The following is a 143347-nucleotide window of genomic DNA, read 5'->3' as shown; positions in this document are numbered from 1 at the left end:
TGTACTCGTAACAATATTGATTATTGTACTCCCCTTTGCTTTACCTTCCATTTTTAGCCACAAGCCACAACTATTACCGACCGTTGTCTGCTTTCAAAGCGGCCCCTGAGGTTTTCATTGTTTCCTACCTGTGCAGATGTCTCTGCACTAAAGGTCTTGCAGCATAAAAAAAACCCAGGCTATTTCCTCTAAATAAAGAGCATTTAAATATTTCATTGGTATAATAATGGCCTTTGTGGTAGTAAGCACACATAACCTCCTTCTGTTAAGTGCTGTAAGAAGCTTTTACGACATTAACCCTTAATATGCCGAGCGCTAGTAAGACCTAGCTGACCACTGAAATCACATTGAATACAAATGTAAGTTACCGTTGTTTTATATGTATGTTGTGCTATATGATCCATATTTTCCTTAACCTGCTCCTCACTCTTTTCAGCATGATCATTATGTGTACTATTTTGACCAACTGTATATTCATGACCTTTAGTGATCCTCCTGAGTGGTCCAAACAAGTAGAGTAAGTATTCCTTTTTAATGTTTTCACTCAAAAGATTCGACGCATGCTAACTGCTTGTTGTAAAGGTCATTTCAATCATTCTTAAACAAAATGTATTTATTGAATAACTTATAACTGGATGTCCTTATCCAGTTTGCCAGACATGTTACATATATGCTTGCTCTTTTGTAAGACACAAGCCAAATATCATTAGGTCAGTTTTTATGTAAAAAATAAATAAATAAAAATATTTGAAGACAATGTTGATGGTTACCAATAAGAAGTCCAAAGTATGTCACATTTTGAGTTTGTCATTTTGGCTCTTGTTTTGTATGTCTTAGAAAATGATCATGCATTATTATGGCTGTAGAGCCACTGGAGAACCTGTGGTCTTGTTAAAAAAGATGCTGTGGGTTCAACATATTCATTTAGATAAAAACAATACATGCAAAAGTTTACTTGACTTTGTCATTCCTCCACTCAACTTGATTCATTCCTTGGTGATTCAAAAGCTAACGAAGGTGCAGACCTGAAGATGCGAGTGAGCTCTAATGCGGCACGGTGAACTGATTCTGTCAACCTTCTTTTCTTCCAGGTATACATTCACGGGGATTTATACATTTGAGTCGCTTGTAAAAATCTGCGCACGAGGATTCTGTATAGACGGGTTTACTTTCCTCAGAGATCCATGGAACTGGCTGGATTTCATGGTCATTTCGATGGCGTAAGTATTTTCCCTGTTACTCAATCTGTCAGTAAATGATGCAATGTAATTATGTGCACACAAGTACTGCCATTTTATTGCGGGGTAAAGGGCGGGTAAAGAAAAAGAGGTTTCTATTGTACGGATTGTTCATCTTTTCCTTATTTGTCTTTCTCTCCGTCTGATAACTCATCTTCTGTGTTTCCTCCTTCGACCTGAGACTTCTCTGGTCTTTCTCTTGGGGAGTTGAAGGTTTTCATGCGACACTCTTTGGCCTTCCTGACAACATCTACACCTCAGTCTCATTCATCAGATTTATCTTCCTTCTGTCATCCGACTTTCCTTTTGATTCATGTTTTCTCTTTCAATCTGCTGGAGTCTGCACCAGTAGACCTAAGTCCGCTATCCCATCATCAACTACACTTCCCTAAATAGTGTTTTCTACAGATTTACCTGTCTGTATGTGAGAAAATAGTACAAGTTCATCTCCATTGTTTGTTTAGCTCACATTCCACAGCCGGTCTGTTTGTGACTTTACCTTTTCACCTCATCTTTTCATGTAAATAACGAGCTGTTGTAACTGTGGTTTGATCCTGCAGGTATATAACAGAGTTTGTAAACCTAGGCAATGTCTCAGCTCTGCGCACGTTCAGGGTGTTGAGGGCATTGAAAACTATTTCTGTAATTCCAGGTAAGACAGGATGGGGCAGGGGACGGTGGGGCGGGGTCGGTGTTAGGTGTATGTGTCTTTCTTTCCTTTTACCTTCCACCCTTCTCCTCAGTGGACAGGCTCTGTGAGTGGCGTCGTATTCCTCCTGGTTCGGTGGTGTTGTGCTCTTGGCGTGTGTGGTTATTGTCATCGTGTTTGTTCTGTGTGTGATCCTTCCCCTATTTCAGATATATAACAGAGTTTGTGGACCTGGGCAATGTATCTGCGCTGAGAACATTCAGAGTTCTCCGAGCATTGAAAACTATCTCTGTCATTCCAGGTGAGACTCAGTTTAAACACTAAGGCTGATCCTCTCACCCTTTCTTTTCTACTCACTATTATTATGATGACGATTATGATTTAAGCAACAACTAAAAAAATTGGAGACAACCATTTTTTGATTTTTTTTCCCTCCAAAATTATCAAAAATGGTACTAATACATTTTTGATAGGCTTTGCAGTCTCCTCCAGGGCCCTCCAAAGTGTCTGCACTCTCTTCTGCCCCAGTAGCAATCTTATTAAGAGACTCACTTCCAAGGCAGCTGTGTTGCTCTTTAGAAATAGCTTTAACCCCCTCATTCCCCACCAGCTTTCAGAATAAACAAAGCCCTGTTCACTAGCAGAGAATATTGATAGAATATTCCCAGTGTAAGGAACAAATAAACATCATTATACATGGTATTGGTGTGTAATGATGCTATTTGTCCTTTGACCAAAATGAAAAGTGGTAGTGAAATTAAGACATCATAACTAAGTTGCACAGTCATAACTAGCGATTGAATTGGAAATAGAGGATTCCATGTTTTTGGGGTCAAAAACAAACCAAGTGTATGTCAATGTTCCATTCAGAATATCTTTGCTCTGAGCTACAGTAGATCCCAGAGAAAACACATGTTAATAATAAATGAAGACTGCCAAGCCTAGTTTGTGAACATATCTCTTATGCTGCATGATGCTTTTCAGTCACTTGCTTTTACAATATTAGCCTACCGAGAGCTTGGCTGACTAATGGCATTGAGAGTTTGATTTGCTCTCTATTGTTTTTTTTTTTAGTTTGATTATTGATTTTTTTCTCTTTTTTCTTTTTTTTACAACTGACTTGAATGATATGGTAAAACACAGTAAAAGAAACGGTGTGCTCACATTGTAGAGGTTTGGGACACAGATGGGATGGTGGAATGACCTCTTGACCTTTTGGAGTGACAATGACCCCACATCTATCTATCTATTGATAGAGGATGTAGAGCAGATGTCGTGCTCACTCAAAAGAGATGCTGTGGATGGCTTCTTTAAATTACACATTCGTTTGGGGACAAAGAGTTTATTAAGTGCAAATGGAAATTCTTGGTTTAGCTCAAAGACTGAAAACAAGGAAAAACAGCTTGCCTAACTTTTTCCAAAGGTTAAAAAAAATACACCTACCACAACCTCTTAAGTTCAGTTAACATGAAGTATGCTTTGACTTAATAGAAAAAGAGAAAATACCAACCATGTGATCAACTATAGTTTGGTGACTGCCTTTTTAAGTCCTATGTTTGACTACAGTCAGGACCGTACTGTTATTAGACTTGACCAAATGGTGGAACTGAAATGAGCTAGGGTTAGCAAAAGCTAAGCTAACAAAGTTGTACAGTTATACAGACCATTCCCCAGGCTAGTTAACTTGCTAACTTTTCTAGATAGTTGACAATCTAAGCTAAAAGCAAGGTATGGTGTGTGCAGTCACATCTAATGAGTAATAACATTTAAATAAAATCTGTAATTCAACTACCCAAAAAGCTGCAGCACGTCTTTCTGTTGGTACCACTAATTCAATAGGCAGCCATATAATTTGTCAGATACTTTTATAAATAAAAAATACCTTCACTACTTGTCACTCACTCACCTGACATACTTCTAACAGCTGAGTTATATAGTTGTTGTTTTTTTTTTAAATGATTGTGTAATACATACATTTATATGCCCGGCCCGCATGGGCTCAGCCTCAAGTAGCAATTCAAAGAAGTGCATTTTTCAGTCCTGTATGATTGTTGTTTTTTTCCACTTTTGTTGTTGAACAAAAAGATAGTTAGTGAGCTTAATGTGTTATATTTCATACCTTACGACCAAGCCAACTGTTTCCCCTTGTTTCCTGTCTTTGTTCTTAGCTAAGCTAACTGGCTTCTGGGTGAAGCTTTGTTTTGAAAACAAATTTGTTTCTTAAAATGTTTAACTATTTAGAATTGACATTTCATTAATACCCATGACAAGCATTGTGTCAGGCTTGTAAAAACGTTTTTGTTGATAATACCTCTGTGTTTCCTAATTGACTCTACCTAGCTAATAGAGCATTTTTAGAGCATTAGAGCATAAGACTGTCCAAATGTGACTTCTAAATTTAGAATATGTTTCATAAGAAGATACACCATGTACAACTGGTGAAGCCTGCCATAGAGACCAAATAGAAAGGTGTGTGTGTGTGTTTGTGTGTGTGTGGGGGGTGGGGGGTGGTGGGGGTTGGTTATGGGTCATCCAGCTTCGATTATAGAGTTCCTCGTGGACCTATGTGAACGCTCCCAGAGGATGCCTGTCTGAAAGGTAAACCCATTGTGTCTTTAGCGAAGGTGTGGATGAGACAGACTGTAGGGTCACCGTATGGGGAGTCATTGCTTTCCTTATACAAGACAGTTCAAGAAAGTGCCCACGCTGGCACTGGCATTGAATTGCTCCTGTTCAGCCTTGGCGTTTAAATGACCTGCATGTGGTTTCCAGTCCCCTTGCCTGTGCCTTTGTCCTTCTTATGGCCCCTATTTGTGCTGCTGTGCTCTATTCCTTATAGATTACCTCTCACTTTTCTGCAGCCTTCCCCCTCTTTCTTACTTTGCAACTGCAAAATAAATAAATAAAGGTATCACAGTCAAAAGCAAATTGGACTTTTCATTTGATATTTGATTAGATATATTTTATATTTTACAACATTTTCTATCCAGGTGGATCTGAGAAGAGTGGGAAGGCTCCTAAATATTTCCTGTTGTTTTGTATTTAGAGATTTCTTGTACAGTTTCTCAAAATGTATAACATATATTTCAGTTTTTATAAAAATGGCTGTAGTTTAAGTTTTATTCATAGATAGTTATAACAACAAACACATTAACATTTAAGAATCTTATTACATTAATAGACATCTATGTAGTGGAAACATGATACACTTTAGATTGATAAATTCAGTATGTAGGCATTACGATTAAATGAAACTACATCCAGATTCTTAAGGTCAGTCCAAACTGGATGTCTCTTAGTTATGAATTCCTTAAAAGGAATTGCATATTTGCAGCAGTAGAAAATGATTTCTAGCAAAGATAGACATTACAGCATTGTAACTTGGACATCAGCATCTCCTGTATCACCCATGTGGTTTGTGTGCGTGGCTGACCCCCAGGCCTGAAGACCATTGTGGGCGCCCTGATCCAGTCTGTGAAGAAGCTTTCGGATGTGATGATCCTGACAGTCTTCTGCCTGAGCGTCTTTGCCCTCATTGGTCTTCAGCTCTTCATGGGCAACCTGCGCCACAAGTGTGTGTTCTGGCCAGTCAACATCACCGAGAGCCACCTGGCCAACGGCAGCAAGGGCTTTGACTGGGACGAGTACATCATGAACAACAGTGAGTAGAGGCACAGCTTCACCTGCTGTGAACTGGCAGAAGCCTATGGCTATGAGTCAGTCCATATGCTGGAAGCATCTAACAATATGCCATATTGGCACTGGGTAGATAAAGGGAATCGCTTTGAAATTAACTGCGCTGAAAATGAACAACTGAAGTCAGAACCGGTCTGAGCGGGTTTAAAGACCACTGCAGAATAAGCAGATTTAGCAGTGAAAGAACGTAAACAAAATGGACTCATTACTGCTGATTGTTTCTTCTTCTTTAGCCAATTTCTACTTCCTCCCTGGCCAACTGGATGCTCTTCTCTGTGGGAACAGCTCAGACTCTGGGTGAGGTTCCTTAACTACCTTCTCTGTTGACCTGCTGTAACTCTGCTGTCTGTCTGAAGACAGATGTATTAAAAGGAAATGGTGCTGAGTCATGTTTGGCTGGGTGCCCTGTGTCTCTCTGTAACTCTCTCTGTCTCTCTCTCTCTCTCTCGTACCACCCCTCAGCCGCTGCCCGGAGGGCTACACATGCATGAAAGCTGGGAGGAATCCAAACTACGGCTACACCAGCTTTGACAGCTTCGGCTGGGCCTTCCTTGCTCTCTTCCGACTCATGACACAGGACTTCTGGGAAAACCTTTACATGCTGGTAAAGCTAACGCATCAACAAATTTAGTTTGTATACATCACTTAAATACATCTGCCTTTAAAAAGTAAAACTGCATAGAGGTCCTGAAACTATTTACTGTATCACTTCAAGATTAGTTCTTCAATGGAAACAAAACCAAGCCTTATTTAGTAAACTTCATATAACAAAAATAAAATATGTATAAAAAACTGTAACTCAAACAAACAAACAGATGAGCAATAAACTGATACATTACAAAAAAAATCTGTCGCATTAAATAAGGAATCAATCAAGACGTCACTCTTGTTTGATGGGTTAAAATAGATAGATTTATGATGACTCATGTTGTTCTTCTTTTGTTGAGTTACAGCTAACAGTAATCATGCTGGTTGGGGCGCTAAATCCATGAAGAGTGTCCATGTTTTCTCAAATCATCAGAGGAGCCATGTATTGAAAATCGTAGTTTTTATTTTATTTGCACCCCATCCCTTTAGCCAAGGAGTCCAGCTTTTGTGATCAGGAGACTTCGAGTGGAGAAGGATCAGTCCCTTTGCTAACAGAGTTACAAATGTGTTATTTTTGAGTTTGCTTCAACAAAGGCTCTCTTCTGACAACAATTATTGTACAATGCATTCACACTATACTGTTGCCAGGCCAAGTTGTCATGTCTGTCAGCCTGTTCCACACAAAGCCTGTAGAGAAAATACTGCCACCCTATAAAGAGGCCAGGTGAAAGGAAGGAAGTATGAAAAATTAAAGAGCTCAGGATAACAGCGTGGTCAATCAGGGAGATGAGACGTGATAGCAGCGTTCCAGCTCATACTTCTATTTTTGTTCCTATCTTTGAAATTCAGCTCTCAACTTCAGGCTTCATGATGTGTGCTGTAACTATTTTAAGTCAATGTTTAGGAAGTTAAATGAAATTGATATGATTGTCACTAAAGGTATTTTATTTCCTGCTCACTTGAGATTTGCTTGTGTGAGACTTAAAGACATTGAGTTGGATTTCTATTTAGTTGGTGCTTGGTGCTCTTGTTGGAAATGTAGTGTTATATACACTTTCCAGCACTGCATGTAAACTACATACATTATTGATGTGTGTGGGGTTTTTTCTTTCTTTCACAAGAAGCTTTCTGTTTTTGCTCAGCTCCCTAAAGACAATAGCTATAACTGGATCAAGCAACTGAGTGACAATATTTTAATACCAACGTTCGGTCCCTATTAGAAGCCTACACTAAGAACCTCTTTTATACCTCAAACAATAGAAATTCACATTTAATAATGACCAAAGCCGAAAATAGACCTTAGTTAGTTAAAATAGCATTTAAGTGTACATTTTGTCTACATGTACTCATTTCTGTTGGTCCTCTGCAACTCAGGCTCCTCACTTTCCATCTCCACCGAACATCCCATTTCATAGAATTAGATGTGAGCTGACAGCTGTAGTGTGCCTATGAAAAACACAACCTGCAATAGAGAGTCGTAATGTGATCAGGGTACAAGCCTGCAGGATACGAGATAAACGTGATGTTGTAATGTTACTATAACAATATAAACAAAAATGAAAGAGAGCATATTACCCCTAAATCAACAGTTAAAATCTTTTTTAACACTATACCTTGGTTTGCAATATGTACCGGAACATCCTGAATCCAAAATATATTCCAAAAGCTGTGTTTTTTTTTTTTTAATCACTAAACCGGCACTGATTAATCTGAGGGTCGTTGAGAGCTAGAATGAGCTTCACCTGACTGCATGAAAATGTTACCCGGTCCTCCATCCAACAGATAAAATGTATGCATGCTGAGTGCGAAAGAATAGCTCTTTAACAAAAATATTTTCTCACATTCATTGCATTCAGTTCAGACTTTTGTTATATGTTAATGTTGTAAACTCCTCTTGTGATAATGATGAAACTGTGATTGCACAGCCCTAATTGAGTATTGGATTTCTTTTGCAGATGGATGGGTGTCAATAAATCATTGGTTGATATAAGTAAAACTAATTTGAGCATATTAGCAGTAAAAATGTAACTGTGCTCTACTCCTTTCGTGTCTATTAATCTACTCTCCAGAGGAAGCCACAGACATGATTGCGATGAGTTGATTTTTGCACTCAGAAATGCTAGATCAGGGAAGTCTGCCTGTTATCTTTTCCCCAGCAACAGCTGACTCTGTTCATTTCTGATAAGTCATTGTTAGGGATGAACACTAGGGTCAATGCAGGCCATGACCTGGAGGTTTGGGTTACATATAAGATGTCATAAGTGCCTCTACTGTTCCCTCCATCCTTCCTTCCATCCATCCACTGCCTCCCAACAGACGCTGAGGGCCGCAGGGAAGACCTACATGATCTTCTTTGTGCTGGTGATCTTTGTGGGTTCCTTCTACTTGGTGAATCTGATTCTGGCTGTGGTGGCCATGGCTTACGAAGAGCAGAATCAGGCTACCATGGAAGAGGCCCTGCGGAAGGAGGAAGAATTCAAGGCCATGTTGGACCAGCTTAAGAGACAGCAGGAGGACGCTCAGGTCAGCCCTTCTGATGGTGGACAACAAAAAATGTCACCTGAATCATTTTGTATCATAGTTCTGACTGTCTATGTTTCTTTGCAGGCTGCAGCCATGGCAACCTCTGCGGGCACAGTGTCAGAAGATGCAGTGGAGGACGACGGAGGAGGGCGACTGTCGTGTAGTTCATCCGAGATGTCAAAGCTAAGCTCCAAGAGTGCCAAAGAGCGGCGCAATCGTAAGAAGAAATGGCGGCAGAAAGAGCAGGAGAAGGAGAAAGGCGACAGTGAGAAGTTTGTCAAATCCGAGTCAGATGATGGCAGCAAGAGGAGCCGCTTCCGTTTTCCTGATAATCGCCTGGGTCGAAAGTCTTCCATTATGAACCAGGTGCGGAAAATAAGAATAACACCCTCATAGTTAACCCTTTCCTCAGTGTTAATGTAACTTTAAATCCAAAGTTATGTGAGGCCATTTAATGTAATTCTCCTGAAATCCCTGCTTATATTGCTTTTTTCCTGCAAAATTGAAATGCTTTTAGCACCACCTGTTTAACTCTGGCTGGTGGTAAACATCTCACAGACCAAACCTCAGCAGATAAAAGTGAAACAATAGGATGGGGGGGATTTCAATCATAACATGACCATGTTACCAGAGCTATAGAATGAAATAAGAGATGCTCTGTGTCTCTCTGTAGTCAGTAAATAGCGTTGCTACACTATTTTAAGACTGTCAGGTGACGTGTATTTTCGAACACATGTGCTGCTACTGTACTCTGTGATGTTGCATGTGCTCAAATACTGAGACGCATATAGTGGTCTTAGATGTAGAAAGTCCAGATGCTGAATTATTTACAGCAATTACATGAATGTTTCAGAGGAAGCAATCCTTCAGCTTTGTTTAGTCCTTACTCCGTCACCGCTGCAGTGAGGACTTATTTAATTGAATTTAATTATGTTACATTTTATTTAATTTTATCACCATGAGATACGTCACTCTGCAGGAAGTATCACTTACTCAAATGTATTGATCATTGACATTGAGGAAAGACTTCTTTACTGTGTCAAATAGCACTCATGACGGCAAAGAGGGAGAGAAAGAGGTCCCCTTTCATTGACTACCCCCAAAAACAACAAAAACAAAAAAACTGTACCTCACCCATTGCAATTCTCTGATTCAATGCATGGGTTTATTTTTTAATGCCTGATGCTCTGTAGCCCCTTTGCTCTCTGTCCATGGTGTTGAAATATGCACAAAAAAACAATGTAAGGAAATATCACTACACTCTCTGAGTTCTACATCAGTGTGAGAGTGAGCTGCATATCTGTACGCCACAGCATAGAAGCTTTAAAGAAACTGTGTCCATGCCTTCACAATGGCAGAAACAAGGCTCCTGTAATTTCCCCATAAGATTTGTCACACGGTCATTATATAACACTTTCAAATCATTAGCAGTGTTTTTGCTGAAGGCCATGTACTGTAAATTATTTGAATGGGGTAGAGATTCATTTTACAAATCGGGATTCCAGTTCATACCTCAGATCAATACCAGACGCAGTCAGGAGTAATGTTGTAGTGACTCATGGTCGTGTATCTCTGTCCTGTGTGTGCGACCTTGACAGTGTAGGATATCACTGACCTAATTATGTATTTCCCTCTTGTTTATGAAGTCACATGATCGCTCCAGCAGAGTTCCACCCTCAGGGAATAATGTCCTGGTTGCATTAATGTTGCCACACCCAACAAATGTTGCCTCACTTCTGTGTCATGACTTCCAGAAGTGATGACAAAACAGCATAAAAATGATGGAGCAATCAGTAGTAATTCAAAAACTCCCACATAAATCACACCTATTTCTTCTACCTCCTACCCTCCAGTCCCTCCTCAGTATTCCCGGCTCGCCTTTCCTGTCCCGCCACAACAGCAAGAGCAGCATCTTCAGTTTCAAGGGCCGTAACAAGGATGTGGGATCAGAGAACGAATTTGCCGACGACGAACACAGCACAGTGGAGGAGTGCGAGGAGCGACGGGGCTCCCTGTTCAGCCCTTATCGAAGGAACAGCTACAGCGGCTTTCATGGGAAGAGGAACAGCACGGTGGATTGCAACGGCGTGGTGTCACTCATCGGTCCTGGGCCGGGTGGACGCCTTCTGCCTGAGGTGAAAATAGATAAGGCAGCTACTGACGACAGTGTAAGGAAGTCTATGAGTAGACCTATCTAGGCATGGCCCCCCTTCTCGTCCGTTTCCTTTTCTTTCCTGCTCTCTATCCTCTACTGTGTCATCTTTGCAAGTCCGTATGTATCTCTTGGCTAAGCGCTCGCGCCTACCCTCCCCCAACCCCTGCAGTGTATGCTGCCCTCCAACACTAGGCAAAGGATGGAGACAAAAATAATTGAATAGAGAATATAACTTTAGCCAACCCTGTATTTGACAGATTAGAAAATCGGGCGTCTATCAGTGACTTCCAGGAAATGTTGTTTTTTTGATTTGAACAATGAATGTCAATGCTATGAATGTTCATATCAAACTATTTATTCATATATGCACCACGCTCAAACCGTCATCCAGAAACAAAACAGATATAATTCTATAATACCATCAAGATTTTGGCACATATACCAAAGCTTGATTCATAGTTAATACACAACTTGACGTGTGGGATGTCATAGAGTTTATTTTTTAACACCATCTAAAAGTTAAACACCATGTCTTGTTATCAAATAGCATATAATGATGAGTTAACATGCTCCAGTGTGTTGATGTGTTCCTCCTCCAGGCATCCAGGTCCTCTGCTAGTCTGTGTGGGTAGATCTACAGTAGGAGGCGGAGGAAACAGAGGGGACCAGCACTATAGTGCCACAGACATTTAACTGCTTTCCTATTACAGTACACTGTTAATATCACAAAGCTGACACACAAGCAACACACACCATCCTATCAGGCACTTAATAGTGAAATTCAAGGATAAAGGAGGGCTGCTGTCCTTGTCTGTCTTTACATTTCCCTGTTTTCTAAACTCTCCCTGGTCAACATTAGTGAATTAGTTGTGTCTCATTCTAGTTAGCATGGTAGATAATAACCCTTAAATTAGAACAAGCATGACATAGATGACTAGAACAATGGCTATGTCTGTAATTTCCTCTCCTTCTCTTTGACTTGGAGCATGCTCATGCATGACAACTTGACTGATCTGAACTACCTGCCTCCATATGATCTTTAACAATGCTCTTGACTTGATGGTTGCAATATAAGTTGTATGGTTTCAAAGTAGGAAGATACCGTAGCCTTAATTTGAAAGTAACGTTTAAATGGCCAGATTTGGGAGACATTTTGTAAAACAACCTAATGATTATATTGCAATGGCAGCAAAGCCTCCATTACTGCATGACAGGACTGAAAATGCATTCATGCAAAAGCAGTTCTCCTTGCACAGAATCCCACAATCCATTTATTGTTTAATCTGGATGAGCTAATTACGTTCAAACACAATTAGGTCAAGTAGCCCTAGACCACCGCTCCCACTTTGGCTGAGACCTGCATGCATTTACAGCAAACACACATCTTCCTTGAAACCAGCATTGAGATAGAAAAGAATTAAACATGACCTACCCCTTCCAAAAAAATCTGATCCTCAACTACTTTTTTCCTGCCAATGCTGTTGTGCACTTCCCTCTGCCGGCCATCGGTGGTGATGTGGGATGGTGTTCATGTCCTCTCCATGGGTGCTTGATTCTTCCTCTCCCCCTGACAGCCAACTACTGAGGTTGAGGTGAAGAAGAAGCTGTCGGGCTCCCTGATGGTGTCTGTGGACCAGCTCAATACCTCCTTTGGGCGGAAAGAGCGGGCCAACAGTGTCATGAGCGTCATTACCAACACACTAGTGGAGGGTACTGCCACTTTAACCCAGCTATTTAACCTGCTCTCATTATTCTTTAACTAGGGCTGCTCTCATTGGTTGATAAGTTTGACATGAATTTCCTGCTTATCTGCTTTGCATTATCCAACAGTACCAGATACATACAATGCATACAATTTTTCTATAATTTTTTACCATTGCATGCGGTAATCTCATGCACGCCATTATATTTGGTTTTGATGTTTGATACGCGATATGTCTTCAGAACTGGAGGAGTCTCAGCGCAAGTGTCCACCATGCTGGTATAAGTTTTCTAACACATTCCTGATCTGGGAGTGCTCCCCCAACTGGATTAAGATCAAGGAGATAGTGAACCTGATTGTCATGGACCCCTTCGTGGACTTAGCCATCACCATCTGTATTGTCCTCAACACCCTCTTCATGGCGATGGAGCACTACCCTATGACCCCGGACTTTGAACACATGCTGTCTGTGGGCAATCTGGTGAGTGGCTTTTTTTTGTCGTTTTAATTCACCTGTTAATAATCTCTTCTTTTTCTTCTGTAGCTTCTAAAGAGGTGTTATTTTTGGATCTTGAATTGGCAGCTCCTTCATAGCCAACCCCAGAGTTGAAAGGGAAAAAAAAGCACTCACGCCCCCCTGCTGATTCCTTATTTCCACGCATTTCTCTTTTCTTAGCATGAACACACACACATATGTTCCCTGTCTTGTCCTTTCTCTCTCCTTTTCTCTTCTCCCTGAGTGGATCTGCAGTTTGTTTCAGTGGGAGCAGCCAGCCTCTCTGCTGGTTGGCTGACTGGTGGGAGGCCTGCCTTAATATTTCATGGAGCCTGATCGATGACCGGCTCCAAAATGGAGCCCGAATCACAGATTGGTTAACTCAACCTGGTCATTTTTTATTTTAAGCATCGTCAATAAAACAGAGTAACATTCAAAAAAGCATATCTTTTTGTAGCCTTCCTCAACCAGATATGTATTCAAAGAAACAGTGACATATCTTGTCAGCTCAGAAATGTCTTATTTTCACCTCTGCTTAGCATTAAGTCAGAGAATCGGCCACTGGACGGTACAGGTGGAAATTTCTAGGTCACCCTGATGCGGGATGAGTCATTGTCTTAAACACATACACACACATCGATTAACACACACACACACACACACACACACACACACACACACACACACACACACACACACACACACACACACACACACACACACACACACACAATAACACTAACTAAATGTGCGTCCTTTTTTGAGAGATTTTGAGAAATTGATAAACCACCTGGTAGTGCATTAATGTGTTATTACTTTTAGAGATATCTGATATTATGTTCGATCCATCTTAATCATTTATCTACATACATAGTCCAGTTATTTAATAGTACAGAACAAATGTCACAAATGTCACCATTTAAGGCTCGTCACATTTTCACGAGAGCCCAAACAATTTATTCATGAATCTACTCTCTTTTCTACCTGCCAGGTGTTCACGGGGATCTTTGCAGGAGAGATGCTTTTTAAGCTGGTTGCCATGGATCCGTACTACTACTTTCAAGAGGCCTGGAACTGTTTCGATGGTTTCATTGTTACTCTGAGTTTAGTGGAGCTGGCTCTGGCTGACGTAGAAGGCCTCTCTGTCCTGCGGTCATTCCGATTGGTAAATAGTCATTTTAGCTCCTCCCTTATGAAAGCCAAGAGATAACATGTGGGATTAGCATCTTATAATTAAGAATATGTACATTTTGAAGCTCAAATTTGACCTTACTTATAATATATGCTTCCAGAAAGCATACCTGTATTCTATTACTGTTTTTATCTTTATTTGTAGCTGTGTGAGTAAATCATACCCTTGCTGCTCTTCCCACCCCATCCCATTTTAGCTGAGAGTGTTTAAGCTGGCGAAGTCATGGCCTACCCTCAACATGCTGATCAAGATCATCGGTAACTCTGTTGGAGCCTTGGGGAATCTGACTCTGGTGTTGGCCATCATCGTCTTCATCTTTGCTGTGGTGGGCATGCAGCTGTTCGGCAAGAGCTACAAAGACTGTGTGTGTAAAATTGCTATCGACTGTGAGCTTCCCCGCTGGCACATGAACGACTTCTTCCACTCCTTCCTGATCGTCTTCCGGGTGCTGTGCGGTGAATGGATTGAGACAATGTGGGACTGCATGGAGGTGGCAGGTCAGGGCATGTGCCTCATCGTCTTCATGATGGTCATGGTCATCGGTAACCTTGTGGTGAGTGTACTATATAAATGACCATGTTTGCTCTCCAAGCCATCTTTCAGGAATACAAATATTGTCAGATGAAAAGAGAAGCATTCAACAATGATTTTGTTTATTTTATTTGAAAGGTGTTGAACCTGTTCCTTGCCTTGTTGCTGAGCTCATTCAGTGCTGACAACTTGGCTGCTACAGATGACGATGGTGAACCTAACAACCTGCAGATTTCCGTCATGCGCATCAAGATAGGCATAGCATGGATAAAAGCAAAGATGCGGATACTGGTTGCCAATCTGCTGAGAAAACCACTGGTGGAGGATGAACAGAAGCCTTTAGACGACATGTATGACAAGAAGCTGAACTGCATTGCTAACCACACCGGGGTAGACATCAACCGTGACCTGGACTATGCCAAGAATGGTAATGGTACCACCAGTGGTATTGGCAGCAGCGTGGGCAAGTACATGATTGACGAGGAGCACATGTCATTCATCCACAACCCCAACCTGACTGTCTGCGTGCCCATAGCAGTGGGAGAGTCTGACTTTGAGAATCTCAACACTGAGGACTTCAGCAGCGAGTCAGAAAATGAGAACAGCAAAGAGGTCAGTAACTGTGTTTTATCCACTTTTACAAAGTTCATATCCAACAACAAAATTACTTTAGAGAAATAGGAATCAGATGCATACAGAGCGATTTAACACAGTTTATTTCCCAGTTCTTCCCACTTTAATGTGTTTCTTGCCCTTTCAATTCAGAAAGTCGATATGTTGTAACAACAACAATGTACAACATGGGTGCTACAAAAAAGATGTGTGGAATGACACTTTGAAGAGAGAATGTTGCTACATTTCAAAAGTATCACGCCAGGATTAATGTTACCTGACTTTTGAATCAGAGTTAAATGCTTATTAATACTGAAATATTACTTTAGTTTATGTACCTGACTCGTTATTAAGGCTTCAAAACCAAACGAATGTTAATATAGAACTATTCCAGGTCACTACATGTGGACAACAAATAATAGTAATGCCATATTACATATTATATCGAGTAAGTGAAATAATATTTTCATTTTTACAATAAAAAAAAAATATTTGCCCGCCATGTTGATGACAAATATGACGTCATGTTAGCAAGTCGTGCACAAAATTATTTTGTAGTGTCCAAGTTATTATTCTGACTTGAGCAGCGATCACGTGCATTATCCAACTTGGAAACTAATTTTTCCAGCATGTGTCCAGCTCTCCAGAATGCTATTGTTGTTTTGTTTTTTTAAATCATCAGTATCGCTTCATCGGGCAATTTCCTCTCTCAGCGCAGCAAAGATCATGTGTGTGGCTTCTCTGCACCGTCAAGACATTATCATAGCATTATTATAACTTGTAACTCATGATTACAACATCTAGAGTGGCCTGCTCATGCAGTGAATGTGGATGAAATGGATATCTGCTGCTGTGTGCCTCTTGACAAAATCCATTTAGGAGACTTTCAGAACAGATGATCTGAAATTTGAGATTCCATTTCAGTGTTCATGTGGATGATATGTGAGGTTCAGGCTTGTTATCTTGTCCATTTCAAATTGAAAAAAAAAAACAATGCGATCAAATAGCACAGAAGGTTCTTTCTTTTAAAAATAATGTGAAATACACAGTTCCTGGCGAGGCTTCATGACCGCAGCTGTGCGACTAGAACAGAAGTTTCTCGATCACTGATAGTCCCCCTCCGGTCTGCATCTGTGCTCATGTGAATTCAAGCTTCCATGTTAGTGTGCTTGTGTGCTCACACATCTGCGTCTCTACAGCTGGACGACACCAGTTCGTCCGAGGGCAGCACCATTGACATCAAGCCAGATGTAGAGGAGGTGGTGGTGGTGGAGACGGTGGAAGAGTACTTGGAACCAGAGGCCTGTTGGACAGATGGTGAGACCACTGCACCCATTACATCCACCCCACAGCACAGAGACTCCCTTGAGCTGAGTGAAAGTGATAGGGCTGTAGGCTGAAGGACAGTTTCATTAAGAAGGATCTCTCACACATGGAGGCTCTATCTGTTTATCTGCCTTTCTATCAGTCTGTCTGTCAAGTTATCTATACATGTAATGCATAAACTAATGCACTGATAAATACCCATCCCTTCTGTCTACTGTAATCCGCCATTAAGATCTTTTCTAATTAGATCTTCTCCTGTATTTCCTCAGCATGTGTGGCTAAATACAAGTGCTGCGATGTCGATATCACTTTTGGCTGGTGGAAGCTCTGGTGGTTCCTGAGGAAAACTTGCTACCTGATTGTGGAGCACAACTGGTTTGAGACCCTCATCATCTTCATGATCCTCCTCAGTAGTGGTGCCCTGGTAAGAAGGATTTGAGGAACAATAGTACAGTTACATAAAAATGAATCCATGAATCATATTAGGATCTAAGTGAAATACACATTTTCATACCTGAGAACAAAGACTAAAAAAAAGATCACATAATAAGAATAAAAGCATTTAAGTCAGCAGTGGGTGCAATGGTGAGACAGCTTGATCAGTGGGGCAGTCAGTTTGGTTTCTCAGCCGTAGAGCTGCTGGGTTGGGGGAGGAGCCAGGGACCTGTGATTAATGGACTGAACCATCTATCAAGCTGGGGATCTATTTTGGGGGATGGAGTGGAGCCTTGTTCTCAGGCATGTAAAATGCTTCTAAAATAAAAGCAAAAGACCACTACAGATCTACATTAGCTGTGGAGTCATTTCAGATATTAACAATGTATTAAAATCTTGTAAATCACTGTTAGGGACCAACAATGTGCAGGCTGTAGATCTGTATACAATGTCATCAGTGGAATCATACACCATAAGCAGTACTATATCCCTCACATCATCGCCTTGGCTGACATATGTTTCATGTCTCTCCGCAGGCGTTTGAGGACGTGTACATCGAGCAGAGGAAAACCATTAAGATCATTTTGGAGTATGCTGACAGGGTTTTCACCTACATCTTCATTCTGGAGATGTTGCTGAAATGGGTTGCCTACGGCTTTGTCAAGTATTTTACCAATGCCTGGTGTTGGCTGGACTTCTTCATTGTGGATGTAAGTCCAGCTCTTGTTTCATTTACTGTGTGATATTAAAGCAACTAGAGCAAACGAGCAGTTACTTGGTCCTAAACCACACCCATCCCACAGCAACACACTGCTAGAAAATGTATGCAGGCTGTTAGGCCATAGAGCTAATGCTAAATCCTGCTGCTTTTTCTGATTAGATTGTTGACAGCCATATTTGGTGCAGTCTTTATAGATACAAGAGATATTTTTGTTGCCCCTCTTGTTGTCTGCTGGGTGTGGTTAGGTGTCAAAGGCCAGGTTTCCAATTACATTTCTGCTTCATGGCATTAATTAGGTGAGATGGCATGTGGTTTGCAAAAACAAAAGAAGCCTATTTATTTTGCATACTAATTAGGGCTGTCAGCGTTAACTCGTTAATCGCAATACGTTTAAAGTCAGAAATTAATGCATCGTTTTTTTAATCGCATTGATTGTGTGCTGTTTTGTCCCTTTAGGTGCACCGTATTAAGCGACCGCACAGACAGCAGTGTCTCTCTGTAGTCAGAGTGATGGAAAAGAACAACATCTCTGTACATCTGAATGGCTCATTTCACTTAAAAAAACAACAAGGGAGCTCAGATGACAAGTTGGAGAAAAAAACATTCACTTCTTTACGATCAATATTTCACCTCGTCACTATCCGCTTGAGCTGTTTTCAGAGAAGTTTTCGATCCATAACAAGTTCTGTTTCCTTAGTTAATGTTGTAGTCTGCCCATCTACCAGAAGTTCTTTGTTTTCTTTCAAAATAAAGCAGGTTTGTATCCAAACAGGAAGTAAATTACCCTTAGCTTAAGACAGTTCAAAATACAAAATAAAAGCATATAACATATTTTTTGTAATGCAAAATAATTGAATTTCAAACATGTTATTCAAAATGTGATTAATTACGATTAACTCTTGACTGACAACGTTCAATTGTGATTAAAAATAAGTTTTTCGTTCGACAGCCCCAATGCTCATGCTATAAGGATAGTGTTTTACAAGACTGCAGCAGTCTGTCCATTTCAACCCATGCCAGTGTCACCTATTACAGCTCCATCAAGCAGCAATTTATTTCTTTATTTTTTTAACTTTGTTTATCACTCAGAGTTGCTTGAATATGAAGAAAAATATCTGCTTGTGAATTCAGGCACTTTTTCTAGTGTGCCACAAGCAATTTCCCTGCAGTGTGACTTCTAGGGGCAGGGGTCTGCTGATTTTAAATGTTATAAGAAAAAAAAGCTAGAGAAAAAACCCTATTAAATTTACACAGCTAATAAAATCAGAAGAAGTCAATGATAAAACCATATTCAGTGAGTTTTGTAGATGATGTGTCACTGTAGGGTTGTCTCTGCCTGTGTCTCTGACCTATACCATGTTTGATATGTGCCTTTGTCCTCTCTCTGCACTTTTCTGCTCCTTGTGGCAGTCAATATTGAAAGACAGAAACAGAGGAAATTATTAGATTTATCCTTTAGTAGTATCAAACATAACCTCAGATTTTCAGGCAACTGAAATGTCTCTGAGGGACCTAAAGGAGGTAATTCAACATTGGGTGGCAAAATGGAATAAAAAATGTACACAATGGCTGGATAGGATAGAACAATAATTTCCCTGACTTCTGACTTTCTCCTTGAACTAACAACCCCTCCGCAGTGTCCAACACCTCAGCCAATACCTGTGAATGGACTCCAATCCATGGCCAGAAGTTCCCATGCTGATTCACTTTAAACTACTCAGATCCTTTGCCGCAAACACAAATTTACTATTACATTTACAAGACAACACTAACATAGTTTTACAAATCTGGATTGCTATCCATATACATTTTTATAATTAAGATGTTACAGTCAAACTGAAACAAAATCTCCTGAAGATTCAACACACAGCTATTTTTAAACTTCACATGTAAGATTCACACTTACGTAACACACAGAGCTTTTTCACTTTCAATATATGCCCGGCTGCCATGGTAGACTCTTTCCCTTTAGGTGTGTTGTTGTCAAGCCCGCCCAACACTTGGGACAGTGCAGGAAATCACGTTGCCCAAGTTGTTAAAATGTTACAAAAAGAGTAACATCCTTCCTCCCCTCTTCCCCTATCCTCCTTTCATTCCCCCTTGAAAGTGTAACCTCAGGAATGTGGTGAAATTGTGCTGAGATGTAATGATGGTGGGTGACAGGCGGCTGACGGTAAGTTTGGTCTTCACTAGCGCTCCCCCTACCCCCCCAAAAATGTATGCTTCATGAGTCTGGGTTGTGTTTTGTGCCTCTGCCGTCCTGTGTTGTGGGGTGAAACAACGGACTCAGAAAAGGGGGGGCACCATCATTAGACCGGCATGTATTTTGTTCTTCCTCATTTCCCTTGTGTTACTGTCTTTTTCTGTTACCCATTTGATTTTTATCTTCCTGATTTTCATTACAAGATTATTTTGCTTAGCTCAAATATGACGATGAAATTGTAAACTCAGGGAGCAAATGTTCGGTCAAATCAGTTAAGACAGTATCTTGACCAGAGAGTAAAGAAATCTATCTGAAACATTTTCTTAGAACCTTACAACTTGTGTCAGCAGTTTAAAATGACATGACCGCAACAATAGGGAACATTTGTTCTAATGGTGCAGCTGAGCTGTGTTAGTGAGACTTTCAGGTGTCATACTTCATTCATCTTTGTTTTTCACTCAGATTATTGTCATTGTTTTGTTGTTTTTCCCTTTGCTTTTATTTTGCATTATTTTTGTTTTGTTTGTGCTGTCGTCATCATGGGATCACAGCCCCAGATGTCATTGGCCTTGCCTTGCAGAGCTCTGTGAGAAGGACGTTGAAGCACTGAGGTCACTACCACACAGCTGGCCCAGCGGGGTGGGGGGGCCAGAAGCCAGGCACCCCAAAAAGGGGGCTCTCCAAGGGGTCAGGCTGAAGGTGACAAATACCCCAAACACTGTAGTGTAGATCAAGGCAAAATCTTTATTTTACTGGCTTCCCATCAGTACAGCTCAGAGGCCAGGATAGTTGTTTAAATAGGGGCTTTGTCCAAAAGAGCAAGTCATAAAAGGCTTCATTAAAGGCCTATCAAGCTTATCCCTGACCTGATATTTGAACATGGTTGGATATTTACATGTATAAGAATGAAGGCTGAATCCATTTTGCGACCTTTTTGCTTATCTTTCGGAAGTTTTGATACATTTTACAACTAAATGATTGAAAAGGTTGGTCTCTCTTCATCTACGATGCTAATGGCCTCAGTCAAAATGAAGATTTTGCCTGGTATAAACCTCCCTCCGTGACTTTGGTAAGCTTTGGATGTTGTGAACTTCTTGCGGTGAGTTTGACCGGTTGGTGTCGATGGCTGGTTGGAGGTGCTTTCACATGTGTTCACCGTTGATATTATTACTTCTTTGTAAGGAACTGGTTCTCCTCCTCCTTTAGTCCTTGCCAGCATCGAGACCAGGAAGAATGGAAATAGAACAAAAAAAAATCCTTCCTGACGATTTAGTTCCTGTGATCGTGCACATATTTTTGAACAAACTTATCTTTAAATTTTGACTGAATATGACCCTGATTTTATTCCAGCTGCCCCCTAATGCACACTGCATTGGGATAATCTGCATTCAGCCAAAGAATCCTTTTTTAAAGCGCTTCAAAGTGCAGCAGCTTGTCTAAGCACAAATGAAGTGACTTTATCAGGGCCAAGTTATTCCTATACTTTACATCACCTCTCAAAGGACTTTAGTGCAGCTTACTGACCACACTAACCGTCTTCCATTTCCTCCTTTGCTAATGTACATGTGTTCAGCTGGCTAAGGGAATTCACATACAGAATACAAAACTGTAAGTCAGGCCACTCTGCTGAAGTTTTCATACATGTTTGGTACATGTATAATGTTGCTGTAGTATTCTTTCAACAGTTTTGTGAGATAATGAGCTATAAAGCATTCTTTGGCTGCAGCAGTAGTATGGTGGCTGCTGTCAGACGTGAGAGGGGCTGCACCAGTTTCTTTGAGGTTGTGTGCGGTTGAAGTTGACCGTTAACTGTGTGTAACTTGACTGTACTGTGTATTTTGTCCTTTCAGTGCCATCCAGTGCTAATAACTTTATCCGGTCTGCCTTTAACCTCCATCCCTGTTTCTTGTGCGTGGTTCATGTGACTGTGGCTCTCCTCTTTGAGTCGTAATGCTGTTTTATTTTGATGTCTGAGAAAGAAAATTTCAAAATGACACACATGTACATGTTTACTTGTATTCTTTCTCTTAGGTTCCATTAGTTTGTCTGTCTTAAATTATATGGGATTTTATGCCTCAGCCCAAGAACGACATGGAGAGACAATGTTAGAGGGGCAAGGGTAAGGCTCTCAAGTCTGTTGGGTTTTTTATCAGCCTCCACAGGGTAACCTTTTCCCTTCCTCCCTTCCCAACTCCTCTTCCTCTGCTCTGCTCAGTCCCTATGCTTGTGTCTCTACTAAATCATGTAGCATTCTTTTCTGCCTAATTTACCCTCTAAATGAGTCTTATGTCAATATCTCCTCTCTTTCTCTCTCAACCACAAATTTCTTTGCAGGTACAAAGGACTTTTCACATCTCGTCAACCTCCCCAAAATAACAGACAAACAATCCCTCTGGCCTACTGTAACTTAAAATACTACGCACATAAATCCTATACTAAATACTGACCTTCTCTCTCAGTGTATATGCATGTATAAATGCAATATTATACATGCATATACATGCAAAGATTTATGTGTGTATGTCAAGAAACTCTCCGCCTATGCCAGGGCCGTTTCTCTTCCTAGTGAATATTCTCACTTCTAACAGTTTGGAACCTCTTTTGCTTCTCTGTTTTTGTGTAGGTGTCTATAGTCAGCCTTGTAGCTAATGCGCTGGGCTACTCCGATCTAGGGCCCATTAAATCACTCAGGACACTAAGGGCCTTGAGACCCCTCAGAGCCTTGTCACGTTTTGAAGGGATGAGGGTAAGATCCAAAGCTAAGCAGCTGATCCTTCCGCATGCCCATTCAACAGTTTAAAGCATGCTAGAACTGATCCAAAAACAAACTTTAAGAGGACAAAAAACTCCAAAGTATTTGGGGATTGTTTTTAAAACCAGGAAATATTAAGCCAAGAAGTCACCTTTTCATGCGCAATCCTCTACCATGCCTTTGTTAGAGCTGAAGAAGTCATGATGCAGCTGGGAGACTGAGTCAATTAACAGTAAAGTTATAGCCAGCGAACAACATGCATTTCAATTGAAAAACAAAAAAAAACAACAAAAAAACAATTTGATATTTTGCTTTATAAGAAATACTCAAAGAGCAACAGAAATATGTTTTTTTTCACAAAGCTGCCTCATCACATAAGTAACAAACTATAAATTCTGATTACATCATCATACCTTCTTTCTTCTTGATTGGCCAAAGTGAATGTGAAATTGGTCAAAGCTAACCAAGACTTACATGCCATCTCATAGAGCATTCAAATCAACAACTAGTCCTTCATTTGGCCTGATTCTCAACCACTGCTTCTAATTAAGAGCCCCCCTTCCCCTCCCCCTCCACACACTCCTGTTCTCCCATTACCTCCAACCCCTTTCCTCCCCTCCCTCACTCACACCAAACCATAGTGCATTGAGAACAACCAGCAGGAACCGGGGAGCTGCAGGACAACCTCTGCCAAACCAGTCACACCAAACCTCTGCCTGCAAGCGGCTGCCAAACAACTACTCAGAGGAATCTGAGTAAGCTGGTTTACAGAGCAGAAAGTCTGCAGCAGTACCTCTGGTTGCTTTGGTTGCTGCCTCTTTCTTAGATATGCATAGATCTGATTGGTTGTCTCTCTTTGACTGGTTCAAGCGATTGGTTGCACCTGGTTGTTGTCACTTGTAGACCCCCCATTTCTTTGTCCTTCTATTTCTCTTGATCTATTTTCTCCTTTACCACTCTCTCCTCTTTTGACTTGTCTTCTAGTTTGAGTCTCTCCTCTTCACCATAGCCCCTGTCTCACCTTCTCCTAATCCCCACATGTGCAGCACTGTGCAGCACCCACCCCAACCTCCTCTTCTTCCACACCCCCTTATCCCTCCACTACTCACTCCACCTTGGCCATGGTTTGGCTGGGCCAGACCACTGGAGGGTGACCACACTCTCCCCTGCTTGTCCAGGATCTATCTGCATCAGGGACTGTGAAAGAAACCACACACTTTAAGTGTTGTGGCTTTGGGAGGAAAAAAAACAAACATTTGTTAAGCTTCTGCCAGTGTCAGCACTTTGGGTCGTACAATCTGACCGAATGATCTGCTTACAGTCCTCTCTGGTGGCAGGCTATTTCTCTAAATTAAACATTATCCAGATTATTAATACCTGCAGTCATTTTAGTGCCTCCCTTTGGCAATCCAGGCAGAAGCTAAGCAAATATGTTAGGCTGCCATTTCACACAGGGCTTTACTGCTGTCATGTCATGGCAACGCATACTACAGTGTATACAGCAAGCTATGGCTTCCTGTTGCCTTCCATTCCCACAGGAAGTGAAATTGGGAGGCAACAATGGGCCCCGTTAAACTCAGATTTGGAGTTCTGGGTCTAGTTGGGTATTAGACTATAAGCATTGGGACACTACTCTCAACCCAAGACAGACAATGTATCATCCCTTTTAAGTTTGTCCCAAAAATGACAGACCGGCAGGAGAAGCATGTCTGTGTAATTATGTATTGGGTGGACTGATAGTGAATTAAATGCGGTCTCATTCATACTAGATATCCAGAGTCTTTAAAGTGATGCAGTTGCTCATGAGCAGACATCAATACTTTGAGGCTCTGGATAGGATTTATGGATGTTGTCATTTATGTGATTAATATTTAAGGTCTAATTGTAAACTAAGGGATGGGAAATAGGCCTGTTGTTAAGATAATGTCATTTTTGGGGTTTGAGATTCAGGCACTTAGACTTTATTAGTTGTAATATGCCAATTCCCATATGAATAAGCTCATTCACTGGGTGTATGTGGTAAGTGAAATGATGTATGGCCCAGTAATGCAAACAGAAACAAACAGGGGACTTTGGTCCTGCTGTATCGAGATATTATAATGTCTATGTTCATTGATTGGGTTATCATCTATGTTTGAACTGAAAACAGAACAATTTGAGGTCAAAGCAATAAATAAATAAATAGGGAAGTACATAAATGGAGAGATGACAGCGTAGGAAAGAGATTCTGGAGAGTAAGAATGATAAGAACTTTCATAGCTGTTATAGCTGCTGGTTGAGTGTTGACAGCCTAATGCATCTCCGAGGCAAGTAGCATAGCTTAATTGAACGCATTGCACTGCTTAACATGCAATGATTACAAGCTGCTCCGACTCAGTATTTAGCTCTCTCTTTCTCTTACTGCTGCTTTGTGATCTTGTTCCTACTTGCATTGTACAGGAATGACAACATCTCTACACATCTGTACCTCGGTTTCAGTAAATCCTGAAGTAAAGTTTAGGTTAAACCAAAGATGATCAAATCATAATGATTAAACATATTAGGGGTTACATATGACTCTTAACTCTAATCACTGTGAGCAGAGGAGGTTGTTAAAGATTATGAGCATTGGTCTCCCATCTCTGCCATATTGTGTTGTAAAGAGTTGTCAGTGTCGGTACACTGACAGTGTAATTTTGCTAATTGCTCATTTGACGCACAAGATAGCAAAGCTTCCACCATTACCTCTATAGCTGCTACCTCTCTATCCACACATCCCTCTTTATTTATTTATGGATTCAAGCGATTCTTGAGATTGCACAATATCATGTAACACGCATGTACTTTTAACTGCCGATGCACATTTTGCATTTTTGAAAGCCATTTTCCCTCTTACTGAGAATGCTTTCCACACAGCATGGCCTAATTTTTTTTAATACTGAATTTTAGAAACAGTGCAAGTGTATCTCAGATTGAGCAAAGAGTCATTCTCTCAGTGAGTGCAATGCTAACACGATCGAGGAGAATAACAACTCTCAGTGTTTACATTTTGAAGGTCTATAAGCTTTGAAAAATTAGCATTTAAAGCATTTTTTATTTGACACAATATTTAAATTATTTGCCCTCTGTACATCACATGATGAATTTAGGATTTTGCATTCAACTCAAGTCAGCCTGTAAATGCTGTGCACACGCTGAGAGAATCCTGCTCTGCTGCTCCTCCCTGTTTGTTTGTAATGAGGAGGGAATATGGCTCCATAAAACCAGTCTGCCAAAAAAGTGCATGCTCAGCTGTCTGCCTGAGAGCTGCTGGTCGGCCTGCATAACACTTGTAGTGAGCAGATCACTATGTGCTGAGCTTATACTGGCCATGATTAAACCACAAGAAATCAGATTGGATTGCTAGATAGGCCTAGATGTTTGGGTGGTTGTGGGAATAATTAAACTTTAAAATATATATATTTTACTGCTATATAGTTAATATTTGACTTTGATATGGAAAAGGATAAGTTTAGAATATTGGCTGTCTAAGGTTGGGGTGGTAAGAATGGGCACTTCATAGTGGTATGGCAAACACTTTTTTCAGATATGTTTTTTACCTATCTTTTTAGCTTGCAAACATCTAGAATCATATCAACATCTACTTTACCCAAGTAGTATCAACTCTAGTTTTCATGTCTTTCTCAAACTCCCCCGCAACTAGCTTAGATAGAATATGAACAAGGGCATTTTTAAAACCACTGGGAGTCTGCATCTGTGTGCACATGCCTGAGTCTGTAGTTTCTGTTTGTGTGTATCTTTGCATCTGTCACATAGACAGCATATACAAATGGACAGTGTGCCTCCAGCCCCTCCCATTTAACAGAATGATGCCAAGGTTACCCTTGAAAGGTTATTGCAAATTTGCAGAGGTGGGCACAGTAAGACAAAGATGAACTGCCTTAACCATTAATCCGTCAACAAAGACAGTTACTCTGTTAACTAATAACTGAAATATAATGTTAACTGGTATTATTAATAACAACAAAAACATCAGCTTTTTGCAATGTCAATAGATTTAAAGGTTTCAGGAGGCCTTTTTCTGCTAATAAGGTGACCACAGTGCCGCAGGGGCCATATTCATCAACACAGCTGTTAATCATGTCATTTTATAACCCTTTATAGCGTCAAATAATGAATCAAAAAAGATGACTTGGGCTCACAATGGCATGATAATTACTATCATGACGAAACTTTGATTTTCATAGTTCACTTATCTGTTAAAGTAGAGGAGGCAGGGTTTATGACCTATTCTGCTGCCAGTTAACAGAGGGAGCTCTAAACCTTTGGCTTTACTTGAGACGAGGTATTCTGGTGTCTATCTTTTATACAGTCTATGGTCTATGCAACCTTTAAAACATTGGATCAAATTAAATGTTAAGAGTTCAGTTGCTTAAGTAACTCACAGTGATTGTAAGCAGAACTGAGTAGGGTTATTTCCTATAGGATTTATAGCAGCTGTCAGCAAATCTTTACTGATGTGTGCCACTTAGATACTGTTTACCACAGAGGTTTAGTGAATGTGTGTGTGAATGTGTGTGTGCAGGCACTTAAGCGGCTCTAGCTGCACGCTTCCAAAGATCAAAGAGCATTTCAGAGTCATATCAGTGCTGCTCTAATTAGACCGATACAGCTCTCCTTCCTATTCATACACTTCAGTATCTATATCACAGTGGTGAGCAGTGCTAATTTTCACCTACATTCAATCATAATAGGATTAAATTGCTCCTCTTAACACCACCTCTAACAATAGGCTAAATAGCTTAAATACGTGTAAAGCCATACCAGTATGCAGTGTCGTATTAGAGGGATGAAGTTGGATAAATGAGCTGTTTCTATCTCCTGGTTCTTACTCTGTCATGTCCTCTCTTTCCCGGTCTGGTCTAGGTGGTAGTCAACGCCTTGGTGGGTGCCATCCCTTCCATTATGAATGTGTTGCTGGTTTGCCTCATCTTTTGGCTGATTTTCAGTATCATGGGGGTCAACTTGTTTGCGGGAAAGTACTACTACTGTTTCAATGAGACTTCAGAGGAATACTTTCCCGTCGAAGAAGTCAACAACAAGACCCAGTGCGTGGCCCTCATGCAACAAAACTATACGGAGGTCAGGTGGAAGAATGTCAAGATCAACTTTGACAATGTGGGCGCTGGTTACCTGGCCCTGTTGCAAGTGGTGAGAGTGTCGCTCCTACTCTACTTTTTCTGACTCCATGTGATTCATGCTAACTTGGTTTGTTTTCTCATTTTTCAATGGACTTTTCAATTTATTTTTATTTCTGTGCTTCACCTGAGGGTCTGTTGTCGCTCTAAAACTCCTCTTGCTTTCAGTGTACTCTGACTCTTTCTATTGTTCATGTTCCTTGTGTGTATTTGTTATTCCTCCCTTTACTTTCTCCATCTACTTGTTTCTTTCCATGCACAAGCTCTACCACAGGATATGCATCACTTTCGGTTTGATTTTCAATGATTTCAGTTTGGAGTATACGCTGTATATGATTCGTTTTGGACTACTGCAAATGTATTAAGTCATCTTTCTCTTTTTGAAAGGCCACATTCAAAGGCTGGATGGACATTATGTATGCTGCTGTGGATTCAAGAAATGTACGTGCATCACTTGTTCAATATATTTTGTCATGCTCATTTATCTTAATCTTTGTCAGCCTGTGAACAAGCAGGTCTGGAAGGAAATGTTTGACATTTAGGAGAAGAAGAGCTTGTATATTAGCCAGCTAACAGCTAACTCAGTATTATGACTGCACAATAGATTTTAGACAAGGGTTTACTTCTCGTACAAAATTTTAATTTAGTACTGTACAAATAGACAAGTCTTGAGCAGGAAACTACACAGGGAATTAATAGAAATACTTTTTCCTTTTTTTTTTTTTTTTTTAGCTTTGAACAGATCCTGGTTATCTATTACCTCCTCTTTTTTCCCTGCATTTGCATGAAGCTAATTTAATCTGCAGCTGACGGAAGCCTAATATTCGTAGAGAAAAGATATTCATCTTTTATCTTAAATCTGTACAAGAATGAAACCATGTGTTTATACAGAAATGGTTCTCTTTTATTTTGTTAATGAAACCCAACATGAACTTTAACATTGTGCCTCCCTTCAAGGTGGAAGACCAGCCTGACTATGAAGTCAACATCTACATGTACATCTATTTTGTTGTATTCATCATATTCGGCTCCTTCTTCACCCTGAACCTCTTCATTGGTGTGATCATTGATAACTTCAACCAGCAAAAGAAAAAGATAAGTCCTCCAATCTACTATTTTGCTTAAGGGTTTTGATTTTCAAATGTCAGAATATGATTGTAACCAAATCTCTGTTCATCTCTTTACTTTGGAGGTCAGGATATCTTCATGACAGAAGAACAGAAAAAGTATTACAATGCCATGAAAAAACTGGGCTCTAAAAAGCCACAAAAACCGATTCCTCGACCACAGGTAGGTTTTATTTCACAATGTATTTCACATCATGCGACATATATGGTGCCTTTGATTGAACCGTCAGTAAATCTTGTGTCTTCTCCCGTCATAGAACAAGGTCCAGGGCATGGTGTTTGACTTTGTGACGCAGCAAGTCTTTGACATCTCCATCATGATACTCATCTGCCTCAACATGGTCACCATGATGGTGGAAACAGACGATCAGTCGGATGAAACGGAGAACGTCCTCTACTGGGTCAACTTCATCTTCATTGTAGTCTTCACCACCGAGTTCCTGCTGAAGCTCTTTGCCCTCCGCCACTATTACTTCACCAATGGCTGGAACATCTTTGACGTGGTCGTGGTCATCCTTTCTATTGTTGGTGAGTGAGGGAGGGTGAGGAAATGGAGCAAAAATGGAGTAACTCGAGAAGATATCCCCTCTAGAAGTCTCTTTTGTCTGATTGTGTTCTCTTTTTTTCTTATTTCTTTCCCCTCTAACTTTCTCTCAGGCATGTTTCTGGCTGACCTGATAGAAAAGTACTTTGTGTCACCGACCTTGTTCAGGGTGATCCGGCTGGCTCGTATTGGTCGTATCCTCCGCCTGATCAAAGGTGCTAAAGGCATACGGACTTTACTATTTGCTCTGATGATGTCACTGCCTGCCTTGTTCAACATCGGTTTACTGCTCTTCCTGGTCATGTTTATCTTCTCCATCTTTGGTATGTCTAACTTTGGCTACGTAAAACATGGAGCGGGAATTGACGACCTCTACAACTTTGAGACCTTTGGCAACAGCATGATAATTCTGTTCATGATCACCACGTCAGCTGGATGGGATGGCTTGCTACTGCCAATCCTCAACTACCCACCTGACTGCAACCCTAATTTTGAGAACCCTGGTACAACTGTGAAGGGCGACTGTGGCAACCCATCAGTAGGAATCTTCTTTTTTGTCATGTACATCATCATTTCTTTCCTGATTGTCGTCAACATGTACATTGCCATCATCCTGGAGAACTTCAGTGTGGCCACAGAGGAAAGTGCTGATCCATTGAGTGAGGATGACTTCGAGACCTTCTATGAGATCTGGGAGAAGTTCGACCCCACAGCCTCTCAGTTCATCACTTTTGCCAAACTGTCGGACTTTGCTGACACACTGGAGCATCCACTTCGTGTGCCAAAGCCCAACACTATAGAACTAATTGCCATGGACCTGCCCATGGTGAGTGGTGATCGCATTCACTGCCTCGACATCCTGTTTGCCTTCACAAAGCGAGTGCTGGGTGACAGTGGTGAGTTGGACATGCTGAGGCAACAGATGGAGGAGCGTTTTGTGGCAGCCAACCCCTCCAAGGTGTCTTATGAACCCATCACCACCACTCTCCGCCGCAAACAGGAGGATGTCTCTGCCAGAACTATCCAGAATGCCTACCGTGCACACCTCATCAGGCGAGGCATCATCTTCAAGCGCCACTTTGCTAACAATAGGCTTGAGAACGGAGGGACCAACCAAGAGAAGAAGGGGAGCACACCATCCACTGCCTCTCTCCCCTCTTATGACAGCGTGACCAAACCCGACAAGGAGAAGCAGGACGACAACAAGGAAGAGTGGGCCAGGAAAGAGAAGGACAAAAACCAAAAAGATGAGTGGGAATCTAAGTGTTAGGATTCAGTGACTCAAAATCCAATGAAACAGTGAGATGAGACTCTGAGCCCAAACCCAACAAATGTAGAAAGTGATCATTTGCAAGAATCATGAAACAAACAAAACAAAAACATACAAAAAAAATGTTTACAGACTCAAACACTACTGAGGCAATGTGGTTTTTTTTATGTCGTCAAAGAGAGCTGAACCAAACACAATCAGTTTACCACGGAAGTTTGCTGCATAGTGACCAAGTTATTAGAAATGAAAAACAAATAACAAAAAAAAAAAAAAACACACACAAAAAAAAACAATGACTCACAATGTGATGGCAAATGACACACATTTCTTTTGGGACCAACTTCCAAGGCACAGGAATCTCTGCTGATGATTGGAGAATTGCAAAATCCCTGCCACCACCTTGCGTGGACCCCTGCAGCAAAGCTCCAATGCTGCCGGACCGGATCGTACAGATCCCACTAGAACTGTATAAGCAGTCTAAAGGAGCGCCTGTAACTCTGCGTTTACCATCTTCAACAAGAAGAAAACAATAATCTACCAAGCAAGTTTACCTAGGAAAGGAACACTAACAAGGGAGGGGGGGAAACAAGAACAGTAGACAAATATTTTTTGTTTGTTTGTGCTGAGTGTACTTGCATCTTTACATTATTTGAGCAGCAAAAAAAAAACATTTAGCCCATGTCACTAGTCTTTTCATCTCCTCTTTGTTATACTGACATTGAAAAAAGACGTTTTCTACATGGACTTTCACACTGACCGGGTAGGGGTCATTAGTCATTGTTTTGACTTGGGCTGAAGGAGACTCGCTCAGACCGAGTTCAAGATAAATAACAATTATTGTGCTCGTTCAGTGCATAGAAATGACTTGCATGAAGGCATGTTTTGATCAGGAATCATGCATGAGTAATCATAGTCCACAAGACACTTATTCTCAGACCACTGCAGTGGCTTGATTATAGTTTGAGGTTGTCCACTGGGGAAAGTACGGGAACTATAAGTGAAGATTTTAGATAGTTATACATTGAATATTGGGTGAATCGTATTAGTATGATCCTGCCCTTCACTAATTATGCTTTTTAACTGACAGACTTTTTTCAGTCAACCCTTCATTGAGATTTCAGTTGAAGGATGTAAGCACTCAGAGGCAAAGTCTCAGCTGGGTCAGCCAACAACACAAACAAAAAAATCGTTTTTTGCTGCTCTGAATGTTAGAAGTGTAAAGAGAGTGTGGAGTGTTTGAGTGTTACTAAGCAGATTATCCTCATGTTGAGGTTGCACAGATTTGGAGGACAAAAAACAGTTGTCCTGATCAAAATCTGGGGCTTTCATAACTTTGTTTACTTACATCCATCATATTGTCATTTTTCTAAATTGCCTGTGGTCCCTGTTATGGCAATGAGGGCAGGTGATAGTTCATGCCAAGGAATTCATATCCGGCACCCGAAAAGTCTGGTGTGCTTGTGCATTACACGGTAACACCTCTACTGCTGTAGTACCTGGAGAAGGGTCAGAGATGTGGTTATAGTTTAGATTCTTTTTTCTTTTTTTTTTTTTACACAATTTGTGTTATTTTTGGGCTAGTGGAAGAACTGAAACTCCATAGAAGTAGAAACATTGGACAGCTTTTTTATCAATTTATTCATTTCAAATTCCTCTTTTGTACTCTGTCAGACGAACATCAGAATTACCCAGTGAATGATGTCTTAGGTAGTGCTTTTTTGGACAATTTGAGTTGCCAGCTTTAGAAAAAAGCCTTGAAGTCCTTCTCTGATGTCCTTGTGGTGCAATCATTCTCAGAAAAGGCTTTGATCAGTGAGAGTTGACACTGACCGTCTGACAGCAAAATTAGCAGAGAATTATCACAAGGACATGCCTTGTCGTGCCTCGCATGTATGGAATGGACATGAAGGGCTCGCAGTTTTGGGAACTTGATAAATGAAATGGATTTTGTCTGATGTTTCAGGGAGGTGGATGGCTGATGAATAACACAATATAAACGTGGACCAATAAATAAGTAGAGCCCCTCCCTTCAGGGTTTTAGACTGACTGCCATGAGAACAAGAGAGAAATTGAAGAGCAGAAGAGGAGAGAAGTGCTTTGGTCTGAGTCAGAGTGCTGAAAGTCCCATGTTTGTCAGTGTATCATTGTGCTTTTGTGGGAAACCTCTTGAACACTGTGTGGTGTTGGACCCAGCCTTGCACCATCTTTTCACATACTTGCAGGCTTTCAAGTACTACCACCTGCTTCAAAAAATAATTAACCAGAGATTGAGGTAGAAACGTGAACACTTGACCAGATTAAACATCAGCAGGCCTCACATTGACGCAGCTATGTTGTATAATAAGCTTTGTGGGTGTTTTTCATAATAAAAAACTGAGGCTTTGTCAAGTGGTAGACAAGACACAACTGCCTCTTTGTGTGCTCCTGCCATTTTTTTTCTACAGAGGAGTGATGGTCCTATTTGTAAGCGGATGACTGGACAAACAATCTGGCATCCATCTTCACACCACTAATGCCATTTGGTGTGTTTAACACTGCCTGTACCAGAACCCCCTGTCTGTAACAATAACTGAGGTCTGTTTACAATATGAGGTCTCCGAATCAGTTTGGCTGCTGCACACTGAAACCAAATACATTCCCAATGAAAACCACAGCAGGAGTGAGTAATGTCATTCAATTTACCCATGTTCATCTTGGATGTAATGTTTTAGAATGATACATTTACACTTGGAAAAAAAAAACAAGCAAAAAAAAGACAAAAAAGAAAACACAAAAACAGATATATGTACAGTGCAGGCTATGATGTAAATGGCACAATCGCTGAAAAAGAACAAACTTTTTGAGAGAAACTATAAATAGTGTATTATATTTTATTTTATCGGCATGCTTTGTTGTGTTTTTTTGTAAATACGGAATTTTAAAAATGTTACTACTAATAATCAAAAAAATGAATAATAATAATATAGAATGGCTTCCAGCTATGCCCTTTGTCACATTTGTTACCTTTTGGATTTTTTGAGACACTTTTCACTTTGTTGACGGAAAATGAATGAAATATAGATATTATATAATACAAAAGATATATACATGTAAACATATATGTCTATATGTATATACATAAAACAGAAGAACACTGTCACATTTGATTTATGTGCAACACGTTCAGTAGATGTCTGAATACTGGTTGTTTCCAACATCCTTCTATGTTGGGGAATAGCTCATGTGCTATGTTACTGGAGCTGCTTGCCATGGATTGTAGCCTGATTATGAAAGGATAATGTTACCAGCACATTTCTCACTAACTGTCATATCTGTCACCTTCACTGAGTATCCAGGACACACCCACAGTCACGGACACAAATACACACACACACATAGGTGACTCTCCTCACTACCCACCTACTGTACCAGTGATCTCTTCCCCGAGGACGTCAGCTGGTGTGACTGACTTCCTCACCCATCCTGAGATGGCACCCACCCCAGGGCCTTTTCTTTCCCATACCCACACATCAGTGCCATTACAGTTCAACTTGCATACAATCATGTACTGGCTTTTTGTCCTCACAATTTCTTACGTTGAATGGTTGGTTTCTAGTGTTCCACTCAATGGCATGTGCCTTTTTTCTGCTTTTTCTGCGAATTTGGATGTTGATGCCACACTGAAAACAACAAAAGAGCAAAAAAAAAAAACAACAACAACAAAAAAAAAAAAAAAGAAACAAAAAATATGTTTCCAAACTGTGGAGGGTGGGGGTTTCGGGGGGTGAGCACAATATTAATCAGGGATGATGAGTCAGAAATACTGCCAGAGGATCATCCAGACAACCCACTTCATCGTAATATTCAACAGTGTGTGATGTTAACAGAAAAACAGCTAACTCAAAAATGTCCTGTTCTTAGTGCTATGTGTGTCACCCACTTGGCTTGTGAAAAGCAGCTTGCCTTCTATATTTCTGTTTGATTTCTTCAATACTTTCTGTTTCCATCTGAAATTTATTTTTGTATCAATATTTGATTATGGGAATCATTCTTTTTTTTTTTTTTAGCATGGTTTATTATGGGCGTTTTTTCTTTTTCGCTGACAAATTTTAAAGTGCTTTTCAAACTGTTGTTATCATTTGACACCGTGATAAAAGAGGATATACAGTACATAATGATGGTGTGTTGCACAACCACTTGGACTTTGGTAAGAATATATGAAAGATTGTCTTCATTTGAGCACGAACCTTTTTATTACCAATAAAGCAGCCTTCCAGTTACAACATGTGTATTGTGTTTTTTTTCTTGTGATGAAATGTTTACTTTTGCTAACTTTAGAGATGTTTCTCCTGTTTTGAAAGAGACTTAGAGACTGCAGAGCCTCCCCTTCCTCCAGGCTTATTCCACATTCTTTGTGTCTACTTTAAGTAAGTGGTCACCATTTTGCGTGGATCATTTTACTTTTGTCTTGCTGTGTGTGGATTCACAAAACATCCTGTGAAATGGAGCTGAGTGGTGTTGTGGTAACAGGGTTGTGAAAGGCAGCCTTTCAAATCTAATGGACTTATTGAATTTGTTAAGAGCCCTGTGTTAACATCCTCCTCGCAGGCACAAGATGGACTATAGTCCCATTATTATGCAGTCCATCTGCATTTGGATGCTCCTGTTTGTGGTCCACCATAAAGTAAATAGCCCATAGGTATGATATTACATTCACCACCCCTATAACCTCATGAGAACAGAGCTAAAACAGCAATGTGGGGAGAATATTGATTTGTGTATGATTCTCTCATTGCTTTACAGATGGGCAAGGAGGGTAGGAAACCCTATTTAGTTTTCAGGAGCTTGAATATGTAAATGATGCATGGGGTTGTCCTCAGACAGTACTGTCACAGAATAAATGAAAAATGTGGTATCCCTGGCTCCTTTCCTTCCCTGAAGTCGCATGGACTTGCAGCAACTCCTTCCTACCTTGCTCTTTCTCCTTCTCCCATATTATTTTTATTTTGTAATTTCTAAGTTCCACTGCCTCAATGTGTCAGTGAAATATCATCTACACATTTAAGCAGTGCAAACCAGCATCTTATTGACTATCGACCTCCTCCCTCCCTCCCTCCAACTCGTTTCACTGGCATGCTCCAGGATGGTTGTGTGAGAGTGCAGTGCAATGGAGGGTGGGGGTAGGGGGTGTGGAATAAGGAAAAGAGATGGGGAAGGGAGGTGGTGGAGCACTGCAGTGCAGATAAATTAATGCAGCAGTCGAGGCTGAGTCAGCAGCACACTCCCAGTTTGGCCTGGTGCCTCCATTCGCGGCTGATGGAGGCACACAGAACGGCTCCCACGCTTTAAAAAGAAAGAAAGAAGAAGAAAATCGAAATTCCTCCCTGAAATCAGGCTCGATCAGGCTCGTTAACGACTTTTCACAAGGGTAAAGCCGAACGGGCCACTGGTGCTGTTCCGTGCTCGACAGAGGAGCTGTCCGTGGTGCTGGAGGTGGTACCGGGAGGAACGAACATCCTCCGCCAGCCTCTGAGGCTTCTCAGGCGGGGTCAGTTGGAAAGAGCCCAGCGCTGGGTTTGCATGTAGCAGAATGTCTTTAGTGTGCTGAGGAGCTCGACCCAATTCGAAACAGCCACACCTACACTCCTCCTCTTCCTCCTCCTCTGTGCTCGCTTTCTCTCATCCTACTCCCCTTCCTCTGAAATATGTTACCACATACCATGTGGTTTCTCTGTGTGTGTCGACCTGAACGTGTCTAAATATAATCATTTAAGGCGTTACAGTATTTTCTTTGACATGTCTTTTGACAATCAGGGCGGGATATGACTTAATAAGGCACTTAGTGACAGAATATAAGAAAAGTCATTTCATCATAGCTTTAATTTCAAAGGACTCTCATCATGGCTTAACAGTGCTTGGATTATATTCCTCGTTTCTGCCCCATGTTATCTCTTTATGTCTCCGTTTGCTGCAGACTGCTGCTAAATGTCACACAGGCAGTAAGTGTGAATAGCCAGCAGTGAAAGGGGGTTTCCTTCTGTTTGATCCCCACCCCATCACCACAGCTGCACCCTCATAAAGTTTCTCAATGAGAAATGAGGTTGCCACGTGATACCCCAGGTCTATTCCCAACACACTGATACACAGAAAACCTACACCTCTACCACCAATTATAGTCTACAGTTTTTCTCATCCTACCTCAAACCAACCCCTTCCACCACTTGATGTTAAGTCCATTAATTATTGTATATTCTGCCTGCCTCATTGCATAACCTTATTGTGCAACAATGTAAATGTGTGTGAACAGAGTGCATGCTATGTATAGTTAGCTCTGCAAAAAGAAAACAAATCAGATGCCTTCACACCCACACACTGCCTTTTCTTTTTAAATGGTTTCCAAAATCAGCCTGTGCTTAGCCTGAGCTGTTTTGCTGCCCTCTTTCAATTTGCCGAACAACAGCACCCTCCTCTGGACAGCCTTGTGTATGTTTTCTATGTAAACAGATCCCTAGATACTGCCTTCTCTATTCATTTCCGTTGAATATCATTGCAGCCGCCTTTCAGTAGTACCCAATGCCAATAGAAAAGCACTGCCACTTTAAAAGATTTTATTCTAAAATACATTTGCGTGCATAAGAACATCAGTGGTATACAGTTCAATTCAAAATGCATTCAGAAAATATTCCAGTCTTTATTAGTTATCTGAAGTTAATTTCCATGTCTTATCATGCTTTACTCATATTGTAGAGAAAAACTAAGTAAAACATTGAAATGATCCAACATGGAGTCTCATTGTGATGTGGGTATCATTATTAACAGTAACACTGCAGATGGACTGTAGTTGAACACTTTGTTAATTGCTCATAGCTCCTAAGAACACCATAAACAACTGACAAATATTTTTGGATTGAAAAAATCCATCTTCTTTTAATGCGGTTGGATGACATGAGGCTTGGGTACATCACATGTGGTTATCTCCTCGCTGTTTTAAATATGTGCCGCAATCTGGACCAGGTCTTCCCGACATCTGTGAATAAAATGTTAGGGATGGAAGTCAAATAACAGAAAGATCGATCCAATCAAATGCACTGGCATAACATATGCACTATTTTAAAATGTATTTAATATCAACAGAGATGTTGGCAAAAGTTTGTATATTTGACAAATATATGCTGTCTTTGGATAGTTGTTGCTCCCTTAATTCTATTTATTTCTCTGCAATCTGTTGGGAGAGACATTGTTTTGTTCTCCTCTCACAATCAACCCTCTCACACTATCACAATAGAAGTAAAATAGACATAAATGTTCTTTATTAGCTCACCCTTCTTGTTTGGTTTTGGCCAGCCACTCCACAAAATCTTTAGCTTTAAACCTGTCGAGATAATGGGTGAAGTCGCTGGTGAATGTCCCATCGGAATGCCTTTTGAGGTTTCGGATTATGTTTTTTCCTTGCATCTGGTTTGAATGCCACCTAAGAGAAAGGAGAGAAAGGATTGTCGATTAGTTACGGTTTTGGAATTCATGGCCTAATTTGAGATTTGAAGTTCATATTTTAAAACAGACATCAAACATTTATGAGAGGCTTCAGTAAATGTATACACACAAGGCACATTTAATCAAGCTTTCATTTATATTACATTTATAATGTATTCTTATGACTCAATTATACTAGATGATATAAATGGTTGGCCAGCCAGCATCCAATAAATCAGAGAGAGACTTTATAAATACCTTGCTGGTCTTGCTTTATCCACAACTGAGAAACTGCTGGAACAGAGAAACAGGACCAAAAAACACCACAGGAGCATAGTCATCCTCAGGTCACCTAGTAAACACATTACCAAAATACAACCCCTGTTTACCACATTGCTTTAAAAAGAAAAAAACATTGAAATAGGTTTAGTTTTGAATGAGTAAACTCACCTTTCAGAACTTCAACTTGTGTCCTCTGAAGTAATGTGAATGCTTTTCCGGAGCACATACAGTGTAATATTGATGAAGCTGCGGAGGAACCTCTCTACGCTTTAAAACAAGACCTTAAAGGTACACTGAAAGTGGACAAAATAGCAAGGAACGATTATGTGCAACACTTTATAAAGTGAGCAGGTGTCCCAGTCTGACATATAGGTCACATCCTGACAAGATTCTTCCTCATTATTGTGGTCTGGATCATAGATTATCTGAACCAGACTGGCATGTGCTCTCCCTGCACAGGTCAAAGGTCAAAGTCAGCGCAATCTTTCTCAGACAGTAGCAGGTGTGAAAAAATATTGTTTGGCTCTCTGACGTCAAGAACATGACTTCTAGCGCGCCTTGTTCCCTTCTTTTATTTTTGAATGAAAAGGAGTTGAGAGTATTCAGCTGCAATTTTGCAGGGTTCTATGTGGATACTTATATAAAAATAAGTTCTGCCTTTGCAACATATTGGAGTAAAAGCATAAAATAGTGAAAATTGTAAATCAGGTCTTTATTCTTCAATCATCTTTCTCTTGGTTTCTACAGACATTTAAAAACAACAACATAATCATGAAGTTCCACAAATATGTTTAATTGTGCAAACTACATTTTATTTGTTGTGTTGGTCACAGTTAGAAATTCTTCTTTCTCAACCAGACTTTTGCTCTCAACTCTGAGGCTGGTGAGGTTTCAGTTCTCTCAGTGTTGCGTGCAGCAAGTCCCACTGGTAACATCTCTGAACAGCAGTACTGAGCACTCATTTCCCAAGCTACCTTTAATGGACTTCTAAGACTCATAGAGTGTATGTATGAATCGTCTATGCTTCAATGTTGTCTTTATTGTCAAACGTTTTGTTGTGTTAAGAAAATAATAAACTTCGCTGTGAAAGTCAGCTGTACCTCAGGCCTACTCATTTTTGCCAACTTAACCTAACTATGATGTTTACCTTAGTGTACCAGTGCTCTGACTTTTCTAACCTGTTTTATCATTACTTTTTATGATGTCCCTTTATTTGTACAATAAATACGTACTCTAATGACCCCCAAAAAACAAAAACAAGAGGGTTTGTGTAATTTGCTTTTAACTGTGTCCCCTATTTTGCCAAAACTCATGTCTTCCATCCTTTACCTGCTGCGCCCCAAAATAAACAGTTGTTTAAGCAAATTTACTTTACTAAATTATAACATTTAATCTTAACAATTTACTTGGTTAGAGCAAATAAGAAGAACTGGCAGTGTACCCTAAGTGGTGATGAAAAAATAAGCCAATGTGGAAGTGCAAAAAAACTGCAGTACATCAGGTGTGCACTTGATACTGCTAGCAAGAGCCCCTGAAGCCAAATGCAAACTCATTCAAAAGAGCAGAATTAAACATGTTTGGTCTGAATAGCTAATTTCTTAATTGCCACTCACTTTGAATTACTAATCCTGATTTTATGAAGGATAAAAGTTATTCATAATAAACAGCGTGGCTGATCTGACTGATGGGCAGAGATCCAGCTCATTGCCTGTCACTAGGTCAGTACTTCTGTGTGAGGAGTCCCCCCTGGGGGGGGAAAGATACATTACAGGGGGGATGCATGTGGCCTGGGTGATCATGTTGTGTTGTGTTTTCCCCCTAGGTTCCTTGCCCAGGTATATAAGAGTTGCCCAGCATGCATCTGGTGCAATGCAATGTCTGTTATACAAAACTTCAAATTCCATTCTTTTGTTCTGTTTTGTGCAGCTGATGTGATTCTGCTCTTTCTTGGTTTTTGCTACGTCTTGATAACAAACCTCTCCACACAAGGCTCACCTGTTGTGATAATGTAGTCATTTTAAAATTGTAACTGTCTGACCCCTCTTAAAACTAAAACAAGAGACCAGTAAAAAAAAGGTCATGTTTTTGCTGCATGACCTTGTGTCACAGAAATTACTAACATTCTGAATGAAGTGTTAATTTTCACACTGTTTAATTCTTACAAGTTGCATAAAAAAACAAAATATATCAACTATAGGCCTACATATTTAGAATCTTGTGTAAAGAAACGTTTTAAATGAAGGGTGCTGTGTTATCTGTTCCGCCTGTAGGTGGCCATAAAGTGCTGTATAGTGGCGCTATAGGCCTATAAGGTGGTGTAGTGTCTCCTTTGGCAGAAGCTGGATCCATTGTTCTCTACCTTTGCTCTTCACCTGAGACATATTACATCCCACTTCTGTTAGACACACAACAACAGAGTCTACGTATATTTTTAGATAGAGTCAAGGACGTAACTGAGAAAGAAAAACGGTAACCAAAACATTTTAATAAAGATGAAAAAGGCCAAAATAGGCTAAACAAATAATTTGTTATACATTTTACTTTTGAGTTTAATATGATTGGGGGAGAATGTTTTTATATCAAACTTGTGATACATGTTTAAGATTCAGTGCTCTTTGATAATGTTGCACAATTCACCTTGCTAAACAACCTAACATTTTAGAGATACTGTGGTAGTTTGTGTTAAAAGTTGGCTTTGCTATTTCTTTGCTAATTCAAGATGATGCACATGAGGTTCACTGTGGCCCTGTTGTGAGAACAGCTAGTCAGCAACAATTTACGGCTCTCAACAATACTTGCTATTTGCTAGTGACAACATTTTCCACATTGTACCAAAGTGTAAAGTTAACAGCTGTAGTGTCAGGGTTATTTCTAATGGTGTAGGTTAGTTACATTTCGATATCGATAGGATGACCCAGCCAGTAAAGTAAATAACTGAAAGCTTTGGCAGCTGTCCGTAAAGTTTTGAATAATCAAATTAATGGTTTGAATGAATCTCTAAACAAGTTGGAGTTGATGGTCATGCAGGACAGGCTTTAAATTCTTCATAATGTCTGAGTCTCACAGCTAGGCATTTCTCAAAAATATTGTTTTCTCTTTCAAAAAGTTTAGTATCATATTATTAAATTAATGCAACTTTGCTTACAAAGTGTTAAAGGTAAATGACCTTTAGACCTTTAGATCTGCAGTCTGTGAAGGGGTACAAACTGAGGTGAAAGTTATTTCCGTTGTTTCAATGGACAGGTCAGGATCAAGGGTCAGGATGTACAGCAGAATACAGAACCTGGAATCCTCTCAAGCCACCAGGAGCTTCACTCAAACTAATCCTACTATAAGTACAGTGCAAGGACTAATTAAAGCCTGGTTCAGTTTATCCAGTTAAAAGACAAAATCATGCACCAAATGTATTTGAATTGTTTTGTAAATGACCAGCTCTGGCTTCTTACATAGGGGTGAGGGCATTTGCTACAGCTGATGACTCATCTGCATGATGACCTTGATCATCTCAATATTTTTTATTTTTGCATGCAGTGGCCTAAACCTTAAAGTTGAACTTAAATGCTGTTCACATCCTGCCAAAACATCTACAGTCAAACATACAGTCAATGCTGTCTGTTGAAAAACACCAACAACTTAACAGTGCAATACGCTGCAGACATTTAATAGTATTCTTACATAAGACAGTCCCCCCTGTTTCTTATCAATGGCATGACTTCTTATGTATTTGAGTCCTGGGGTCCTGTTGAAAAAGCTTAGTTTGTTTTTTTGGTAAGATGCTCCTAACTGAGTGAAATGACCCAGACGAGTTACGTAAGTGTCAGCCATGACAACAGCTGTTCAAATTCTCTAGAATAGATGTTTAAGCCATTCACACAGGTACACTGGCATTTGTATGCGTTGCCCTTGAGTCAGCTTTATAAAAGTATAAAAGATAAGAAAAACATGATTAGAAAGAATAAGAAATATGCAATATAATATTATTGCACTTAATTGAATTGCAGCTATGTGTCATAGTTGATTTTACACTTTGTTACTTAGTGTTGTGCTAACTGTCCATCATGCAGGTGAGATGGGGGGGGGGGGCACAGTGATTCATTTCCACCTTAAAGTCCTGTGATATCATCGTTTAGCTGCAGGAAAGAAGCTTTTGTGGAAGCAGGCCTTTCTACGCTCTTCTCTAAATGATAAGGAGAGGAACTTCATAGCTTCCTTGTTCAGCCTTGGATACCCCGGACCATCCTTAATGGAAGGAAAGAGGTAAATATGACACAGCTCTTATGCCAAATTTATTTAAGGTGACAAACATCTTGATTTTGTATGAAAACAAGTGATCAACATAACAGAAAAAAGTCAAAAAACCCATCTTAACTGAATTAAATGATACATTTAATTCAAGTAAAATGATGATTCATGTAGATAACAATAAAAGAAGATGAGGGTTAACATAAATCTCAAAAAGTCTTATTTTAACAACCCTATCACCTCACTGATGGACATTTATATTCCTATTATTTATTCCAAACCTCCAACTAATGTATCATTGATTCAATCTGTATGTGTGTCACTACTGTTAAATAATACAGATTAAAGTGCTTCAAGATTAAGCAACCGAGATGAAGCATGATTTCTGCTGCTTTAAAGACGTTAAAGATAGTTTATAGCCAAGACGGAATCATTTTTTTGCCCATTACAATTAAGATCATTGATATAGCCTAAATGAAGAAACGTGCCGAAACATGTCAGTCTAATAAAGTTGTTCTTTATACTAAACGTGTTGCTGGAGCTTTTTGACCTGTTTTAAGTGTAATGACAGATTGTTACCACTAGATGACAGACCTCACCTCAGAACTACACCGAGGCCTCTCGCTCTTTTGTTCAGGAGCCTCTCAGTGATTTTTTTTCCATAAACAGTTAATGATATAAGCCGTTCAACTTTTCAGCAGTATGGAGGGAACTGAATAAATCCGAATTTTAAACACCTAAAAATGTTGACATATTTTAAACATTTTATTAAGTTTGTTTAAAAGGAAGTCAAACAATTATCCATTGAGGAAATTCCGGAAAATCTCATACTTTTCAACCTAATCACAAGAACCTCTTCTATTTTGTCTGCTGCCTTAAAGGTTATGACACCTGCTATACTTAAAGTGGTTGTTATTTGTAATATTGGATTTCTGACATGATGATATGAGTGCAATGATGGAGAAAGCAAATATCTGGTGCCGTATTTAAGTATTCAAAAGGAATGTTCTGAACCTCTGAGAAATGCACATACACATACACCGACCGACCACACAACTCATAAACTCTCCTCTCCTGCATTACCTCTGGGAAGGATGAGTATAGATGTTTGAGTCTATATTCAATATATATTATCTGTAAGAGAAGATAGGGAGTATGTAGCTGAGGGTCTGCAATGCCGTATGCTCTGCTGCTGCTCGATAACATGCTGTTGATTGATACATTAATATTGCATCGATCCACGCCTTTTCTCTCACACACAGGCACTTCAGCTAGATAAAGGGAAGATTTTTGGTGCAAAATCTGAGATTTTTCTTTATATTTAGTACATTTTCTAGAAGTATTTAGTTTCAGGTTGTATACGATGCAGAAAGCATGTAGTTCCTTGTTTTTTAAACACTAGGATATTAGAAAAATATAGAAAAATAATAATGTACTAAACATCAGTGGGGATGTTATATTAGATGTAAGATCGTTTAACATTCACTGAAACTCCAATGTGCCTCATAGCTCACTTTTGGTTTTAAGTTCAATGTGTTTGGACCGCAGTAGATTCTGCACATTAGACAATTTCTCTGCAACAGCAAACATCTTCTTTGGTGCTACAAAACAGTTATTTGAAAGGCCACAAGAGACAAAAGCAATGAGTCTATCACCTATAAACATTACTAATAAGGGCAGTGATTTAGCCTGAGAATTTTCCTCAATTTATTTTGGCTGTTAATGACAGGCTATCAGATTCCTATCTCCCTTTCCTGCTCTCTACCCTCTCCTGAACCCTGCTGTAGCCTGGAGGACTGTTTTGGCCAGCATCTGGAGGTAGGCTGTGTGAATAGGCTCCATTCTTGCAGGGTCCTGTGCTCCAGCGAATGCACTCAGGGCATGGACGCTCGACCACGGTCCATAGAGGAGGATGTTGGGGGCTGGGGAGGTGGGGGAGCAAGAACACAGCAGTTCGGCTGAGTTGCAGATTCTCTCATATTGCATTATATGTTCTCACTGCCTGCCTGCCTGCCTCCCATACTCCTATTTTCCTTTCCTCCATCTCTCCGTCTTCCATGCGGAGGAAAATGGAAAGAAAAAGGCCTGTTGGTCCTGAGCAATCTTTGTCCAGAACAGGAGAAGTTTGATTTGGTTCTCTAACAGGATCTTGTATACTGAACAATGCACTGCAGCACAAGCTCAGGCTTTTCTACAAAGAGGGGAATTGGCAGAGGGGGTGGTGTAGCAGTCAGCTTGGGTGAATACAGTTTTGGTGGAGCAGCTGAGAAAGTCTATTTTCAGCAGTTTGGAAGGATGCTTGTGGACAACTGTGGTCTCAAACCTCAGCCACTTGATTGCCTTGTACTTATTCCCTGTTGGAAAATGAGAGAGCCATTTAACGGGTTTCTGATCAGTTTGAATTTTCAGCTTTATAACGTTTACACTAAATTAAAGAGGATTCTGTCTTCAGAATTTAACCCATAAGCCTGTCATCACCAGAGTGTAATTTTCTGTACATTCACACATCAGAAAGACTGAAGTCATCCTTTCTATGTGTTAAAAAAAATCCTCTTGTCATCACGGATGACTAAATTTCCCCTCATTGATTGTGTGGCTGGGAATCTGGGTCTTCTTGTGTCTGCCCTTGCTGTTTGCTGGTTCAGATGTTGGATCAATGTGTTTGTGTCCATCTGGAGAAGGATGTGGCTTGGGCCAGAGCTGATCTCTACAAGGTAATGGGATTGTAAGTGTCTGGCTGAGAGGAGGAGCGCTAATGAAATGTAGGGCCAGGCGGTCAGAGCAAAAGATTTTAACCGATAACCACTTTGATTAAAGGATACACAAAGTCTAGCCTGCTGCTTGTATATGTTTTCTTTTACACAGGTGGGAATATTTGACTATTGATTACACATATGTATGATCTGACACACTCCTCCTGCTGACATCCAGACAGCATGGCATGATCTTTAGTTTTCGAACCGTGTATGTAGCTCTGCTGCAGACCTTAACCTCACAATGACAATATAACTTAAGTATGTTACAGCATTGCAGGCATGACCAGCTCCTGTGTTTCCTACTCTTCTGATAGGTCTTATCTCAGAACACAAAGAAATCAGCTGGGTAAGGCTGACTCTGCAGCTGTCAAAACAGTCATTCTCTGTCTGATTACTTGATGCATGTTCCTACGAGATAGAGATTAGCTTTACTGCCAAAAAAAAAGAGGCTATGGATTGTCGTGATACAATTTGTATTGGACTTTTGTCAGAGTGCTTTACCATTTGGGATTCTGAAAAGCATTTCACGTTGTTGTTGTTGTTGTTGTTATATCATACTACTGCCAAATCCTTGCAAATGCTCCCCTGTCCATTATGTGACTCACCTTCCTTCTGTGCATCCTTTAAAATCATCATATCACTGCATAAGCCCTATATGTATCCCATTGTGGTTTGATTTGGAGAGCAAAAATGGCAGATTAGTTTTAAATCCGCCCAAGTAGATTATCCACTCATCTCTAAAGCTCATGCATCGAGGGTTCCTCATAAGTGAGGGGGCAGGAGTGCCCAGCTTACCCGTGATCAGGAGAACAGAACCGATCTGCTCCCGCAATGCCATCCCTGTCTGCTTATTAAAAGTGCGCTTGACCCCGGTTTTTCCCTCGTGTGCCTCTTCCTTTTGTGTTCGGTCTGATTGATGTTGGCTGGGGTCACCTAAGCCCATGCAGGGGATCACAGCACAGTGCGCAGGGGGCTAAATGTTTACATGCAATCATTTGACTTTACCCAGGGGTCTGCTGGGCCCGAATAGGGTTGTCCTGTGAACCGGTAGACTTGGCCATATGTCATGCTTTTCTCCACCACTGGACTGAAGGTCAAACCCACTAGGTTACGGAGGCTAGTTAGGAAGAATAAATTATCTCTGTGGGCGGGTCCTTCTCTGAGTTTTGGCCCTTCGCTTTCAGCTGCGACACCAGACGTGGCTCTTAGCATGAGTGTGTTGATGAACATGTATGACACTAATGTTGACGCTTTGTTAACCTGACAGACATGACAGAGAATATGACAGCATGTCTTCTAAAGTGTTGCAGTTATGCACTTATTCTGAGCAGAAAGTGACAGTGAAGCACATAGGTGAGCTAATGGTAAATATTTGAGTTGGAAAAAGAGACCACAAAGTGCTTCAGGGATAAAAAAAAGTTAGGACAACTGAACTGACTTAAAGAGATCTGCTTTAAACAGTGCAAGAAGTGTTGTAGAGTCAGTAAAGAATTCACAATTAATCACTGCAGCAGCACAGCAGCACTCAGTACGGGTTGGGTGAGAACTAGTTTAAACAACTTTTTCATTCAACACACAGGTGCTCATTGTTCTGTCCACACTCAAATGTGGAGCGAAAAAATTGTCATTCATTTATGTGGGCGCAGGCTTTGTTGCTCAATCACAGAGATAATGGCAAGAGTTACAAGACCGGTTCTTATGAAAGGCGTTCATAGTATTGCACTTACTGTTTATATGAAAGGTGACAGATATAGTTGTATGAAGAATGCAGATAGAAATCTAGTGGTAAAACACTGGCATCTATTTTGCTCCTTACAGCAAAACTACACTAACACTCACTAGCATCTGAACAGTCAGATTATTGCATTTTATTCAATGTCTGCAAATATCAGCAAATATGCCCCATTGCACTCCAACGACAGTTTCAGAACCCAAAAAGGACTAATGGAGTAAAGGTGGATCAGGATAATGTGTGTTGTTCTACTAGCTTCTAGCCAATAGCAGAGATGCAGCTTTTAGATAAAAAGTAAAACGTTTTAAATAAAGGAGAACTCATGAAGACCTCTAAATAGACTTTAGACGGCGGGGGGGGGGGGGGGGGGGGGGGGGGTTTACTTGTGATACAGCAGCAGATCTCTAACGTTTTAATTCTGCAAATTATAGAACAGCCAGCATTGATCCACATGGTTAACATTCATTAAGTTCAAACAGATTTTCTTCTCTGCCTAAAAAGCTCTCTATCTCTGTCACCCTCCCTTGCTTATGCATTGGAATGTGAGAGTGTGTGTGGTGTGTGTTTTTGAAATGAACGTTAACAGGCAGGCGGGGGTGGGGTAACTGATCAGAGTCAAAGAGAGCGAGTGTAGAATGTGGTCGACAGAGTAGAATAGGACAGAGAACAGACAGTGTGGTAGCAAGGCCTAGAAATGAAGAATTGTCTATTATTTCTCTCACCCATTAACCAGACAGGGCCATTGTTGTGCTCACTTCCCCACTGGCACACTGTTGCTGTGACTGACAGGCTGACAAGCCGCCTCTGTGGAGCTGCCACATGGTGGGCTGCTGAATGGGGAATGCAAAACATCACTGCTTTGTAAAAACAGCTTACCTCAACTCTTTCGGTTGCAAAAAGGTTTAACCTGGCCTTCACTTAACGCTCTAGTAATGGCATTTGCTTCAAAACCCTAAGGCTAATGTTAAGAGTGCAGTGCTGTTTTTGAAGCATTTCAGATAATTACAAATGCGATTGATTTTAATTGTATTGATTTTTAAGTTGGTGAATATCAGATTTCATATAATGGTCTATCTGAATGTTTGTTGCACATACAGCTGCTCTATATTAATGACTGTATATTTATACTCTAACATGCACACAGTTTAGTAAGTAGTGTGCAATAAATGACAAACCGTTGGGAGCAACAACGTCTAATAAGGAAAACTCTTTTCACACAATGACCCCTTCTTGGAACACAGATTCCCATCCCCACATTGGGAGTCTGTATACAACTAGAGCATACGGCCAGGATGGCGGTGGGGAACATGGGGCAAGAGGCGAGGTGTGTTGAAGAACTTTCACAGGCAGCGGCCGTCTCATGGAATTCCAGAGCCAGAGCAGGAGGCAGAGAGGAGGCTGCTGGGGAAACAATGGCCCTGGACATCTGTCATGCGTGGCTGCTCTCCCCTTTGCTTACAATGGGGCTGGGGGACCAGCCAGTGGTGGCTTTCTTTTTCTCTCCCCTCCTTTCCGGGGACACTTCTGTCCCTTACAATGGGTCTTTTGTCCCCTCCCCGCTTTTTGCCAACGTTTAACCCTTCGAATCTGCTCCTTTTCTGCCTCTTCTTTCTGTCTCCGCTAAGAAACAAAAACATAGTTGAAACCGCGACTATTCATTTGCCTCCCCTTACTGCTTCTGGTTTTCATTATGACTTTTGGCTCCTTCTCTCTCTAGCTGTGCGCTGTGGTCTCTGCGTGAATGTGTTGGCAACCTCTATTTGTGCTGCAAGTGTGTTTTTCAGAGCTTCTGAGAGATTGGACAGATGATGGTCTGCATACGGGGATAAGATAACAGCCTCACCATCCAGCACTCTCCTCTTAGTACACCCACAGATCTAATTTCGCCACATGTGAGTCTTTTGGCTCCAACAAAACATGGCAGTAGCCTCTGGCACCCGAGACATCTTCCTGGCTCAATATGCTCCTTTACTTCAATGGTGTCCTCTTCCAGCCAGCACCATTGTGTTCCAGCCAGGTACCCACATTTCCAGGAAGCCAGTCCACTAAGAGGTTGCCTTCACACACTTACTGCCCGCTGAGGCGACACAAATCACTTCCTCTGTGTGATACCTCGAAGTGTGGTGAGCAGTCTCTGCACATTAATGACAGTAGTTAAGGTACTGTGAGTTCTACTCAGTACAATTGATTATCAAAGCCATGATAATGTTAAAGCTAGAGCTCTACACTGGCAGGGGTGTAATTATACTCAGGTCCTCGGAGCTGTCTCATTCTCTGTGTTTTCAACACTCATCAGCCTGATGTAAATTGCAAATTGATTTTTTCCCCAGCCTCTCATTCTTAAGGACTTAAGGGGTTCAAGCTGGTCTACGATTGATTGGTCAGATTGCAATTTATTATTGCTGTCAGCAACAAGACTTTTCAAGGGGAAACTTGGCAGTTCATTGAGTAAAGTGAACTCCTCACCTCTGCTGTGCCAACTTGACAAAGCAAAAAACAGCAATTTTGGCTGACTTAACGTGTTACCCTGCTTACGGTATCACCAGCCTGAAAAAGTTTCTAAATAAGACAGGCATGACTGGACGGAAGACATTCTTGAGTGTATATCACTGATTTAATTCAGATTCCCAGGCTTTTGTGATTTTTCTCCCATCCGTCCTACTTTCATAAAATAATGAACTGACTGGCGAGCTGGACGGCTGTGTCCTGTCCTGGCAGCTAATTGCTGCCAGCTGCCGTGGGTTGGGAAACAAAGGCCTGTTTGAAAAGGTGATAAGTTGATTGAGAAAAGCATCCACCCTCTTTTGCTTCACGGGAGCTGTGGCATCTGTGTACAGTGCTGCCTCATTCTCGCACACACACATCTCCCAGGGGCCCATGCAGTGCACTGTAACACCTGCTCATCTGTGTTTTGTAAGTGGAGATCCACATGAACTCAATGGGAAAAACAGGGGTTTGACTAGAGAGAGAGAGAGAGAGAGAGAAGTAAAAAATTATATTAGTGTCATGATTTCTGCCTTTACAGGTAGATTACATCAATATTCCCAACACATGATGACAACAGCTACATACATATCTGGGCTGTCAATCATCTTGTCAATCATACTGTTTTGACAAGCTCTCAGAGATATGGAGGAGTTTTAGGAAGCAAATGTTTCATGTGAGTGGTTGAATCAGAGCATGTGTTGATATGGAAGCACGTGTTGTTGGAGATAACATTCCTGTATTTCCCCTGTCAGCATGAATATTTAAGTAAACCTATCAGTGGTGCTCCATTTCTTCTGGTGCTCTATTGCAGAAGGAGAAGGATGCACAGGGAAAGAAAGATAAAGACCCCTGACTGATGTATGTCTGTTCCTCAGCAGGGCTGTACTCTATGACTGTAAGCAGGACCACTCTCATGCAGACAGGTCCTGTGTGTGTGTCTAACACCTTTCAGAGCTGTCTGTCTAATCGAACGGCCCTCCGGGCGTCCTGTTATGACAGCTCTCTCTCCACGCCTTGAGGGAGCTCATCTGGGGCGTGTTCTGACAGGGCTGCTGCTTGGAATAGCTCTGATGAGAGGCGAGCACAGACCTCTATCATTCTGCTGCTGCTGCCTGTCACTCTCACTTTCTGCCTCAGTGTTTTTCTGAACGCCTGCTTTTCTGCTGTTGCTTTGTCTATGTGTAAGGTTGACAGCTTTTGGAAAAACTGCTGTGCACTTTCTGATACAGAAACAATTTTTAAATGCAAATAAATATGTCAACTTAGGCTACTGCTATGTTGATTCTGTAAAAACAAAAAAGGTTTTGCAAAATGCTCAAAAAAGGAAGATTTACAACATGTAGGATAATGCATGTAGCTTACATTATGCAAGTGCAGTGCATACTCGTTTTTTGTAACCTGGACTCTCTAGAAAGCAGTATTGATACAAAGTGGTAAGTTTAAGGTCACATATTAGGCAAAATACACTTTATCATGTTTTTCTAACATGAATATGTGTCCCTAGTTTGACTTCAAACACCCCAATTATAGAAAAGTCCATCCTCTTCGCCTTTTGCCTGCTCCATTTTTTCAGAAAATGTGTCAAACACACTCCCACAGCTAGGTGTTTGTTCTGTCCTCTGAGTCATTACATTTAAAGCTACAGATACATAAACAGCATGTTTTGAGCAGAGCTGAAATGGAGGGGGTTATAGACATGGTAAAATACATGAACAGAGTAGATTTTGAGAAACCAACTTCATAGACATGTTTTGGGTACCTCTGAGACTTATTTTAACTAGTTTTAAAGGAGGATAATATGTGATCTTTAAAGTAAACTATTCAATAAATCAATCTTTATTTGTATAGCGTCAACTCATAACAAGTGTTATCTCGAGACACTTTACGAAAGAGGAGGTAAAAAAAACATACTCATTGTTATGTTACAAAAAGCAGGTAAAAGAGTAAACAGCCCTCGTGCCAAGGCGGCTTGAAAAAGGGATAGGTGGAGATGGGATAAGATGCAGGAAAAGGGATAGGGAACAAGGGGAGGGGGGTGTTGTTCAACGTCCACAAACTATCCTATTACTTTTTTAGTACACACATTTCTACAACATGCTATGTAAAAGAAGAAAGTGAAACATGTACCAGTAATCACATTTTAAATGTCTACTGTGTTTATGCAACACAGTTACAGCCAGCTTAGAGGAAGATATTTTTTCATTCTAAATAAATGGTTTTCATGCCTGAAAATAAAACTGTTTTAAATATTGGCTTCTAATGCTTTGACTAATTAACTTTTAGCATTCTAGTGTTGGGTACCTCAGTCTGTAAGTAAGACACTAAGGCCTCTGACACTGAGGGTCAATGATGAAGTAATTTCAGTAAGAAAGCAAGAAAAAGTGTGTCTGATGTATGTTCAAAGAATCATTGTTGAATGGGATTCTGTTTTCCAATAGATTAGGTAAGTGACCATAATAGAATATGTATTTATATGGTGCCATCATGAAAGTATAACTGCTCAGCCAAGAAAATAACACTGAAAATGGAATGAGCTCCACATACAGTCATAACTCTGCAGCACTAGTTGTGATTGACATTGTGAGGGGGAGATAAGGAGATCAGGGCAATAAAAATGTCCTTGACAGAGCTCTGGCCTGGCCATAGTTAACAGATCAACCAGCACCATCTGTGACAAGCCCAGAAGCAATTATCCCCTATCACATCCTCACTGACCATCTATATTAAAACCTCCTCACAACACCTGAGATTAACCCAATACGCACACCTCTCCAGCCATAATCTTGCCCGTCCACCGCCCCTTCTTCTTCTCATGTGTGGATGAGCCAAGAGTGTGGGGGCTGGTTCAGGGTCAGCCTGCACCTTCTTCTGCGTATTCAGCCCTGATGCTGCTGCCACTGGCCTGGTGAACAATCATAGCTATGGCTGTCATAAAATGTCCTATAGCTGAAAATGACTATAAGCCATGCTATTACAGGCAGAGGTTGAGGGGGGGGGGGGGGGGGGGGTCGACTGTAAAAGTAGCATCAGGGACTTGTCCCTCAAGCAGCACCTGAAGGTCAGTGGCTCACCACAGTAATCCAGCTGTGTTCTCTAACCCTCTCTCTCTCTGAACAACACCAATTGTCAATTCTGTTTCTCCCATTTTATGTTTGATTTATTCCCTTGTTTACATGATAATGTCATACAATTGAATGAAGCTCAACTGCACTGCCTTCCTCAATTTCTCAACCTCTGAAGGCCTTTAGAGGCCTAGGGCTCTAGAGGAACTACATCTCATAGTTGCAAGGGGATGTCTACTAAGGCACTTTTGGAAATACTGCAGGACAATGCAATATCAATGACTGCTGAGCTGCCCTGCCCTTACCTTTTGGATAATTATCTAGAATACTGATCCTCGAAGCATTCACTTAGAAAACCAAGTGCATATCAGTCCCAAATAAGATGGTTTAAAGGAAAACTAGCAGAACTCTGCATCAGAATGTACATTTTAGGTCAAGGATTGAAAGCCCATTGTCAAGGAAATAATAGTTTTTTGTGGATTAGCAGTTGAAGAAAATACAGTTGAAAATATATGTTACTCGTTTTTTTTTTCCAAAAACATGTTTTAATGTCCTTAAAAACTCTGCAGCTACTCACTGCTAGATGGTTTTCATTCTTTTGTAAGCGCTGAAAAATACTTAGTGTCACCTGGAAGGATCAGTGTGTGCATGGCCACATTGAGTGCAGTGTGCCTTCAGCCCAGAAAATGAACAGGCTTTCAAAGTGCAGAGGGCCACATATATGGATGGCGTGCACACGTGTAATGGTGTCAAAGAAAAAGGTAGTGAAATGGTAGTGACAAAGAGCAGAGCTGTTGTGGTTCAATGAGACTAAGAGGAAGGTGGAATTGAGTTCATGCACATGCACACAGCTTCATTGTGTAAATAAATATATATTGGGTTTTTTTGCACACTGCTAGACAATGCTCAGGGCTGGACAATGCTCAGGACTGCTGTAGCCTTGTGTCATGTCCTTGTGTTTCTAGGAGAAGCCTGTGGAACATAAATGAAGCTGAGCCTGCTAAATAATGCACACTCTGATGGAAACACTCTTATTCCATGAGCATACAAAACATTCTTTCCAACATTTGTGTCACAAGGAGACAAAGAAGTCTACAAAACATCTTGAAGGTTAGCAGGAATGACTTGAATATAGAAGACTTAAAAGCTCCCTGTCTCTCATGCATGTTCTCCTCTTTGTAGGGGCCATTAAGCTATCAAAGATGTGGCCTGTGAAGAAATGAAACGTTGTCCAGAGCTTTGAGAATTCCTCTGAGATGGGGGAGGACAGGGAGAGAGAGAGAGAGCAGTGGTGTGTGTATCGGGGGGGGATTAGAGGAGGTTTGGAGGTGGAGGAGAGGGGAGACGATGATGATGGACAGACACGTGGGAGCCCCCCCAGTATCAAAGCAGCAGGAATGTTGAACGGGCTGGTAGGACCTGGAACGCTCTCCTAACCCTCTGATCTGATGTGATGTGTGAAGTGGAGGGGTGAGTCAGAGCTTAGCGCTGCACACAGCACCCAAGATACAGACCAGGAACACAGACATGCAGCTGGTCACCAGAAGAAAAAGCAGGCCAAAAGAGTGGTCTCTTTCCAACAGGGCTCTCATTAACGTTTTTCTGTGCGAATGTGTTTTGTCATGTGAGCATTTGTTATGCTTTGATGAATGCCCTCGGTTTTGGTTTTTGCACAAAAGCACAATACACCATTGAACGTCAATAAATCTTTTAACCTTATGAAACCTCCAACAAAATCCAAATCCCATATCTATTTAGCCGGAAAGAACCCCCCGTGGTCAATGATATTTTCTGTTTAGCCCAGTTTGATGATCTATGGGAACTACATCTGCGTCTCTCTGGTGTTTGGTGGTTAATATGTATGGAGGAATCAAAGCTCGGCAGCCTAATTGACCAGGGCACCTCTCCATCGTTGCACGGGGTCAGGGGCTGGCTGGAGACTGTGCCTCCATAAACCATTTCATTTTCTGTTAATAGATGAAGCACAATTGTTCAGTCACAATGTAAGCGATGCGCATGAAGTGTGTGTCTTTAATGTGAGTCATATCCCTGCCAGCTCTCCGACAGGGACAGACAGAGAGAGGGGTCTATGGTGCCGTTTTTATTCATTATACAGATACCTCAAGCTTTTACAGTGAAGCCTAATGGCTATACATGCAAGTCCATTTGCTTTAATGTAATGCCCCAATTATTCCCCTATGCTTTTTTCTTTTTTCTTTACTATAAACACAAATCTCTCTATCCATCTCCCTCCTTGTCTCCAGGCGGAGTGTCTCCTTGCCCCCCTCTCCTCCATGAACATGTAAGCTGCTTTCTCCACTAACTGCAGGGTCATTAGCAAACAGGAAATTTTGGCTTCGTTTCTCTTGCTTCTTTTTTTTTTTTAACCTTAGCCTACAACAAAGGGAGAAACATTCAATAGTTATTGATTTGAAGACATACAACTTTTACTGGAGATCCCATTTAATCACAAAAGCTGATTTATTGTAGGCCCCCTGACAATCCCATTAAATTGCTGTCTAGCTAATCAAGTCCATTCTTTCTCCTCGAGGACTAATCTTTTATGGGCCCAGCCAGAACAAATCCCGGCAGTAACAGGATTGGCAGGGAAATGTACGGTTCAGGGCTGCCTCACCTCACCGTAAATGGAGAAAAACACATTGATAAAAAAATATTTACTCGGAGTTTAGCTCTTTCCATTTACCCTGCTGAATGATGTAGATACTGGCTAAACAGACAGAAGATAAGTGGGTCTCTTCACATATTTGTATTTTGAGAAATACATTCATTTGGTGGGTAGAATGTTTGCAATATGTCTTACAAAAAGATAACATTTTAGATTTTAGAGGTGTCAGTAAGAAACCTTTTGTAAAAAATGTTTTATCTTTTGCATTTTTATTACAACCTCTGCAAAAAGCTTTCAGCTATCGTTCATTTTTTTCTTTAAAATCAGACCAGGCGCACTAATATGCTCTTTTCCCATCTTTAGCTGGATTTTCTTTTTTTAATTGCCATTGCTTTCATTGCCAGTTACTCTTTAGGTTTGATCCCAGACACAGCAGGCATTTAAGTCTGTCATTATGAAATTGTTCTTGTAAACCTTTATGTTTGTCCCCCCCTGCATGGTGTGTGTTTACATCCCTACTTTATGAGTCACTTGCTCATTGGGCTCCAGCCCATCCACTAAATGAAGTGGAACCCAAAAAGAAATGATGATGAAACCTGAAGACACATGACTGGATTTTATGACGTGCTGATAAAATTTCACTAGCTCTTGTGTCATTGGATAACTCCAGGAATCATACAATGTGAGATGTTATGGTGTTAGTCTCTGTCATTTCATTTTGAGAAATCACAATCCTGCTTTGTTCTCTTCAGGCAAGGCAAGTTTATTTATATATTGCATATTTCAGCATTAAGAGACATTAAAAAACATTAAATAGAATATGTAAACTCTCTAAAAACAAACAATTCACAACCATAGAGAAGATTCAATCTGAAAATATGTTAAAATAAATAATTCATTCAAATTAGATTAATTAAAAAAGAAGAAAAAAAAGAGTTAAACATCATCAATCTTACATCTTTACATCAATATTATATTTTGTGTAATTCACCTTTGCATAAATCTCAGCATTACTTGAAGTAGGTCACATTTCCCTTTGTGTGGCAGAAAATGTCAGTTGTAGCATTTTCATTCGAGCAAAATTATGTTATTAGAATTGTGTGTGATAGAGAGCTGTAACTGCTTGCTGTCGCAGTACCTTTAGGAGTTCAATACCGTCAATAGAGTGCAATTTTGTGTCATTCACTATTAGCTGCTGAGCATGTTCCTTTTGATTGTAATCTGCAGTAAAAAGCTAACTGGGCTGCAGGGTATTCACCATGCTTTGTGTTTTCACTTATGCTGTTGTCCCTTCAATATGATGAATTTCTTGCACCAACATTGTTGTGTGAGAGAACACAACAACAGAGACATTTAATCCAGTCACCTTCTCTCAGTCACTCATCGATCCCAAGGTTAGGAGGACAATGGGGCTCTTTTGCACAAATAATGCTACATGTATAGCCTAACTCCTGTTTGAGCCCAAGGAAATAGTTTCTGTAACAAGGATCATGTGTGCTCATATAAGCGACCAAATTGCCACAGAAGACCCTTGGCCCTAATAATAAGATATCCAGTGCAGACCTAGGCCTGACACACCCAAGACCCACAGTGAAGAGAGTGCTGCCTCTGCAGGCCGCTCCAAATGTCCAGCTCAGCACCTCTGGACCTCAGAAGCAACCATTGATTTGATCTCCTCACTTATTCCTCCATTGACATAGATCCACTGTGTCAGAGCTCCTTGAAAGAACAAATCTTAGTCAGTCTAAACAGGCTTATTGTCAGCATACATTTCAAGGTGTATACTTGTGTTTATGGAGATTTTCAGCCCCTGACTCAATAGGAGCGTTGCTTAGCTTTAGATGGCGATTGCATTTCTCCCTGGTCATTTGCATATTAAGGGAGGGTTCCCACTGGAAAGATCAAGGCAATCTATGTGTGGCCAATGCTGGGCTGCAGCCAGGAAGACTCTGTCGATTCCATTAAAGGTGGGGCCAGATGTTTGTCATTACCTTTATTGATAACCACAGGGTCAATACTGTGATTTATTCTGCTGGGATAGGACTAAGCTTTAGTCACAAGTTTCACCAGGGCCTAATCAATAGTACACAATGGACAAGTACAACATGCCCACACATGAGCTGAGAGCATCAGCAAAGCTCTAAATCTATCACAAAGTTTAGTGGTCAGGTACACATGCATACTGCAGAGCAACTACGAAAACTGCTGGGTGTGTTACATTTCTATGTCAAAGTCCAAAATCCTTGACTTAAAGCACAGTTACATTTTATTGTCAGATAATTGTACACAGTGTGCAAATAAGACTGTCTCTGTGACTTGTTCTGATACATGCGTTTCCTGGTTTTTCACATCACAACTGGATACTCTTTCAGGGCTGAAATTTTTAAATAAACCATTGGATTACATTCAGCTTTCTGACCTTGCTGTAACTTTCTGTTGGGGGGGACACATCTGTTGCATAAGTTGTGACTGTTGACTGCAGAAGAGTTGACTTAAAGGCTCATATGTGTATTTTAGCTTGCCCGTTATACCTTATTTAGAGCTGAAGCAAAAAAGATACTACTTTCAAATTCAAGTGTGGTTCATTTTATGGTTATATTTATTTATATGTTCTTAGATAACCCTCATTTTTTTTTCCTTTTTCTGAAAATGTAGAGTCTATAAATTTGCTGGTAAAATGAATTTGTTAAGTCAAGGGAGTGTAGTTTAAAGCCTCTGTTTGTCTACAGCGGTGTGTCCAGGGCCGGACATTTCCTCTGGTGGCTGTGGTCTATAGGCGGAGAGCAATGACAGCACCTTCTGAATAGACGCTGAGTCGCCGGACTGGACCAAAATGTAATTACCTCTCCCTCACAATGTCACACAACAGACCTGAGCCTGACAGCAGCCTCAAAATGAAACGTACTGGGATTGAATTAACCTCCAGCCGGGACACTATGGTGTCTTGTCATGGGGTGTGAACCTCACTTGCGCCTTTTTTCAAGCCTACAAATTCCCAGAATTTTCTTGAACCAATGCTATCACACTATTTGGCAGCACAGAAATCATGATCTTAAATTACTTTGGTAGGCAGAGCTGCTTTGTGGAAATTTTGTGACTTTTGGCTCAACCAACCTACCACTGGAATCAATTCAGACCACTGACTGGTGTAATACTCCCTCACACTGACTCACTTTACTTTGTTATTTCACTCCCCTCCACTCATTGCAATGATAAGCAAATGGCTTTAATAGCTCTAGTGCTTTTAGAGTTAGTCTATTTCTTTGAGTGACACTAATGTGCTGCTCTGAACATAAACCTTTGTCATAGTCTTCAACATCAAGCAGATAATGTACAGTCACTTATTGAGATTGATTAATTTTTTCATGATGTGATTTATTTGCTGGGGAGTGTGCAGTATGCCTAAGCTGAATGGGCTAATGTAATGTAATGGAGACATAAATGAGCCATTTATCTGGTAGAGCCAAGGGTAAAGGGACGGCATAACAGGGATCCTCAGACAACCATGTTACTAAGATGTATGGAGCAGCAGATGATCACAAATTATTCCTGATTTTGTACTCAATAAATTATAACACATGCATCACTACTTGACAGACATTTTTTCTCCAAACGCTCCATCAAAAGCAATGTATTTGTTGCACAGAGGCAGAGGCAAACTGAAGCTTTAAAAGGGGAGACCAGGTGCTCCAAGATCGGAAATTGAAAATGGATATAACAGTGTGGAGGTGGTGATACACAATTATCTATGGGAAGCGTTAGGTATTATAAATGACCCTGTGAGACCAGAAAGGGAGGTGGGAGCCAGTGAGCTGTCAGGGGCTTCCTGGCTGTATAATTGAAAATCATTCAGACAGCTGTACAGTTTAACCTTGGAGGACCATGGTCTTAGTCACTAATTGATGGGTTGGCATGTACCGGCAATTGAAAAGTAAGAAGTATGTGAGTAGACTTCGAACCTTTGTGTGTCTTTATGGACATGCTGTATTACGAGAAAACAAAGCAGTGGGGCTGAAAGACAAGCGTCATAAAAGTACTTATCTGTCTCTGTGTCCCTTGACATTTTCCTTCAATCTTTTCAATGATCCAACTACACAACACATTGCTGAATCACAGCATTATGAGATTTGTAACATCCCGATGTGGGCTGATTTCAGAACATATCTTAGTTTTTGTTGCACATCATTTTCATCTCTGCCCTCCATCCACAGTCTGATATAATCCAATTTCAGAAGTAGCTTGTGTTTGTTACCGTTACAGTACAAGCTAGAGAGTCAAGAGAGTGATATCCATGAAGTAAAATATCTCTTTGGCCAGTTGGAGCAGAAGAACCCTGTCTCCTTCCTCGATGCAGAGGGCCACAGCAGTGTGGTTGTCTCTTCCTTCATGGAACTAGATGCATTATTGATGGATGGCTGATTGGGAACTCAATTACACAGAGATTACTTGGCTGGCAGACACTGGGACACCGCTACACTGTCAGAACTATTGAATTAGGATCCAGGAGAGGAGGGAAAGTGTCCTTCAGTGATGCCTCTCCACAGACCTCCCGGGGATGCCAAACAGCCACAGTCTAGTTTAATCTCTGGCAGCTGACCTTCCCAACAACTGTAGCTTGGCAGCCAACTGGCTTTATACTTCAGCACAAAGAAGAGGGGAAAAGCCTGATACAGGTTGACCAGTGGCTGGACAGTGTGATGTGGTTGTACAATTTGTGGCTGTGGTCTGTGGGGCATTTCTTATTTGGCATGTGCTTGCAGCTGTATGTATTTGTGTATTCCTCTGTATAATTTGATGTTTCAAATGACAGCTGCTCTGCCTTTCGTACTGAAGTAGATGCAATGATGAGAAAGGCTCAGAATGGGAATGTATGTGCATAAATATTGGCATTTCACCAAATCTCATTCATATAACATGGCGCTACTAAATGAGAATTGTGCCTTGCAGGGTCGTATGCTATTACAAGTTTAATGTGGAATCTGGATCGAAGAAGATGAGAGAAGGGAGCCTCTGCATCTAAAATGGAAGCATTCATCTTCCCTTTCTGTTGGTCAGCAAATGTGCTAAAAAGGAAGGGGAAAACCAGTCTAGGAAAGCTGTTCTCAAAGAATTCATTTTATTCCAGGCGACATGGGGAATACCTATTTCACCCTTTGGTTCGGCACAACTGGCTGGCCAACATTTCTGTTTATTGTATTCATCAGCCAATATATGGAAGAGCAATCTTGTATTCCTGTGGCTTCACATTTCTGCTCCTAGAGCTCTTTCTCAGAGGAAAACTCTATTTGATTCTGCATCATTTACTGATGCAGTTTTCTTTCATTGTCATTTGTGAAGAAAGTACGTTATGTAATCATGGACATGGTTTCCCATTCCTTAAGTGTCCTCTTCTATTGTTGCTCTGTCAGTGTGTCATTGAAGAGAACACCTCTTGAAAGGGACCATTGTTCAGGTTTGCGTTGTCAATTGAGACAGGGCCATAGCTAGGATTAGGTGGACAACAGGCAGCTTTCAGCAGCCTCCTGCTTTGTCCAGGTCTTCTCTGTTAGCGCTGGAAATTCGAGAAAAGACACCCCGGTGTGCTGTGCCCTGATCTGTTGCCCCCTTTCCCCTGAACACTGGGCACGTGGTGGAACCTGGAGAAAAGGTTTGATAAGGAGTGTTGAATAGCCATTTGCTCCCTTTCCACCTCTGTTGATGGAAAGAAAATAGAGCGACCAGTAGACCAACAAGAACTGTTGGAGTCCGTTACAATGCTGAAGAGAGAATCTAATTCCTATTTATAAGGTTTAGTCAGACTGGTCCACCAATTATGAGCTGAAAAACTCATATCTATATTTCCATCCTGTTCAATTACAGTTTTGCTAGAAGAACCCCTACACATTCTTTTGTTTTGCATGTAGATGGCAAACATTGATTCCCCCCCCCGCCACATGCTTGCCCTGCATATATGAATTGTCTTTTCAAAGTTAAATCAATTTCTAATCAATTTTCAGGAGTCTTTTCTGCAACAAACATGTCTATCAATGGCTGCTCGTTTGAGAGGATGACTGTTGATAATTAAGTGAGATTTTATTCACACATACCTTTTCCAATCCTTTCGATAGATATGAATTCTCAGTCAATGTTCTATAAATTATTTTGTAGTAAACAAGCTAGAGGTTTGTCTCTCTTTACAGTGATGTGTTCTTATTTTTGCTAATTGACATAAAGTTGCAACAAACCGCAATAACATACCTAAAAACTCTAAAAAGAAATTGCATTCTTTCCTGCTAGATGCTGGATATCAATGCCTCTCTGTAATTCCTTTTCAGTTTTGAATATAAGCTTGCCATTGTACGGTTGCTATTTACAGCACTTGTTTGACTGTGGATAAACTCTTAGGATATCGTTTCTATTAACCGGCTGAGAGTGCAAAGTGCTCAGTGAGACAATGTTCGCCCATGCTCAAAAAGAGAGAACACATTAGAAGATATTAGAAATAATGAATAAATTCATGCAATTTCCAGATGACCTATTCACTGTGAATAAATGCATGACATTATTTAAGGAAATCATCTCCATTAAGTAAGCATTTTTGCAAATTAATGTCAGTGACTTGTAGCCTCAACTTACATCTTGCCTCAGTCAGCAAGACTGTTTTGCATCAGTTATCATTTTTGATCAACATGATAGTTTTGCATGAGACAAGTGTAATCACACAAAATTAAGTGGCTGGCAATGGTTTCAGATAACGCCAAGGTTAAACCAGAGACACTAAATCCTGATTTATACTTCTGAGTCAAATGTATGCCATTGCATATACTGTAGGTTCGCGGAGCCCTGTACCTACACAAAAGCCAACGCACATAGCCTGACATGCACCTCCTCCAAAATGTAAATAGGTGTCGACACTACCACAAGCCCTGTCATTGTCGTACCGCCCCCATTTTCAAAATTCTGAAATTCTGATATTGAAATAATCACAGTGTAATCGACTGCTGCTCATTATTTATCAGCTCCAACTCAAACATAAATACACTTGGTTTCAGTTGCCATGGTTTCCGGTACACAAACAAGCAGAGAATGTGGCAGAACCGGAATCGGTGGACATACGGTATCTAACATAGAAAAAGCACTACCAACTATCTTTCGTAGGTGAAGTATTTCAGAGTCATGCAGACACATCAACACACAGGTATGTGTGCTCACCACGGCGTAGGAGGAGTATAAATCAGGCTTAAAAGAACACAAAATGCACGCACAGTTTGTGATTTGAAACAGCTGAAAGCCGTTTTTAAATCTAAATTAAAGTCTATTGCCTCTATACATCCAGAGGCCTGTTTCCATGCTCTCAGACTGCCGGCCTGCATGGTGTGGAAAATTCATGTTTCCCAGTTCCCAGTGCCACATGTCCCTCTCCAGATTAACAACATGCATGGACGTGACAAGAGGGCCTCTGTTACTACAGGCTATGCCAGCAGTGTATGTAACAGAAAAGTCCTTGTGTTCAAGGGGTGCCTAAAGAGGTAGAAAGCTGTTGTTTGAAAGTGTCAAATGAGATTATTTGACTCTTTACCTTTTTCAGACCAACGATCATCAAATTTAAACTAAACCAGAAGTGTTTTGCAGCCAACTAGCACAGCCTTTTGTTTTTCAAACACTCAATCACATGTGAAGTGTGAAGATATTCAGCCAATTGTGGAGTGTCTAATCACTTCAGAGCAATACATCTGATGTGGCCTTTAAGTTTTGTAAATGACCACTACTGTGATGTGTGTGTGTGTTTGCTGCATCAGTATTTGTGAGCGCTGTCAGTGCGTGGAGCCATGCCACAGGGTTTAACCCCTCTGCATTGATCCCCAGGTTGCTCAGGGATGTTGCCTAATTCTCCAATTTTCAGCTGTTAGAGATAGAATTGGAATAATAAACAGCTGAACCTCCCACTAATAATCCCGCTGACCCCCCATCCCTCTAACACACACACACACACACACACACTCTCCCTCTCTCTTTTTTTGTCCCTTCCTCCACTGCCCGGGCGGCCCTGTTCAGGGCAACTTGGGCCAGTGTAGAGTTTCTCACTCTGCCCTAATCTAGGCCAAAGCCCCAGCACTCGCTCTTCTGCACTAATGAAATGATATCAGCGAACCTTGGTCGCCTGGAACTGATTATCACTACCAACACACACACACACACACACACACACACACAAACATAAATTTGTGAATAGTTTTCAAACCTTCACAGGCTTCCACACACCCCTCAGGATAGGTAATATTTGCACTCTTTACAATAAGAATTGTCAATTTATTTTATTTCAAGATCTCATTGTTAGAGGATTTAAAGGAAAGTTCCCCTTTTGTAGCCTTTCCACACAGTCCTGGAAACAATTATTTTCACAAGGTCAGACCCAGGGTCCAAAGTAACACATGCCAAGCGCCAAATGAAGGCAGAAGTTCTATTTGGCAAGTTACTATCAAAGGGCTATCTGCTGCATGATGGGTAAATGTTCATAAAAAGTTGATAAAAATGTGGTAAAAAACTATGCAGAGTTTTTATGACAATTTTTTGTGTGGCTGCAGCTTCTTTCACATGCTCCTCAGTTATCTGCATGATGGAGCTTGGCAAGAGTGGGCTGACAAGAAAAATATATACACTAATGCATAAACAGGAAGTCCAGCCACCACGCATCACTGTTTACTGTATGGGACATCAGCTACCCTGCTTCAACCAGTATGTGGCAATATTTACAGGGAGCCACCCAACTGTACAAAGAATTTATGTACTTAATTTGGCAAGAAATATGCTTGACTGGTGGATTTTTTCATACACATTCCCAACCATCCAACTGCAACAGTTGTCTTTAATGTCAGGTACAAGATCTGAGTTCTCATAAACATATTATAGTTTCTAGGTTTTAATCCAAGTTAACCGGGCATGCAATTCCCATTCTACTGATAATCCATAAATACATGTGTTCTTTCTGGAAGTCTACACACATTTTTGGCACATTTCTGAAGAGAATATATGTTGCAGTCTCCTCCACCTTCATAAAATTGCTAGTGCTTGGACCCTCCTCCTATCGCATGAGAAACTATTGTACATCCATACATCTATTAAGCATGACATTTTGCTTAGATAATCACCTTGTGGGTCTTTGCTGCATGCAGATTTCCATTTAACATAATTAGAACCCTGATTCATCAGTTTGTCTTGATGAAAGTAGCTGACCTGCTAACACAGTTCATCGTTGGGTGAACAACCTTCTGATCCAAGGTGTTGTGTTGACATGGCCCGGCAGTATGAGGTTGAACACTAGTGTTTTGACCTGTACCCTCTCTCAATTCAGGAGTCATTTTAAAGCCTGCCATGGCCCTTTTGTCTGCCTCTCATATCTCTCCATTAACCTCTAACCAGCACCTTCGCTGTCTCTCCGCCCTGACAGTAACCCACGGCCCCCAGTGACAATTGAACTGGTTGTCCCCTGTAAGTTCAGGGAGACTGAGCTGTCACAAGTATGCAGAAATATCTTAATGCATGTCAGAGGAGCTAGGGGGCGGGATCTTTATTGACACCTGTCAAGATCAGGCATGAGAGAATAGTTTGTGCAGGCATACCTTCCTTGTCTCTAACCACGATTCAGACTGCAGTTTCAAGCTGAGATCTTACGCCCCTGTGACTTTTTGCCTTCATTCTGAATGTCCCAGAGCCTAATGGTGGTACGAAGTGATCCCCTTCAGAAGTAGTAACAGAGGCGTTATAGAGACAGGAAGGTATCAGCTGAGCCAGCGGGGGAGCGCAGTGCATGGAAACATAATGTGAATTCAAGGACTGGGACACCAATTTTACGCTGCCATGGAACCTGTATGAATGTTCAAAGACGTGATGACGGCTGAGCTTAGTTACAGAACTTTTGCACACCAAAAAAAGCAGTTTGAAAAGGGCTTCTGACTCTTTAAAACTCTCACTCAGTCTATTTTTTTCCTCAGTTTTTGGCCTGTCTCCTGTCCTGGGGCCCTGAAGTCTTTGTGCTGCAGTAGTGCTGGGCTCAGCAGGCTGCCTGTGTCCACACACTGCTGCCTCAGCACTAATAAGGCAAAAGAGTGATAGAGTGCCAGAGTTGTCTGCTTTCAACATCCCTACTCAACCGTACCCTCACCTAACCCCCCACAGAGACACCATTAGCAAATCTATTGAGGATCCCATATTAGGGAAAAACATTAAGTAGTCTAATTGTGGTTCTGAACTGGGACTCATGGGGTGTGTTAAGTTTTGTAACTACCCTAATGAGTAGCAGCGTTTCCTCCAATGGGTTTATTGCCCTACATTCCAAATTGAGCCATGTCAGTGACCACTGGGGCATCTCCGAAAATAGCTCAGGCCACATGTCTTACAACAGAGGTTTCAGAGGCCATGTGTTTAAAGTTTAAACAAGCTCCATTTCAACTTGGATTTTATTTTGTTATTTCGGCTATTACTTCTCTTTGCTCATATTGTGTCGATACGGTTTTGATGAGATTTCAGAACATGCGGATATTGATACAAGAAAATTGGACGGAACATGAAACACACACAGCCAGGTGATCAGATATACGGAAGAACTACATATCAGGTGGGTCTAAGAAGAAGCAAGAAGTCAGTAAGCAGATGGATGTCTTTAATGGACAGTTTATATAATAAATATTACTATCTATTTTGTCTTCCAAGTAAGTTGGATCAATGTAAAGTTTTGTTCAAAACTGCTGCTTTTGCCTGGCTAGACTTCCTGAACATACTGACACAATAAATATGTCTTATCAGTATGAATTATTACTACAAGATATATGTCTTATCAGTATGAATTATTACTACAATAAAACCAAATTATCCTTAATGTTAAACATGATGAATTTATCATCAGACAATGAACTGAATGGATTTATAACAGAATGATTTATTTCATGTCAGTTTGCCTCCAGGCTGCTCTAAGAGCAATCACTTTCCATGATACCGTCATATGATGAAGTTAATGGGATGCTTTGGACCCCAAACATATGATCAGAATATCGCTCTCTATTTTAAGCTGGTCCGCTCACTCCATGTGCTCACATGTATAGGAATATTTGTTTGTGTGTGGGTGTGTGTGTGTTTGTGCGCATGCATGTGCGTGTGCGTGTAACTGTACGTGTGTGTGAGTGGTATCCTGTATCTGTGCGGCATTGCAACAGAGAACTGTCTTACTGGAGTAGTGGCTCCATGTAACAGGAGGAGATGACTGGGCTGTGTGGCGCTGAGTGTGGCTCTATTAACAGCTTGACAGCTGTGGGTGAGGAGCGAGTCCATGAAACTAGACTGGCACCTGCCCATGAGATAGATGGAGGTCTGAAACTTTTGTGAGTGAAATTATGTTTTTCTAAAGTTGTCTCTATTGCATGTTTTGTAGCTGTAAACCCTTATTACACAGTCTGTTCTGTAACACCTTGCTGTGTTTGTAAAAGTCACAGAGGCCTAATGGTGGGGCCACTTCCCTCTGCTGCTCAACATGCATCAAAGGTAATGAAAGATACATAACAGAGGCGTTATGGTGTCTGTGTAAACAGCAAAGCCATCAGGACTGAACAGTGCTGTGTGTGTACGTTAAACTGACACTGTTTGTTTACATGTTGCCCCTTCCATTGTAACGCTGTGTAAAATGACACAGTGGAACACAGAGTAATGTGAGGGCATTCTTCAAAAGATGGGGTTATGGCGCTGTTGCAGAATTGCTGTGTAAATCAGGCTTGTGTAAAACAGGCTTTTGTGTGTTTGCTTGCCACTGATGAGCCTTCTCAGGAATCACTGGGTTTCGTTGGAGCGCTACAGTGAAAAAGACAGGACCTAATGACAAATCTCTTTAAATCCAGTATTTGATTTGTTAGATTGCTAGCAACCATATCACAAACTTCTATGAAGTAAACTTAAACTAAAAAATCAGACACAAATGACCCTGACCAAGATATTCTCCTTATTTGATAGTCAATACAAACTATTTAATTAAAACAAAGTGCAGGTTAACTGTCTGTCCCTGCTTACGGACTGGACCCTGTTCAACATTAGCTCAAAACCAGTACTTTGGTTATGGGTATTGCAGATACCAGTGTTTAATAAAGAAGGTGTATGCTTGCTTTGTGGTAGGGACTGGGATTTTAATCCTCAGTGTGAGAAAACTTCATTGCACATAGCACCACTCTATTATCATTTTCCTTCCTTACCTTGTGAGTTGTAAAACGATTTCTCACACACGATGAGTTTGTCTTTCAACATTCTTCTTAATTATCCAGGTTTTGGAAGAAGACCAGCCTGCATCCTTATGCATACAATAACTTGTGATCTGACATTTTGGTGGGGTGGCTTTGATGTTGTTGAAGCATTTTTCAAGGAAAAACGTCAATTTAAAAGTAGAGTCTAAATTGTTTTAATGCAAGGGTCCCCAAACGTCTCAGCGCACATCCCGCAAAAGAAGGGTGCCAGAGATTGGGGAGCCCTACTTTCTCTTGAGGTGATTAAGGCTTATAACGCAGCGCACCACCACAAACAGACACACACACACACACACACACACACACACAAATATTTTATATAGTAATTTTGGAAAAAAGGCTAGGAGCAGAATACAAGTAATGTACTTTAGCAGTGAGTGGACATTCAAAACGTAACATGTTTTATTTTCACTTAATGATATGCTTTTATTTGAAATTGGATAACATCTTATATATTACAATTTTGGGTAAAATACACAATTTAATATCATTTAAATGTTTTATTTGTTTCTTTGGAAGGCATCTCGTGACCACCATGTTAGTGACTAACGACCCCTGGGGGGATCCCGACCCTCACTTTGAGAACCACTGGTCAATGGACAAAATATGGACTAATGAGCTAAATGTAATAACTTCTTGACCAAGTGATGACTTTAAGATCACAAGCAGCTTGATCATTATCTGTTTCAAGAGAAAAACTAAGACTGCAACACAATCTGATCCCTGTTCCTTCAGCCCTTTCTGAATCCTTCATGGTCAAACTTTACTTAAACTGGTCATCTGGTCATTTCCCTCCAACTTCAATCTCTCTCTCTCTCTCTCTCTCTCTCTATCTATCGCTCCACTGTCCTCCGTGTTCAGGCTTCAACATGATCGTCCTTTCCCTCCTTTGGTGAGGGATTGGTCAGTCCCCCCTTCTCTCTGCTGCCCTCCCCTTATTCTCTCTATCTCCCTCTCTCTCTCTCTCTCCCTACTTAAATACTTTTAGCATAAAGAGAGAGAAGAAGGGGAGGGAGAAGGGGGATGGGAGATTCATGGGGGAGGGGAGCTGAGTGCTCACTGTGTTGTCACTGGCCAGAGAGAGCGAGGGAGGTAAAGGGAGGGAGGGAGAGAGAGAGAGAGAGAGAGAGAGAGTGAAGCTGTGTCCCATATGTGGGAAAAAAAGCATAGCAGTGCACACCAGGTCTGGTCTGCTCCAGGGATTATCGTAGCACTTTCAGCTCTGATGGAGGACTTGCAGGCATGAATAGGTAAGGCTGCCTATCTTTCTGCATCTCTGTGTTGATCTGCTGTCAGCAGAGCCCTCTGTTCTCGCTTCTGTTTGACTTGGCTTGGCTGGAAAGCTGAAGTTGGAGGAGGTCTGGAGCGTGTTGTAGAAGCTCTTCTCTTTGGCCACTGACCATGAGACATTTCTCTGTGCAACAAACCCCTCCAAACTCAGCCCTCTCTCTGAACTGTGCGCTGTTTGTTTTGATGGAAGCTGTGGTTTGCTGCTGTGTAGTTAGTTATTCTGGGCTGAGAGTTAAAAAGTTGACTGACTGTCAGAGCAGAGGGGCTTGTAGTGGGATGCAGTGTAGTATGTGAAGCCTGTTGGTGTCCAGGTACAGCCATGCAGTCATTGAATACTTTCTCTTCAATATGAATTATCCTTTATTTAATCTCAATATATTTCTGACCTTTATACATTTTGGAAAAATGAAGTCTCTGTGACAAGTGTAATAATGTCTAAAAGCAATAAAAGCCTTAATGGTACATTAGTAATGTTGGTAGGATGGTTTCTTTTAGATTGGAAGGTTTTCCTTGTGTGTTTTTGTTTTGTTAATGAACACAGCAACTTAACAATTTATTATTTATTACTTATATCTCTTATACTTGGAAACACGTACATGTAATGTGTCAAAATAAATTGTACAGATTTTAATGACTTATTTTTTTTATTTTTTTTTATTTTTTCATTTGCAATTTAGCTCCAGTGTGAATACAAATATTGCTTTGGTGTCAACATAATGACAAAGAAACACAAAAGGCTGTTGTGGTAGTAAAAAAAATATCCGATTCTTTTAATCCCACGGTTGACCTCCAGGAGGTGCCTCATATTAGAATAAAACAATCAAAACTGGAGGATTAAACTATCTTTAATCTGTTCATGATTGAATAGGAAAATCTACAACCTGAATCACATAAAAGATAGGGTGCATTCTTTATTTTGCCTGACATTTGAAAGTAGTCAAATATAAGCATTTTTTTTTTTCTTAGAGTAGAGATTGTACACCTCTAGCTGAGGTGCATTAATTAAGATAACCTGAAAGTTTGTCATTGCTTGGTACATTTGTTTTCCTCTGCATTTTTCTTATGCAGCTATATAACAGTTTGCTGTTCTAAGAATGAAGCTTTTATTGCCCCAGTGCACGAAGCAATGGTATGCATGACTCTTTTTGTGAGGCAGATTTAGAAAGCTCTCTTCAGAGGCTGAACGCTGCCTCACAATCAGCTTAATGCCGGCCTATAATGAATACCCTTGTGTGCGTCTCTTTCGCTGGCCGTGTGTGTGCGTTTTTGTTACGCTGATAGGCTTCTCAGGTTGGTCAGTAATTCTATCGTACTCTGGGTGAATTCTGGTCTGTGTGTTTGTGTGTGTGTGTGTGTGTGTGTGTGTGTGTGTGTGTGTGTTTAGGTTTGTGTTGCTGTGCAGGCTTGTGTGAAAGCGTTGGTTGACATGTGAGTGTAAGTCCAGACATTGTGCAGCAGCCTGTAACTGCCTCACATCTCTCTCTCTGTCTCTCTCTCTCTCTCAGGGCTGTTCTGTTGTCAGTGCGAGCTCATGCTTGTGATGGACTACAGCCGGATGGACACTAACCTTACCTGGCATTCACAAAACAGCGTTCCTCCTTACTGAGACCAGCTCCACAGAATGCTGAGTCCTATTGTCCCCTACAGTGAGTACACTACACACTCCTCTCTCTCCACATTTCTGCTAGTCACACCGCACAGCCCCTTTCAACTTAGTTGGACTTTGCCTTAATCAATGAGCCCCCAAGCTAAAAATAAGCAGGAGTGGACACTGTGTTCAGTAGTTTACAAGCAGGATGGAAAATGCACAGGTAACTGTGAAATGTGCAAGCTCCGGTGCAGAAACCTGACTTTCTCCTTGACATGCACTGTGGAAATGTAAACCAGGCACACTGAATGTTTCATCACTAGTTGGAAGACACAGTTGGGATAAGAAAAAGGGACAGAGGGGGTCTGGAGGGCTGATGGTTTAAGCAGCAGAAACCCCTCGGCTCTACTGGTGTCATTTTACCAATACACAGCTCTGCACACGCTGCCTCTTTCTCTTCCTCCTTTCCCCCCTTTTCTCTCTTTCGTTTCTTTCTTCAATGCTGACCTAATAACTGATGTGTCCAGTTTTGGGACCCCCCCCCCCCCCACCACCACCACCACCACCCCACACACACACACACACACACACACACACACACACACACACACACACACACACACACACACATACCCTCCCACCAGGTTTCATTTGAGTCTAGTGCTCTTGCTCTCCAAAACAGCATTGTTTGCAGGACAGCATGGGGCTGCTCCGTGGCCTCGGCCTTAGGAGCCCCTTTTTTCCCAGCTCTTTAACCCCCCTCAAAGGACCATTATAGGCATGACAGTTACATGAAAAGAGGTAGAAATCAAACAAAATGGTTGATTTAAAAAGTATTACATAATAATAGATGGTTAAAATCTTTGAATTTGAAGGATTGAGTAAGGCTGTGTAGAACAAGTGTGTGGGTGTGAGAATTCAAACTGGATAAAAGAGCCAGGTTTAAAAAAAAAAAATGGTTCACTGTAGATGTGACAATTTGTTGCTTTTATGCAGTTGTAACCCTGTAAGTTAAAATTTGTAATTTTTTTTTTTTGCCAAATATGAAGATGACTTGTGTGCTGCTGTGAATTCTTTTTCTTATATGTGGCTTCTGATTGCCAGTTCAAGAGAAGATATTTTGGGTTTTTCACATGAAAAGATGTTCACAAGTATTCACACAATTAGGCTTAGTTGCACAAACAACACGGATAGAACATTCATTTCCAAAAGCATGCATGCATGCTTGTGATACATCCCATCAAAGCCTGTTAAAGAGATATTCTTCCATTAGCTCCCTGAACCCTGTTAGTCCATCGTCTCCAGACATACTCTCCCTGGTGCTAAAGTGGCCAGCACATCCAAGAATGTAACAAACTGCCGGTGGAATAGCTAGCATGCCTTCATTGCCAGCACACTGCTGCTCCTTCATGGGAATCCTCTAGTAAACTATGCACTAGCCTTTGTGTGTGATTTGCTTTTATGATCAGGATGTACAATACTTGTTTTCATCCGCTCTGCTCAGTCACTTCATGGTTCCTCATGTACAGAGCAGCTCTGTTCTGCAGCGCTCCTGCAGCCTTCAGATCGTTTTCAGAACAGCCTGCTAGTGTGCGTGTATATAGACAGAGGAAATGATCAAGCGCACATAGCAGTGTTAGGTAATCACGTTGTTTATTCTCAGACCAGTGACACACAAACACCACTGTGCTTGCTGGTGACACTGCAGCTCACTGTCTTTTGGTTAAAGACTGTAGTCATGATTCTGTTGAGAAAAGATCCCACAGTGAGGGATTTTGCATGTGTGCAGGACATGCGAAGACTCTCACCTCCATGTTGGAATCCAATTTGCTGGGAGTTTGGCGTATTTTCTGCCTCCCAATGTTACTTCTTACTCCTGCTGTAGGCATTTCTTTCCCTGTGCATAGACAAGTACCAGTTTCTGAATGCACGCATGGCAGGAACCTTACATGATACTTAGGTCTTTATCAGGACAGCTTTTACAAACATCTGTGTGTTTCTCATTATGCCTTGGCGTGTCCGGTCTTGGTCCTCGTCTCTGGCCAGTACACAGGACCTCAAGCTGAGGCCAACAGCCACAACTGGACCTGAGCAGAAACCTGAGAGAGATTCCAGGGGCCATGGATACTCCTGGAGGGATTTGGTGCAAAGAATCTGTAATCTGCACTTCAAACACACTCTTAAATCAGTCCCAGGCCGCCAACCCAGGAGTGCCCTAACTCTTGTTGCTGGGGGCCCCCGCTGGTGTAGTGATACTTTTTCTTTTAAAACAGCACACACATACACAGACACACACACACACACACACACACACACACACACACACACACACACACACACACACACACACACACACACACACACACACACACACACACACACTTTTTTACTTTTTATTGCTCTCCTCTGACTGACCCCTCTCCCTCTCCTTTCTCTGTTTTTATGTTTTGTGCAAGCGTCTTTGTGAATGACTCGGCTAAGTCATGGAGTAGTGTGTATAGGAAAAGAAGGAGTAGATCTTATCCTGGCCCCTGAAGAAGCAGGTTGAAGGGCCAGTCGGCATCTATCCCTATTGTAGGCCGAGTGCTATGAGAGGTGCAGTGGAGGGGCCTGTGAGGCCCTTTAGTAAACACACAGTCTACTAAAGTGTTCATGGATAAGGACTGGGATCATTAGGGAAGGGTGTGAATGGGCTCTAATTAGCCTTCAGTGTGTGTGTGTGATTGTGTGGTTGTGTGGTTGTGTAGTTGTGTGGTTGTGTGGTTGTGTATGCCTTCTGTTTGCATGCATCTGCAGCCAAAAGAAAAAAAGGTTAGGGACCCAGGGCCCTGTGCGTCCACCGGCACCCTGCACTGTCTCTCTCCGATGGTTCATCAGCTCATTAAGGAGAACTCCGTTAAGGGCCCAATTAAGGAGCGAGGTGGTGAAGCTCACTTGGATAGCAGCACTTACTGGATTCCTGAGACAGCAGAATTCAAAGCACAACAATAAGATACAACATCTTTCACTGCGGAAATGCTTATTAGTAAATGACTATGCTAGAGAAATATATACTTTAATCGTAATGCCATGCACTATTTGTAGTGCGGTGATCATAAAATCTGCTGCCATGCAGGCAATTGTGGCTGTCGAGAAAATCTAGTTTTCTTTTTACTCATGTGTGTTAAAGCAGAATGCAACCAATCCCAGAGCTGTCCGTGTGCTGAGAGTTTAAGCTGCGAGCACAGAGGGGGAATTTGGACAGAAAGGAGGGAATGCAACATGCTCACTGGGAATATGGGGAAATGAGGGAGGTGGGGATGCTGAGAAACAGGCAAAAGCAGGAGATTGTAGGGAAAAGATAGATCTGGAGAGGGGGAGATAGGACAGAGATTGGGCGCGTGGGACAGATGGAAGGGGTGATTGGTCATCACAGAGCCTTAGGACAGCTGTTCTTTGATATATTAGTGGACACAATGACCTAAAGCCAGCCTGCAGCCTCAGAAAATAGGGACCCTGTTTTTCTTGAAGGGGAGGGGCTCCTAGCCATTTGTGGACGTGCGTTAGCAGGCACGGGGGATGGGGGAGTTGTTTCTAAAATTACGAGCATGAAGTGACGCATCCAGCAATTATTCCCGAGGCTTTCTGGTTTTGATGAGTTCTGTAAAAATGGCTGTAAAATAAGCAGGCTCAAAGAAGGAAATCTACTTTATGCTGCACCATATTTAGAAAGTCTAAACACATTTGTCAATTAGTCAATGTTTAAAAATGACCATTAAGTAGTTTTGTTATTGCCTCTGCCGTCCACTCTGCAAATTTTTTAATTTTTTTTTAAAGATTATGATTTATTTTTGGCTGCTGATCACATAGAAGCTTGTTTTTTTCCTTTTACCAAATTAGTTTGAACAAAAGTTGTGATATATTCTATACTCTATACTGCATAGAAGGACGTTGTGATTTATTCTGCTGCTTTTTGTATGTCTTCAAAATACTGTTTGTGTGTATGTTGCATTGTCCTTTCATTTAATAAAGATACATTAGCTGAACAGGCAGAGAAAAAACTGTTCTTAAAGCTGACCTGAAACATACCCAATGGGCTATGAAACAAAAATGAGTAGAAGACAAACCGTCTCTCTGATACATGATCGCTCTAACCACAGTCAGAGGAAGGTACATGGACAGGGAGAGACACACAGAGGACATCCCTCAATGCCACTATAGGAGAAGGGCTCCTTCCTCCTGGGACTGGACTGTTGAGATGTGTTTGAAAAGAGCTGCGTCTGCTTGAGCAGGTGTGAGAACTCCCCAGCAGGAGTCGAGCACTTTTCATGTCTTTTTAGGGCCCGTGAAAAAAGGAGCAGATGAGCCAGAGGGAGCAAGAGGCAGCGCAGGAGTGTGGGATTGTGTTTCCTTTGATTGATAGCTGCTCCATGACTAACACATAGATTTATAATATTTTTTTCCCTGCATGTCTGATTAATTATGGTCCCTGCCATCATCGCTTCCTAAGGAGGTTTAGGAAGGGTCTCAAGAAATGAGCTCAAAATGACTTTAACAGCTTTTTGACAATACTACTCTTTATAGTAGAGGCTTTTCATCATCTGTGGAGTAAAACTGTTTAAGGTATCAGAACAATTTTTAACATGACAATAGTACAACATACATAACACAACATAAGTGGAAATCCATCATAACTTTTCATTATGTTGGTACCAACTGTGAAAGAGGTGATAAAATGTGAATTTTATTCCAAACTGAGAGATTGTCCAAAGACAATTTTCCACTGTCTCCACCTGTCACACTGTGAAATGTGGCTGGCCTCTCAGATTGGTGTTTTTATGACAGACCAGGTAGTATGCAGCGACAGGACGGCCACAGCCTAGCGCAAATGTCCTGCTTGATATTAGTGTCATAAATCACAGTGAACTTGAGAACAGAGGACTCAAGAGGCTTTCAAGAGTGAACGACAAATCAAGATAACAAACTTATAAATAACAGACCCTGTGTGCAGACGCTGCTCCCTCTGCACCCGAAGCTCACATTATTCAAATACTTTATTGGTTGTGCTTGTCTAAACTGCACCAAAGTGATGTGAAAATTCCTGGAGTAAAACATCATTTTTATGACAAGCATGCAAGAGTTTTATCCAATGACTCAACTATCATGTCCATGTCTTGTGCAAATGGCAATAAACATCAGTCTGTGCTTTTCTGAAAACATAACAAAGTGATGAAGTCATCGGAGCATCAAGCCTGTGATTTATCAGCACTAACATGGTGTCTCTCTTCTTTAGCTGTCGTTCCCCTTTAAGTACGCCTGTGTGCCGTTATTGCAGCAGCTCTCATTTTAAGCTTTTCTCTGAAATGATGTCAATATTGAAGCTCTTACTGCCACAACAGACGCAGCAGCATTCTCTAAACAATTTGACACTGACCTCTATGCAACGTTTTGTCCAGAAGTATTGCAGAAATATTTGTGAAGTGAATTCACACACTAGATGAAAGTGAATTCACACACTAGATGCTTTTACGAGCAACCTTTTTTTGCTAGACTGACAAAATGACCCTTAGACAGCCAGTATTAAGTTGGAAGAAGGTTGGTTGGGCTGCTCATTTTCTTAACAGAAATATCCATTGCATTATTTTCAGGATAACTTTTTAATTCCCTTTATTGTGTCTCGTGTATGTTGTGATTGCAAAGTTGACTTATTGCTGCACCCTGCAAAATAATTACTAAGTGGTTTTAATTTAGGATTCATACCTCTGTGATCAGGCGCATTGGTTGCCCAGATGTATTATCTGTGGGGACATATATGATGTAGTGAAGGTGTTGGTTGTTTACTCTGATCAGTGGGCGGGGGAAGCGCTCTGCCCTGAATAGAGCCCTGATTGGATTGATCCACAGCTCCCTTGTTTACAAGCAGCCTCTTCACGATCGGCATGGTTTAATAGCGTGCTGTCCCAGAAGGGTTGTAGCATCCGTGTCCGTTTTGTCCCTCTGGGCAAGGAACAAAAGTGCCGGGAAGGGAGAAGGGAAACACAACCTCAGGGGCGCTGTGAAACGGCCCTCCACCTCCGGGCTTCCTGCCAAGATAACGTTTCACATCAACCACCAATACCTCTTTTATAGGAAACCACAACACAGTCTAGAGAACAACCAGCCTTTATAGGCCAAAAAGCTACTTAGGTTTCACCTAGTCAACATGGATTCAGTGATATAAAGCGGTCTAGCGCATTGGAGGGCAGAAATTACAAAATGAACTTAACACACTCCCCTTGAGGCTAAAGTGGTCTAATTTGGATTTAAGGGCCTTCTGAGAGTAAAGCTGGTTTCTGCTGAAGAGAGCTGTGCCACTGTCTTCATCACGCACTCCTACAATAGGATGCAGCTCACACAGGTCCCTCAATAAATCCCAGGGTGACACAAAAGCTGTCAGTGGACTGCTGCTGAATAGATTAATAAGATTTCCATAATAAGACAGGCCCCTGACAAAAGGATCCTGCAGGCTTTGTCTCAGGGCCAACTGGATTGTCCAAGCCGCGCACGTCTGCTGGACGGACGGCTGCCACAATGGCTGCACAGACAGTAAGGCGGTCAGCAGAAGAACATCTGTCTCTCCTGGGGATGAGAACACGAACACACACAAACACACACACACACACACACACACACACACACACACACACACACACACACACACACACAAGCACACACACACATAGTGGGATGTTTCATGTGCATACAGACAAGGTGCTTACCAACCTCCGTTCAGCAAAGAAAAGCCTCTGGTCAACAGAAAAGCATTCTAATCACATATTAAAATAAACATCCCAAATAATCACAATTCACATCAAATTGAAACAGAGCACCCTCCCCCGTCTGACTGCATCACACAGCAGATTTACTCATAGTGATGACAGCAACAAAAGCTTCCAGCTTATTTAAATAAGGACACAATTCCCATTTTCCACACACTGATTTCCTTGTCCATACATATAAAATGTGTTGTTTTTTTCCCCATAATCCTCCTCAAAAATGAGCTAAATGACAGGGTCATTACACACATAGGAGCAGGAAAATATATGATTGAAGTAAAAGTTTGAAAAACAGTTCATGCAACACCCCTAAAAGCTTCAAAGATCATATTAGCAGGGTGTTATTTTTTATCTATATACGTTTTTCAGGATAATTAAAATCAAGCTAAAATCGAAAAAGACATACATTGTAGTTAATCTAACGAATAAACTGCTTCCCACAATATGTCCACATTGTCCTGATTCCTGCTTCTAATCTTAGCTTTCTTTCTGCCTCTCCAGTGAATTAATCTACATGATGGCTCTGATTTAAGCAGAAGTGTAGATTAAAGCTTGCTCAGTTTATTGCAAAGGGCTGCTGCTCTAAAAACCACAATCCAGAAGAAGGCAAGATATAATTACATGGAAACGGCTAAACCGCAATACCACCCTGCTGTTTTCATCAGGGGTGGCTGGCGGCCCATCACTCATCTTACTCACTATGTAACTACAGAAGGAATATAATGCACTTTTTAAAAGGACTTTAGAAAGTAATTACTCTCAGATTTAACAGTGAATTGGTTCTTCAGGTATGGGCAGCTGGTCATTATGTTGGTCAAGGGGGTTGTTTGAGAGAAGTCCATTCTGTATTGGTGCTACTCTAATGATAGATTGGACAGCAGTTAGCCTGCCTCACTGAGTCCTCTAATGTCCGCTCCAGTCCGCATAGATAGGACGAAGTGCCTGCTGTCCACTCTTTTCCCTCCCTCCCTCTTCCATCCCTCCCTCCCCGTTGCAGGTTTTATGAGCTCCCCTGGGCTCTCATCCATCTCTGTCACACACAGGCCCCATTATTGGGGCTGCTCACTGGTTGGGCTGCAGATGGGAAGGGCCTGCAGGACATATACGGTTTCTGCAACCTGGACAAAGACCTCTGAGTCAGACCACAAAAATATGTGGTCATCTGGGTGTAGAGAAGACAATGTTTTCAGCATGTTCAGCATGCATGAAACAATTGAACAGAGTGTGAGAACGTTCCTTTGCATCTTACTGCAGGGATTGTGTGGTTGTGTGGATCGGCTGAAGCTTAGGGAAGTACTTGAACTGGTTTTGGCCATTGGGAACTTAAGGCAGTGGATTTGAATATGAAGGACGTGATAATCCAATGGCCATCTGGTCTGCTGGTCTCATCTGACTGAATAAATAACGGGTGTAATCTGAAAACACACATGGTGAGGTTTGCAAAGGGGGTAAAAAAAAGAGGCCAAAGTTTAGGAGTGATCTAGAAAGCGGGAGAGCAGCAGCAGAGTCACTGGCTCTAGTATATTGAGATTTGATTTAAATGGCAATAAGAAGCCTGGCTCCACACACACAGACAGCCATGAATAATGAATCATCAGGCGCCCGGCGAAGGCAGGGCAGAGCGGCCAGTAATGACGGCTTTTGCCATTTTCCTTTTTACCCCAATTTCTGGCTCTAGCAGTCCTCACCTCAGGGTAAATTGTGACAGTTCAATAATACCAAGCTATGTGTGGAATGTAAAGCTTATGCTTCAGCAAGAGTTAGTGCTACTCTCCATGACATAGACTTTTCTATAACTAACAGATTGTGATATGTATTTGGCGAAACAACCTCATTATAGTCCCTTACATGTGAAAATTCACAGTTTAACACACAGCCACGCTATAAAATGGGCTTAGAGGTTAACAGAATCGCTAGATACGTTGAACATTTGCAGGTGCAAATGACCTCTGTCTGCGCTAATGGTAAAAGAGTTGTCAGATTGCCAAATGTGCACGCTCCACACATTCAGATGCAATGCCAGCTGAATACCTTACTGAAATATTATGACTATATTGTGGCTTGCATAAGGGGACATTAAGAAAACAATTCACAGGACATTATCTCTCTTTCCTGTTAGCCTGGTGTTGTGCTCAGTGTACATCAATCAGAGCTTGGCTGTTGCTGAAGTCAGCCAGAGGAACAGACATTCCACTTTCCCAATGTTCCATGGGAGACTGTGCTGATGAATAGCACACTATGCTGCAATCCCCCCCCCCCCACACACACACAAACACACACACACCCTTTCTTTTTTTCACTCTCTCCACACCACAGTCCACAAACACACACACTCAGACTCACACAAATCCTCCCTCCCTTCTTTTCCCTGTCGGACATTGGGCCTTTGGAGCGCTGGTGTACTGTGGGTGGTTGGAGATTGGTGGGTGGTAGGTGGGGTGCAGGGTGGGGAGAGCAGCATTCAGAGCAACATGCTCATGGAGATAACAATAGCTCCTCTGGGAGACCTGCAGATGTTGGCAGTATGGGGAATAGTAGTGGGATCTTATCACAACCTAAGTAAAAGCTGAGAAAAACACAGCCAGCCTACTGATGAGCTTTCAGTCACTGTCTTAAAGCCATTCGCTCTTTTTGTCCTACAATTCCTCTTTACTTTCCTCTACCTTTCTGGGAAATGTAAGTCCCTTCTGCTAACAAGAAAAAATAGATTTCTCACTGGCCGTTTGGAGAGGATGTCATCAGAACATCTTTCACTTAGCAAGATAAGTTAAACTGAAGTTCTTTATTTGACTAGAGATAACTGGATGAGGTTTAAATATTATGCCCACAATGCCGTACTGCTCAGTTTTCCACAGATATTCAGAGACATATTTTTCGTACCCATATCCTTTTCCTGTGATAAATGTAGTAAGAGGAAATTTATAGTCTGGTTTCTTTGTGTTTTTTTGCAGGCCTGTTAAAGATGCACTGGAATCCAGAGCATGCCCAGTCGCTCAGCCAGTGGCCTGAGCAGCACCTGGATGTCTCCTCCACCACCTCCTCTCCGGCCCACAAGTCTGACATCTACTCTGGCCGAGGCCGTGGCTCCTTCAACTATGCCTGGGCCAACGATGACATCTCTGCTCTGACAGCATCAAACCTGTTAAAGCGCTATGCTGAGAAGTACTCTGGTGTACTTGACTCTCCCTATGAACGGCCGCCTACTGTAGGTGTTTACCCAGAGCCAGGGGCCTTTGGGGGCCTAAATGGCCCGAAGACCGAACTGGAGCCCTGGCCACTGACGCACAACACTGACGCCTCCTATTCCCTAGTGCCCCCTGGAGGCCATGATAGTCTCTCAGGCTCCAAGGCTGTAGCCACTTCTGCAGGCCCGCCGGGGGTCAGCAGTGTGTCGGTGGTAAACAGTAACCTCTCAGACTCAGGCTACAGCGGCAGCAGCTCCTGTAGTGGCTCTAGTGAGTACCCCTCCAGCTACAATGGAACCTATCTTTCTTCAGGGTACTGTCCCCAACCCAGTGCAGCACTTCCCCCTGCCTCCCTTCACACTCTCCAATCCACACCATCTCTGGTTGCCAGCTATAGCCCTTCAACACCTGTCTATAACTACCCCCCTAGCACATACCCTCCCCAGACCAGCCTTGCCCCAAGCTACAGCCACCACTCTGCCACTTACCTGCCTCCAGGTCTATCAGCCCCTACTCCTATCCCCTCGAGGCCCACAGTGGTAGGAGGCAGCTACAGTTACCAGAGCACCAACCTCGGGACATCTGAGTCGGGGGGGACATTAAAAAGAAAAGCGTTCGAGATGAGCGTAGACGAGGATGAGAACGGGGACGGCTCTCGTTACAGGAAATACAGCTATAACTTGAAAGCCGGGGGAAACTCACCCTACAGTGTGAATGACAAAACAGAGTGCCGGGGAAACGGCTTTAGCAGCTCAGGCAGCACAGACCCTCAAACATTTAAGCCCAGTAAGCCCTCCTCTCAACCTCTGGTGTCTCCCCAGTACGGTGCAGGGCAGTACAGCCCTCAGGCAGGCATGACGGGTGAGAATGTGGTGTCGGAGCAGGACTACATCCAGCAGCAACAGCAACACCCCTCCCAGGCCCACAAGCGCCCTCCTTTATGTGCTCCTACTGTTGAGTCTATGAAGAGCCCAGATCCCCGAATGTTGGATCTTGTCAATGGGGAGTTACTAGACTGTAGCCCAGCACTGGGCTGGGGCGAGCTGACCGGGCTCACCCATGTCAAGACTGCCCTTGAGGAGGACCTCCTGTGGCCTGTGTTGAGGCCCAGTCCAGTGGTGCGGCCGCCACGAACCGTCCTGCTTTTTGGTCCGAAGGGTGGGGGTAAGACAACCTTGACTCGTTCTTTGGCTTCACAGCTTGGGGCTTCGTTTTACCGACTGAGAGGAACCACACTGGCCTCTAAAGGGAAGGCAGAGGCAGAGCACATTCTGGGGTCTCTTTTGCAAGCTGCAGGGGCACGGCAGCCCTCGGTGGTGCTGCTCAGCCAGGTGGAGGCAATGGAGGAAGAAGGGCTGAGGCAGACCCTGCTGACCACTTTGGAGAAGGCCCAGGTGGGAACAACGGGTCTGGTGATTCTTGTTTGTGCCACTGGCAGGCCAGATCTTCTGCAAGATGCAGTTCATCGGAGCTTTGCCAAGCGGTATCATGTCGGCCTGCCTGATGTGGGTATGCGCAGGCAGGTGCTGCTGCAAACGCTGTCACCGCAGGGCTGCAGTCTGAGCGAGAGGGAGCTGAGCGCTGTCCTTCAGCGCACAGAGGGCTTCTCAGTGTGTGAGCTGCTTCAGCTCACCCAGCAGGCACTCTCCTCTGCAGCCTCACCCACTGGGGCCATGCACGGCCTCCCTACCTCCTCTAAACCCCCAGCCTTCACAGACTTTGAGAATGCCTTCTGCAAGGTGCGCCCACACACCACCGCAAAAGAACTGGACACTTGTACAGAATGGAGCAAGATGTATAACCACTGAGAAAGTAGCCAGTCGCTGTACTCGGACATTACAACCCTGTCTTTGGTTTGACATAGCAAGCCTTGGGAATGTTTTGTTGTTGTTTTGTAATTACAGATTATGCAGCCAAAAGAGCCAGTGAATCTAAACAAAATGAAAGGACTGACAGAATTGTTTCACTGGCAGAAGCATGCTATGGTGTGCTGTCTTTGTTTTCACGTGAATATCCGCAATATTAAGTTTTTCCCAAAGAAGAGACAGATGAAAAGGCCTTGTTGAGTGGGGTAGTTTATTAGTCTATTGGCTAATGGGAAAATCAGCTTAAATTCTATTTGGATTCTTTCGGAGATCCTGATTAGCCTTGGTCCAGGACAAAATCAATTATTTGTTGCTAGGTGACGTGGTCCAAGATTATGGATAATCAGGGTTTGGAAATCCCCCCTTTGACTGCTTCTCTCAGGATCCTATTTATTGCCAATCTACTTCCATGTTCTACTAATGTTGATTTTGTCATTGGATTGTCACTAATTCAGTACAAAGGGCTGGGGATCGACACCAGTTTTTTGTTTTTGTTTTTACCAAAAACACATCAAACCAAATGCATAATCAGCTGTTATTGTACTTAGGGTCAAAACAGAAACAAAAAAACAGAAACAATTCTTCTTGAAAGCTTCTCACCAAATGTAATACAGTTTGTCCTTACAATTACAAAAAGAAAGAAGGAAGTTAAATTGCTTTTGTCAAGTCTTGACTGCGACTGGGGTACAGCACTCTCTAGTTGATATCAACATGTTTGGTTGTATAAATACTTCCCTTTTATTGTCATTAGAATCACCAATGAAATTATACTCACAATTAGATTGGTACAATTTTCAGTTAACTAATTATAATTTGGGGTTTTTTGTCTGCAACTTTCCCAGACGTTTTTGTCCATTTCACATTCCTGATTGTCTCCAGTTTTCCTGAGAATCCTTTTCACCGAACAAAAGGTACCTTTTGCACCCCCAGCTTCTCCGACAGCCCGCCTGTTTGTGTCACGTACTCCTTTTGTTTTCTTAGTATGTAGTCTTGTTTGAAATCCTCAGGAAGAATTTTTTTTACCTCAGAAATATGAAATTAAAGAATGTATGTAATCATAGGGTCTTAGTAGAGAGTGGTGCGATGAGAGAGAAAGGCGCGAGGAGAAACCTGACAAGTCTCGTAACACCCACTACAGCTGGGCTTTTACCTCGGGAGAGAAACTTGAATATGCTACAAAGAGTAACATTGAATGTAATTCAGGTATTTCAAAGGATATTTGATGCCATAAATCCATGTATTATTATATATGAATATATAGATACATTTTCTTTTTTCTGTTTTTTTTCTGTTTATTTTTATTGTAGTTTATGGTGGAGTGATGATTGTCTTCAAGAAGTGTTATATAGAATACTGAAAATATTCCTTTTTTTGTTGGACAAACTGCTTGCAAACATGTGTGATTTGGGTTATACATATCCTCTATATGAATGTCTTTAAAATCATCCTAAATCAAAATATCTGTTTTATGTACACATACATTTAAAGTCATGGCAACATTTAAGCACAGTTTATCTACCAAAAGGACAAACCAAATGACAGATTCCAAAAAAGAGTAAAGAATACGTGGTTTGATGTAGCTTTCAATAAATCCCAAAGTCTGATGGGCAATGCAGTGTATGTGTGCATATTGTGGATGAAGCCACCATGTAGACAATCCAGACATATCTCCTCCTTCCACCCGTCCTACGGTTCTATTTTAACAAGCTGGAAAAACTTGCTCACTGGGCTGCAAGTACAGAGGTCGTATGTATGAGACTGTTGCCATGGTCCTGAGGAGGAATACACAGAATGATGTAATATTTCCTACCACCCCCCCCCCTCCCTCTGTCTCTCCCTCCCTCTCTCTCATCATTATTTTTCTCTTTTTCTCTGTCCACAGTGCAATCTCATTAGATTGGATTGCCCCCTGGCCACAAGCCCCAGTGGCCATGTGGCGTTGTATCCTCTCCCCCCAACCACCCCTTCACCTTCCCGTTCCCTTGTACCGATTCCTCTGCGGAGTGGAAGTGGTCTGATTGATGTCCAGCAACCCTATATCACAGTGCAGCCGTCCCTCTCCAGCTGGTGGCTTCAGTCATGCTGTACAGCCAGATCAATCAGGCTGACCCCCACTGTGCATACTGATCAGTGTCGCAGAAACTGAAAACACATTTACAAATTACAGAACAACCCCTGCCTCAAGCTTTGCACTCTAGGTAAAGCTGTCCATTATTATTAGAATAGTCAAAATTAAATTATAAAATACATTTAGAGCTTTGAATAGCTTCATCATTTTGATTTGTAGGTGTTCCCTTTACTCCAACAGTTTGTCCAACTAAACAAGCTTTTATATTTTAACATGTTTTGATCTGTTATTGCGGTAAATTTGTTCTTGGTTATTGTAGTTTTTCTGTAACCATTTCTACCTCATTTTTGCGACATATTGTACATGAAAGTATTTATTTCATGTCTTTTTTGATGTCTGTTTTAAAAATGATAATAATGTTCTTGAACTGTAATGGTCTACCTCAGAAAAGACTGTATTTTAAGAGAAAAGTATCACACAATATTAAACAGAATTTGTCAATATTGCACTGCATTGCGTTGTGTTTCTTTGTTTTTGCAGTGTGTTTCGGCAGTGAAGGGAGTCCAATTGACCAGAGTGCAGAAATGACATGATGATGGTGCTTACCTTATGTCTGTGAATCTGAAACCTGGCTTGACCCCAGTGTTAAGGTCAACATAGTTACTTAAAGTGATTGCTAAATCGTTTAGCTTAGAAAACCCACAAGTGACTACATCACAAAGATTTGTTCTGGCATCAGCTTGGATTGACTTCACACAGTAGACTGTGCAGTCAGCAGGTAAAGCCAATATAAAAAGAAGAAACGGGTCCATAGTCAGTTCACTTGACAGTTTGCTTTAGATTTGAAACAAGCTTCTTCTTTTTTTTGCAGTTGAGGCTGTGTGAGTGTGTGGAGGAAAGATAAGGATGAAGGGAGGCTGTGTGTGTGTGTGTGTGTGTGTGTGTGTGTGTGTTGTTACAGTGTGTGTAATAAAGATAAAAGAGACAATAATATATGTTTTTTGTAGCTTCGTGCACATAAGTTTGCCTGCACATGTGCGTGGGTCTTTGTGTGTATGTGTGTGTGTGTTGTTACAGTGTCCAGAACAGCAACAGAGGCAGTGCTAGCACACCCCTGAGGCTCCGGGCCCAGCACCAGAGCACAGAGGTCCTTCATCCCTGTCACTGTCTGTAAACAACAGCTCGTCCCAGCGGCCGAACCCAGTGCTATTCCTGGCTTTTCCTGACATCATTCAAAGATTCAAAACTAACTGAGAGAAAAAAGTTCATCTGAAAGTTTCTGTGAGAAGAAAATGTTAAGTTTAGTTAAAGCCTGAAACAGGATCCACTGCTCCTCAGTTATGGATAGTGTTGTCAAAGCGGAGTTTAGAAACATCTGCGACTGAATCCCACTAGAACAGTGTTGCTGGTGTTGATGACAGAGTAATTAATTGTCTAATAATGATGCATAGCTCTGTTACAAACACAACCTTGTGTAGCGGCTGCCCTTCATCCTCTGATGAAGGATAATCGTTTCTGCAGCAGTTTAAAAAGATATTTCCTATCTTTCCCTGTCTCAAACTCAATAACAGAGTCCAATGTACAAGATAACCTTGGAAAGGTAGAATAGACCATGTGGAAACGTGTTATTAGTATATAAGACATGCTGTGACAAGTTAAAAATGTAGCATCAATGAGAACAGTTTTAAGTTTTCATGTTGTGCTTGCAACTATCATGAATATCAATAACTGGATTTTACCTCCATGTGTAACTGAGAGGTTGTATCATAAGACTGACTATAATTCATCTGAAAAACAAAAAGGCTATAAGAAAATTCCACCTTTCTATATTGTGGTACTTCAATATTCTTACTTGCTGTTTCTCACTTTTTTCTGTCCATAAGAGAATGTAAACCAGTTTGTCCTTTTTGTCCTGAGCGATTCCTGTCCTCCAGGGAGGTCAATCATTCTCCTCTTGATGCTGATTGGAGGTAATTAGGCGAGCAGAGTTTGTAATTGGATAATATAAGATGGTAATGAGCTGCTGTCCTGAATATTCATAGTTAGGCAGTGAATAGTAGGATGCAGCTTTATAAAAACAGGCCTACTGAAAAGTGATATCAGGTTCCAGATATCAATCGAATCAGATAAATGTAAGTGTCAAATATCAGTATAATTATTTTTTGATAGAGTTGGGCTTTAAAATAGAATAATATACAATGAAACCAAACCTTTGACTTTGTACTCATCGAGGCATTTATTATTTTTTGCACATTCAAATATCTAATTCAGAGTATTTATGTACATCTTCCTGCATTCAGAGGTCACATGACAAAAACTTAAAAGTTGTTTATGGTAACAATCTTCATAAAAAAAAGAGGTCATTCTCTGAATCTCATTTCAGGAGGACATGTCCACCTTTCTACCTCTAACATGCTGCTGGCCACACATTGTCCGGGCCTTGATACTGACAAGGTTGACATCAGAGGAGAGCTCTGACACCGGGTGAGTTAGGACCGCCAGCTGCTAGCAATCAAGTCTATTTTAAAGTCAGGGACACATGGACCCCTAGGGCCAAAGCAGAAACTAGCCCAACCCCTAACCCCCCCCCCCCTTCAACCAAGCCCACAACCTCAGAGCCCCCTGGTACCGCAGAAAACCAGCACAGCTGTATTGTTTCCAGATGTTGCAAAGCCGTAGTAAGAGCCCTTTACCTAAAAAGACCCCGAAAAATAATGACAGGCCTTCACAGAGAGTGGTAGCACAGGCTAAAGCTAAAGTATGTGATTCAACACTGAACCTGCAAGAAATTAGGAAAGCAACAAACAACACAACAAAATAACCGTACATTTCTTGAAATGAAGGTTTGACAAAATATTCTTCAGCCATTGAAAAAAGAGCCACTGCTTTAAGGGAGCAGGATCAATGTTGTTCAACTTAAAGATATTGGCTCTTTCCTTGAATATTAAAGAGTCTGATCTTTACCGTATGGTAAATGGGACTGAGGCCATCAGCCCTACAATATGCGTCAGATTCAAAAAAAGTAACAAGATCTAAGGTGAGAAAACGATTCACTATATTTTGATGAAGTCCACACCTTCAAGCTGAAATGAAGTTGAAGGTAGAAAGAAATGACCCAATGGAAATTCTTGAGGTTCTTTTCAGAGTAAGCTGCATTGTTTCAGTGAATGAGAGGTCAATCAAATCTCTCAGGAAATGAGTTGTGACAGGAGGAATGCCCTGGTCTTGGCCTGCCCTCTTTCAGGTGCCTAAAACGTGATCATTGAATAAATAAACAGTAAACAGATATAGCCTGTAGGAGGATAAACAGGCGACTTTTTCAAAAATCACCAAAATCAAAGTACCAATGGAAGCAGATTCTGATATTGAAACAAATGTAGGGGTTCGACAAAGTCAAATTAAATACATGTTGAAGAGTCTGCATATGATCATGTGGGATCTTACAATGATGAAAAAAACAGTCGATCTGATAGGTTAGAAGACTGTCAGGACTTATGCAGGTCTACAGCGCACCCATGTGGCCAATTCAGGAAAGTGTAATAGGAAGCTATATAACGATGAATCTAAATACTTCTTCCAAGTCTCAGACAGCAGGCTGAACTGTAATATATTAAATACACTAGCGACCCCTGGTGGCTCCACATTGATCTGTTCAACAGAAATATAGAACCTAGAGATGACATGACATAAGTACAGTCTCGAAGTATGTCAATATTAAAAACAGACATACATAATAAGTAGTATGTTTTTGGGTATGAATGTGTATGTGGGTATGGGTGAGATGTGCTTGGTTTGTGTTTCTGTTTCTGTATGTGTGCTGGTGTATGTGTACTTATCTTATATTTTACATTTTATATGCTGCAAACAGGATTGCTTCAACTGAGTTTCGTTGTATATCATGCAATGACAATAAAGATAAATCTCTAATCTTACGTGAAATATGTCATGAGTAGGCCCTATATAAAAAAAAGTTCTGTGTTAACATTGAAGTTATGTTGAAGTACAACAGAAAATGTTTATAAATTACACTTTGAATTTCTGTGTCAAGTTACATGTTATGTACATATCCTTTAGATTTTGGTTACCTTTCGTATACTGACATATGTGGTGTTGGTTTTTTTAACATACACTGACATAAAAGGAACAACTTCTAGGAACTAACACAAAATCATATATTTCCACTTACACCAATATACACCAATTGTATCCTAAATGTAGCAATGAAACAGATCAAATCTATTGTATGTTAAACATGATAAACCACATGTTGTGCTGTATTATAAATGAATATACGGTGTTATGTTAAGCGACATTTACATGTGCATTAAACTCTATAGTAGCCTAATTGCAGTCTTTGGTGAACTTGTTGCATAAAGGATGTGATAGCCTACATAACTGGAGATTAAAGAGTGAAAGACTGGCTTACTTGAAAAATAATTCACAGTGTATTAAATAAGAGGTAGGTACTGGTTTCACCTCAAATAATCAATTCCTCATTTGTAGTTGATCTAATCCAAGTGTTTGATTTTTTTCAACGTTATTTCCGGTTTTTAAAAAACAAAGGATGAACTATTTCTGATAAATGACACTGCAGTAGTGACCTGTACTATCAGCACAGTCTCTGAAAGCCCTAATTTGTAATTAGTTAACAATAATAACAATCATAATAAAGCTGGTGATAAATAGTCTATAGAAAAGTACAAGTATGGACAAATGAAAACAAATAAATAAATAATAAATAAATAAACGAACTTCCATATTGTTTTGCATATGAGATTAAATTTGCACTCGGACCAGCTGGGTTAAAATATTGAATGGCCCCTATGTTCAGTCGCCAGGAAAAAAAAAGCTGCAAGCTGCAAGCAAATAAAGAAAAAATGTAAAAACAAAGGACAGGCTATTTTCTTAGCATAAACTCAGACAGGTCAAACTATGAGGGTCTGAAGATTTCCGGATAGTGGATGTCGTTGGGAAGATGTCTGAGTTGAAAGCACTGCCTTGAGCAGATATGGTATCATGTGTCTCAGTAAAGACTTACTGGAAGTTACACCATCTGCTGAAATGACTCAACATTACTCCGCCTACGTCTCCTTCTCAGGAAGCTCACCAAGCCACGACTGACTTTAGTTTCTGTTTTAAAAGGTGGCGGACAAATGCCTTGCTTTGAGTTCTATATTTCAGTATTTGACACATTAAAGGCAGTGTATTGCATCCTTCAGGTGTGAAATTACAGTGATGACCAAATGTATAAACACAAATGGGAGCAAGATCGGACACAAACATACTGTAGATCACATTTGTGTTATGCTAGATCGGGCTAATACAAGCGTAGCCATTAAACATGCTTGTGAAGAGGCAGTCCTGATGACGCTCTGCTTTGCCTGCGGGTCATGTGTGAAGATGAACGTGAGGGCAGGAAATAGCGAGCGCTCGTCTGCGAGTGGCATAAACGCTCTTAACAGGGAAGTGAGCCCTACCTACTTTCTTGCGTTTTGAAAGTAGGCTAGATCTAGTTTGCGTCCTGTTTAAACTGTCCCGATCTTAAAGTGGAGTTCTCCTCGGTTTAAAACGACTTTATAACAAAATCAGCTTGTAAGGGTCCACTTTAGAGTTACACTGAGTGATGGAGGCAGAAAATGATCAGTAAGAGTGTCGGACTGCTGGACTTCACATGAGACAGAGGAGGAGGAGGAGGAAGAAGAAGAGAAGAACCATAAAATTTTTCAATGTTTTGAAATCTGTAACCTATACAACTCAAGGTACGTGTCATTGTTGTGTTATGTGTTGGAACAAATATTTTTGGGGGTATAGGCCTGAAGAGGCCGTGACAACTATTGGAAGTGAGCTTTGAAAAACAATATTAACAGTGCCTCTTTCAGTTTTAGTTACCGAATAAACAAAAAAAGATATTCTTCAACAGCTTTTTTAAACGATAGAAGTGTTTTGTCGTTTTTTTCCAGGTTAAAGCCATTTCGTCAGCTTGTAAAAGTTCACCCTTGCTTTTTAACAGTTTGTTGACGTTAACGCTTCTGAAGTTGAAGGAAATTGTGTTATGACGCAATTCAAGGCAGCAACATTATTTTCTTTACCAATCAAGTCCCTTCATGTTACTCCGAACTATCTGTACCAATAAGCATGTGTTTTTGCACTGTAGCCTAATATTACTGGAAATCCAATCTGTGTCGGCTATAGCATACTGTTTAGGCAGTATCCTATTCTGTCTTGGGGTAGCCTGACATTGTTTCTACGACATCATAGCATGTAGCCTACTGAATATAAGAGCTTATATCCAGAGAAAAAACACAGAAGCAGCTGCGCTTCAGTTTTCTTTATTTTAATGAAATAATTTGTAAGACGTGCAGCTGCATTGAACTCCAATGTGAAGCTGTAACTCATTTTGTAAGACTATTTTCATTGTTGTTGTTTTTTCTTCCTGCATGCATATTTGTGTGTGCTTTTTTTTTTTTTTTTCACACAAGTTAGAGTGTGCCAACTATGTGAGAGTTTTGAAAGCCGTCCAGTTATCACAGAGCCGCCATCACGGAGGCATCAGACACATGTGCAGCTCTGTAGAAATGATCCTGGCCTCCAGAGACAGTAATGACAACGGAAAGCTTTTACTATCACCCATCATGGCCCGACTTAGTGGGCCCATGTGCTGCTCCCACAGTTTCATTACATAACAAAGAGAAAATACCAATAAGCTCCATGCCACTAGGACCCCCAAATGAAAATATGACCTGTGTAGTGCTTCCTGTAGGTCCTGAACAATAATAGTCCTCGTTAAAAAATATGGGGGACATTTGATTGATAAGATATAGCCAATATTTTTGGATGTTTCTGTTGAAAATTATGTGCAGTGGGTTGGCAACCAGGATTTGTTGTGTTTATTTTCATCTTTTGATGGTTGGCTAATTTAAAAGTAAGAAAGGCTGCTTGAGCTACCGAATGTTTTTGCTCAGAGCCTTCGGTTCCTTAAAACAGGCGAATGTCTTAATGGAGGTGCTAGAAACTCCACTGGCAGTGCTTTGCTATAGTATGTTCCCCTTAACCAGTTTATCAGAAATCTGTATTCAAGAGTGCTTTTCCTAGTTCTTAAATGTTGATGTGTAAACCCAGAATTTCTCAATGCGTAATTCTAGGTCTAATTCAGTCAGCAAGTTCAAACTGAAAATACCGATTCATTGACACATTGTTCAGCAATAGCTGCAAGAGAACACACTGGCATCAGGTCTGACAGCTTTTAAGAGAGGACAACTGAAACAAAAACATTTAAAGGTTGTGAGCAAGTGTTCCCCAACAGCTATTTTTCCTTATCGATTAATGGTTATTGCTGATTGTTATACAGTAAGATATTTTTGAATCATTTTGCTTTTATTGGATAGGACAGCTGAAGAGAGACAGGAAATGTTGGGATGGGACGACATGTAGCAAAGGCCAGGGTAAACATTTGACATGGTCGACATTATCACTAGGCTATCCAGCGTTAAGTATCTGTAATATATATATTTAAAAAATAGTTTTTGATGATACGCATAAAAGACAAAGAAAGCAAATCAACACACAACAAGTGATGAAATGGGTATATTTTACCAACACTACTTTTTCCCCTTAAAACTATATGCGCCTTTCATGAGAAAAGACATCACATGGGGCGCCTTTGACTTCAGTTGGTAGAGCAGGTGCCCAATAAACAGAGGCTAGAGTCTTCATTGCACAGGCTCAACTTCAGGCCTTAAAAGGGTCATATTATGCTTTTTCTGGTTTTATATGCTCTTTCGTGTGTTTTCCAAGAACCGTGCTGAGCGACTGACCAATTACGGCAGAGCCGACAGGCCGACCAGTCAGATCAGACTTGGCACACGTGGGGACTCTGAACATGGGCACTTCAGCGCCTTAGAGAGAGAGTCAGAAGCGAGCCGGTGCATGGAGCGGCAGTACATGAAAACAGACACTTTTTTCGAACTTTAGCTATTGTGAACATACTTTAGTTGGTACATAGATTAAATATATAAACCCCAAAAAGGGCATAATATGACCTCTTTAATGTTGCATAACATCCCCCATTCTCTCTCCCCCGATTTTTTGTCACTCAAAAGCTTTCCTAACCAAATAAAGAAAGTTTTGTTTTTATGAATTTTATTTATATTGGCAAAAAGCACTAAAAAAGATTTAGCATGGGCACACCACAGGAATATGAGATATAATCTAAAGTTATATAAATCTTCCCTTACATCTCCTCCAGTGTGCTCGAGTTGAACCCCCTTCCTATTTTCACACAAATATATTGATACACAATGATTTAGTTGTTTTTTTTTGTTTGTTTTTTACTGTTGCCTACTACTGTAAACCTTAGTTCTTTATTGTTCTACATGGGCATGAGGCTAGCTGGCTGAGAGGGAGGGAACTTGTTTGTGATGTCCGAGAGATTCCCACCAGGGATGTTTCTGGCTTCTGTACACCAGGGAGAGGAAGGCATGTTCGACTTGCAGATGGGAGGGGACTCATCTAATGAGTGGAAAAAGCTTTTTGTACCACAGAGACTTCATTGATCACATCTTATGTCTTCATATATAAAAATAACTAAACTAAATAACCACCTTTAAATTGTAACATTAATGGTACACAGCTTGCTCTTGGAAATGTATTGCAGATAGCTGACCCTGTGCTGTCAGATTGCTCTTAGACTAGAGTCTAAAGTTCCTCTGCCCACCCCCTTTTAACTGGCACATCTTGAAAGAATGCAACACAGACATGATTTTTGTGACCTAGTTTAGTTTGGTTCTGCTTAAAGTTGTTTCATTTGGTGCACCTTTTTCTCACCAAAACTTAGCTGGCTTTCCTGAGTTGTATTTCAGAAAACTTGTTAGTAATACCACAAGTCAAAAAAAGGATATTAGTCAAATTCCTACAATTATTTGAAACAATTGCAACGGTAGTTGCTCATACTTTTACAATTATTACTAACATATAAATCCATCTCATTCATTGTTGTTAATCTGATTGTCTCTGTCCTCATTCTGCCTGCACCTCCCTCTATCCTTCTTTTCAAGCCCAACACAGGTCCGGCAGAAGGTTGTTAAACATAAGTCCGGTTTTGCTCAAGGTTTCTGCCTTTTAAAGGAAGATTTTCCTTGCCCCTGTAACTTTGCTATATGTTGCTTAGTGCTGTGCTCATTCATGATGGATTAATGTTGGGTCTTTGTAGATAACATACCAATAAGTAGGCAACTAAGTCTAATAATTATTATAATTATATATTATAATAGAAATGAATGAATGAATGTTATAGAATACACAAATGGATATATAGATCTTCACAAACCACAGTTAAACATAAAAAGGATAAAGTTACATCGGTAAAATAAGCAATATACCTTCATGCGTCAGTTGCAAGAAATAACAAATATTTGACAGGTATAATCATTTATCTTGGTACCATAAATGTCCTAAAAAATAACAAAAGACTGTGAAAATGAAGGAGACCCGCTAGCTGGTTCACAGCATGATATCAGTCATCTCTGTGTGTTTTACTACCAGTTGGAAATAATCAAAGAAAAGCTCAAACTCATGCAATGTACAAGATCAACCACCATCTAAATTGAAATCTTGATAAAATGCGTGAGCTACAGATTAAACAGGCCAAAGAGAGGGGAGTCAAAGCCTTAGGATCAGGTCTACACCTGGAGCACATCTCAGAAGATTCAGGCTCCCGCTAAAGATTCTGTCAAGAAGCCTGTGCAAAACTGAGCAGTGATGGAAAGCCTGAAGGGGCATGTGGCACAAAATCCAGGTTCCACTGTTGATTGGATTCAACAGTAGCCTTTTTTACACATGCACCCCTGAACATTTCAAGAATATTTCAGGAAAGGCCGCCCCTGAAATCTTCATTATGCACCTCACTGTCAGATGGGGGTTGATAGCATCACTCACTGAATGCGTGATATATATACAGTAGGGCTGGGAATCTTTGGGTGTCTCACGATTCGATTCGATTTTGATTTTGATTTTGATTGTTGTGGTCACAATTCGATTCAAAATCTATTTTCTATTCAAAACGATTCTGGATTCATGGATCCATGGATCCATGGATTTACCAGCTGTGCTCACACATCGGCTCACCCGGGCTTCACATAGGGTACATCCCATGTCTCTTAATTTGTGTCCATGCATCACACATCCTTCTCTTGAATCTTATTCCCTCCCAGCAGAAATGCATGGAGAGACACAAGGAAACAATTGGAAGGAGAGAGGGAACAAATAAATACATTTCTTAAAATAGAAATTAGGAGACATAAGACGTCTTTTCCCCCATACAGTCACGTTTGTGATGATGACATCAGCTGATGACCGCTGAGCTTCATAAATGTGCACCGTATTAAGTCTTTTAAAATACACACAATAGACTCCCAGTCTTTATAGTTTGCTTAAGTGTCCATTGTGTCCACTTAGCATCTGTTTAAAGGTCGGTCTTCTCTTTGTTATTAAACTCTGCTGATGTTGATACGTTTTGTTAAACTCTGATCCACTGTATTTTATCTACTAGTATCAGTAATCACAAACAGAAACCTCATAACTCAGTGTTATTGGTGATCAAGGCCAAAAGTGATAGTTCTTGATGAAGACACTCAGAGGTATGATACTGTTTCACCTGTTGAAGAGTAGAATCCAATATTCAAATGTTCACTTTTCCTTCTAGAAAACAGAACTGCTCTACATCTAAATGAACCCAAAGGTTTGGCTTCAACATTTTATCACACTAGGACACTAGAGACAGCCAGCCAACATTAGCTTACTTAAGCTTCTTAATGGATTAATATTGCATCATTTATTTCATTATGGAGGAACTTGAGGTAGTGGTTATGTATAACCCTGTACCAAGTGTAGTGCTCTTACTTAGCCTATTATGGTGTAATATCATTTGTGAACTTCACTGTGGAAGAATTTGACGCTGTTGTTGGTTGTGTAGATGTTTTAAGTTTATATTTTATTTCTTAACTGAGAAATTGTCTTTACAGATGTAAATTAGCTCAAAGTTAACTCTAGAACAGCTATGTGGCTGTACACTGTCCCTTTCAAAATAAATAAAAATAGCAGATTGTAAAAAATAATGAGACTAAGAAATCAATGAAGCAATTAGCAAGTTAGGCTATCTAAACAAATGCAGGAGAAGAGAGCTTAAAGGGATACTTCACCCGTTGAAACATGAATCTGTATTGACATTGGGTCATATATGTAGTAGAAATGTGAAATACATTTTCAAGTTGGTGCCTTCTTGGCCGAGAAAAGGCAGAAAGTGTCTTTTTGGCTCATGTGGATGAAAGACACCAAATCCCAGAATGCACAGCACCGCAGGCCACTCCCACTAAGGTCCAGAATGAGAAATACTTTATTAATCCCAGAGGGAAATTCGATCGTTACAGTTTCTCCAAAATATACAGTATAGCAGTAGAAATATAGTAATAAAAACATTTACAGACATATTTACTACAACACATGAGGCCATTTCCTCAACTGATTCCGAAATTTCTTCCAGAAGGAATTGGTATCTTGGAAAAATTGTCATTTTGCGTCACTGGAAGTTCCATTTCAGACTCAGAAATACAAAGATTTCCCATCTCAGGGGAAAATGAGGGAGGGCTGCACGACCATTCAAAAATACAACCAGGTTTCTAATGATACAAAGCTTAATGCAAATGGGCAAATTTAAGTGCTTAAAGCTTTGTTAAAATGTGGCATGAACAGGCCAGAACATGTCTTAAGACATGCTGTGCTGGAGTCTACAGGTCAGCATACCAGACTTTTGAATTTCTTATCTCTTGAATTTCTTCGCCTGCTCCCACCCCAATGGTACCTCGGATAAGCAGAAGAAATAGGTGTATGGATGGATAAACATGTTACTGTTTTAAGGAATGAATTCAAGCAAATAATGTCACCAGACAAATCATAAAGTTAGCCAATTTATCTAATTTGTGTCATGGGTTGTGCAGTCTCAAAATCTTACTACAGTGTGTGCCAAAGACAGATTACTCTGCAGCAATGAAAATAACTCAACGAAAACATCAAAAAAATGGAGAAGAAAAGCAGGAAAAGCTACAACATATGAGCCAACTGCTTATGTACTACTATTACAACTAAAATACTGAAATAAACTTGCAGAAGTGGCTTTGCAGAAGTGGAAGGTGTTGGCATGAGCCTAGAGCTACGGTAGCTGACATGGGACATTAGACTGCCAGCTACACCATCAAAGTGACATTAAAACTCTGTTCATTCAATGATCATTGTTGGGTGAACAGCGGTTGATGATCAATGTTCACACTGAGCACATGTGACTTTGACCAATGATCAAAGAAGGGCATTTACCCAGCAGGACCGGTATCTGCTTCTTTGTGCATGGAGGAACAGGAGGAGCACTGCCAGAGCCCTCCTGCAGGCTTAGTGTGCACGTTTCTGTCCACTCTTTCAAAAACAGGCTTCATGATGGTGGCATAAGCGGCAGACGTTCTCCAGTGGGACCTGTGCTCACAGCCCAGAATTGGAAGCTCAATTGGCATACACCTGAAAACTCCTGAAATGGCAGGTCGGCCATTGGTGCCCTGTCTTGTTCCCAGATGAGAGCAGGTTCACACTGAGCACATATGACAGGCGTGACAGAGTCTGAGAACGCTTTAGTGAATGTTATGCTGCCTTTAACATCATCCAACATGACATGTTTGGCGATGGGTCAGTAATTTTCTGAGGAGGCATAACTTTTGATGGTTCCCTGACTGCTGTTGGCTACTGTGATAAAATCCTCAAAGTGATTGTCAGACCTTACACTGGTGCAGTGGTCCCTGGGTTCTAGGTGGTCCAGGACAATGCTGGCCTCCTGTAGCCAGAGTGCGTAGGCAGTTCCTGGATGATGAAGGCATTGATGCCATTGACTGGCCCTCTTGTTCCCCTGACCTAAATGCAATTGAGCACATATTGGACCTTATGTGTCGGTACATCTGACACCGCCACAAACTGTCCAGGAGCTCACTGATGCCCTGATCCAGGTCTGGGAGAAGATGCCCCAGGACACCATCTACCAACTCATCAAGAGCCTGCCCAGACAGGCACTGTTGGGAGTGCATATCGGCACATGGTAGTAGTGAGTCACATTATGAGTTGCCTTGATGAAGTTAATGCAAGCTGTATCAGCCTGTGATTTCAATTTTTTAAACAGAACACAGCTGTTGTTGACATCATTAAGATATAATTCCCTCCACAGCTACAGGGGTTTCCAGATGTTTCTTTGACCTACATACAGTTGTCTTCGGCAGTATTCCCACGTGTTACCAACAAATCCTTTAAAAAGAACTAACCCTCTTTAGCATGCTCTTGTTGTTATCTTATCCATAGCCTTGTTTAGCTTTGAGGTTTTTAAACAAAAATGTTAAATCTCCTGTAAATCAGCAGGGGTTGACATGTTCCTTCATTAGAATTCACATGTGCACTTCATATTTAATAAATCCCATTTTCTCTTGCACATAAAAACTATTTAGTACCTTAGCTTAGTCTTTAATAACTGCATTATTTTTTGCCTGTTTTAACAAATGCTTGATATTAAGTAGCTCTAAGGTTTTAAGAATCTTATCTCACACAGTCTGACAGGTTGAGGTAAATTCACTCGGACACAGTTAGTTTTTCCAGAAACCTTAAGAATACATGTAAATATAAAAATTGTTATGAGGTTCAAACGATGCATGGCTTGTAGTTGGTTCTAACTTTTTTTCTTTTAAGAGTAGTGCTTAGGTTGAGGTTAACAAGTTGAATGATGTATCAGTGAGACATTTTTGATAGTTCTACATCTTTTGAATGTCGGGCCTGAAAGCCACAAACAGGAAACAGGACTAGGTGCAGATAGAGATGCAGACTGATTTATTTTTGATTTTGGTCTTTTCAACTCATTTGTTGATTATAGGAAAAATGAATAATGCATGCTTGTTTTTTTTTCTTCCAACTGCTATTGTGCTGTTTGGTATAAGATGTCCTTTTTGGTTCAACTGTAGATTTATAATTCAGTTCATGTCATGCATTAACATCCTTTTCCTTGCTTTTGTAGTGCTGCTTGATCATGGCCCAGTGGATGCACATGTCTCAGATGATCCTGTGCCTCCCTGATGAGACTGTCAACAACCTCTATCCCCCGACTGCCTTCCCCATCGAAGTCCGACAATTTTTAGCTGAATGGATCGAGAGCCAAAGATGGTATGACACCAACACGTGCACAACACAGGTGTTTGCCAAAACAGTGGGTGCACGTGTTTGGATATTGCACACTGTGTTTACTTGTTCATGCATGGTGTTTTGTGTTAACATACAAGAATATGCATCTGTTTATGTTTACATAATGCAGCTACTCTATCTGCGTGTTGTCACAGGGACGACTTTTCGCTGGAAAACATGGAGAAGGAGAGCCAGGCTCAGGCTCTGTTGGACCAGAGCATCAACATGCTGCGAACAATCGCCCAGCAGAATAATAACGTGGTGTACAGGATGAAGCTGATGCAGATAAGCAGAAACATGGTAGGGGAAATGCTGTTGCTCTGTTGCTTCTGAAATGGGATCAAGTTTTCTTCATGGAACTGTATAAAGTTTCAGTGAGACAGTGTCACTCTGTGGCCATTTGTACTATAGTTAAGAATGCTGGCCAGATTATCAAGTTTTTAAGCTGCTACTTTTAATGAGGAGTAACTGCAAATGGGGTCGGAAGATTTAAGTGTCTGAGAGCAGAGCACAGAACAGGGGAAATTCAAGGCAAGGTGTGTGTTGGGTTGTAGGTGAGAAGGTCTCACATAAAAACACCATTTACTAAAAACCACAAGATACAAAAGAATTTAAAGAAACCACAGAAACTTCCTCTACCTGTTTGTGCCTACCTGCTCTAGCATAAATGAAACAAGACAGCAAAATGCAGTGATTTTGAGACAAACTAGATAAAGTGTTTCCAAATTGATATTGTGAACTTCTTTTAATGTATATATGTGTTTGTATGTGATTTCTTGTTTTACAGACCGTGTTTCAGCAGCAGCCTTTACGGTTTGCAGTGATGGTCAGAGACATTCTCAGAGAGGAGAGGGGCCTGCTCGCCACTGTAACAAATACTGTCTGTTTTACATTTTTTAAACATTCTATTGCAATATTATGTTCAAATTTTCTTCTAGTCAGCTGTTTATTCAGCCATATTTTAGTCGTCGACAAAAATTCAAAGGGTTTGAACATTCATTGAAAAGTTGTAACTATTAAGGTCAAATAAGCAGTAAAGAGACACAATTTTTAACTCTCTACTTTGTGATATGTGTGTTCAAGTTCAGAGATCCAAAAGTACAACATACTTTTTTTCAAAACTTTATACTATACATAGGACAAAGGCAATGTGAGCTTAGTGCATCCAGGGGTGCAAATTCTTTAGTATAGATTCTCAGCAGGAAAGCCAGTTGTCTGTCCAGACATTCCAAGATTAATTATTTTTGACTCTAGAATCAATTTAAAAAAAAAAAGAAGCTGTTTCTTAATCCATCACAAATACCGTTTATTGAATGCTGTCTCGTGTGTAGCCTGCACAGATGCCCATACCCAATCCTCCACATTACCAACAGTACCAGAACAGAGAACCTTCATTCCCCAGTGCGCAGGATGTGGATCACCTGGTCCTGAAGGTGCTGGAGGTTCAGGACATACGACAGCAGATACACCAGCAGCAGGAGGATCTCAACTGGGAAAGGCAGAACTTTGAGGGTTTACAAGGTGAGAAAAAAAACAAAAAACACCCACACCCACACACAGACAGGCAAACAAGCTCAAAGTAAGAAAACACAGTGATTGTCTTGAGTGAAAACCTGCTTTGCGTTTAAAAACCTAAATAGCAACATTGTAATACTAGACTTAAAGTAATAACATAAATAGAAGAAAGGTTATTTTAGTTTCTATTCTCAAGATTTATTCATGGTTTCATCTTTTTCAGGTTATATATATATAATATATATATATATTATATATATATATATATATATACACATATATATATATATACACACACACGTTTTAGGTTCAGCTTCTCAGGCCTCTTTCATGAGTTTTATTTTATAAACAAATGAAGGTTATAATTGAGTTCAGTTTGGGAAAACAACGTTTTCTACATCAATAGGTATGCAGTTAGTTAAAATGGTGTGTCATTAAGTTGTGTGACAGAGAAGATCAGTCTGCAGCAATTTCAAAAATGGAATAGTAATATGTCTTTTTTAGTGTTTTTCTTTGAGATATTTTTGTTAGGTTTTTTTATGGCATCAAACAAAAACAAAAACATTTCATTTTGTATCTAAGGAAATGCAGTAGCATCACATATTACAGACTCATGATGTGGTTTTATTAATCATTGGCACAGGGCCGATCCAACAGAATGGACTGGATCCTGCAAATTCAGAAATCCAGAAACTCCAGACCCGCATCCAGCAACTGGAGTACAACGTGAAAGCCATGGCCACGGTGAGCTAACGCTGCAAGTCACAACATTATCAGTCACTTGTAGAGGTATAGGGATTTTTTTATTCACACTTCTGATTGAATCAAAGTTTTACATGATCAGTTTACTGTAGACAAACAGCAGCAAGTTTTGTGTAGTCTGATTTTACTTACCACTCTAAGGTAGATATTTAGCAGGTATGTCTTAAAGTCAAATAGATATGGTGAAAGTCCTTTGATCAGTCAGTGTATTATTAAAGCCCTTTAATCTTTTACAGTGTGTTTGCAGCTGTATATCAGTGTAGCATGTCGGGATGTTTGTTGTTATAGAAGCGTTTCCAGCTGCTGAAGGAGTGTGTGGACTGTCTGGACCAGTGTCAGAGCCGACTCATCAGCAGGCTGAAGGCGTGGAGGTGGGAGCAGCACAAGGCCACCATTGGACATCCCTTTGACGACAACCTGAACCCCCTGCAGACCTGGTGAGGTGAAACGCACAACCAAGGGGAACAACCAATTAAACATTACTACATACTTCATACAACCAGTGCCATTCGTGTTTTATTTTTAAGACACTGCACAGTTGGTTTGATTTATCCCTTTGGGAGGCCAAAGTGATAGAGGTTACATTTTCATAAACTCAAACACATAGACATACTGTGCGTCTAGAGTCAAATCAAAGCAGATCAAGTGCTGAATGCTTTCAAGTCTACTTTAAGATTTGTTTTCCATAATGTTACAACAATGAGTAGCTTCTCTAGGGAATGCTCATGCTCTACACATAATGCATACATAAACAAACAACAACTACAGCTACAACTCTCAGTCAAGTGGCCAGCCCACACGTACAGTCTCTTGCTCAAATTTTTGTTGCTGTTAGAGGTTGGTCAAAGGACAAGAACAAAAAAGGGAAGGTGGTGGATGTCTGTCTTCATGGTAAAACAGTAGCTTAGATGTTGGGTGACATGACATGGTTCAGAATGGTGCGGCGTTGAGATCCACATGTTACTCCGCAAACTTAACACGCCTGGGCCACTGCATTAATTGATAAGCCCCAGTCTCTACCAGCAAGCCAAACTCAAAACGGGAAGTGGTTACTAAGAGACTGCTGAACCTAACAATTAATAACGATGAGCACTTCTATTTAAGTGTGGATAGAGGGAAATCAATGCTGTTCCATCAACAGGATGGTCAGTTTGACACTTACATAAATTGATATTCCAGTTATGCCACTATGTCACAGCTTAAAGGCAGGGACAGATGGAGGCTCAGGTACATGAAATAAAAGCACAGCTACTTGACAAACTGACACAGTACTCATGGGCTGATTCGGAGTCATGATGGGGAACAGGTGAGAATGTGTGGGTGACTGGGACTGGGGGGTGAAGGGGTTATTGCAGGACAGGAGGGCCGGATGTGGGAGTGAGGTGACTGAGACAGGAGAGGAAATCAGAGAACTAGGAAAGAGCAATGGCAAAAGTTGTAGAGAGCATAAGGTATTAAGTACGGGCCTTTTACTATCTCCTCTTCAAAGTAGTCTACTAATATATTACGTGTTTTTTTAATGGCTGTTTATTAGTTTTTGTGAGTGAATGCAACATCGTTATGCAACCAGTCTATTATTTTTGAATATTAAAGCCATATCCCTAATCCAAACAAGCTGTGACAATTCATCATATTCTGTAATGATGAATTGTCACAAAGACTTGCCCCCTTGTCATGTTGATATATCATCTCTGTTAAGGTGTGAGCAGCTGCTTGGGGTGAACGGAAAGCTGAGACAGGAGTTGATGCTGATAGGAGAGCAGATCCCAGAGCTCCAGGAAAGCCTGGCGAAACTTGTGCAGATTCTGATTCAAAGGTAGCAAAGCTACATTGCATTACTGTTTATATATAAGTATTTTAATTTTTCAATTGGCAAACTGGAAAATAAAAAGTTGAACTTGAACTTTTCCAGAGCAACATACCTGATTTAATTTCATCAGCTTTTTCTCTCTCATGTCACCGATGTCCCCTTCAGCTCTCTTGTAGTGGACAGGCAGCCCCCTCAGGTCATTAAAACTCAGTCAAAGTTCTCCACCACCGTGCGATATCTGCTTGGGGAGAAAGTAGCTCCAGGGAAACCTGTGGTGCTGAAGGCGCAGATCATCAATGAGCTGCAGGCCAGGAACCTCACCAGCATACCCAGGTGAGTCATACATCCAGGAAATCCCAATGGCATGCACACTGTCTCAGAGGGGGAGAGGAGTAGTTCTCATCACTAACTGGTTTTCATGGCTGCCAGCCTTTTCTTTCTTTTTTTTAAGTAGTTAAACAATACCCACACTTAAAATGTATTACAACACTCAAATAAAGACTTTTAGGTCAACAGTTAATATAAGTAATTAGCACCTGTACCCAATGCTATAATTTATACTATGACCCCCGCCCTTTGAGTGTTTTAATATCTAAACGTTTACTTATTTAGATGGCACCTCAAACTAACATTTTGGAATCTGCCCTTTTTGACCTTCGGATTTTTAAAGTACCCTTTGAGATTGTAACTCCTTTGTGCCAAATACAAACAAGTCAAAGTGGCTACAATTGAGGTACTGAATACTTGTTATATGTAGGGATGTTTTACAATTACATTTGTTTTTGGTTCAGTGATAATGTCGGGGAACTAATCAACAACTCAGCTGTCCTGGAACACAACACAGCCAGCAAGAGCACGTGTGCCACCTTCAGGAACATGGTAGGCAAGAAAGGCTCTAGATTTCTCAGCCGAGCTTTGATTTTTTTCTTCTTTTTGAACAAACGTAAACTTGTATTTTGGTTTAACAGTCCATCAAGAAGATTAAGAGAGCAGACAGAAAGGGATCAGAGTCTGTGACGGAGGAGAAGTTTGCTCTCCTGTTCTCCACAGAGATCTCCATCACAGGCTGTGACACTCCCTACAGGATTCAGGTTTGACTTTTTCTTTTGTTTGGCCTGCTCTTTAACAACTCTTAACATCCTGCTGCTTCATGGGAAAGGATGTTTATGACTCCATGTATGTAATGTTTTTTCTCTCTAATGGAAAGAATGTATTCAGCTAATGTGAAATGATGTCATTGATTATAGATGATCTCTCTACCAGTCGTCGTCATTGTTCACGGTAGTCAAGATAACAACGCTCTGGCCACAATCATATGGGACTGCGCCTTTTCTGAAGCAGTAAGTGGCATTATAACCATATTTATTTTGCCTATATGTACCATTGCTTTTTGTCTTTGAAAATGCAACATTTGTTCTGTCTGTATTGTTGTGACTTCACTATCTCTAATTTAGTCTACAATCTCATGTATTATCATCAGAAACGCCCCACTCATTATACATGGCAGTGGGAGGGTGATGTTAATTACTTCCTGCCACCCAGAAAGTGGATGTTGTGTCAGAGATTGAGCTTATGAAATGTAACATCAACAGCTGCAATAGACAATGGGTGATAGCATTGTTTATAGGTGAGCGGTGTGTCAGCAGATTTCAAAAGAGTGAGCAGAGCACTGACTCCTAAAGTGAACCAACATTAGGGCACAGTGTTGAATGAAGTTCATGTACATGTTCACCTTGCATGGCACACGCTCTCGCTATGTTGGTTTGCTCCTTTAACTGTAGTGATATTAAACCATAAAAAAACGACAGTCAGGAGTGGACCCTGAAGAAGGCTGGTTGTGTTGCTGTGCGTGGGTTGTTCCCAGCTTTTGATGACTTTCCTTGTTTTTAAAGTTTCTATGATGAAATAGCCAATTTAAAAAAAGGCTTTTTACTTTTTTCAGATAGTGCTAGTAGTTTTTTTTGTCTTTTTGAATTGAGTGATATTAATTTCAATGGATTGTGAATGATATAAACATATTTACTTTGACTTCTTAATTGTAGGTTCATTAAGCAAACTAATATAGAATGACACATCCTTGAAGCCTTAAGGTCACGTCCTGTAGTTTTGGATCTTGAAGAGACCATATTTAAATGAAAGTGTGGATATGCAGACTATATTTAGGAAGACTTGAAGCTAGCAATGGAGACCAAAGACTTATTTGGAAAATATTTACTATCAACCAAGAAGGGTCAGTTTGTTATGGATGTCCATACAGTTACACTTCTTTTTGCAACCACTTAAGCGCCTCTCTGAAAACGAATATAGAAGGGAATTGAACCTGCATTCTTTTAAAAATAATGCCGGTTAATGACCTCTAGCAAAGTCTTCACTTTTAAAATCAAGAGGGACTAAGTCCACTTTTATTTACAATATATGATACATAGATATACCAAGATGGCGCCGCAGATGGTTGTCTCAGTGCGTTGGTGTGCGTTTGTCAGCAGGAGCTCTGCTGTTTTCATATTTCCTTGTTAACTGTTTTGCACCAAAACACCAAGTCAAATTGTCAAATGTGTAAGTGTACTTGGCAATAAACACAGATTCTGATTCTGATTCTGATTCTGATATGGACAGAGATGACATGAATGGTATTAAATGGATAGGTCCGAAAGACAGAATGACTAGATTGCAGTGAGATTCAAAGAACAGCATCCAGGGCCAAATTGTGGTTTGCTAGCAAGAAGCTCATTAATTCAATACAGTTATGCAGGAATTATAAATATTTTTAAAAAGGAAAAAAATGTAGACATTTATTTAAGTAATTTTCTTTACTGAACTTGCTGTCAAAGCTTCATTACATTGTGTTTACATATAATGACGAATAACATTGTTAGGGTGCATATTTGACAGCTTAAAGCATAGAAATCCACAAAGTATATATATACAGTATATGAGAATCGCTGGCTTAATCATGTGCAGTTGAAAAGACATAGTTCATCGAAAGTGAACCCAGTACGTTTTTGTTATCAAAACACCTTTATGTGAATATTTAATGTCTGCTACTGAGGCCTATTGAGTTTTAAATGATGGCAATATACTAGATGAATAATCACTAACTGTGTTAAAGATGACTGTCCTGTTTATGCCTCTAACCCCAGAACCAAATATTATCAGAATCTATTCTGCACTCTAAGCTTATCATATAAAGTGAATTACTCACAAATGTTTTTAAGTTTAAAGAAAACAGCTGACTTCCAGTAATGTGCATTGCTTTGTGAATCAAAACAACTTTTAAGTGCTGACTGGAAGCAGCCTGATGTAATTTGTGAGATATAAAATTATTTATAAATGGCCTCTCTTCTCTAAAACGTCTGAACATGATTGTAAATGTGTATCTGTCTTTCTCATTAGGACAGGGTGCCGTTCATAGTGCCGGAGCGGGTGCCCTGGAGGATGATGTGCAATACCCTCAACAGTAAATTCACCTCTGAGGTTCAAACACAGCACAATCTGGACGACTACAATCAGCTCTTCTTGGCACAGAAGATCTTTGATAAGCCCGACTTTGCTGATGACTTCAGCAACATGTTGGTGTCCTGGGCTCAGTTCAATAAGGTGCACATTGATGTTTGTCCTCTCTTGCAGACACACACAGACTGACATGCATTCGAATCTCACAGTGCCTCTCAATCTCACAGGAGGTTCTGCCGGGTCGACCGTTCACTTTCTGGCAGTGGTTTGAGGGAGTGATGGAGCTGACCAAGAAGCACCTCAAGACCTACTGGAGCGAAGGGTGAGGAGGCTCTGCTGCTAGTTCAACCATACGTACAACATACTGTAGTCTGTCAACAATTACATGTGTTTGACATGTTTTGCTTGAATAGGCTGATATTTGGGTTCATTGGGAAGCAGCATCTACACCTGATTCTCAAAGACAGGCCAAACGGGACGTTCTTGCTTCGCTTTAGTGACTCTGAGATCGGAGGCATCACCATTGCATACGTGTCTGCAAGTGAGAGTAAGTGATTCTGTGGGCCCAGCTTAATGTTGAATTTTGATGTAAGACTTTTTTTTTAAATCATTGGTATTTATTTTGAATTAAGCAAGAAATATTGACATAACTATTAAACTGTGTTCTTTAATTGATACACGTTGGAGCACACTAAAAGCTCAGGCAGTATAACCTGGCTGGAGCAACACATTAAATGTCTGCACAGATCAGAGGATGCAAAAAAAACATTGCAAGGTCATCGTTAATAACAAATACTATGTCTCTCTCTTTCTATTTCTCACACACATGCAATGGAAATGTTTTTGTTCACTGAAGATGGAGGACAGAAAATCCAAAACATCCAGCCCTTCACCAGGAGAGATCTTGAGATCCGAAGCCTTGGTGACCGCATCCGTGATATAGGCCACATAACACACCTGTATCCTGAGTATCCTAAACATGAAGTTTTCAAAAAATTCTACTCAGGTAATGATCTTAATGCACATGGCTACATGTATGTACTTGTATGTTTGAGTGAGAAGAAACAGCTAACAGATGAGGTTCTCTTTTTTTCTGCTGTCATTTGAAACAGAACCTCAAGCGTCACCCAGCAGTGGTTACATTCCTGTGTCTCTCCATACCAAAGTCGGCACGTAAGGAGCTTTTTACTGATGAAACATTTATTTTGATACACTAAAACTAAAGTTATCTAAAGTAATTGGAGATCATGGGCGACTGTTTGATGTTTGTGTGAGCAGGGAAGCTGGCTCGGCCTCGCCCCCCGCACATCATGCTGAAAGTAATGTCTTCCCGCTGTAAGTGTCACTTACTCAACTCATTTCCTGTCAATTATATTCCATTACAATGTCTTTCATCCACTAATGACCTACCCTCTACCACAAGTTACTTTATACTGCTTTTATATCTAGACATTTATGTTAGATGTTAACTTCTCTGAGGCTAAATAAACAGACCCAAAATAAAGGAGTTTGACCTCTGATATGAAAACCCCAAGTGAATTAATAATCGCACTTATGTTGATATTAAGGTTTACATTTTTTTCTTTATTTCTCAAAAAATGTTATTCTTAAAACACATATTCTGTTGAAGCAGTTTCATAAAAAGTTTTATTTTGTAAAGTCTCTCTGTATGATTTTCTTCCGGATATTTAAAATGAAAGCATACATTTCTGGTTTAAGCAGTGCTTTTCTGCATAGAACAAGGGAATATAGATTCAGTGATGGACCTGCTAAGTGTTTAGGAGCTTAATTCATTGTTATATTTCAGTGTATTGATAGTCTGTAAAAGAGTATCAGGAGGTATAAGTTGGATTCTGGTCATGAATTGTGCTGTGAACTCACCCTACATTTTACATAAAACATCCTCAGGTAACATTGCTTTCCAAAGTGGAAAGTCTCATCATATTGAAAGTAACAGGGCCACTCACATTTCCTCTTAATAGCTACAGTGACTGAGTTTCCTGTTCCTGCTGTTGCTTTCAGGCGTCAGTTCCAGCCGGCGTTTAGCCCACAAGAGTCCATTAGTCAAGACAGAATGGAAACCGCACCTGCTCCTGCTGTGGAGTTCAGTCCAAACAACCCTGGTGTCTACTCTGATAACAAGTAGGTATTATTCTTTCTTTGCTATTTTGTTTGCTCTTAAAAAAAAAACACAATAAGGTATTGAGAGGCAAATGTGTCTTTTTGTCTTTTAGTAACACAACTAACAACATGGAGCTCGATTTTGACTCTCTTCTCCACGCGCCTCTGAGTAATTCAATCTTCTCTGATCAATAGAAGGAACACTTGTTTTTGGATTCCAAAAGGAAACTTCAAACAGTTGCCAAACTGATCCGTCAGGCCTTCATATGGAAAAAAGTTTGTGCAGACCTTCTTCCTTCACTTTTATCAGCCATCTACAGCTTTTTCTACTTTAGAACAAAAACCCTGTCTGGGACAAACTCTCTATATGTTGAGCTGGTGCTACATGAAACTAGGACATCAAAGTCAATGCTGAAGTAAAAATCGGAACAAGCCAGAAAGAAGTCGACCATCTTTGTTTTACAACCTTTTCTCTCCCTCTCACATTGTTCTAAGTTTATTGATGCCAATTTCCTGATTGGTAATACTACAATCTATGCTAAACATGCCCCCCCTGTTGTAGCTAACCATTCCATTCAATTCAAAAGCCTTGCTAAGCTTTATTGTAGTTTCATGGATGCGTGCGGATCGAGTTAAGGATGCATGATATGCATGATAAAATGTATTAAAATGTTAGTGAGTCTTATCCATCCTGACTCCTGAGGTCAAGTATAGACTGATTCCTACGGACTGTTTGTGGGCGCTGCCATCTTTTGATGGCGGCCATTACTGCGGTGGCCTCATAGTTAGATTCAAAACGTCTGACAGATGCTGATGAGGAGATCTTAATATTATTTAGATTTTCAATGTTAGACATCTTTTACAGCAACGACCTGATGATATAACAGAGAAAAAGATAAAAAACAACCAGCCGCCACATTATATGTGATAACATGCTATGTAATATAACGTTTTTCTACAAGCTAGTTAGCTTCATTCATCACATGCTGCATTTAATCCTCATGGACTAGTTTTTGTGTCCGCTCTCATGCAGTCTGTTGAGCACTCCCCCTTTTTTCACAAAGTTTACTCTTTTCCCGGCTGTTAAACTGTATACTCCAGTTTCTTCCCCATCGTTCACTTTTTAGACCTGCTCGCATTCAAGTCCGCAGCTGTAGAATGGAGAGGCCACCGCAGTAATGGCGGCTTGTCAACTTCCGGTTTTCCCCGTATCAGTCTATAAATTGGGAACACGAGAGGAACAATAAGCTTTTCTAGTGTTGATGACTACACTGCGTTGATGGACACTTGTTGGTGGTGATGATGTTGAAAGGCTTTTATTATATGTGTAATAGAAGACTTAATTAAGAATATTTTCTTTCAACTGTTAGTTAATCTTAGCCAATCATTCGGGCATTTTTTTAATCATGTACCAAATCACTTTTTTTTCCCCCCACATACCCTAATATACACAAACAGTTTTTTCCAGTCAGTGATGCAATCTGTCTTTGCCTTTAATCTTTTAAACAATTATTATTTCATTCCTAGATGTTAATTTTATATCAGGATCATTTTTGATTTTCCTTTCATGAATAGAGTAATCAGGGGTTAAACATCAACATGTGATGTTTGTGTGCCATGTAAATGTATATTAAGAGACACAGGGTTCTTTTGTTACAGTCTTACGGTCTAAGATTCCAAAGCTTTTCGAGATTTAGAACAATGTAAATGACGACAATTTAAAAACGATAAATTGTGGCACTTGGTAAGAAATCTGCTGGGCAAAGATATAAATGTTTCTGACAGAGGTTGAAGTACCTTATGTGAAGCTCTAAACATGATTTCTGAGTTTAACTGATTTGATTGGTCACTGAATTAATATTGAAATCAGTAATCCTTATAAACTAACTTTTGGTATAATGAAAGCTTTGCACTACCATTACTGTCAATGTTGTACTTTGATAACATAAAAGTGTGTTGTATGTACCATACTGCATGTACATTTGCTGGATGATGACCTTATATATCTTGTGAAGTCAATTAATCACCACAAGGCTAATACTACAATGCATGTATTCCTTCAACATTGGTGACAAATAAAATCTCAGTTTTTATCAAAATATATTTTGGAAATTCTTTATATGGTTAATTATCTGTTATGATATTCAATTAATCAATCATTTGTTTAGCGCCATACAACGAGTACTTTGTACTGTAGATAAATCTAAACTTTTACTGCTGCTGTGTTAAAAAAAAAAAAAATTGTCTGGTGAACAAATGTTAATGTTCATAGTGTCTGGGTTTGGTTATCATAAGTGCATTATGTTGATGATAATTGTTGCATATAGCTTGTATAGGCTTCTTTGGTTTGTGCATATTCAGGTTTGTCCTGCCTGTTATCTTATATTTAAATCCTGTATTATTCTTTAGTCAGTCAAAAAGAGAAAAAAAGACCACAAGGATGGGCAACATGAGAATTTTGGGATTTTTTTGACATATAAAAATTATAAATCAGTGGCATTGGGATTGGAAAAGTATGCATGGTACCAAAAAGGCTGTCCATTGTATGAAAGCATATTGGTGTATAACATAATGTGATCACTTCCATAAACCATCAGCCAAAGAGAGGACATTGCATCAACTAGCATATTATATTTTCTATCCATCGAGGTTCAGCAATGTTTTTTTTAAAAAAAGAAAACTTTACACTGTACATCAAAAAGCTTTTCAATTAGAACAAAAATTCTAAAAATGTAAATTCTACTCAACCACTGCCAAGGAAATCACACTGAGAGGAAAAAAAAGGTTATGTAGTGGAAGCATAAAGAGAATCAGCTTACAAGGCTGGTACAACAATGGTCTGGTTGTAAAAATGCTGAATGATCTCAGTGACCGTCCCCTCATTAGAGCAGAACATGGCTGCTATGTAAACAGAGGGAGGCGGTAGGGTGAATGAAGGAGGAATGGAGGAGAGAGGGGACACCAGGTCAATGCAAAGCTTCAGCTTCAAAGTTCATTTTCTCTTGAGTAAATTGTATGAAAATAAAGAACATTTATCACCCTGTACAAACACACTAAAGATTTCAGTCACCTCAGGGTGACATTCTCTCTTCTCAAAAATCAGAGCAGGGAGAAAAGAGAAGGCGCCAGGTGTTTGCCAACACCAGCAACAAGCCATCTCACCTCATGCACTCTCTCATTTTCTTACCTTGAGTGGATGTAACAAACACCCTTCAGTTGTGTCAAACAACACACAGTTCCATAGAAATTGCATTTGTTCCTCATGACAGCTCTTCAGCTATGTTTTCTTTGTTTCTCCATGGCAGACAAGCAAAAGAAAAGCAAACCAACTATCACACACCTGTACAGGAATCTGTTACAAGCACTGCTCTAAAAGCAAAGCTCATGTCAGAAAATCATTGAAAATGTAACCCAACACAAATACTGTATTTCAATGTGGTATAAACCTGCAGACAACCCATTCATAAAGAAATATGTAACAGGTTTGTTCACAATTTTTACAACTACAAGTTTTTTTTTACCTTTATGAAGCTCAGAAAAGACCAGATAGTTTTGTGTTTTGTGTTTATTTTAATATAAATATGAATGTGTATGTGCTTCACTAGATGACAAAGAAGTTCTACACTGATGAATTTGGCTAAAAGACTCATCTGACACATAAAGGGGATCACTCTAAATATGGAATCCTTTGAACTTTTGCAGAATGAGCGAGGATGGGGAAAAGGTAGAATGTTAAATTGAAGAACTATAATATGTTATTTATGATAAATAAAATGAATCATAATACAGATAAAGGGTTGTGGCAATGAAAAGTGAAAAAGTAAAAATGATCAATTAAAACAAGCACATGCATACACGTGCACAAAGACATGCATTCACTCTGTCTCTCTCACACACACACACACACACACACACACACACACACACACACACACACACACACACACACACACACACACACACACACACACACACACACACACACACACACACACACACACACACACACACACACACACACACACACACACACACACACACCCATACAACTGAAAAAAGTGAGCCAAATAAATACTGGTTAAGTACAATACATACGTGTATTTTACCCATAGTTCATTAAACAAAACAAAGGGCGAGATCACACTGGATCAAAAATGGAAAAGCATGCATTAGTCCACTGCTCTACTGTAGCTTCACTCCTATCAGACTACAAAAAGTGGGGAAAACAGGGAAAGGGAGATAAAGGGAGGGAAAGATAGAGAAATAGAGAAACCCCTGTCCTGAGCAGTTAGAGCCACCTGGTCGGCCAGGAGTGACAGACTCCCCACACCACAGGGCACAGGGTGCTTCCTTTAGTGATAATTCTTCTTTTAACCTCCATCTTTGTCCTGCAGTCCAAGGGGAGGAGGAGTAAGGGTGGGTAGAGGTGAAATCGGATGAGATGGTCACTGTAATTCAGTAGGTCCAGTTTGGATAACAAAAGTGTTTGGGAATCGTGTTAGCTTGTGTAGAGGCCGAGAGGAGGAGGTATGTGTGCAGAGGATGGACTGGGAACTGAGGGAGCAGACTGAGGGGTGTAAATGGGAGGAATGACGGGGGTCAGAAAGCCAATCTTCTTCTCCAGGCTTATAGGGCCTGTGTCTTCAGCTCGATGGGCTCTCCCCTGGTCTCCTGCTGGCCCTCGGCCTCTGGGGGCCGGGTGCCCTTCAGCGTGGCGAGCCTCTCAGAGAGGCCACGCATACGGGGGAACAGCATGAAGTCATACAGCAGAGCACCCATGGCACCTCCAATCATAGGTCCAACCCAGTACACCTGCCATTCATGGAAATGACAGAGTAGGATGTTAGTAAAGATGTTACTTTGATTTGCACAAGTTTGTAGTATAAAAAGTTGGAAGGATCTTACCCAGTGGTTGACAAAATTCCTGACCAGGACAGCAGGGGCGAAGGACCTTGCTGGGTTCATCCCTGCTCCAGTGTAGTACATCTAAATCAAAGACAGACAGAAAAGTTCATAGGTACAATAAAAGAACCTTGTGGGATTCCAGAAAAAAAGTTGACATCCTCCTGGTTGATTCTTACCCCGAGAAGGTGACCCATGAGCACAGAGAAGCCGATGGCCAGGGCAGCAGAGCCCAGGCGTCCGTTGCGCCGCTCATCAGTCACAGCGAAGACGCAGACAACAAGCTGCAAGGTGAGGAAGACCTCCATGGTGGTTGCCATGCCCAGGCTGATACCTGGCTGCAACTGGAAGATACACAATTAGCATGGCTTGAATGTGAGTTATTATGCAAAGCAGTTTTTTTTAACTCCTTTTTTTTCAGACTTTTCAAGAAATATTCAAAAATTATGTTTAGTATACAGTATTCTTTTGTGATTAAACAATAATTGAAACTAAACAGTCAGTTTATGTTGCAATGTAACATTTGTGATACAGCAGTCAAAAGCAGCTATAGTATTTAAATCACTGGAGGATAAACTTACCGTGTTGAGTGCCAGGTTCCCCCTCATGTTGCTGGGTGTGACCCCATACAGCACAGCAGCACCAGCCAGTGCTCCCAGACACTGAGCTATGATGTAGAAGAAAGCGCGGAACAGAGACATCTGGGATCCGATCAGGTAGGCAAAGGTAACAGCCGGGTTGATGTGTCCCCCGCTGATGTGGCCGATGGACTGGATGAGGGTGGCAGCTGCCAGCCCAAAGCAAAAGGCAACATGGAGGACATTATGGGGCCCCGTGGTCCAGCGGAGGGCGGCCCCCAGCCCAAAAAATACAAAGAACATGGTGCCGTAGAACTCTGCGAACACCGCCCGCCAGAAAGACATGGACCTAAACTCCCACATGGTGGTAAAAGATCAACGCCTAAGCAGTGGAGGGATGAAAGTCAACAGAAAACTAACAAATTCACTGAGGAGATGCAAATTCTCCTTAATAATGACTGTTTGAGACCAAAGATCACAGAGCAAATGAAAACTATTTGCCCTCAAACAAAAACTGCCTCTCTAAAGCTAAATAAACAACACATAAACTACTAAACTTGTAACTCTGATTAAGCTGCTGCTCTGCTTTCTTAATTCTGATTTCTGTCATAGAGAGCTCCCCGTTGGAGCACTATGCTGGTCTCTGTGCATCTATGAGCAAACCCCGCTGGTTGTTAGTAGAAGAACATGGGTAGACAAACGTGAAGCATGTCCTGCAGACATTCAGCCTCTTTACCAGAGCAGGGGGAATCCAGAGAGCTTTTTATAACACCCCAGGGCCACAGTAACCCCACTGAGCCCAGGGGAGGGGCCAGTGAACAATACTACAAATCAAAACACACTTTTTAACCCCTCTCCTGCCATGGCCTCCATCACTATACTCACATGTAGAAATTACTCTGGTTAAAGGGCACCTTGATAATTAATCAAACTTCTTTATGAAAGAGGTTTGTTGGGTGAGGACCGAGGAGTAATCTTTAAGTTAGAGCATTGTATTCCCAATGAGGAAATGGAATGCTAGCACCTGAGTACCACTAATACATTATTACAAACCACAAAGTGGTAGAAAATCCCGTTCATTTGACATTGGGGCTGCAAAGTACTTCAAACCTTGAAATAGAAAATCAGTGGGCATGTAGTAGGTAGAATTTGTGAGCTGGTGGAAGTGAAGAGCAGTTAGAATTTTGCTTGATTTCAAGTAGTTTAGATATTTTTTAAGTAGTTTAGTTAAATGTGGAAGTCATATCATTACATCATTAAAACATCACTTTATTTTGTTTTCCAAGCTTTGACACAGTACCACAGTACGAGCAATTTCTCATATTGGGTTTGTGGCAGCAGAACTCATTAAGCACAGTTTTGAATTGTGTTTGTATGGCTGTGTGTGGCTGTGTGTGTGTGTGTGTGTTGGACGGGCTTGTAGGCTCAGGTCAGATAAAGCAGTAGAAAATCCAGGGCTGGAGAGGAAGAGGGGAGAGCAGGCCTGGCATTGAGCTTCTGCACCGGAGCATCATGCTGACTGGTGCAGCCAGAGGGACAGCCGCAGAACTCTGAAAGGATTATGCTGAGCTCACTGCTTTGCTCTTTTCATGTGTGGAAACAAAACGCTGGCAGTAACAGTTTCTGTTGCTTTCTATGATCTGTTTGTCCTGCCATCGCTTTTTAATCCATGCATTCCCTTTTCCATGGGTGGCGATTTAATTATTGCTCTTAATTCATAGAGTTGTGGTAATGGTAACAGAATGATTTCAAACATAATTCAAATACATTTTTAAAGTTAGACATATACTCAATATGTTTCTCATCAATCTCATAGCAGCCAGACTTTTAGGAGTTTTTCCCTAATTACACTGAAAACATGAGAGGATTTTTAACTCTGATATAATTTAATAGGGTTGATTCTGTTGTCCTTATTCAGACAGATTCTTAGTTTGCCAATTGGTGCACCTTCATTGTGATGAGTATTTTGGCCTTCTCATGACTCTCTCTGTCAATGGTAAGCCACCTTTTGTGGGTTTAAGCCCTCAGTTTAGTTTTTACAGGGGAGGGGGTTGAAAAGGTGCTTGCATTGTATTTTCCCGTCCCTGGGTCTAGACTGCTGACGAGTACATAAAACATGGAGCCCCCTACACATCTCATTCTGGAGTCGAAGCTCTGGTCTGCCCTCACCACATGTAGGCTGCAGCAGGTAACAGGAAATGAAGAACTAAAACATACAGTATAGCTGCTGAGGTGATCAAAACAATTAACAGCGAGGGATTTTTAGAGATGTTTAAACCCCCATGAAATTAGACATGACAAAGTGAATTAAGTTCACACATCCATTGACAACAATTTTATGGTTCTCTACCAATAAATAACCCTCAAGCTGATAATTAACAATAATCTTTGCAAACTTGTTCTATGATTGAAAAGTTGTATGTACTGCTAATAATGAAAACATCACACATGGTGCTGAAAACATACAACATAAGGACACTTCTGGCCTCCATTTTCCTTTTTTTTTTGCACTTATATAAGTGGCTACTGAGTTAAATTAGTACCGGGGAAGGAGATCCTGTGTAATACTATGTGTTATGATAAAGAGAAGGGAGAATGGCGTGATGGGAAAACATCATCTTCAATTACATTTTATTTTCAAGGAATTGTGCAAAGAATAGGTTCAAGTTCTTTAAGTGTCTGAATATTGAACTTGCATGCCCATGTGTAATTAGAAATAGCACTAAACTCGCTACTCGCTGTGATAATACTTAAGATGCAAGAGATGCCACCATCCCCAAAAAAGCCCAAAAGCTACAAAGAAGCTTTGTCAAACCGAGTGAGCTTAAACAAGACTTTATCTTTTTTTAATTCAGCCGCTTTAGTCAAGAACTCCCACGATGGGTCTTTTTTGCTCACCTGCAGCTCAGCAGGAGGCACTGTCAGAATCATTCCATTCTCATAAGGATTAACTTTGATTTGCCTGCTCATGTTTTATATTCAAAACATTCTTTGGCCAGAACATTAACTCATGATTTTGTCTCCCACGACTAACCAAGATAGGGACCTTAATGTGCAGTATGGACCAGAAAAACAAATACTGTAAGGAATCATTCAGGGCTGCCTCTTGTCATTTTGGCACACTAATCGAGGTTATGACCCCACCCACATGTTTTCCTGCTACACAGTATAATTTCGTATATTTTGCTCGCCATAATGTAGCACAGAAATCCAATTAAGACCTGATTATATGTTTTTAAACACAACTAGCATACTAAACTGTGCTAAGCTATGAGGACATCATGGGGCTTTTGGGGATCATAGCTCAGATCTTAGTGGGGGGTCAGGGTGACTTTTCTCTGCATGTCATTTAAAAATGAAAGTAAAAGATAACTAACAAAATGACAAACGAGCTTACTCACCATCCACCTTTTTTTTTATAAATCAATTTTGATTTAGCAGTTATTTATTTTTTCTTTATGAAAAAGGAGGGTAAGAGTAACTTCTTACCCTCCTTCTTCATAGTTCCTCCCTGGACACTCGGTCATCTCTCCTCCTGCTGCGGCCTAAAATCTGTGAGTGAGTGGTTGAGCAAGTGAGGGGAAGTTTTCAATCCGTCAAAATGCTTATATCTATAGGCTCTATACGCAACAACATAAAGCCCTAGGTGACTGCCTACATCACCCATGCCTTGAGCTGGCTCTGGAATCATTCATGTGGCTATGGGGAGATCAGTATTGTTAAAGAGACACACTTAAGAAGTAAAAGAACACATCAAGTTGATGGAGACTCAAATATACTCAATATACTGTTTGAGTACAACTTAAAGAATTTTGATTTTGCTGAAGTATTTTCAGCTATTCCACATTCAAACTAAACTACCTTTTTAGAGCGACATATTGCCTTTTCACACAGCACTGATTAAGTTACGAGATACTTTCCAAAACAGTGTCAATGCAAAATATGTTCCAACACATAACACAAGGTGAATTAATATAGAAATGACTTTATTGACGCCCAGAGTTAATTTAAAAGGTGCCACGGAGTATACAAATAAATCTAAATGAGCTTTGACTGAAGCTGCAACACATCAGTTATGTTAATACACACACACCAATCACTTCAGTGCAACACTAAAATAAAAAACTTAATAAAGTGGGTACTTCTGTAAAACAAGTACGTTAAGTTCTTTAGTGTATTTTGTTTCTCTTCAGTGAGATGTTGAATGCGGTATTGGCAGTATTTTTGACCGCCTGTCACAATAATTAGTAATGTCTCCCTCAGTGGATTCTCTTATTACTTCAGTAATTCAAACGTTGCTTGAAGAGATGTTTCAACACCAAAGCGTTGTGTTAAATGGCTTCAAACAGTTTATTTAAAATGTTTGCCCAAACTCCAACAGAATAAGACAAACACTAAAGTGTTCGAGACGTGTTGCATAAAACACACAAGCCCTCAAATATTAGTTCTAGTGACAAACATTAAAAACCGGTTCACTATTTAACTCTTCTCTCACACTCTCATCTGTATGCAGATTTCACCACTCTGATACCATAATCTCAACACACACTGTAAATTGCACAAGCATATCAGTTTATTTTAAATGCTGAAATATGTTTAAAAAATGAAATCATTGTTTAATATTTGCAGATGTTGGCATACATAAAAAATCCCATTTCAAGCAGAACTTCTGCTTTTTAAATTAACAAACAAAATAAGTGCATTTTACAATACAAACATTAAAGGGGAAAATCTGTCATTAAAAATCTACTTTTTTTTTGGAAAATAGGCATTTTGAAATGTTTTTCTCATATTAGAACCCACAATGTTCAAAACATAGCCTGACATTGCAAAAAAAAAAAAAAAAAAACTGAGAGAAAAAGTGTAAGACACTAGCACATCCCATGACAGTCATTAAAGAGCCCATATTATGCCCTTTTTGGGGTTTGTATATTTACTTTTGTACGTTCACAATAGCTTAAGTCCGAAAAAAAGTGTCTGTTTTCATGTACTGCTCCTCCCTCTACGCTCTGAGTCCGTCAGCTACGCTCTGTTGAGCCCCCACTGTTAGACCCCACGTGGGCCAAGTCTGCTCTGATTGGTCTGTTGATCTGCTCTGTCGTTACTGGTCAGTTGCTCAGCACGCGTCTCGGAAATTTCAACAGGAGCGGCTGGGCTTGCCACGAGCCAATGGGCTTAGATCAGTGACCTCACACTGACGATAACGTCGGACTGACACATTTTTATCGAGGGGGGCTAGAACCGAGCGTTACACGCAGCTAATGCTACAGCTAACAGGAGGACGTGGGAGAAGCCGCGTTTCCGCGGACTTTGAAGTTTTGCACATAGATGTGCCTAAACGTGCACAGGACACTTGTGAAACACACTAAAGAGCATATAAAACAAGAAAAAGCATAATATGGGACCTTTAAAGTCAACAAACAATAACATTTTCATTTGAACAGAATTGTCCATGCAGAACAGAACAGCAAAGCACAGCACTGTATGTCTATGGTTCTCTGTGCATGTCTGTATCCAACAGTCACTCCCTCAAGGGTTTCACTTTGGAAACTGCGAAGAGAGACGAGGTTTCTTCTCTGACATGGCTTCCAACTCATGTCTTTTGCCTCTCTTCAACTGACATATAACTTGCATTTTACTAATGAGATGACATCTGTATGCATCTACTCAAGGTCGGGCATTTCTGGAGAGACAAAAAATAAAAGCATGATGTGTTTGAGCAAGTGATTACATTTTAAACCCTCACTTTTGACTAGCAATCATATTCAATCAAAAGAGGAAAAATAAACAGATGTGATAACACATCTACAAGGTTCCTCTGGGTTTTAGATGGAGTTCAAAATGAACTTGTACCTCAACAAACCTCTTTGCAACATCATTGCATCATTGAAGGCATATCAAAGCATTTTGAATTACAGTAGCCTAGCAATATACTGGTAATCTCCTAAATTTCCAACTAATGAGATGTAGTGACTACAAATAACAAGAAAATGCTTCAGAATGTTACTTACTTTCATCGTCACTGTCTGCAGCGCCATGCTGCAAAAAAAGACACAAACACAACAATCACAAATCTTCATATAATACTCTACTTGGTACATTTCATTCAAACAAAACACTGGTCTCTGTTATATATTATATTAAGCACAAAAGTAGCACAAGTATGTAAAAAACATACCTCTTCATCTGCTGCATCTAAGTCTGGTAGATCATCTCCTCCCATAGTGTTCATCATCTGGAGATATACAAAGAACCCATATGTCATTGCCTCTTCAAAGGTGGCACCACAGGTACCTTGTGCAGTGTAACTGAACGTACTAACAATTTTGACAGTGTACATATTTGGCATTCTTACCTCTGAGAATTTGTCAAAACTTGACAGGTCCTCATCTGATTCATCTTCCCAGTCTTTCCAATTGTTGAAATCCACACTCAGCCAGTTGCACTAAGACAGTTGTTTTTTTAAGCAAGACATGTTTCTCAATGACTTCATTACCGCTCTAGAGTTTAGATCAATTTCTACTTCATCACCATTTCATGGTACAAAAATGATCATAGGAAATTGGACTACTCACTCAGATTCAAGTATTGTTACTATGTGGCTGAAATAAATTAGCCAATAGCTACAAATATATTCATTATCAAGTTGTTTGGCAATTAGTTATTGCAACTGTATCTGTTTTGCAACAAATCTATACCTTAAAATGACACGAGATTAATATCTGTTGACTTCAAAGCCTTCAAACTTCAATTACCTTTGACTTGTCTTTGGTGAGTCGTGGCCATGATTTCCCAGCCTCTGCTTTTCGTAAACAACACAACACAGACCTGTCAGTGCGTCTGTGTTTGGATCCCTTGGTAGAATAGAAAAAAGACTAATTAAGACTCTGAAGAAATAAAACTCATGGTAAACTGCATCTTTGGCTATGAAAAAAAAAAAACCTACTTTGGGGTCAATCTCCCCAAAAAGGTCCACTGTATTGTGGAGTTTGACCTTATCTGCTCCATTCAAACAGCTGCAAGGTGGACAGAAAAGAGAAAGGGTTATTTTCTGTACAACAATAACTGGTATAACCAGTAAGGTATTGTGTTTTAACCATTGTGCTTTAATGCACGAATCAGGGCCCTGTTTCCAGATAGCATTTTTAAGCTTATCTGCTCTCTAAGAGGATTGTGGGAAATCGAGAGCCATTCATTTGAGAAAATTCTAGAATTTCAACTTTTAGAAAGTGCTACTCTTAATTGTAAAAAGTTGCAACTTACCTGAAGTCAAACTTTAACTTGTCAAACTTTAGTTGCACATCTTTGCTGTCTTCCACGCAGAACTCTACAAACACAGAGTCCCTTCTGTCATACCACTTCGCTGTTGCAGGCTGCCTGATGACAAAAGGAGGACACAAAGGAATTTACAATTGCATTTATTTTTTTATGTGGATCTGACCAGTTAATTATTCAAGAACCAGGAGTTCTGTGCTTGTTAACATAAATTGTTCACAGGTTTCACAGCCAGCTCTGGATATTGTGCTTTGGTGGACCACGTGTGTAACATGCAGTGCATTTGAGGTCACGTTTGAACCATGCTGATAAAAGCGTCATTCAGTTCACTTCAAGCTTAGCATGGGTGCAACTCAAGTATCAATCCCCTTTTTTATCTGAAAGCTATAACCACTTTCTACAAGCTTCAGAATGACCCACTAATCAAACACACATCTAACACAGCAACAAGCCCATTAAAAGATATGTTCATGGTTATTTGGTAGTAGGGGAAAGCATATGTCTAGGCGGTGTAATATGGCGTAAACTTACTCTCTAGCTCGTACAAGCCAATCATGACACCAGGTTTTTTGTTTAATGCTAACATAAACGTTACCTTGCACTGCTTGACATTAGCCTGCTAGCTAACGATAGCTGATGTTAAACGCGTAACAAAAAAAATACAAATTTTTATTTAACACAGTTGTGCCAGGACGTATTACAGCGAAGGAAATCAAGCCGTCTGTGGATGTGGAAAAAAAAAACGCGCGATGCATTTGTGTCGTGACAGGATCAGTAAGTTGTGACAGCAACGCTGAAGCTAACGCGTGTGCTTAGCTCAGTTAGCTTAATGTTAGCTGGTTGGTCCGCTGTATACCACACATCTTCCAAGATCGACCATTAAACGACCACATAGTAAACGCAACACTTACATCTCCACTGTTATTGTTATTTATTTCCCTTCGTCGGACCCCGATATAGATAATATCTAGCTGTAGTGCCCGGCAAATCTGTTACGCTGACACATAAACAGTTAACTCAAACGTTATCAACTGGTGCGCTTGTCTCTCCAAACATCGCGAGATTTCACCGTTCTCTCGTGACGTACGAGGTTTCGTCTTTCTGTGCACTGGCCCCTCACAGAGCGAATCCGCTGGAGACAATTCTAGAACTTGGTTGGTTCAGTGTGTGTGTGTGTGTGTGTGTGTGTGTGTGTGTGTGTGTGTGTGTGTGTGTGTGTGTGTGTGTGTGTGTGTGTGTGTGTGTGTGTGTGTGTGTGAGTAGAACAGCGCAACAGCTCCACCGCTGTGGCTGCTTGGTAGAAGGCGTGGAAAAACAATTGTTGATAGAGAAAATAAATGTTGTTGGAAATAGTAATTTCTATCGTGTGGGTCACAAGGAGGCCATGCAAGGAAATAATCACAAAGTCTCGTGCTACGCAAAAGTTGGCTATACATATAACTATCTGCAAAACAAAACAACATGCATCTGCATCATAACAGTGTTTGTTGTGAAGTTGTGTTGAGGCAATACATATTCATTCTTGTGAAATGAATTAGGCAGGAAGTACCTATGGCCTTTAAGGGTTGGGCAAGCGTATTTCACATGTGGCCTGGTCAAAATTAACATTTAAGATATATATTCACGATGGCATTCTTCCTATCAACAATTGTCTTTACAGATATAGCCTACATACACAACGTTGTTCGTGTGATTCATGAGTATTTGGCTTCTAATTTGATAGGCTATATCTAACGTAGCTTATTTCTTCATAGGACAAAATCTCCTTTCAGATATCTATAACCCATGTTTGTTATAGGCTAGTCACAATTTTTTAGCATTTTTTTTTTTTTTACCAACGATGGAAAAAAATTGCCTGAATATTATATCTATAATGTACTTTTGAATATCCTAAATTTTTTAAATAGTGAAAATGTGATTGTAGATCTGTAAAAAGGGATTTTTTCCCGAAGAACTCAATTGCAGATATCTTAATGTTTTATCCTGGGTATGAATGACATGTATATCTGAAATTGAAAGAACAATATACATAAATTGTAAAAGTGGAGAAATGAAGTGAATATCTGATATTAAAATTGTGGATAGTAGAATGTTATTGTGAAACTCTGTAATAACAATTCTCAAGACATTATTTAAGAATATGATATAGTGACTAACAATAACAACACGTTTTGATTTATTTTAATGATATCTTAAATATTATTAGTGATAGGTGATAGGAGGGTGTTTCCTTTAAATGTTAAAACGGCTTGTCAAAAGGGACATAAATTGGAACTATCTAACATATATGACACATATGTAGGCTTATTCAGTATGCTTTGTGGATTCAAACCATATCTTGTCAGCAATTAATAACAATTCAAAATACTGCTGCAGATTTAGGACTGTACTTTAGGTGGGTCAGTGGTTCAGCTGCAGCATGGTGCTGGGCTTTGATGATCCATTTGGGTATATTTAAAAAAAAGACACACGACTCTTTCTTGTTTTCCTAATAGAGAGATGCACAGATGAGTCAACAGTTGAAAATCCAAACCAAATGTATTTTTAAAGCACATTTAAAAACAACAAAAATGTAACAACATTCTGTACAATCCAACAAATGACATGGAAACAGAAAAACTTGGACAGCAAACCAGACTTTGGGAGAGGCTTCAAGCAGTTGGACTTAGATACCACAACATTGTCCAAGAGGCATTATCACCAGTTTGAGGCTTGGCAGCTTCTGATAGAGAAAGTAGCCTGCGATAACAGAACAGGGCGGGGAAAGAACAAGCAGCACTGTCAAATGAGAGGAACATGTGAATTAAGCCAAAGATGACATCAGGTGAACTTGAATAGAATAATGCCAGTCAGCACATGTGTGTGAGTGGGATACCTACAGCTATTTCTGATAGGTTGGAATAAAAATGTATCTTCAAAGAATACTTTGAATCAGATTATTATTATTTAAAAATAAAATCACAAATTCCCTTTTTAATGTGGTTCAGTTGACACCAGTCTTCCTTTGGCCTGAATAGCATGACACCATCCCCAAAAATGTTCAAGCATATAGCTTATGGCTATACTTATGGTCTCTGGTGTTTCAGTTGGCATAGTGCAAGCAAATGGAAAACATTTTCTGCAGCGATTTTCCACTTGAAATATCACAAATTTCACACATTATATACATCTTATTTACATCACTCTTATTAAAAAGAATTTAGTATTAGCATTTTGTTCACATGTTCAAATTGGTTTTGAATTTCAAAAGATTAAATATAAAATGTAGGCTATACATAAAGATAAAGATAAAGATAAACTTTATTGATCCCCCGTGGGGGAAATTTGTGCATTACAGCAGCTCCAGAAAACAGGGGGTCGGAATATACTTATAAAAAAATAAAAATAAAAGTTAAAAACAGATCAAACATATTTACATCATTTAAATAAATAAATAAATACAATAATGTAAAAAAATACAATAATGTAAATGTAAAAATACATACATACATACATACATTAACCTTTCAGAACAGGAAAATCAAAACTTTGGGACATGAGGACTAAAAGAGAAATTGTTTATAAAACTTCCTAAGTTTTTGCTGAAACGTCCATTTTTTCAGGCCTTTTTAAAAAAAAAGAGCAACAACAGCAAATCCATCCTAACATAGAATTCACATTATTTCCATAAAACTTTGCATCTTTTAATTTGACAAAATCTAAGATAGGTGGAAATTCTGAATAAAGCAACAGAATTAAAAAAAAACTAGGATCAAAAAGTAGCTTAGGGTGTCCCATAAATATTCTATACAATGAATTTTGAAAATACTGCTAAGTATTAACTTGTATTTTAGAATAACAACAATTTTAAAATGACACAATATTGAAGAGTATTGATCCATTTAGTGTAAATCATAATGATAATATAATAAAGATTATAATAATTAGTCCTGGAATGCATTTGCTAAAAAGAAAAAGCGTAGGCTACTTTGTCAAAGTATCCCCAACAATTGCAGCATTGTTGTCAATAAATCCCTGCATCCTGAAAGACAGCTTCATTTGCATCATAACTGAATGAGTGGGTATTCCCTCGATGGAGCGTGGGCTGAACACTTGTGTGTACTTTCCGTGTTATAAGCATTACGTTATAATGATAGCTCTTAATCACGACAAAACTATGATTCACTCCCAGCCCCAAAAAAAAAAAAAAACACAAACCACCATTTTTCACCCAATCAAGTCAGCTCAGTGACGAACTTCCTGGTCAGATTTCCTCGTAGGTCCCAGTCCTTTTAATGGCTATGTTTGCTCCTTCCACAGTCAACAGGGAGGACGAGGCTTGAAAGAGCAGAGCACGGACTTGGAAAAATTACGCGAAAGAGCAAACCATCGTCCTGGAGAAAAGTGTCACACAGCTTGCGTGGTGGGACTGGGAGCCAGATGAAAAGAGAAATGCTATTTACTCAGTGTTGCGCCTAGCCCAAGGACGTACGAAAGAAGGCAAACACAGCCGAGACCGAGGACGAGGTGCAGGATTTGGATGGCATTTGCCGGGGCCGGGGAAGAACTGTTAAAACCCTGAAGAGACGTGAACTTGGAATATGTTTGAATATCATGACTTGACTACAAACGACGTTTTATCTGCGGATAAGCTGCAGCAGCACGTCAGAAATAAAGGCCTCATCTGATGGCTCTTTAATCCAGCCACAATCCTCCCTGACAGGCAGCGACGAGCTACAGCAAAGGGTGAGGTACTGAAGTAATCAAGGGGAAAAGCACTTAGCTAAATGTTGACGCCAAATCTATCAAAGGCTAAGCTAATGTTGCGTTATCGCCGAATTTCCCTTTGCTGCTGCAGAGGATGGCTCAGTCAAAATACCACCACAGAGCAGCTGTGATACCGTTTTGTCCCATTCCTTCAGTGTTTCCTCCTCTCTTTTTCTGTTCAACAGGACGCTTTATTCGCAATTGAGGGGATTTATGGGATCACAAGGTAACCTTTCAACCCTAAAGAAGTGTCACTTCTGTGCTGGCCCGAGGCTGTCATTGATGTTTCATGTTGTCCGCGTGTGTCGGGCTTCAGTTTCCTTTGTTTACAGTCTGAATCTCTGAACAGCTGACGGCTCCTCAGCTAAACCGCGATGTTGCCCTGTGTTGTTCTGTGACGTGCTGCATCCACTGCAAATAGCTTCCAGTGTAGCTGTCGGGTATGCAAAGAAAAAATAATTAAGCAAAAGGGTATGAAGCATGAAAGCCCTTAAGCAATAGAGAAAGTGAAACAAAACAACTTTTTAGCCATGTCAGAGAAAAATGTATCATAATACAGTTGAACATGGCTTTAACGACTAGTGTATAGTTTTAGGGGGGAACTTTTATAACTTGATTTACACTCACACAAGGGCAGAATGTATTTTATTGTCTTTGTGCTGACTTTTTTTTCCCCCCTCTCTACAGTCTCTTCTGATGAGATGAGTGTGCGTGCTGGCCAGGGCAGTGATGAGGTACTGGTTTCACAGGCTGTGTGGGATTACCTGGCTGCAGCTGGGCGGCCCTGGCTCGTTGACTTCCAGCAAAAGCAGGGGATGAGCGCCGGTATCGTTAGGCGTGGAGAAAGAGGGGGCTGCTGCGCCGTGAGGCTGCAGCCGGTGGAAGGCTCCAGGAGCGCCAGGGATGGACTGATGGATGGAACTATCTCCAGCGAGACACGAAAAGCCTTCATTGACTTATGCCGTTGTGCCCGTAAAGAAATGAGCAAACTGGAAGGTGGACCCAAAAGGAAGAGGACTCTGCTGCCTTGTGTGGCAGTCCTGGAGCCCAATGGAGAGGGGAGCCGGCTTCAGCCTCTTCCTCCTCAGCCAAGACGCTCCCAGAGACAGCAGCAAAGGTTCAGGAAGCCTACCGATGAGGAGGCCTGTGTCATGCTCCACGAGGCAGCACAGAGAAAGGATATGGACTCCAACTTGGCTTCCCATAGTGAGGCAGAGGACCCCAAAACTTGTTCAATCTGCATGGGGGACATAGTGGAGAAGACTACCCTGGATAGGTGTGGCCACTCATTCTGTCGCTCTTGCCTGGATCAAGCCTTTAAGGTGAAGAAAGCTTGTCCCGTGTGTCGGCTGGTGTACGGCCAGTTGATTGGGAACCAGCCTGCAAACGGTACAATGATTGTGGAAAGAGATCCTGATCTGGAGCTTCCGGGCCATGAAGGCTTTGGATGTATCTGCATCATCTACAGCTTCCCTCCTGGCCTGCAGGCAGTGAGCACACGCACACGCACGCACACACACACACACACACACACACACACACACACACACACACACACTAGTTCTAAATAAATAAGACAGATCATTAAACACAGTCAAATATCACAATTGCATGGAAGACGAAAAAATAGATAGAATAAAATCTTAGTTTAACTACTTTAGTCTGATCATGTTTGTAGGTAAAACTTTATAAAACAGGGTTGTTGAACCTCCTGCTTGACTTTGAGAATCTTCTTTAATCATTTTTGTCTCTATTTACACAAATTCTAGTGTCAAGGTAGCGTGTGTAAGCACCCTCATCTGAACTCCCACCACTATGTCAATACCTGACAAGTCTTTTTATTTATTTGAGTTTATTGTGAGGAAGGAGACGAGACAAACAACAGTTATTGTTTGTGATCATGTTTTGGTGAGTTTATATCTGATTTTATTTTGTACAACAGAAGTAAACATGGCCTATGTCCATCCAAATATTTGTAAGTGTACCAAACCCCATGATAACATACTGAATTTATGCCAAATTAAACTTAGGAAAATGATGATTGATTAATGAATCAAGGTGTTATCTCTGCTCTCTTTTACAAAAGTACTGCAGTTCTACAGTGGTCTTATCGGGACAGTATCTGGAGGAGCGGCATGTTAAACACATATATCCTGATTAGACCTTTAATGAGCTGTAGTCTGCAAGCTCCCTGTACAAAGCTCGAGTAATGTCATTTTAAAGTGTCAATACCGGGAGCATTCATGACAAGCGAGTGAGTGTTTAACATCTTGACGTTGCACTGAGTGTAGATTCTCCTTTTTATTTATTTTTTGCTTGCCTGTAAATTGCTTTCCTCTCTTTTGTGACTTTGAATTAATTTTCCTCCATAAAATTCAGCAAAATATCTTTATAGTATTCTATGCATTTTAACATTGCTTACATCTGAATTTATCAGCTTGCCTGTCAGTCTAGAACATTGTCGCATACAGCTTCTTTTTATTTAGTGGAATAGTGTGGCAGGCACCATGACAAGGACTGTCATCATCCTCTTATTTGAAGACCAACATCTTTCAAACTCCATGTCCTCAGTTTGTAATAGACGCTCTCTATTATACATGTGTAGTCCAGGTTGAGACAACTCCAAGATATTAGCTTTACAAATACTTTTACAGGCTCAGTAGTGCTTCCCCTGGCAGTTACTGTAATCTTGCCCATGTTCGTTCATTGGAGTTCCCCTTTACAAGGAAATAGACAGCTAGCAGGTTGGAATGCCCCACATGTTTGAGAATATGTTTTTTATTTCAAGGTCCAGGATTCAAGCTCAGTTTTATTGTTTCCCTTGGTTGAAATTTGAGGAAGAACAGCTTCCCTAAAACAGATGTAATAAATTAAATGTATTAAATCCATTAAGCACACTTGGTAGGACACTACTTACAAAAACAGTAAAGTTTATACAGCTAAGCATAAAAGAGAGGACCATGGAAACAATAATTGTAGTAACAAAGTGTCCCAGACCCAGATAGACAAATATATATATTTATTTAAATAAATAAATGCCTATTTAATGTGCTCCTGTTTTAACTCCTGTGTTCTTAACAGCCAGAACATCCCAACCCAGGGGTCCGGTACCCAGGAACAGACCGTGTGGCCTACCTCCCTGACAGCCCCGAGGGGAACCGTGTGCTGGGCCTGCTGCGCCGGGCCTTTGAACAGCGCCTTATCTTTACCATTGGTACCTCCATGACTACGGGCATGCAAAATGTCATCACCTGGAATGACATTCACCACAAAACCTCAATATGGGGTGGGCCTCGCTGGTATGTACAGCCTTTTATCTGCAGGAGATAAAACCACTTCATGGTCTGTTAGCTGAGATAGGGGTTCTGCATAGTCTGACTGTTGTTATTAAAGTATATGAGAGGGAACGTTTATCAGCTGATGTTCTCTGTTAGGTGGTACTTTCACTAACTGAGCCCATATCAAAGTATTGATGGCTCTTTTATTTCTCCTGACAGTTTTGGCTACCCAGACCCTACCTACCTGGTGAGAGTGACAGAGGAGCTCAGAGAGAAAGGCATCATGGCCGACTGACGGCATGAAAAGGATGGACTCTTCCAAGACTTTGTGAGACTTTCCGAGAGCCCTTGCGGTGGACATGACTCGGCCCCAGGTTGTGCTCAGAGACTGCCCGTCCCTTAAAGGATGTCTGAAGACAAAGCCCTCAGCAGAGAGGTGTTCAATGCTGCAGAGTTCACCTCACTTCAGTACTTTCCCGTCTGTTTGTTCTTATTTTTTCCTCAAGAGTTCAGCTTGGAAGAAAATACTGAGTGCAGTGCATTCTTGTATTGTACAATCCTCCACCTGTTGCTGTTTGGCAATAGGATGGATATGTGATATGCTTCCTTAAGAGCATCATGGTTTGTGTGAGTTCATGGTACTTATATATTATAATTTAGGATAAAAGTTTAATGTCATAAAGACACTTTATGTTATATTCATGATGGTTTGAACTCTGGGAAGTTTATTGTTTTTTATAAGCACACATTCTTTGTTTTACCTCCACAGAAATGTTTGTTTGGTTATTGAGTCTAATTTAATTGTTACTAATTACCCGTAGTTAGCGTAGTACCTGGGTTATATAAGGTTCAAAAGAAGGAATTCATTTCCTGAAATTACTGAAATCTAAAGCACTTAGTGGCACTTTGGTAAGACTTTTTTGCTTCCCCTGTGGAAGAGTGTTTGCAACAAACAGGTTTGTGCAGCCATAAGCTAAAGCTTGGTGGCTTCTAGTTGATGTCAATTGCTTGAGGCACTTCATTTGTATGTGACTTTCATTTCATCCCCATTTGTACTGAAATAGGACGAATGTTTACCAATGCTTCATGGCAGCACTTTTATTGTACACATTAATACTTTTCCCGTTTTTTTTTTTTTTTTTTTTTTGGCTGTGGGTCAGTCGTGTAATTTCAAGATGTCTCCCAGGTGTTGAGCCCATTACCTCAGTTCTTAGTAATGTGCTCATCTAATTACCAGATTTATGATGATGTCAAATACAAAGGGCATACCGACCACTTAAACCAAATCAACGGCACAAACGCTCTTGGAATATCTTTGCCTCTGTTCCTAACAAACTTGGAGATTTACCTGCTAATGTTCTCATTTAAAATGAGGTAACTTTTGTCAATTTGTTATCTGAGTAGATAATCAAAAATGCACAGTAAAAAGAAAATACATACGAAAATGTTGCGGGAACCCTTGATCTGATTTTGGATGGGGAATTTATCTAATTTTGTCGTGCCTTTCTTATATTTACTTTTGATAAAAGTCTAGCATGATGTTACTAATGAAAGGTTTGCAGTTTGGGCATATGTTGATGTTATTTGATTGGTAAGAGCATTATGTTTGTAGCCATACTATCTGGCTTTTAGTTCAAATACTATCCATTTCATTGAATTATAAATAATGTTTATTAAATAAGCTTCTCCTGCATCAACGTTTTTATACTCCATATAGAAAAAACAACAACAGACCTGACGAAGCTGTATGTGTAAAAGTGCTTTGCTAAGTGCAGTAACTTACTTAGCTAGTCGAACATTTGTCATTTATTTAACTGCTCAGATCCATACATCAGATACCCTTTTGTGATGTTTCCATATCCTTTGTATTTTAGTTCAGGGACCAACTGAAATACTTTTGGGACACAGGATTGTAGTTTACTGAAGCTACCGTGCAAACATTTCTATGCATACATGTCGAAGGAGGAGCTGCAGGAGAATGGAGAGTTGGAGAGAATAAACATATAACAAAAGTGATTGTTAAGGAAAAGTGAGAGTTTTGCTTTTCTAATTTTGTTTATTTGTACTTTGTTGATATTCAGAATAATGTTCTTTACATTTTAATACTTGAATAAAAAGTTATGTTTGGCTTTGTGTTGGACATTTAATGGAGTCCCAGAAAGCAGGTGCAATATAAGGAACTGAATATCAAACCTGTGTGCATTTGGAATGAGTCCGATGTGCCCTCTGTTAAAGATTGTGTATAACATTAACCCCATATATCTGTAGTAGATCTCTAGCTCATACCAAGAACACTGAACTGAAGAAAATTAGTGCCATCTAGTGGAAAACTTAATGACTGCAAAGTGATAAGACCTTTAAAAACCTCATTCTGTATACTAACTTGATTTTATTTTCTAAGATAAATACTCACACTACTGTTATAGTGGCTCCAAAGCATATATCACACAAACTACAACATCTAGTATGAATTAGACATTGGAACTCTGTTTTGTTGCATTGCATTCCCGTCTCTCACTCATCACATTTCCTGACTGCTTCTTTTGAATCAATTAAAAGCATAAACACCCAGAATATAGTCCTTGAGATGAAAACAAAAAGAACTATTTGGTATCCAATGATATCGTTGATAAAAGTTAGAGTTATTAAACACTGGCAGAAGGAGTCATCTAAACAGTTGATCACGCCTGTCTTAATGAATTACACAGGAACCTATACATAACCATTAACACCTGTTTGGCCTTGTTTAGTAATACCAGTTGGTGTCATGTTAAAAAGGAAATGTGAACACAGGAGAGATTAGTCAAATTTTAGAAAGCAAGAATTGCAAAAGGCTTACATGAATATGCATACATACATTTTATTGGGCCATTGACCAGCACAGCAACACTAAGACTTAGTACCTGTTGTCAGCCAAATGTTTTACACACTGATTTTATTTCTCTTGTACACAGCTGCAAGCAGTGGTGTTATTGGCGAAGTATCAAAAATTGTCAGTGCAAGTACTTAATTCTAATAAATGATAGTATTATTGTGCACCCAGCTATTGCAGAATCACATTCTTCAGTATTAAGTAGAAAACAGACCTGCTGAGAAGATAGAGAAACAATAGGTTTCATTTATTGTATAAACACTTAAGTAAAAGTTACGAGGCTTAAAATACTAACTTTTTTTTTATCAACAGTAACATAATGTATCTTGACTTTTGCTTTATGCAGAAGGAAGTGACCTCCCTTTAGTGTTTATTTTTACCTACATTTTGGATTACTAATAGGCTACATTAACATAAAGTCAAATTTTAATGGTCTGGCTGTTTATGGTGGTGTTAATTGTAATAATGTTAAATGTAATCATTTAATCTTTAAAAATGTAATTAAGAAGTCTATACAATAACCTAAAAATAATTGGTAAAATTAAGTAACAACATAGTAAATATTCTTAAATTTTACTAGACTTATCTAGGAACATTTAATTAGCCAGTCTTCTCTAGAAATAGATTTTCAGAGCCAAAACAACCGATATTAAAGTCCAACCAATCAGAAGTCAGGGTCGGAACCACTTCCTGAAATGTGCATCACCCAATGAAAATGAGCTGGTCGCATAATTTCCTTATTTTGACGCCACATATCTCGGAAAGTCGACCAACGTTATTGTAGCCGACCCATACACGGAAAGACAAACGAAGGCGTATTTGTCGTTACATGGGCTACTGGGAAATAATGGAAAACACATCAAATAATCACTCCAAAGTAGTCCCTGAAGTTAAGGAAGACTGCTCAATTTGCTTGGACAAGATTCAAGAGATGAAATCCTTGAAGTGCCTCCACTCTTTTTGCTCAGAATGTATCGACTCGCTTTTCAAGTTTAAGCCTGCTTGTCCAATATGCAACACTTACTACGGAGAGTACACGGGAACCCAGCCGGAAGGCACAATGACGGTGTCCCGCATCTGGCAGCACTTACCTGGCTTTGAAGACTGTGGGACAATTGTCATACAGTACAGCTTCCCAGCAGGGATTCAAGGGGTGAGGCTGACACTTTTAACTGCAGCTATAAGCCCCCCATGAGTAGGCGAATAGCATTCATTACCGACAGTTGCATGTGACATGCCAGCTGTCCACCAGTGGGCGCTGTTTGTTTATGATTACAATTCGATAACCCTAATATCTGGATTAAAGATTGGCCATAATCAAAATGCCTCTTCTTCACCTCACAATTAAAGGTCGAAAGGGATTCATTTTAATTGTTCTGTAGCCTACTGTGTTGTAGCCTAAAGAAACATCCATTGTGTAATAGTTATGAGAGTATATACTGTAGGCCTACAAAAAGTGGCCCAAAGGTTAAAGAGGGGCCAAGCATAATGGGGGGGGGGGGGGGGGTGCAATGCAGCCTGTTTCAAAATGTACTGTAAATGATAGGACCGAACTCAACTGTTCTCTGCATGTGCCTGTTCACTGGGCCTTCAGGGCCTCAGCCATTTAATGTGGGCGGGCCTGAGTATAACATACACATGCTGCTACAAAAGAGGATGACATTTAAGAGGTGCATCCCTTCGTTGGCATAGAAACAGTGTTGAAGTGAAAGGAGGACAACAAATAAGATATGCTATTCAGAGGACACGGTTTAATGAATATTTCCCCCCAACACATATCATTTGTAAGACTATATCTATAGTAGCCAACTGTTTTAAATGTTACATTATGATAAGGCTTTTTCATAACTACTGACAAAAATGTTTCTGTTCATATTAATGTCACTCAAAGAGCAGACTTCTTTGAAATCCAACAACTGTTAACTTGGGCTATTTAGATCTTGGGCCTATTTTTAATATTGATCTGTTGATTATTTACTTGTATCTATGTATTTATATTACACAGGAAATTCTTTCTGTGTTTGTTATGTCAAAAACAGTGGGAGAAGTCCTACATGTACACGGGAGCCAGTTCAAAGTTACATAGCTGTAACATATCTTAAAGCTGATACAGCCGAAGAGAGACAAGACTTGTTGGGAGGAGAGAATGGGGGAGATGACAAGCAGCAAAGGGCTGTGGTTGGATTTGAACCCACTGCCGCTGCGACAAGGACCACAGCCTCTGCGCATGGGCACGTGTCACAACCGCTAGGCTATCGGCACTCCTCCGTTACATAATAACAAAAACATTATAACCATGAAAAATTAAAAATCATAATGAATAATTATATAGAATTCAAAAAAGCAGCTTAGCAGACAAAAAAGATCTGAATGGATTGATTGATTATTTGTTGCCAATTAATTTTCAGTCAGTCACCAAATCAAGTGCCTGAATTTTCTTTAGCTCTCTGAATGCATTTGATATGTGGGAAAAAATCTATTTCCAACCCATAATAGAGCATATTTTTATGTTTGAAAAACCAGCCCACATCATAAAGGTGACAGGAACAACGTGTTTATGTGTGTGTGTGAACCAAAAAAGAATACATTAAACAGAGATGTGCCTTAGGGGGTCTAATGGGAGCTATGGGTTTAAAAAAAAAAATGGAAAGGAAGCAGGTATTTCAAATATTCTGCAGGTCACAATTCAGGGAAGAGATGTGTGAGTGGGAGAGGGACATTGAGAAAAAAATGGTTATATTTTTGGATGTTGTGTTACGCTGAAGGCGTCTTTAAGCTTATGATGTGTCTTATGTTTGTGGGAATGCTTTCTGTCGTCGGGAGTATTTCAGATGCAGTATTGTTTCTTTAAGCTACAAAGCTGAGCACTGACTCCTTGTGGCTGTATTAATCTACTTTTTCTTTTCAATTGCTACTGTTGAGACAAATCCACAAATCCCTCTTTGTTCAACTTTGGATGGATTTTTTTCCCCCAAATAGCTTACAACTGTAGATCACTGAATGTAACTTGTTTTATGTAACTTGTTATTGTTTATAATGTCACAGCCTGAGCATCCAAACCCTGGAGTGAGATACAGCAGGACCTCGCGTACAGCCTTCCTGCCAGCCTGTGAGGAGGGTGAAAAAGTCCTGAGACTGCTGAGGAAAGCCTTCGACAGGAGACTGACCTTCACCGTTGGACAATCTGTAACCACTGGCCTCAACAACGTCATCACCTGGAATGACATTCACCACAAGACCAACATGGAAGGTGGTCCACAATGGTAAACACATTATTGTTAGACAGCAGTCCCGTTTATTCCTGTTATTAGTCTTGTTGGATAATGCAGAGGTTGCAACATGGCGGAAAGACAGTAAATTGCAGATTTGAATGAATCCAGATTTGAATGAATGCAAACCCATACATATGCATTGAAGCCTTTTATAACTCAGGTATAAAGAAACAACATTAGGATTCACTTTAGCCATTTAGCCAAGTGCTAATACTAGCATGCTTTCAATGACAGTGCTAAGGTATAACACCTTCCCCAGAGAGAACGTTCACACTCCTCTGACATCTTTGATGGGGGTTTTAACACTGACCCACTCCTAAATTAGACTTGTGACAGGTCAAACGTCTATTTACTCGAGTGGGAGAAGTGAATGTGAGAAAACATTACAGCATATGCTTAGCAGTGCATCGTCTACACCAGAGGTTCCCAAACTTTAAACTCCTGACCAGAGACTGGGAACCCTCACTGTCCCTGGTTGGGTTAAAGCATATAGCGTAGCACACAGCATTTCCAAACACTGGTTACACAAAAAAAAAACAAAAAAAAAAAAAAAACACAAAAGCATTCAACAGCCTAAAAACTATTCAAATATTTTCTATAGTAACTTATTGTAAGAAAGGCTAGAAGCATGATATATGTGGTTTCCATGTATAGACTGTAGCACTGAGTGGACAAACACAGCTTGATAAATAGGTGTGTGTGTCTTTAAGTGTAAAGTTCAGCAGACACTTACTGTACAATGTTGCTGTCATGTGCAATTGCACAATAAAACTAATATTGTTTTTTATTTCGTTTTTTTGCCATGGCAATACTCGTAGTATAGTTTGTAATATATCATCTTTTCTGAACAGTGTTTTTTATTCAGCAAGTAACCAACCTAGTTTCGAGTTTAGTTTGGGAACACTTCCTGTTTGCTTCTATAAAAAGTACATTTGAGAGTGATGAGATTGTGAAGTGATCATTTTTGGTTCTTCTTCTTTTCACATTTCCAGTTTTGGATATCCAGACCCAAAATATTTATTCAGGGTTCAAGAGGAGCTTCGTCTAAAAGGAGTGACCGAGGATGACTGATGGATGAAGACAGTCGCAGCACTTCTTCAAATACTTGAAGTATTGCCTTGTTTTTTAAAATTAAGTTTCTGATTTAAGTCTTGCACTTTTTCTAACTCCAAGTATGGAGTTCAAGTATTTGCACTTTTTAGAGTTATGGAATTATTTTTATTGAGACATGAACGTTTTTTTTTTCAACTGACAACGTAAAAAAAGATATAATACACATAATGCAATTTGTTTTAAAAAGAAAGATTATGCTGCAGTAGGTTAGTGAAAGGGGTTTTACTTCTGATCGTCAGACTTCAGGCATGTTAACCAGATATCATCTTCTATAAACAGCCTTCACTTGTTTTGCTTTACAATTGACAGAAAAAGATTGTTAAAAACAGATGAAATAATCATGAGGATTAAGTTGAGTAAAACACAAACTGCAACATCAAATATTAAGTTTGTTAGCTGTTTTTTTTATGTATAAAAATGGTTAGTTCAAGTTTCCTAAGGAGATATTGTATATGTATTATAGATAAATGATAGATCAAAGGATATACAACGAACAAAAATATAAACGCAACACTTTTGTTTTTACTCCAGTTTTTTCACTATCCCTGCTGGTCACAGCCTTTGAACATCTAACAACTTTCTCTTGTCGACATACCTGCTCCACTTCCAACTTCCTTCTTTAATGGGAACGTGTTCCACACCAGTCTGCATGAGAAAAGCCCCTCTGGCCTTCTTGCATGATACCTGCAATCTCTGAATGCCTAAGAGCTCCTGCTTCCTGTACTGCACGTCTTGGGTTCCATTTCCTCCGTCTAGTTTTGGAATTTGGGACCAAATTACTAATTACCACGTCTTTGCTCCCTGATAGCAACAACTCTGTCCTGGCCTTCGCACACTTGAACCAACCTCACAAGCCTTTCCACCTTTGTTACCATCTGTACTTCATAAACTGACAGTGGCCACACAAGTCCAGGGAATTTTCCAAACTGCTAACACTTATTTTTATGTAAAAAAAAAGAAAAAGAACAAGGCTTCAGTGCTTTGATTAGTCTCAGTTGTAGGATGATAACTGTAGCCTAAATATTTAATTAAATATCTTCCATGGTCTTATTTTAGACTACAATTCACACAGGATGAACAGTGTGGTTTTGCGGTCTCTCTCCATCGTCACCTCTGACTATCTCAGCGTTCTGATTGATCAGAGTTTTATGCAAGTTGATCTCTATCTCGAACATAAAATGCTGCAGAGCAGGTTAGGTGTTCAGCATGAGTTACCATGGCAGTTTATGTCAGTAGAAAGTGAACCACCTTCATAGTACTAAAAAAGACAGAGTTAACCCTGAAGTAACCTTGATTATCACAAACGATGGTCCTTTTTTCCACAGGATGTTGTAGATTATCCTGCCACCTTTGTGATGTGGACTCTCATACACAACAACATGCTCGAAAAAGGGTTGGAAATAGATTTTCTTCCACACATCAACCTTTGTTCTTCTGCACATACAGGTCAGTTCAGAACCATGACCAGTTCACATGAGAGTCTGTTACAGGCCACATTTATAAAGTCATGTGAACAGCCAATCAAACAAAAAAAAATCTGAATTGAGCATTAAGGCTTGTTATTTGTACGTAGCCTTTTGAAACATTTCAGCTACACCTTTCTAAATAGTTTGCCAGCATCTGTGCAACTTTACTAAGAGAGAATATTACCTTCTGCATTCATTGATATATTTGGAAACTGTAGACTCTTGCACCTTGGCCTTAGGATTCCCCTTGCTCTACACCTCGGCGGTATTATTTGTTACACCCATACCACTCTTAGTAATCTCTACAAGAATGTTAGTCCATCAGGTGGACTCCATTTCGCTCTGGTTCAGAAGAAGCCTTTGCTCATCTTATAACAGCCTCAACTTCCTTCCACCTAGGTGGCCTAATATCTATATTAAACTCTTTGTTTCCTAACAGATGTAAATCAGGAGGAAGGCCTATTTCTCTGTTCTTTCCTGGATCTGAGTGCGTCTCTTTGAAGTGTTTCTCTACCCCTTGTTTTGATGCTTTCTTGTCCTCCATTTTCTTGGCCTAACATTCATTTAACAAACTTGATTGGATCCCTATAAAGGAAATTCAATGGATTGCATGTTATTCATTGGAATGTACTTGGTCACTGTAATTTTTATATTTTATATTTTTAATATACATAATACTGCTTCTGTTCATAGTATATGGTGCAGAGGACCAGTGAAGTTAGAAAGTATTCACAGACACAAGCAGAGTTTTGTTTTTGTACTTTTATGGGATATGTTGATCATAATAAAGCCATAAAGAATACTGCTGGTCTTATCCTATAGCACATTCATCATATTCATTATTTACATGGCAGAAGTCAACATACTGTATTAAAAGAATTGTCACACAAAAGAAGTGTCAGGAGAGACCATGCGTTAAACTCCATTAGTACAAAAATCAGCGTTTATTTTTTTCCAGCCATTGACCACTAGAGGGCGATGCTCTCCTGGAAGAAGCCTACGATAGCGTCCACTTGTTATGCATCTGTATCATCGCTACAGCCCAACAGTGGCACAGCACCTCCCAAAACTCCTCACACTAATCGATGAGAGGAGAAGATCATCCTCTGTGGATGATGAGTCATGTGTTTCTATTATGCTTAGGGAAGTTAGCAGCAGTGACTATCACTTTTTGTATCGTTATCACCTTGTGATTAACTATACTATCATCACTTGGCTTCTAATAGTAGTACACATACTGGTAGAGATTATACATGTACAGATGGATACATTTTCAAAATAAAGGAATAACATTGACAGACAGACACATTTTCAAAATAAAGGTTGATAAAAGCTAAATAATTAAACGATTTCCCAGCAATACCAGTACAAATTAATCAGAACATTTTGCAAGGAGACAGCCACTTCTTTGTCTCAATCCAGCAAAGCAGGCCACACTTTTATTTCTCTTTATATTTGGCCTTATGTTCGGCTCCCATTAACAAATTACAACTGAATCAAAATAATACTACGAGCTGATCTTCTACAACAGTACTGAGTTATAGGACCAGGGAATACCTTTAACCCCTAGTGTTCATATTTCATTAGAAAAAGTGCATATGTGACTAGGCAGCTACTGGCCTGGGCCTCTTTAGCCCATTGGTGATTAGCTGCTGGGGGCATTTCTGTGGCTTATAGGATGCCAGGGCATCTGCTGCTCTCACAGACCAAGACCCATCTGGTCAAACGTAGCATCCTCCCAACCTCCCCCTTCTCGCCTTTTTCTCCCATAATTCATCAACCCAGCCCGAGCATTTCACATCGACATCCCTTTCCTCTCTCAGCCCTTTAACCATTTCCTATTAATTGTCTGTAGTTGACAGGCTTTCTCTCCGATCATTTTCCTTTCTGCTGTTCTGATTGAATGGGAAACACGCACAACTGCATGAACTTTCTGTTCCATATAAGCATGTCGTTTACATAGTGACAGACTGGAGCAATGAACATACTCAGCAGACAGAGAGGATCTCTCGCAATATGACGAACATGTCTACAACTTAAAAATCCCCTTTCAGTTCAGTGCATGTAACCTACATTTGAACATAAAGATATAACATGAAGGAGAAGAGCGTTTCCAATAGAAATAAAACCCTCTGATCTGAGTGTATTTCTTCAGGCATGTTTGATTCAAATAAAAATTGTATACCTGATTAAACTAGAAATAAAATGACATGGGCCTCCATTTTTTGATTTGCATATTCTCTAATAATAGTTAAGTTCACGGGTCAAGAATTCATATATAAATTAAATAACCTTTTTGCTTCAGTACCTTTCATGCCCAGCTGGACATAGGGGTGCAGAATTACAGTAATGGAACTAGATATAAGTGTGTATCCATGAATATGTAGAGGAATATTGCGGGTGGATTAATCATGCATCCATTTAAATAGCTAGTGACAAGCCTCCTCTATAAAATGGATTGATGACAGAGTGGGAATGAGGTCTCAGTGTACGGATTAAGATAGATGCTTTTGTAGCTTCTTTGGTTGATTTCCATCAAGCGTTGCTCTAGTCTGCTGTTGCAGGATGACTTTAATATTCTTCTCTCAGGCTCTGAAAATAGAACCCCCGACTCTCTGGGTGTGACTACACAACTGCTCAAGAAACACACAGGAAAATGCATACCCATCAGACAAGAGATGTGCACTGTTGTGCTACGAGAGATGATAAGAAGATCATCATGTGACAATGCAGAGCTGTTGTTGTCGCCCTTTCTCCCCACTGTGCTCCTTAATTAGAGAGGCTCCGGCTGTGGGGAGAACCCAGGCACATCACCTGCCTGCCTGCCTGCCTGTCTGCCTCCACATCCTCTCATCCTCTGCTGCCACAGGCACCCAATCCCAGACAAACCTGTCTCTCCTGGTGCAGGGCACACTCTGCTCTCTGTCTCCCTTCACTGTAATGAGGATCACCTCCAACAGAAGGAGCCTACTTTTGCATGCCTTTGAAGCTATATGTTTTTCATCTTCACCCTCTTTTAAATACAAATTTGACAGGGATAAAGACGATCTGCTTCATGGAATTAATACTCTTCATGTATCAAAATAATAATGGACAAACATGGATATTTCAGGCTGTTTGTGTGTTAGGTACATGGACAGGAAGAGGCTTTGTGTGACAGATTTTCAGCCCACACCGCTGCACCGCTGACATGCTCATTCACTGGGCCCAAGGCTGTTTGCTTAAGAACAGGGACGTGACTGTGGGTGTGTGGGTGCTTGTACTTCTGTGGCTTTTGTCTGGGTGCCCTTGACTGCATCTGTGCATACAGTACGCAAGGAAAGGCACTAGTGAATACTTGTGTGAGTCTGTGTGTGTGTGTGTGTGTGTGTGTTTGTCAAGGCAGTTTTTCACATTCTGTTGTCTGATTCGTGGCTGGGGCTACATGGCTTTTTGTCTGCCTGATTTAACATAACAGACTCTTTCTGCTTTCTTTTCTAAGTGACTGACAGATTTACTGACTTCACCAACAGGATACAACAGCAGAGCTGGGCACTTCTTGGCTCAAGCTGTTCGTCATTGCCGACAAAGGCGCTTCTCCTGGATGGGAGAATAGCAGCTCCACCATCTGTCCTCTCTTCAATACATTTTATACATACAATTTATCTATAGCCTCTACATACTTTATCAGAGTTGTTATCGGTGTATTTATCACACTCATATACATATATTTTGTCTGTATCAAGCACCTTGTAGTCAGATTCATGTTAAAATATTTTCTGGGTGCATTGATAAGAACTAAACTAACCCTTCCTGTCTGCATCCTCAGCCTTGGTATGCACTTCCACACTGCCTGGTGTATGAGCAATTAGCTTTGGCTGTCATGGCAACTAGCCCGACCTTTTTATCGTTTTACAAACAAGAATCTCAACCCAAGGTCAGTCTTTCTTCTGAACATCTGCAGCAGTTGTACGGAGTCTTTTAAGTGGAAAACTGTTTCCTCCACGCCAAGTCTCCACATGTTCTGAAAAGTCTCTTACAAAAGTGATATTGGGGTCATTTGAAGAGTTTTTTTTCTTGGAGCACCATTTATTGTAATGGTGGTGAAGCAAAAAACCCATTTATTTTCATTCAAATGAATCATCAAGTAGGGCGTTTAAGCGAATGTTGAGTACATTCTGTTGAGTACATTCTGTTGTGTACATTTTAAATTAATTCAGAATTGCACATGAAATAAATATCTCATGGATTTCCTGTGTGGATTCCATCGTCATGTATTCACACTTGTACTAGAGAAGGACTTATGCAATCAGTGTTAACATTTGTTTCAATGCTGCCAAGAAAGGGTCATTATTATTTCAACAATGTTCCGAGGAATGATCCTGTGCACAAGCTTTTAAGCCTTCACATTGGATATGGACTATAGCGCATGAAAAATGTGTGCTTGCACAGTTGTAGATTGTATAATGCTTAACCCAAGAATATGCTGTAAAAGCTTCCTCTGCTGCAGCTGCATGGCATCCTTACAGATATTGTGGTTTTGCACAAATATTTTATTCATCCATATGTGATGTAACCTATTTCTTGTTCTAGAGCATTCGTGCAGAGATCCTTAGACGATTAAACCTGCAGATCTACCAGACAAGTAAAGCAATCTCAAACAAGTGAATTCTTTTTTTAATGTCTCAAGGTTAAGTGTGGGAAGATGGTTATGTAGCGAGCACCTGTCCTCACCTGTGGTATGTTGATGATGAGACGTCACACTTCCACAGGGCTTAGCTGGAGCTCTTACAATTAACAAACAGAACAGCTGCACCTTATGGCAACAAACAGCACACTCAGCGGTTTATCAGCAGAGTAAACAGAGAGCTTAATCATGTCAGATAATTATAGCAGGAGTTGACTATGTTGTGTGAGTAACCATTGCTGCTGCAGCATGTCCTCCTGTGACACATAAATCAGTGTGAGTCAGAACACATTTACATATTCTTTGCCTAACTGGTGTCCCGGTTTCAGAAAAACATTATTTGTTGGGTTATTACAATCTAGAACAATAACCCACAAGAAGAAATGAAGCAGGCTTAGCAGTGCATATTGGATACATCTCACAAACCCAAGGCACAACAAAAAGAATCTAAGAGTTTATCTCGAGGGAAATTGTTTTCAGATTCAAAATGTAATAATGATAAACTATAAAAGGACACCATACCACCCCACATGATACCATACGGTATGATACCATACAGTATGGTACCATACAGTATGATACCATACCCTGCCATTCACTTTATTGTCATAAAAGAGAAACGTATCTGGGACTCTAATACAT

General features: G+C 40.5%; 7 protein-coding genes and 1 long non-coding RNA gene across 16 annotated transcripts in view; 5 read left to right on the top strand and 3 right to left on the bottom strand.

Moving 5' to 3' along the window:
* The window catches only part of scn8aa (sodium channel, voltage gated, type VIII, alpha subunit a), a 44719-nt gene extending 9520 nt beyond the window's left edge, over positions 1-35199 (top strand). Inside the window, exons 4-27 of one of the 5 annotated variants that reach the window (XM_065961418.1) lie at positions 428-517; positions 1092-1220; positions 1799-1890; positions 5327-5548; positions 5817-5880; positions 6046-6187; positions 8488-8694; positions 8779-9060; positions 10548-10829; positions 12424-12559; positions 12794-13032; positions 14039-14212; positions 14436-14792; positions 14909-15382; positions 16582-16699; positions 16978-17132; positions 17680-17853; positions 22691-22813; positions 27725-28009; positions 28384-28437; positions 28954-29091; positions 29182-29286; positions 29381-29651; positions 29781-35199. In XM_065961418.1, the coding sequence (XP_065817490.1) occupies positions 428-517; positions 1092-1220; positions 1799-1890; positions 5327-5548; positions 5817-5880; positions 6046-6187; positions 8488-8694; positions 8779-9060; positions 10548-10829; positions 12424-12559; positions 12794-13032; positions 14039-14212; positions 14436-14792; positions 14909-15382; positions 16582-16699; positions 16978-17132; positions 17680-17853; positions 22691-22813; positions 27725-28009; positions 28384-28437; positions 28954-29091; positions 29182-29286; positions 29381-29651; positions 29781-30937 (5470 nt within the window). In that variant the 3' untranslated portion in view covers positions 30938-35199. Of the gene's footprint in view, positions 518-1091; positions 1221-1798; positions 1891-2096; positions 2189-5326; positions 5549-5816; positions 5881-6045; positions 6188-8487; positions 8695-8778; positions 9061-10547; positions 10863-12423; positions 12560-12793; positions 13033-14038; positions 14213-14435; positions 14793-14908; positions 15383-16581; positions 16700-16977; positions 17133-17679; positions 17854-22690; positions 22814-27724; positions 28010-28383; positions 28438-28953; positions 29092-29181; positions 29287-29380; positions 29652-29780 lie in introns of all 5 variants that reach the window. The other 4 variants (XM_065961416.1, XM_065961414.1, XM_065961417.1 and 1 more) reach the window with 4 other exon arrangements.
* A 2071-nt stretch (positions 35200-37270) lies between these two features.
* Positions 37271-39752, bottom strand: LOC136181102 (uncharacterized). The gene is made up of 4 exons (XR_010667531.1): positions 38840-39752; positions 38648-38741; positions 38238-38387; positions 37271-37943 (listed from the first exon to the last, which is right to left on the bottom strand). It is a non-coding gene; the product is annotated as an uncharacterized lncRNA (long non-coding RNA).
* Positions 39753-68947: 29195 nt separating this feature from the next.
* Positions 68948-85139, top strand: fignl2 (fidgetin like 2). The gene is made up of 3 exons (XM_020648304.3): positions 68948-69086; positions 70632-70772; positions 80460-85139. The coding sequence occupies exons 2-3, from the start codon at positions 70748-70750 to the stop codon at positions 82499-82501; spliced, it is 2067 nt and encodes a 688-aa protein (XP_020503960.1). The 5' UTR covers positions 68948-69086; positions 70632-70747; the 3' UTR covers positions 82502-85139.
* Positions 85140-90034: 4895 nt separating this feature from the next.
* stat6 (signal transducer and activator of transcription 6, interleukin-4 induced) lies at positions 90035-112559 on the top strand. 2 transcript variants are annotated; one of them, XM_065961086.1, is made up of 20 exons: positions 90035-90385; positions 98713-98858; positions 99032-99176; positions 99664-99756; positions 100208-100397; positions 101035-101135; positions 101442-101590; positions 102853-102969; positions 103129-103296; positions 103755-103842; positions 103932-104054; positions 104211-104303; positions 106357-106560; positions 106644-106738; positions 106830-106963; positions 107273-107422; positions 107529-107585; positions 107695-107751; positions 108439-108558; positions 108651-112559. In XM_065961086.1, exons 2-20 carry the CDS (start codon positions 98725-98727, stop codon positions 108704-108706), a joined length of 2274 nt encoding a protein of 757 aa, XP_065817158.1. In that variant the 5' UTR covers positions 90035-90385; positions 98713-98724; the 3' UTR covers positions 108707-112559. The 2 variants fall into 2 exon arrangements, with proteins under 2 accessions (XP_065817158.1, XP_020503925.1); XM_020648269.3 differs by having other exon boundaries at positions 90036-90385; positions 107529-107589.
* Positions 112560-112852: 293 nt separating this feature from the next.
* Positions 112853-114757, bottom strand: mipa (major intrinsic protein of lens fiber a). The gene is made up of 4 exons (XM_020648271.3): positions 114021-114757; positions 113619-113783; positions 113443-113523; positions 112853-113349 (listed from the first exon to the last, which is right to left on the bottom strand). The coding sequence occupies exons 1-4, from the start codon at positions 114378-114380 to the stop codon at positions 113164-113166; spliced, it is 792 nt and encodes a 263-aa protein (XP_020503927.1). The 5' UTR covers positions 114381-114757; the 3' UTR covers positions 112853-113163.
* A 3225-nt stretch (positions 114758-117982) lies between these two features.
* ptges3a (prostaglandin E synthase 3a (cytosolic)) lies at positions 117983-122361 on the bottom strand. 2 transcript variants are annotated; one of them, XM_020648249.3, is made up of 8 exons: positions 122204-122361; positions 121281-121394; positions 120964-121033; positions 120773-120871; positions 120373-120462; positions 120196-120252; positions 120029-120056; positions 117983-119700 (listed from the first exon to the last, which is right to left on the bottom strand). In XM_020648249.3, coding segments are annotated over exons 1-8 (480 nt in total). In that variant the 5' UTR covers positions 122206-122361; the 3' UTR covers positions 117983-119680. The 2 variants fall into 2 exon arrangements, with proteins under 2 accessions (XP_020503905.1, XP_020503904.1); XM_020648248.3 differs by having other exon boundaries at positions 120196-120462.
* Positions 122362-125877: 3516 nt separating this feature from the next.
* On the top strand, positions 125878-131443 carry dtx3 (deltex E3 ubiquitin ligase 3). Of its 3 annotated transcripts, XM_020648287.3 has the most exons (5): positions 125878-126017; positions 126224-126264; positions 126726-127528; positions 129120-129337; positions 129536-131443. In XM_020648287.3, the coding sequence occupies exons 2-5, from the start codon at positions 126252-126254 to the stop codon at positions 129609-129611; spliced, it is 1110 nt and encodes a 369-aa protein (XP_020503943.1). In that variant the 5' UTR covers positions 125878-126017; positions 126224-126251; the 3' UTR covers positions 129612-131443. The 3 variants fall into 3 exon arrangements, with proteins under 3 accessions (XP_020503943.1, XP_020503945.1, XP_029135964.1); XM_020648289.3 differs by lacking the exon at positions 126224-126264; XM_029280131.2 differs by lacking the exons at positions 125878-126017; positions 126224-126264 and adding an exon at positions 126364-126478.
* A 1447-nt stretch (positions 131444-132890) lies between these two features.
* On the top strand, positions 132891-140248 carry LOC109994785 (probable E3 ubiquitin-protein ligase DTX3). The gene is made up of 3 exons (XM_020648258.3): positions 132891-133341; positions 135234-135451; positions 136453-140248. Exons 1-3 carry the CDS (start codon positions 133018-133020, stop codon positions 136529-136531), a joined length of 621 nt encoding a protein of 206 aa, XP_020503914.2. The 5' UTR covers positions 132891-133017; the 3' UTR covers positions 136532-140248.
* Positions 140249-143347: the final 3099 nt, after the last annotated feature.

This window comes from Labrus bergylta, chromosome 12 (genome assembly GCF_963930695.1).
Source record: "Labrus bergylta chromosome 12, fLabBer1.1, whole genome shotgun sequence".
Lineage (NCBI taxonomy): Eukaryota > Metazoa > Chordata > Actinopteri > Labriformes > Labridae > Labrus > Labrus bergylta.
This window is presented reverse-complemented; position numbering and strand designations above follow the sequence as displayed.

Coding starts and splice junctions, on each gene's coding strand:
- ptges3a (XM_020648248.3), bottom strand. Junction 121,034..121,280: donor AAGTTAAAGTTTGACTTCAG/GTAAGTTGCAAC, acceptor TCCACCTTGCAG/CTGTTTGAATGGAGCAGATA. Junction 120,872..120,963: donor TTGGGGAGATTGACCCCAAA/GTAGGTTTTTTT, acceptor TATTCTACCAAG/GGATCCAAACACAGACGCAC.
- dtx3 (XM_020648287.3), top strand. Junction 127,529..129,119: donor TCCCTCCTGGCCTGCAGGCA/GTGAGCACACGC, acceptor TGTTCTTAACAG/CCAGAACATCCCAACCCAGG. Junction 129,338..129,535: donor ATATGGGGTGGGCCTCGCTG/GTATGTACAGCC, acceptor TTCTCCTGACAG/TTTTGGCTACCCAGACCCTA.
- fignl2 (XM_020648304.3), top strand. CDS start 70,748: ATGCTGAGTCCTATTGTCCCCTACA. Junction 70,773..80,459: donor GAGTCCTATTGTCCCCTACA/GTGAGTACACTA, acceptor GTTTTTTTGCAG/GCCTGTTAAAGATGCACTGG.
- LOC109994785 (XM_020648258.3), top strand. CDS start 133,018: ATGGGCTACTGGGAAATAATGGAAAACACATCAAATAATCACTCCAAA. Junction 133,342..135,233: donor TCCCAGCAGGGATTCAAGGG/GTGAGGCTGACA, acceptor ATAATGTCACAG/CCTGAGCATCCAAACCCTGG. Junction 135,452..136,452: donor ATGGAAGGTGGTCCACAATG/GTAAACACATTA, acceptor TCACATTTCCAG/TTTTGGATATCCAGACCCAA.
- mipa (XM_020648271.3), bottom strand. CDS start 114,380: ATGTGGGAGTTTAGGTCCATGTCTTTCTGGCGGGCGGTGTTCGCAGAG. Junction 113,524..113,618: donor TCATGGGTCACCTTCTCGGG/GTAAGAATCAAC, acceptor TCTTTGATTTAG/ATGTACTACACTGGAGCAGG. Junction 113,350..113,442: donor GGAATTTTGTCAACCACTGG/GTAAGATCCTTC, acceptor CATGAATGGCAG/GTGTACTGGGTTGGACCTAT.
- stat6 (XM_020648269.3), top strand. CDS start 98,725: ATGGCCCAGTGGATGCACATGTCTCAGATGATCCTGTGCCTCCCTGAT. Junction 100,398..101,034: donor GAACTTTGAGGGTTTACAAG/GTGAGAAAAAAA, acceptor TCATTGGCACAG/GGCCGATCCAACAGAATGGA. Junction 103,297..103,754: donor AACCTCACCAGCATACCCAG/GTGAGTCATACA, acceptor TTTTTGGTTCAG/TGATAATGTCGGGGAACTAA.